Source organism: Coffea arabica, chromosome 3c, assembly GCF_036785885.1.
Source record: "Coffea arabica cultivar ET-39 chromosome 3c, Coffea Arabica ET-39 HiFi, whole genome shotgun sequence".
In the NCBI taxonomy this organism is placed as follows: domain Eukaryota; kingdom Viridiplantae; phylum Streptophyta; class Magnoliopsida; order Gentianales; family Rubiaceae; genus Coffea; species Coffea arabica.
The window spans coordinates 9,312,083-9,456,261 of NC_092314.1; the positions used below are offsets into that span (position 1 = coordinate 9,312,083).

The 144,179-nt window shown below is 35.3% G+C and overlaps 15 protein-coding genes, 4 long non-coding RNA genes and 1 other non-coding gene across 22 annotated transcripts; 5 read left to right on the forward strand and 15 right to left on the reverse strand.

The window, feature by feature from the left end:
• Nucleotides 1–1,825: 1,825 nt before the first annotated feature.
• Nucleotides 1,826–3,349, reverse strand: LOC113733782 (UDP-glycosyltransferase 75C1-like). The gene has a single exon (XM_027259959.2). The coding sequence runs from the start codon at nucleotides 3,299–3,301 to the stop codon at nucleotides 1,910–1,912; it is 1,392 nt and encodes a 463-aa protein (XP_027115760.1). The 5' UTR covers nucleotides 3,302–3,349; the 3' UTR covers nucleotides 1,826–1,909.
• Nucleotides 3,350–7,884: 4,535 nt separating this feature from the next.
• On the reverse strand, nucleotides 7,885–11,455 carry LOC113734537 (uncharacterized). The gene is made up of 2 exons (XR_003459322.2): nucleotides 11,248–11,455; nucleotides 7,885–8,350 (listed from the first exon to the last, which is right to left on the reverse strand). It is a non-coding gene; the product is annotated as an uncharacterized lncRNA (long non-coding RNA).
• A 6,020-nt stretch (nucleotides 11,456–17,475) lies between these two features.
• On the forward strand, nucleotides 17,476–20,768 carry LOC113734538 (uncharacterized). Its single transcript, XR_003459324.2, has 3 exons — nucleotides 17,476–17,920; nucleotides 20,237–20,388; nucleotides 20,519–20,768. It is a non-coding gene; the product is annotated as an uncharacterized lncRNA (long non-coding RNA).
• A 4,076-nt stretch (nucleotides 20,769–24,844) lies between these two features.
• On the forward strand, nucleotides 24,845–26,178 carry LOC113734911 (uncharacterized). The gene is made up of 2 exons (XR_003459458.2): nucleotides 24,845–25,136; nucleotides 25,463–26,178. It is a non-coding gene; the product is annotated as an uncharacterized lncRNA (long non-coding RNA).
• Nucleotides 26,179–30,801: 4,623 nt separating this feature from the next.
• Nucleotides 30,802–32,677, reverse strand: LOC113734539 (crocetin glucosyltransferase, chloroplastic-like). The gene has a single exon (XM_027261125.2). The coding sequence runs from the start codon at nucleotides 32,485–32,487 to the stop codon at nucleotides 31,039–31,041; it is 1,449 nt and encodes a 482-aa protein (XP_027116926.1). The 5' UTR covers nucleotides 32,488–32,677; the 3' UTR covers nucleotides 30,802–31,038.
• A 3,355-nt stretch (nucleotides 32,678–36,032) lies between these two features.
• Nucleotides 36,033–36,686, reverse strand: LOC113735537 (uncharacterized). Its single transcript, XM_027262535.1, has one exon. The coding sequence runs from the start codon at nucleotides 36,684–36,686 to the stop codon at nucleotides 36,033–36,035; it is 654 nt and encodes a 217-aa protein (XP_027118336.1).
• A 2,177-nt stretch (nucleotides 36,687–38,863) lies between these two features.
• Nucleotides 38,864–40,386, reverse strand: LOC113734540 (UDP-glycosyltransferase 75C1-like). The gene has a single exon (XM_027261126.2). It carries the CDS (start codon nucleotides 40,351–40,353, stop codon nucleotides 39,007–39,009), a length of 1,347 nt encoding a protein of 448 aa, XP_027116927.1. The 5' UTR covers nucleotides 40,354–40,386; the 3' UTR covers nucleotides 38,864–39,006.
• An 11,869-nt stretch (nucleotides 40,387–52,255) lies between these two features.
• LOC113735538 (uncharacterized) lies at nucleotides 52,256–53,581 on the reverse strand. The gene has a single exon (XM_027262537.2). The coding sequence runs from the start codon at nucleotides 53,579–53,581 to the stop codon at nucleotides 52,256–52,258; it is 1,326 nt and encodes a 441-aa protein (XP_027118338.2).
• Nucleotides 52,962–53,068, forward strand: LOC140038207 (small nucleolar RNA R71). The gene has a single exon (XR_011842002.1). It is a non-coding gene; the product is annotated as a small nucleolar RNA R71 (small nucleolar RNA).
• Nucleotides 53,582–55,906: 2,325 nt separating the features above from the next.
• Nucleotides 55,907–57,569, reverse strand: LOC113734883 (UDP-glycosyltransferase 75C1-like). Its single transcript, XM_027261643.2, has one exon. It carries the CDS (start codon nucleotides 57,420–57,422, stop codon nucleotides 56,028–56,030), a length of 1,395 nt encoding a protein of 464 aa, XP_027117444.1. The 5' UTR covers nucleotides 57,423–57,569; the 3' UTR covers nucleotides 55,907–56,027.
• Nucleotides 57,570–58,859: 1,290 nt separating this feature from the next.
• Nucleotides 58,860–60,743, reverse strand: LOC113735539 (UDP-glycosyltransferase 75C1-like). The gene is made up of 2 exons (XM_027262538.2): nucleotides 60,582–60,743; nucleotides 58,860–60,401 (listed from the first exon to the last, which is right to left on the reverse strand). Exons 1-2 carry the CDS (start codon nucleotides 60,741–60,743, stop codon nucleotides 58,977–58,979), a joined length of 1,587 nt encoding a protein of 528 aa, XP_027118339.2. The 3' UTR covers nucleotides 58,860–58,976.
• Nucleotides 60,744–64,301: 3,558 nt separating this feature from the next.
• Nucleotides 64,302–67,912, reverse strand: LOC140037789 (uncharacterized). Its single transcript, XM_072082913.1, has 3 exons — nucleotides 67,891–67,912; nucleotides 64,760–67,789; nucleotides 64,302–64,315 (listed from the first exon to the last, which is right to left on the reverse strand). Exons 1-3 carry the CDS (start codon nucleotides 67,910–67,912, stop codon nucleotides 64,302–64,304), a joined length of 3,066 nt encoding a protein of 1,021 aa, XP_071939014.1.
• Nucleotides 67,141–71,139, reverse strand: LOC113735540 (uncharacterized). 3 transcript variants are annotated; one of them, XM_072082200.1, is made up of 9 exons: nucleotides 71,019–71,139; nucleotides 69,879–70,782; nucleotides 69,689–69,772; nucleotides 69,529–69,597; nucleotides 69,357–69,419; nucleotides 69,158–69,262; nucleotides 68,957–69,019; nucleotides 67,891–68,803; nucleotides 67,141–67,789 (listed from the first exon to the last, which is right to left on the reverse strand). In XM_072082200.1, exons 2-8 carry the CDS (start codon nucleotides 70,516–70,518, stop codon nucleotides 67,932–67,934), a joined length of 1,896 nt encoding a protein of 631 aa, XP_071938301.1. In that variant the 5' UTR covers nucleotides 70,519–70,782; nucleotides 71,019–71,139; the 3' UTR covers nucleotides 67,141–67,789; nucleotides 67,891–67,931. The 3 variants fall into 3 exon arrangements, with proteins under 3 accessions (XP_071938301.1, XP_071938302.1, XP_071938300.1); XM_072082201.1 differs by lacking the exon at nucleotides 71,019–71,139 and adding an exon at nucleotides 70,868–71,009 and having other exon boundaries at nucleotides 69,689–69,763; XM_072082199.1 differs by lacking the exon at nucleotides 71,019–71,139 and adding an exon at nucleotides 70,868–71,009.
• Nucleotides 71,140–79,951: 8,812 nt separating this feature from the next.
• Nucleotides 79,952–81,482, reverse strand: LOC113733789 (UDP-glycosyltransferase 75C1-like). Its single transcript, XM_027259965.2, has one exon. It carries the CDS (start codon nucleotides 81,426–81,428, stop codon nucleotides 80,037–80,039), a length of 1,392 nt encoding a protein of 463 aa, XP_027115766.1. The 5' UTR covers nucleotides 81,429–81,482; the 3' UTR covers nucleotides 79,952–80,036.
• A 2,125-nt stretch (nucleotides 81,483–83,607) lies between these two features.
• Nucleotides 83,608–83,994, forward strand: LOC113735541 (uncharacterized). Its single transcript, XM_027262540.1, has one exon. It carries the CDS (start codon nucleotides 83,608–83,610, stop codon nucleotides 83,992–83,994), a length of 387 nt encoding a protein of 128 aa, XP_027118341.1.
• A 22,031-nt stretch (nucleotides 83,995–106,025) lies between these two features.
• Nucleotides 106,026–107,920, reverse strand: LOC113734543 (crocetin glucosyltransferase, chloroplastic-like). Its single transcript, XM_027261128.2, has one exon. It carries the CDS (start codon nucleotides 107,637–107,639, stop codon nucleotides 106,224–106,226), a length of 1,416 nt encoding a protein of 471 aa, XP_027116929.1. The 5' UTR covers nucleotides 107,640–107,920; the 3' UTR covers nucleotides 106,026–106,223.
• Nucleotides 107,921–113,162: 5,242 nt separating this feature from the next.
• Nucleotides 113,163–114,969, reverse strand: LOC113734544 (crocetin glucosyltransferase, chloroplastic). Its single transcript, XM_027261129.2, has one exon. The coding sequence runs from the start codon at nucleotides 114,786–114,788 to the stop codon at nucleotides 113,379–113,381; it is 1,410 nt and encodes a 469-aa protein (XP_027116930.1). The 5' UTR covers nucleotides 114,789–114,969; the 3' UTR covers nucleotides 113,163–113,378.
• An 8,828-nt stretch (nucleotides 114,970–123,797) lies between these two features.
• LOC113735287 (UDP-glycosyltransferase 75C1-like) lies at nucleotides 123,798–125,650 on the forward strand. The gene has a single exon (XM_027262310.2). The coding sequence runs from the start codon at nucleotides 123,897–123,899 to the stop codon at nucleotides 125,322–125,324; it is 1,428 nt and encodes a 475-aa protein (XP_027118111.2). The 5' UTR covers nucleotides 123,798–123,896; the 3' UTR covers nucleotides 125,325–125,650.
• Nucleotides 125,651–138,877: 13,227 nt separating this feature from the next.
• On the reverse strand, nucleotides 138,878–139,625 carry LOC140038043 (uncharacterized). The gene is made up of 3 exons (XR_011841858.1): nucleotides 139,551–139,625; nucleotides 139,322–139,456; nucleotides 138,878–139,242 (listed from the first exon to the last, which is right to left on the reverse strand). It is a non-coding gene; the product is annotated as an uncharacterized lncRNA (long non-coding RNA).
• Nucleotides 139,626–139,731: 106 nt separating this feature from the next.
• Nucleotides 139,732–142,251, reverse strand: LOC140037790 (uncharacterized). Its single transcript, XM_072082914.1, has 2 exons — nucleotides 140,800–142,251; nucleotides 139,732–140,664 (listed from the first exon to the last, which is right to left on the reverse strand). Exons 1-2 carry the CDS (start codon nucleotides 142,249–142,251, stop codon nucleotides 139,732–139,734), a joined length of 2,385 nt encoding a protein of 794 aa, XP_071939015.1.
• Between the last annotated feature and the right edge of the window lie 1,928 nt (nucleotides 142,252–144,179).

Sequence of the window (144,179 nt, forward strand, 5' to 3'; positions counted from 1 at the left end):
GCAGAAGGCCCATTTGGTGTTTGTCCAAAGAGCCAAAGGTTGGTAGGGGTTCGAAATCCAGTTTGGATGTTGAAAAAGTGTGGATCCATGAGTTGAGAAGAGGTGACATCAGGTATTAAAGTGAACTTGTGTTGAGTATTAAAGTGAACTCGAAAAAAGGAAGAAGTGCTTGTAAATTTGAATTCAATATGAAGGATTACTCATGAAAGAGAAAATTGTTCGGTTCATGGGTGAAGAATTGTTTCCACATTTGTTCGAGAGATAGAGAAATAGCACTTGATATGTAAGTAAGGGTCCAGAACTTAATCGTTAAACCTTTGTGCAAATAAGGGTTTGAGACCTAATTGTTGAAGCCTTTGTGTCAACGTTAGATTCTCTCAAGTTTTTCTCCCTAACGTACATATGAGTCAAGCACTCGAGAATCCTACAAGGAATTTAACTGACTGCTACCAAAAATCTATTCTTTTGTCCATTTATGCTAACTAGTTTTGAACTAGTCATCAACTTACTCCGACTTCTAAACCACCTATGACTAGGGCTGATGCTGGACTGAGTAGCTTGACTCGAGCTCGTAAGCTACTCGGTCAGCAGCTTAGCTCAAGCTCGTTTTGACCGAGTTTAAGCTGATTGATAGAAGTAGCGAGTTGAGCTCAAACTTCAATATTTTTCATTTGAAGGCTCAACGAGCCTAATTGAGTTTTTTATAATATATATTTTAATTTTTTTATATTTATTATTGTGAAATGTCGATAATATTCTTTATTTAAAATTATATGTAAAATATTAATTTTTATTACATGAGCTTGATTAGACTTCATTGAGCTCGAATAGGCTCAATTGAGTTTGATTTAAATTGATTAGATTTAATTAAACTCGAACTAGAGTAACGTAAATTAAAGTCAAGTTCGAGCTCAAACTCGAATTCTAAAAGCTCGATGATCTCGAGCTCGATCTCGAGCTTAGTTATTTTACCTCAATTTAACTAATACACTGACTAATTAGTAAGTTTTGTTTTATAATGTCATCAGGTATGACTAAGAAATATCTATATATAAAAAAAAAAAGAGGACGCACTAACAAGAAAGAGAAGTCCTTGGTTTTCTATTTCCTTGATTACCTGAAACCTACTTATTTATCTTGTGCAAAAATTTCACGAGAAAAAACTTATTCAACTGGGGCTATAATTTGTTTAAAATACGTCAGAATTCAATGACTAGGATGTCCTATGTTATTCGGACTCTTCATTTTATCCTAAAGTACCCATGTCGACACGACACGGCACGGCACGACACTAGTACTAGTATGGGAAAATTTTTTGGACAAATTGATCTTTGTGAGGTCTAATTGCGAAGGAAGAGGAGGAGACATGGGTGAGAAACCCATGGATTGGAAGACTTGTTTCATTGGAATCCTTTTTTTTTTTGTCAAAAAAAATGGCCAGTCCCACTTCAGGCTCCAACCCTTATTTGGGTTGTTGGGTTATTCCCTATTTTTTGTTACAAGGGTCGAACTCTGATGGATGCTCTAACTAGGTACTACATCACCACCAGGTCGGCTACCTTGGAGGGACCATTGGAATCCTTCTTGTACTAGAATCTTTTTGAGTTATGACTTGTTGGTTACCTTAGAATTCTCCAATGCTTAGTGAGCTATGAGCTGTATATTGGCCGTACTGTATAATCCTTATGTTTAAGAGAAATTTTGCCGTATCCATGTACCCGTGTACGAGTTTTTAGGAGTGTCCTCGTATTTTAATTTTAGATGGATGATGAATTAGATACTTAGATAGATACCCGAGTCGGAGTAACATAGAAGATGTGTATTATTCTATAATGAATTCCTTGAATGACAGGTTACATGGACATAGATTGAAAGGCAGCTCTACTGTGAAAAAAAAAGGTTCTTTTCCCTATCCCAAACTCTCCAAGAAAAGTTTGAGATTGTTGTGTGAAGATCCATTTTCCTTCACAGCATCCACAGCCAAGCCTCTCCATTTAGCAGCATTTCTTCTTATTTTCTCCCCCTTTTCTCCACATCCCATCACAATACCCAAGCTCCTCTTGATCTCCTCTCTCTCCACCAACGATGCTTCATTAGCCTTTGCTCTTACCCCATTGCCCCAAACTTCCTCAATTAGTTTTGCGTTTGTTGTCTGATCAGAAAATTGTGGGCATCCAATCATTGGTATACCAGCAGTAAGGCTCTCCAATGTTGAATTCCACCCACAGTGCGTGAGAAAACACCCTATAGACTTGTGACAGAGTACTTCCATTTGTGAACACCATGGCACTATTATTCCCTTTCCACTCAGCCCATTTTCCATCATTTCCTTTACTTCTTGGTCTTCATTATCCGATTTTCGGATGACCATCAAATAATCCCAACCAGCTTCTTCTAATCCATGGAAAATCTCAATCTTTTGCTCTTTGTTTAACGTCGCAAGGCTTCCGAACGATACATAAACAACAGAGCGTTCTGGCTTCAAATCCAACCATCGAATATAGTCCTGTTTCGGGCTGTCAAATAAGTCACCACCAACAGACTTGTCTGTTAGATCAGTGCCATCAGAAAAAGCAGAAGGAATCAAAGGTCCAATTGGAATCACATTCATATTAGTTATTGCTCTGAGTGATGCCTGTTCTAAGTCATTAAAAGTATTGACAAGTACACAAGCTTTAGTGTCTTGCTCCAAGATTTTTATATGTTCATGGAAAACAGGCACAGTAGAAGCGAAGTATGGATTAGAAGGCATGATTATGGTGGGCAAGTCGGTACTCAAAAACAATGGAAGATTAGGCAATTGTATTGAAATTGAGGGATCAATTTCACGAACACCATCATAAACACCATCCTGGCTGTTGAAGTATCTGAGGTAGATTGCAAATGCAGTAGCACACTGAATCACGAAAAAAACCGACGGTATTTTCATCTCGAAGGCCACTTCTGCCACCCAGGGCAATAAGATTGTGTAGATTAAGCAGGTAACAGGTCGGCCCTCTTCAGACAGAGTCTTGATCAACTCCCTGACGGTTTGGGTACCGAAGTGTTTCAAGTCAGCGAAAAACCTCCCGCGATCGCGCCTTTTACTGGACTCCTCGTCATCGCAACCATCAGAGAAGGTGGCATAGGAAAGACCATTGTATCTTGGAAGGGCCTTGTTGATGCAGCTAAAGCCATGAACGGTGGTGGCAAAGGTGACTCGTGCACCATTTCGCGCGAGGCTCTTAGCTAGCTGAAGAGTTGGGTTGATGTGACCCTGGGCTGGAAGAGCGGTTATGAGAAAGTGCTGAGGCTTCTTCATGATGGTTTTGATTAACAATTTGTGAAGAGATTGTATTTGATGACTTTATAAGTGCCTTGTGATTAGCTTTTATACTTAGTGCTCACAATGTTTGACTTGTCTTGTTCTGTATGTTTAGTGTCTCTGAAAGTTCTCTTGGAAATGGACATATATTGGCTCTATTGGCTGGACTCCTCTACATTGCCGCCCCGCTTTTCCCTTCTCTCCTTACTTTCCAATACAAGTTTGGAACCCTTGTCAAACACTTCAACATAAAAAAAAAAAAAAAAAAAGATTTGATAATCAGAATTAAATATGTTCGCAATGAAAAATGAAAAACTTATAGTAAATTATTCAAACCTGTAGACAAAGGTATGACTTTCAGTTTCAATAGCATTTGTTTATTTCATTCAAACGTGGAGACCAAGGCAATGATTTTCATTTTGAATAGCACTAGGTTCATGCTGACCGAAGTCTTGAAACATTTTTTTATATTGGCAATCTGGAGTTGGGAACGTTATTTGAAGATCAAGAACAAATATGCAACTTCAATTGACATAATTGGTAATACCATGCCTCTTTTGTTGTATTCACAAGTCAAAAGTTAGCCATTGCTTGTTTTCCAAGTACTATTAGTACATTAATAAGAAATTCGCTTGACACATATAAATTCTATTCCACACGTACAAATACACAGAATTTGAAAGTCGAACGAGAAACCTCGCGGCCACCTAGCTAATATCACTATCAGTTGAGCTTATTCTTGAGAATATTTAACCTTTATCTGCAGATTTAGTTGAGGTAGTAGAATCCCGGCAATCGATCCCTTTGTTTTAGCCATCTGCCATGCAAACATGCATGGAAGAAAATCCAAACTAGTGGATCCTTCATTTTCACTACGTGGATTAACCTAATTTTTGAAGATATGTTGTGACTTATGATGTGGCTCCAACTAATAGATTTACACCTTTTGATTTGGAATAAGGAAAATGTCAAGATAAAAAATGTGTTTTTGTTTTAATGGGCTTGGTGAATTTGGAACAATAATATTGTCCTTGTACTTGAACTGTCATCTTGTTGCAATCGCATGTTTCAGCCGTCTTCCATACTGACCTCAAAAGGAAAGAATGGTTTTTAGCTTTTGGCAAGAACATATATGCAATATTCTACAAATAATAATTGAAAGCCTTCTCTTTTAAGCCGTCCTATCCTTTGGAATCCAATACCAACTTCTTTCTTCCTAACCTTTTGTCAATGTGGTTATCTGCTAAAAATTATGTCTGTGATAGTATCTCAGTAATTTCTATCCTTAATTTCCTGCTAGAAGCACAATAATGGAAGTAAATTATACCATCTATACTTTACATCTATATTTTTCCACCCTTTGAAACTTGTAGTTAATCACAATAATGCTTCCAAGTATCTCCATTGATCCGTTAAACATGGTAAAAGATTTAATGTTCCTTTAGCCCAAGCATGGGAATCTTTTATTCTTAAAGTATGCGAAACTCAAATAATTACTAGATCTTAAAAGTTAATGTAACACAAGAAAAGTTAAGAGTAAATCTTATATATAATGACGTGTATACACTATCACGGTTGAATATACAACATATATATAAAATTTGAATTATATGTTATGCATCTAGAGTGAAAGTGTATACACTGTAAGTGTATAGAAGATTAATCCAAAAGGTTGAACATAAAAAGACTAATACTAAAATAAGTAGTTGAGTCAAAGTTTAACAGTAAAATAACATACGCATAGGAGTGAGTTAGTATCTATTTAGTTACTGACATTATAAAATTATAAATCGACCTTTATCATGCATAAAAAACATTATGAGGAGGAAGCTGTATTTGGCAATTCAAAGTATGATATAAAAAAAAAAAAAAAAACTCCTTTGTTAGTTTAAGGACTAATTTATGATAAAAAATTATTTAATAATCAAAAGTCAAAATACACAGGACCAGGGACACATCCGTTGTTTATCGTGACACATATATTTACACATGACCCTCAGCCCTCAGGTTTTCCTTTCTGCACCCAATATAAGCATTGGGCCTATCCTGTGTGCTGATGATAGAGTTGGGCCTCAAATAATTGGATCAAATCAGAAATGTCAAATGAATATAGCTGAAGCCCCTTACAAAATTGGCCCTTAAATCTCGAAATCCCAAAAATCAACAGCGACACTTAAAATGGGCGGCACCACCCAGCAGCAGCTCCACCTCCTCCGCATACTCCTCTCTTGCCGGAAAATCACAGCCCAGGTGACGAAACCCATAACAGAATCCATCATAGCCATAGCTTCCACCACCGAGCCAGAGTTCTTACCTCAATTAAAGGCCAAGCAAAATCGTTTCCCGAGATCCCACAATTTCATGGACGCCAAAATCGCGGCCAGAATCGGCGAGTTTTGAACGTCGAGATTGATTTCAACGAGGAGCTTCTTAGACCCATTCATCAACAAAAATTGGTACGACCCATTTTTCAGAATGTTAAACGAGCTGGGATTAATATTTCCGGTGCTGAGAAGTTGCCGTTCGGAGGATGAGATCATGGATTTTGACGATGATGATCCGACGGTGTAGATTGGGTTTGTACGAATTTTCACTGCTACTTAGGTGTACCGGAGCAAATGTACTATGATTTTTTTTTTTTGAGTGGAGGAGTCATGTATAAAATTTAGTTTATGATTTGTTTCTCATTATTCACTAGTTAACTATTATAGTTGTCCACTAGTTAACTATAGTTTTATTTGGTAATATATGTAAATTTTGTTTGTTTTAGTATTTGGAAATTGAAACTTAATAGGCAATAAAGATGAACGTGTATTAAAATTATGTAAAGAATGGATGGGTTGGATCAGGGTGCAAATGAATTGAGCGAAGTCGAATTTTGATCTAATTGAGTCGAGTTTACTTTAATTTTATTGAACTTGAGCTCGACGAGTTGGCAATTTTGAAATTCGAATTCGAGCTTGAGTTCGAAAAAATAAAAATAATTATTTTATTTTTTAAAAAATAAATAAAATAATATTTTTCTCAATAAATAATAAAATATTAATGATATATATGTAATTTTATTATTAAAATAAAAAATAAAAAAACATATATATATTTTTATATACTCAAACTCGCGAGTCGCTCGCGAGCTAACGAGTTTAATATTTTGAACTCGAGTTCGAACTCGAGCTGGACTCGAATTTGATATTGATCGATCTCAACTTGAGCCGTTCCTGAATTGCTCGGTTTGTTTGCATCCATAAGTTGGGTGTTGTAGAAGGAAGGAGTGTGAGCGAAAAAAGAGTGTAAATAAGATATCTTCTTTACAAAAAGAAAAACAAAAAAAATTACAATTATGTGAGCCAAAAAAAAAGGTAGGATTGTTAAAATTCTGTGAAAAGTTTTGATTGGTTTGGATTTTACTTCTTGAAATTACAAGGAATAATTATAATACGGAATGATTAATTGGCTTTTGCGATTAGTTTAGAATCAAGGTCACATCATTTGAAGTTCGATTCTTGATATCCACATAAAAGCTAGGGGTGGCAATCAGGTCCAAATCGGGTTGGCAAGTAGGGTTGAGACTCGGATATAATAGAAATCTCGCTGACCCGAATATGACCCGCCAACCCGAAACGGGATTAGGATACCTAATCCGAACCCGAAAATTTCGGGTTTGTGGGGTCGACCCGAAATGATCTGAAACTTAATTTTAATTTATTAATTTATCACTGTAATTTCTAATAAAACCAATTTTGCACAAGACTAATTACATAATCAAGTAATAAAATTTTAATAAATAATCCCAAACCAAATTTAAAATAAATTAAAACACCGTAAAAGTGTTTTATCCCAAACCAAATATAAAATAAATTAAAATAGTATAAAAGTAAAAAATAATATAAAACATTATTTGTCCAAATATATAATAATTTCAACTTTACACAAGTTAAATAAATTCATTTAGGATTAAGTGATTAATGCCTTTGAAAAAAAAAGAATAACTTAGTTTAGTTAGATAAAATAATTTTTATTTTTATTAAATTATTTTTAATTCGTAAACGGGTTATCAGGTTATATTGGGTCACCCACGGATTGATCCGAATTCAACCCGTTTTCTTTTCGGATTCATCAGATTCGACCCGATTCTGACCCGAACCCGCGAAACTTCAATCCAAACCCATTAATTTCGTGTTAAATTCGTGTCATGTTTTCAGGTCGCGTTGGAAATAGTGCTGTTAATTGAGCCGAGTCGAGCCGAGTATCTGAACGCCGAGCTCGACTCGTGACGAATTCGAGCCAAGCTCGAGCTCGCTCGATAGCGCTAACGAGCCATAATATGCACTCGAACTCGACTCGAAAAAAGGAAATGTGACTCGAACTCGAGCTCGAGCTCGACTTGTTTATCACAAACGAGCCAGGCTCGGACGAGCTCGAGCTCGAGCTCGAAATATCTATCCGAGCTCGAGGCTCGAGGCTCGATTTTAGACTCGAGTTCGAAGCTCGAGACTCGATTTTGAGGCTCGATTTCAAAATTCAACAATCAGTTATTACGAAGTCCTGCTCTAGCATATCCAGATTTAGGCTATCCAAAATCAACAAAAAATATTAGGATTGGCAACCAATGCCATTCACATTCAACAATACACAAACTCTAACCACATTTCATCCAAGACAAATAAGACCATAACATCCATGATCCATACAACACAAACTCCAGGGGCTGCAGTCAACAAATACACAAACTACAATCTAATTCCATATGAGACAACATTCATAAGAGCCAATATACCATAACAGGTTTTGTCCAGCCAAATAAACGCACAAACTACAACCAAATAACCATGTAAAACACTGCTACATAGCTTAAAAATTGTCCAACTTCAAACACCTGACAAGAAAAAGTACAACCCCTTCAGAAATCACAAGAAAAAGTACAGCTTCACAAGTCCAGCTTTACAAATCACAAGAAACAGCATCACATATTCCAGAAAACAGCCTTCAAATGTCCGGAAGATCAATTTCTTCAATTGTAGATGATTCGGAAACATCGAGTGGTTCCTACAAAACGAAAACAAGAAAGTTACAACTCCTAGCAAGATAAAATGAGCTGCCAAAATAAATAACTAGTAGAGTATATATTTTACTTACACGAGACTTGTTTTTTAACCCATGAAGATTGCGGATCCAATCATTCCCACAAAGTAGCATTTGAACCGTTTCAACGGACATAGAAGCACGCCTATCATCGATTATTCTACCACCAGCACTGAAAGTAGATTTGGACGCCACGGTTGTAACTGGAATAGCGAGTATATCACTTGCCAATCTTGACAATATAGGAAACCTCCACCTTTCCCCTTTCCACCAACCCAAGACATCAAGATTTGCATTTGCATCACAAACACATCTGCCCTCTTCCAAATAGACATCTAAATCTGATTTTTCAGGGGGAGCCTTGTCAATTTCACTAACAACCATCTGAAATTTTTCTTTCCCAGTTAGAACATTAACTCCAAGCTTTTTAGCAGCCCCTTGAGTAGATTTACTTGAAATTTCCGAATGTTTTCTTTTTCCAGCTTCCCTTGGTGGTTCCTCACTATGAGATGAGATGTAAGCATCCACATATTCATTATAAAGGTCATAAAGAATGCATCTCATCTCATCAATGTACCTAGGGGCTGCAACTTCTCCATAAATAACTGGGAAAGTATGATTAACAAGGACCATTTTGTACCTCGGATCAAGAATAGCACCCAAAGACATCAAAACATTGCTTTCACCCCAATACTTGTCAAATTTTTGTGCCATACTTTCAGCCATAAACCTAATATGATCAGAAAAATCGAGAGCTTTTTCATTTAATAGCTATTTAATCCTAGACAACTCTACAAGAAAAAGATTAGCTGTTGGGTAATCGGATCCAGAAATAATATTGGTGATCTCATAAAAAATACCCAAAAATTTACATACTTCTTCAACTTTCATCCATTCAAACTCACTTGGGACATAGTGAAACCCAAGATCAATGTCCCCATACCTGGGAAATACATCCCTAAACTCTAGAGCTGAAGCCAACATCAAATAAGTGTTGTTCCACCTAGTTGGGCAGTCCAAAATGAGCTTTCTAGAAGGCAATTGAAGCTGTTTTTTTATTTTGGCAAATTCATTGAGGCAAGACTCTAAATTTTTTAAATATTTAATCCCTTCTCGAACAACATCAATCACATCAACAATTTGATTAAGCCCATCTTGAACAAGCAAATTAAGTATATGGGCACAACACCTAACATGAAAAATTTTTCCTCCAATGCTCAACCTTTTTCTTAGAGAGAAATCCTCTTTAACTCTCCTAATGCATACATCATTATAAGAAGCATTGTCCACAGTGATAGTAGAAACCTTATTTTCAATCCCCTACTCAAGAAAACACTTACTTAACGCATCAGCAATAATTATACCCGTGTGAGGAGGTGGGACATTACAAAAATTTAGAACCCGTTTTTGCAACACCCAATCACTATCAACAAAATGCCCAGTCACAACCATGTATTGAATTTTTTGACCAGATTTTCACAAATCTGTGGTTATACTAACCCTATTGGCACCTTTTAAGATATTTCTCAGCCTTCTCTTTTCAAGCATGAAAGCAGTCACACAATCTTCCTTTACTGTTTGCCGGTTAATCTTTTTATAAAATGGAAATGCAGCTTTCATGAACTTGTTAAAAACAACATGATCCAACATAGAGAAGGGATACTCATGTACAAGAACCATATGAGCTTCTAACTCTCGTACTTTAGCATGATCATAAGAGAAATTAGTTATAGACGTTATACCATCCGAGGGGCCTTCGGTAAAGGATAACACTTGCTGCCTCTTTTGATTTTCCTCTCCAACAGCCAGCCTCTTTTGTAGGCAATTTTTGAGATGACGCTTGTGTTGAGAAGTAGCTCCAGATGGATTTTTGACAAATAGTTCTTTGCAGTGATTACACTGCACTTTCAATGTTCCATCAGGCTGTTTTACTATAGTCATATCCTCCCATATTGTTGACTTCTTTTTCCGTTGTTTTTTTTCAAACGGATTTGCTCCTTCAACAGCACCTTTTTCCCTTGTTTCTGTTCCTTCATTCGGCTGATCTAAGTGATCTAAGTCCAGCTCTTCTTCGCTCATCTCATCAGCATTAGACTCCACCTCAAGTTCTTGTTCGACAGTTTCATTTCCAACCTCCATAATAGGGCTTGTTGACGATCCTTGGTGACTGTACATACCTATTATTTAAAAGGAAAAATATACTTGAGTCAAGTCCATAAGGAACATATGCAGGAATATATGCAGTCAAGTCCATATGATATTTAATAACTATTTTCAGCTTGCTTTTCGCCATTTCTACAAATGCATGAATCCAAATTAGCAATAAAACCTGAAGTACCATTTATGCAACAAATAACAAACAATTTTAGAATCCAATATTAGTGGGCAATTAGACCTGAATTCAGAATAAATCTCTACAAATAAGATTAGTTAACTCTCCATTTCTCCTGAAAAAAGAGGAAAAGAAGAAAGGTAGACAGAGAAGTATTTTCATCTATAGAGAAATTATCTAGAGAAGTAAATGGTGCCAGCCTGTGCTGCAGGCGCAATGCCATGAACAAAAAATTGCCAAATCATCCCATCCTCATTCTCACGTGGTCGTGCACCCATGGCAAGGTTTAGCTTCTGCCTTGTGGATCCCTCGATGGGAAGCAAAAGAAAAGGAAAACAGCAAAACAAAAAAGAAAAAAAAAGAAAATCAAACATCCCTCTATGCAGCCAGTGCCTATATTATTCATTCAATAATTCATTTAACTCAATTCACACACACATAAATGGCCCCAAGACGAAAATATCAAACTAATCAAGAATGAACTCTTGTCATTCAGTATAATTAACCTACGAAAAGAGACGAGACTTACCAGAAATCACGAAGGATTAGAGAAACCAGTCAAATTGGACTGGTTTTTGGCCCTGGCCGTGGACGGGGTTGTTAATGGCAGAAAACAGAGGCTGTGGGCGGCAGTAGAGGCAGAGGTTGCTGTGGGTTGCGGCTGTGGAGTGCGGCTTGCTGTGGAGTGCGGAGTTACGGTGTTGCGGGGTTGCAGGCTGCGGGGCTGCGGGGGTTGCGGGGCTGCGGGGTTGCGAACCTGCGGCGTTGCGGGGCTGTGGGTGCCGCTGTGGGTTACTGGTTGCGGGTTGCGGTGTTGCGGGGCTGAGGGGTTGCTGGGTGTTGCGGAGCTGTGGGTTACTGGGTGCGGTGTTGCGGAGCTGCGGCGTTGCGGGGCTGTGGGTGCGGCTGTGGCCTGTGGGTTACTGACTTACTGGTTGCGGCCTTGCGGGGTGCAGCGGAGAGGGAGAGGCAGAAATGAAGAATGAGAGTATGAGACGATGCAATATCAACCCTAGTCCAAATTTCTACCTGTTGACTGCTAAAATGACACAAATACCCTTCTTTGTCGAGCTCAACCGAGCTACTCGATAAAGAATCGAGTTTGAGCTTACTCGGCTCGATAACTAAACGAGTATTTGTCGAGTTCGAGCTCGGCTCGTTAATTGAAATTAACGAGCCGAGCTCGAGCCTTATCGAGCCGAGCCTTAACGAGCTTTCGAGCTACTCGTTTCGCTTAACAGCTCTAGTTGGAAATTATCACCCCTTTGGAAATTATCACCCCTAATAAAAGCTACACTTCTATATGAGAAATAATGGCTGATGACCATTGTTTTTCCCCCCTTTTAAGAGGCTCAAGTGTCATTGCATAGCTATAATAGTCTTAGAATTTATTGCTGCCCGTTTGCTGCCCAACTGATGTTGTTGATTCCCAAATTCCCAATAGCTTATTCTTAGTAGTAGTCAAATGAACCCAAAGATGGTTTTTCACCATATGCCAATCCATCAATTGGGCAGGATGGCTTCACTTATTTGTGATTTGACCTTGGAATCAACTGAGTTTTAACTCAAGAACCCATTAGCAGGTTTCTTAAATTTCAGCTGGCATACAAAGGCTGCTAAATCACATTTTACCTTGTGCCCAAAAAGGGGTCCTATACTGCTTCTTGATTAATGACTAGGCATGTCAAATAATTAGTTCAAATCCAAACAAAAAATTTTCCGATCATGATACCACTGGCTGGGTATCGCATTACCATTCTTTCTTTCAACAAATTTAAAGTAAAAAAAGGGAGTAGTTGGGCTGTTAACCTTTTCAATGTAATCAAAGTGAATGAGAATATTTCTTGTGATTATATAGAAACAAAATATGTAGTTGGTCTGTTATACTGATCCGTCAGCATCAACTGGATAGGATGAAATTGTTGTAAGGATATCCTAATCCAGCTTGGATGGCCCATCCTCGCTCCCGTGTCCATCCTCGCTCCCGTGTAAAAATAAGCACAATTGGGTGTGACCCCATATGTCGTTTCATCCGTACAATGACTGCCAAACTAGCACACAGATTTATATTTCAATTCAAAATAATACTTATATATTATAATATAGACTAAAGTATATGAAAAAAGCAAAAAAGATTCAAAGAAGTGTATACTTAACATGTTAAAAAAGGTTTATTTCGTAAGTACAAAATGAACTTTCTTAATTTTAATATCTTAAATAAGTTGAAGCCAAATTTTGTTAACCTATTGTCTGTCAATATACGATAACAATTTGAATAAAATAATTTAATTTATAATGATTTACATGATAGAACAATTGTAAACTTATTTATCAATATATCATGTTACACCTATACATCAAAAGTTTTAACATTAAAAATATAAAGTATAACTAATTCATTTTCCTCAATTTTAGAAAAATTTTCTCTCATCTTGTAATCCTAAAATTGTTGAGTGCTTATAGAATAATGTTCTACATGAATTTTAATATAGATTTGAAATAATCTTTTGTAAGATGTGTTTTTAAAATTTTCAAAATTATTAAATACTATCATCCTTTTCATCATCTCTTACTTGTTAATTAGCTATCCGCTGCCTTCTATGACTTTCAGACATTTTACCACGATACCATCCTTCTTGTCATATCCCTACAATCCTATTCTTTCTTCTCCCCAATGTTGTTAAACTCGGATCAGATAGCGATTCAGCTAAACTATTGGATCAGGAGTGAACTAGTCGGATCGATCAGACTGTTCTCAAAAACCCGTCGACATCAGCATGAGATCATAATTATTTTATATTTTTATAAGTTTCAGAAATATTGAAATTAAGTACTTGATTATATTGGACCAATCATACAAAATGTTCCAAAAATATTAAACTTATAATCAAATATACACCTAATAATTATATATAAAAATGTAAATTCATGACTAAACTATGTCCATTTCCCAAAACTAATTCAAAAACTAAATTAAAACAAATTAATGCAAGTTGGAATCATTGATGCTAAATTTATAAGATAATAGGGATGAAATATCTTGATTTAGAAATCATTTAGGAAAGTGAGTGATTTTGGTATTTACATGAAAGGGGTGGCATTTTCATATTCCTATTAATAAATGAAAGTGTTACAATTTTGATAGCTCAAATTATGTTTGAGAAAAACAAGAAAGAAAAGTTTGAGAACCAGGTCAACCAGTCGAATCGAGACACAAGTTTAACCGATTTTTGACGGTTTTGACTGATTTTTTACCAAAGTAGTTTTGTGCTATAAACTAACTCCGGAAGAAGGCCGGTTCACAATCTAACCAATCGAACTGATTGGTCCGGTTTGGTCCGGATCTAACAACACTGCTTCTACCCCTCCATTCATCCAATCTTATAGTAGTTTACCTTTCTTTTTCGACTTTTCCCACCGCTCTTTAATTCTTTGCTATTCTCTTTCTCTCACCTATAGCTAGTCTCTGACTTTCTATTTTCGCCACCCAATTTCCTATTCTTTTCCCTTCACCATTCTCCCCAACCCATTTAAATCCATAATTTGTTTTTTAGGCTAGTAGTACTTTGTTTTCTATTTTGTGATTTCATAATTTAGAATTCACAAATGGTACCATTATTGATATTTTAAATCCATGACCAATGAATATTATTTTCCTTTTGTATTCTATATAATTTGGCCTTTTAGTTAGGATTACTAAGTTGAAAAATAAAATATTATTATTTACTTTTTTACTTTTAGTACGGTTGGTGAATTTTCTTTTTATTTACCCTCACATTAATAAATTTCAAATCAAATTCCTATATAAGTGGGCCACTTCTTACTTTTAAATTCAAAAGACATGAAAGGATATATAACAATTAAAAAAATTCAAAATTCTATAAAAAAAAAAAAGAATGAGAAGTTATAAGCATTCTGATTTAACCATTCTAAAATCTCTTCCTGCAATACATATAGATATAGATTTCTATCTGTCTAACTATTAGGGCAAAGACTTAAGTAGACCCAATCTATAACCTCACCTATAGATCGATTAGTTCAAAATTTGTCATATAATATCACCAAATCAAACATTAAATGCACAATAAAGATATGGCAAAATTTGGATTACTAAGTTTTGTAGATAAGCTCTACCAAGTTTTTGCCACCTATTAGGAACCAACCCATAAAAGGAAAGGAACCCCCTAAAACTCCCGTCCAGAAAAAAAAAAAGAAAAAAAAAGAAATACAAGAATAAACACATTAAGGTAAAGTGAAATTGATTGCTCCAAACAACCATGATATCATTTGTTTTTTACAAAAAAAAAATAAATAAAAAACTATGATATCATTTTTTATTTCTTTTGTGCCTCATTAATGTAAAGAATGAAAGGTATCGACAATATTGAGAAGAATGTACTGTTAGTGCATTAGTTTTGCGAAGCATATACTCACTATTGCAGAAAAAATGCAACAAAATCACGTAATCGTCTACAACTGGATATACTAGGATGGACATTGATCATTTTTTCTCTCCTGCAAAAGTTCTATAATTCTACCAGTGTGAAAAGGAGTGGAATGAAAACTGTACTCGAATATCCTCTTCACGTAATCGTATTACTAAAATAAACAAAATCTTGCGAATTCGTGTGCGTAATGTTGTTTGCAATATTAATGTCCCAAGATTGATTAGCTTATGTCAGGCACAAGGAATTGAGTTACTAAACAAGTGATAAATTGTTGAAAAGTTCTTGAACCATAAAATAGTAGATAAGTCTTTTGTTTCAAAATGTTTACGGCACGGCACTTGTTTTATAGTTTGATTAGGATGGCTTTGATTCTTTTTTTTTTTTTTTTGATAAGAGAACCCGTAGCCGTTACCCGAAAGTGTGTACTGAGTAAACTCTATTTCGTATAATAGTTCATTAATCACATGAAGGGATAAGACGCACTAGACGAATCCTATGCAATGGGCAGATGTTTTAAAAAAGGTTCAAATCCGAATTGCCAAGAAGATATAGTACCAACTCCACAATTTCCGCCAAATCAAGGGACTTAATTCGAGTATTTGGCCACGCCTGTTTCAACTTGGATTATTTCTTTGGGCAATTTGACAACGATTGCTTGACAGATAATTTTAGTGGTACGGATAAGGGAAAAAGCTTTCCCACTGTTGCAATTTGCAAACCAGCTGCGGCAAACTTGTTGATCTAGACAGATAAGGAAAACAATAATGGGGGCACATATCATTTTACGAGCTTGAATTTTTGAAAGATTAGCAGTTCGCAATATATATATATATCACTTTGTAGAGTGATTGTGATATTAGCAGTTCGCACATGAATGTTCAAATTCAAGTGTTTCTCTCATAAGTACCCACTCGTAAAACAGAGTTCATGCATTCGCTTTTTCTAAAAAATGAAGTTAAATCAGAGCAATGTCTAATGTCAGAGGTGATAACAATGGATGTGCATTCAAATGGTAAACCAAGTGCAGAAAATGTATACCAATGAGTGTGGACATATTCCTAGTTGGATAAGCCCAAGTTTTATGCAAATGAGACCTGTTAATTAATGCTAAATTGATTTATTTCCGCATTCGACCAATTTTGGCGTATGCTCCAAAGTCTAAGAAAAATTAATACTGTAAGAGTTAATAGATATGCATGTCTTTACTTAATATAAAAGTTTTCAGTAAAGAAAATTTCCAAGTAATTGGTTTTCTAGTTCTAGAGATCTAGATCTTAATCATTTGAACACTTTTTCCAATTCCAATGTGCACAAGTTACTAACAATCAGTAACCAACATGATCAGAAGTTGTAATTTGTTAGGCTTGAGCAGGAAAATTTGATTTTTCTCTGTGGCTGAATATTCTAGCAAAGCAAGATGATCTTAGATCGACGAAAATGACGAAAGTGAATATGTCTCTAGACAAGCAAAGCCAACAGACAAGGACAATCACAAGGTCATAGAAATCCTGTTTTGTCGTTTACTCCGGCGTTTATCTAAGTTAATTGGGTGTGTGTGTTCTTTCCGTGTCGGAAAGAAAACAAGGACAATCACAAGGTTGACAGATCATGCATGCATGGACCAGAAAGTACACTCTCGAAGACTAGATGAGTAAAGCTGTGAACTGAAACCACATGTGACTGCATCACCACCATTTGTGGACATGGCTGCGTTTGCTGTCTCTTCTCCCTTTGTGTCTCTTCATATTCATTGAAAACAGTGGCACGATGCGTCGCCTCAATCGGACGTGTAAATGGATGAGCAGCTTCGACAGTCACAGTTTAGATTGTTAAGGTGCAATTAATTGTAGGAATGGATTTGATTTGAAGTTAGATAGAGGGGATTGATTTTGCAACAGAAATTTTAAGAAATGTCAAAATTTGTTTTATTTTTGCACAGTGTTATCCTAATGTCCACATTTGTTTTGTTTGTACTTATATTTATTGTGATATTATTTACATTGTATAATATGACTGAGATAGGTGATATATTGTAAAAATCCCAGTACAAAGGCCTGAGCAAATGGATAAACAAATAAGGTGGAAAGCAAAATGCTGTCGAAATTAGATAGCAGTGGGATTTGAATTAATATAGACCAACGAGTTTCTATATCTATGTTAAGGATGTATTATACATATTTGTTACATTTGAGTATCTAAAAAGCTGGTCTTAGATATTGTTGAGTGGCTACAAAGAGTCACTACAACAAAGAGGGGAATTAGCTACAAAATTTTTTACGAGGAGCAGACAAGTCAACGCTATTAATGTGTGGATGACGAGGAACAGAGCATATCCTCACCAAATGCTGGAGACAGCTTGACTTTTGCTAGCACTATGACTTTCCTCGCTTAACATCCTTGCCAAAAAGAAAGGCGGGAAGCTTCCCTCCAAATTGTAGTCATAGTGGCGCCAAGGCTTTTTGGTACTCGTGAGAATTCATGCAGTTCCACGCTGATGTACCGCACTTGGTGAGGACAGGTTCTCGCCGATCTGTATTTGACCAATAGCAAGAAGTGGTTCTATTCTTGCTAAAATAAAAATACAACCAAACGTTGTAGTTTTAAGAGTTAAGAGGCCTTTGAAAAAGGAAAAGAAAAAGAAGAAACAGAAGAGTAAAGTGCAGATGCAGGAAGATAAATGCCACCAAGTTCGTTGATTTCATTCTCTTTCCCTTTTAATTTCTCTGAATTCTCTCTCTAACAATTTGTAATCAGGTGCGCTTTTTCTTCTTCTTTTTCTTCTTCTATTTTAAGATCAAGGCTAGATATGTAAAACTTTACTTGTTATTTTTATTGCGGTTACTAATTGTGTCTATGTGGTCCTCTTGAATTTAATAATCGATTGCTACCATGTGAATCCCATAAGAATCTGATTGAGTTTTCTTTGCTACCTATCATCCTCCGTGTTCATGTTTATAATATTTGAGTTATTCACTTCTTTTAACACATTTGGCATGTTCAACAAGTCAGGATTCTTGTTTTGTGCTTCTTTATGGTAGAACCATGTTCATTACCTTTGTAACCTTTTTTTGCTTGTATGATTTTATATCCCTAATCCTTCTTAACTTGTATAGGAGTTGTGTCTTTAACATGGTATGCTTTTGTTGAATAAGTGGTTAAATTATGGTCTGCTATATCATAGAAGATAACAATACTTTCGTATCATTAGCTATTGTCCTTTTGGACAATTTATAGGTTTGGCCTTATCGTTAGTAAAGGCCATTATTCTTCAACTACTGAAAGCATAGAAATAAAAAGTTCCAGTCCTCAGAGATGTCATTTTGAGTAATAGTAGTTTTGTTTTACTAGTAACATCCAATGATATCTTCAAGATTTAGAATAGCGCACTACTAAAATGAGTATTGAATAGCACTAATCGGAACATGACAAATGAGAAGATATGTAGATTTTCTAGCTGATTACATTCACCCAGTAATTCATTGCCAACCAGTATTTGGATTGAAATTGCATTTGTTCTGGTGCATACCTTGTTGATTATAGGATCTTTTGTCAATCTGTGTATGTTTGTGGTCCTTCAAGTTGGCTGAACTTAGATGCAGAAGGCATGACGAATTTGACTATCAGTACTTTACACAACGACATTAATCTCAAGGCTTAGTTTCAAAGGAACAAAGACACAATTCAAAGTAACAAATGAGAAAATAACTCTGCTGCAAAAACATTTTTGTTTTTCTCTATAAAAATTTGACAAGGCCTAGAACTCTCAGGATTTCTTAGCATTCTCTACAGAACCATACATCTATCCAAACCTGGTTGATTTGCCACCTCCAAAATGCGTCCTGGACTTGAAAACAAAGATGGCATTTGGGTCCTTGACATCATACATCCTAGCCAATTTCTCCTTCAACTCAGCCTTGGAAACATTAGGCCTTCGAGGATGCAGAACATCAATGATGAATTGTTTTCTGGAAAGAAGACGATTGGTCATGAACTTCCTAGTAAGAATAGTCACCACCTTGTCCGCCATTTTTCTTGCCTCCGGCGCCGCCATTGCTTCCGCTCTTTCTCCTCTGAATGGGCGGTTGGTTGGGGAAGCGACAGAAGGGGAACGTAAAAGGCTTTCTTACAATAATCAATGTCCATGAGGGTCTTGAATTTTATAGTAATAGATTGATGCCAAGTTAATCCCAGAGCAATCTTGCTGAGTTTTCTTGGCCATGATTCCATGTTCACTCTTTAAAAGATAGGGAGTGTAATTGATCAAATGGGGGAGCCAACAGCTTCAACGTCTTCAGTGTTAGAGCAATGGATAAATGCTGCTAGTCCTTTCAATGAATCAGTTGTGGCATTTTAATTAGCATTATCTTGTGTGAAAAACAGGACTTCTTTTTTCTCTCTCTCTCTCGACTTAATTAGAACATTTCTTTAGCTGTTTCACCGCTGAGCTGGGTGAGGAATTGGTATGGTGCCATAATAGCACTGCTTTCTTGAAGTGATATCGCTGCTCTGTTTTTCCTCTGTTTCTAGCCGTGTTTCCAACAACTTCTTTGGAACTCTCCAGTTTTTACAGCTTGTGTTTCTGTCAGCCGTTTCCATGACTAGTTGCAGATGTAGCTTCTCTTCTCACAATCCAAAGCCCCAAAATCCAAACACCCCTCGCCCCCCACCCCAAAAAAAACTCCTGCATGAATGCATGCAGCTTGGTAGGTGGACAAGTGCATGAGCATGCATGACATCTTTCAGCAATAATAATGACTTTCCATCGTTGTATCATCATTCTTTCAAACAATTTATTGGTGATGTCACCAATTTGTGCTTCTGTGTGATGATGTTAGTACGAATCTCAATTAATATGAATGCATAGAGTCAGTCCTCTGTTATTTCTAGTAATACACTATGACAAAATGATGAATGGATGTGATGCAAGTTATATGTGATTTTGGAAAGCAAAATATGGGTAGCCAAATACATGGGAAGTTTTAGTGCTGAGAAATGCAGTTGAGGCACAATGGTTTTAGTAAAAAATTTCATTATGTGGAAAATCTCTTACATTAAATTTTTGTTTTGCAGGTTTATTTTGGAGATTTTGGATGGAAATAGGCTGTGCAATCTAGAAGGAGCCACTTGAGCTTGAATTGTTTTTGAAGTTTGGCTAGTTTTGGATGTGGTAGATGATAAAATATTTTTGAAGCTAGGCTTATTTTTGTTTAAAAGGAGTAATGGTATGTGTTTTCCTTGCTCTATGTGGCAATTTGTCTTCTTGACAAAAGTCCTGTAATTCAATTCTAAAAATGCTTGCAGTTAATTTTTTGCTTGAATTTAGCTTGTTAATATGTGATTTTTCTGGTGCAGGTTAACATTGCGAATTTGGAAATAGGTTGCAATCTGGAAGGCACCGTGAAAGTGTTTAAAATGTTTAGGTGGCTTGTTTGGGATGTAATAGGTGACAAGACCTTTTGGAAGCTCAAGTTTGTTTTAAACGGTGGTTATTTTGGAAAGGCACAATTGCTGTTCATGTATTTTTGAAGTAATGACTTCAACTTTTGGTCATGCATAGGTGCTGAATTATGATTAAATGTCAAACGTCCCTTTTTCCATCCTAGTTTATGCTTATTGCTTTTTTTAGTTTCAATTTTGCATTTTATTGTTTTTTATTAATCCGTGTAATGAAAGTGGGAAAGTCTAACAATATGTAATACAATTGCCCAAGATTTTTGGAACTTGGAGATTCATATAGACCAAATACTTTAAATCAAGCGTATTTATGGGTTTTGAATTTTATATCTACCAGCCAAACAATGCAGGCATGGAAAAAGTGTTACACAGGGGGCATTAGCTTTCACAACTCTGTCAAAGAACTTCAAATTTCATGAAACGGTTGTTATGTACTTCCTTTGTCCGTAGTTGTTATCATATTTTTACTTTATTGATGTTCCAAAATAAGAGTCGCTATTTCAAATTAAATACATACTTTTCAATTTTGCCATTTGAAAAAGTTTTTTTTTAAATTTCGATACACTTCTATTAAAACAATATTTTGAATTCAAAGGATATATATGTAATTCATCAATGCCACCTCATCTAAATATAATGATTACCATATCTCCATATAAATTTGGATTCCCAAAAAATGACTCTAATATTAAGATTGAGGGAGTACTTTAGAATCTTGTCACTTAACATGGAAACAAGGGGAAATGATATCACAAATAATATTGAAAAATTAATTAATCTATATATGCATTGGTATTTGACAAAATTGGAATATAGTTCAAAGTCACATTTATTATTTTGGTCTCAAAACAATAAAAATGGAGTTGGTTACAATGATTAATACTCAATGAAACTTCTAAAGTACTTTATTTCAATCAATTTTGTAATTAAGGAGAGATTAAGCCTATTACACAAGACTTTTTTCTTAATAAATAAATTACATACTTTCGTAACAATTCAAGAATCAATTGATAGGCACTGTGAAGCGCTTGTTACACGAAATTCTTTTTATAAACTATGATTAAAATGTCATCATAAAAATATGAGTTTAGAAGAATAACACATATAATTTAAAGTCACATTTGATATGTTGGTATTAGAATAATAAAAATGGAGCGGTTTACAATTATTAATACTCAATGAAACTTCCAAAGTACATTATTTCAATCAATTTTGTATTTGACTAGAGATTAAACCCATTACACTAGCCTTTTTTCTTAATAAATGAATTACATACTTTTGTAACAATTCAAGAATAAATGGATAGGCATTGTGAAGCACTTGTTACACAAAATTCTTTTTTATAAACTACGATTAAAATTTCATCATAGAAATATGAGTTTAGCAAAATAACACATATAGTTTAAAGTCACATTTGTTATGTTTGTATTAGAATAATAAAAATGGAGCGGTTTACAATTATTAATACTCAATGAAACTTCCAAAGTACATTATTTCGATCAATTTTGTAATTGATGAGAGATTAAACCTATTACACAAGACTTTTTTTATTAATTAATGCATTACATACTTTTGTAACAATTCAAGAATAAATGGATAGGCATTGTGAAGCACTTGTTACATGAAATTCTTTTTATAAACTACAATTAAAATTTCATCATAGAAATATGAGTTTAGCAAAATAACACATATAGTTCAAAGTCACATTTGTTATGTTGGCATTAGAATAATAAAAATGGAGTGGTTTACAATTATTAATAGGGATAATTGCAGAAACCTCCCCCGAGGTTTCTGACATTTGCACTGACCTCCCCTATGGTTTGAAAAATTACACTGACCTCCATTGAGGTTACTAATCCTTTGCAAATTTAGTCCAAACGATTAAAATATTATTTTAGAGAGTGAAATTAGAATTTTGTGCTAGATTTGCCCTTTGTGCTACATATCCAATGAACGACAAAGTATTATAAATCAATTAACAATTAATAAACTTTAAGAAGTATAATTTACGGGCAAACACGCATTACTCATTTAAAGTATCGGCTCTTTACGGGTATTTTACTTTCAAATATTTAATTTATGATAAATATATCAATATTTGTAAATAAAATTCAAAAATTGTTATAATAATATTGTTGCAAAAAGGAAATCGATAGGTTATTTATTTAATATAAATTAATTTTTTTTAAAAAATGGTCCATAAAGTATTAATTTTTTATGGCTTTCATCTATTACACGAGTAAAGTATTCGCTCTTTATATGCATTTTATTCTGAATCATTTAATTTATGTTAAATACATAAATGTTTGTAACTAAAATTGAAAAAGTGTTATATTGATATTTTTACGGAAGAGAGATTGGTAGGTTTTGTATTTAACAAAAATTAAATATTTGAAAGTAAATACAAATCTGTATTTGAGCATAAATATTTGTATTAAATTAAATATTTAAAAGTAAAATACCCTTAAAGAGCCGGTACTTTAAATAGTTACCGGCTCTTTATAGGCAAACACGTATTATTCATTTAAAGTACCGGCTTTTTAGATATATTTTACTTTCAAACATTTAATTTATGATAAATATATCAATGTTTGTAAGTAAAATTCAAAAAGTGTTACAGTAATATTCTTGCAAAAAGGAAATCGGTTGGTTATTTATTTAATATAAATTAAATATTTTTTTAAAAAAGAAATAGCCCATAAAGTATTAATTCTTTATGGCTTTCATCCATTACATGAGTAAAGTATTGGCTCTTTATGGGTATTTTATTTTGAATCATTTAATTTATGTTAAATACATAAATGTTTGTAACTAAAATTGAAAAAGTATTATATTAATATTTTTACGGAAGAGAGCTTGGTAGTTTTTGTATTTAACAAAAATTAAATATTTGAAAGTAAATACAAATATGTATTTGAGCGTAAATATTTGTATTAAATTAAATGTTTGAAAGTAAAATACCCATAAAGAGCCGGTACTTTAAATAGGTAATGCATATTTGCCTATAAACTATATTCCTTAAAGTTTATTAATTGTTAATTAATTTGTAGTATTTTGTCATTCATTAGACATGTAGTACAAATGACAAATTTGGTAAAAAATTCTAATTTCACTCCCTGAAACAATATTTTAATCGTTTGGACTGAATTTGCAAAGGATTAGTAACCTCAGGGGAGGTCAATGTAATTTTTCAAACCACAGGGGAGGTCAGTGCAAATGTCAGAAACCTCAGGGGAGGTTTCTGCAATTATCCCTTATTAATACTCAATGAAACTTCTAAAGTACATTATCTCAATCAATTTTTTAATTGAGGAGAGGTTAAGCCTATTACACAAGACTTTTTTTTCTTAATAAAAGAATTACATACTTTTATAACAATTCAAAAAAATGGATAGGCAACATAAAGCGCTTGTTACACGAAATTCTTTTTTATAAATTATGATCAAAAGTTCATCATAGAAATATGAGTTTAGCAAAATAACACATAGTTCAAAGTCACAATACAAATAGATTTAAAAGTTGAGGAACTGGAATTACAAGTAATTTACTATAATTTCATAGATATAGTACATCCATATCAATTTTATTCTTTATCCTCGTATTTAAAACTTTAGAACAATTAAATTAAATAATCTAATTATTAACATTTATAAGTGTTTTATACAGTTACTTGAAAAGAATACTCATATATGAAATACATAAGAATTTTTGAATTATGCATATGGACATGTATTAGCACAAATATAATATAAATATTTATTGACTAGCACACTTGAAGGCATTCCTCTCATGCTATTTTATGCGTAGTTAAGTTCTTTGAAGTTTAGCAAAAATATAAGAGTGAGGAATAATTTCAAGAAATGGCAATTACATATCATACAACAAACCTCTATTTGAAAATTAAATGCAAATTTATCAAACTTAGTTAATTTGATTTGCTATATATTGAGAATATTTTGATTAGTTTCATTTTCTCATACATGATCTCTTTCAATTTTTATATACTTCTAACACTCAATATTCATTCTATATAATATACTCCAATTCTCCAATTCTTAGAAACTTTTAACTACAACACTTAAACCATCATAAATGTTTCAGAATTTAGGACACGCGCGCTTTATTCCCTCCAAGAATTTTATTTTTCCCGCAACGTCCTTCCGGCAAAATTTGAAGGCTCATTACAGCTGAGGGATAATACTATTATGTATATACATAGAAAGGCCGGCCCTCACTTATCTCTCTCAATTGATCGAGCACTCATATGTTCTTCTCTCAAAGGCCAAGATTGGTGGTTTTTAGTCCAAAAATTGAAGAACAGATGCGGGAATTGCTAAACGTGAAGGAGACCTCTGAGGAATTGCTAAAAAATGAAGGCCCACCTCCTGTCTATCTCCCAAGAATTGCAAAACGTGAAGGGGCTTAGGTTTTCTTGTTGTAAGAAAACCTCAGAGCAACTTCAATACTTCATCCATTTGCTTCAAATACTGTTAGATCTATATTTTGGTGCCATTTTGTGAGTCTGCATATCCTTCTTGTGCATTCTTATTACCATTATTTGTGTCAGATTTCTAAGATTACATTATTTTCCTCACAATTTTAGGAAAATTGAGTTCCAACCATTCTCTAGACTCTGTGAAGGTAAATTATGTGGGTTTGTGCTTAACATCAAAGATTGTAGTTTTCGATTGGTTGAGGTTTAAGCTAACAACCTATGATTTTCATCTTGTTTCCTGGTTGGTTGAGGTTAACTTCTCTGCTTTTCCTAGTTGGTTCAAGCCCCTGTTTTCATATGCAATCAGTAAATTTCTCCATCTAATCTAATCTTCCCTTTTTGTGCAGCTCAGCTACTCTAAATCTGTTGATGGCATTTGCAACTGGAGGATATGCTGCTATGTAGAGGGTTACACAGTTGAACCTGGATTTCACAGAGCACAGCAAACAAGGTGATAGATACCGTGATCTAGCTCACCATGTAGACGAGACTCTTGGATTTATGACTGCTGCTGGACTTCCAATTGACCATATCAACGGTGCTTGCTTCTACCGTATCAATGGTCTATTACTAAATTGGATTCCACATCTGGCTTGTACTGCGATTGTTAAGCCCATTTCCTTTGGTTCGATGGTTCTCATGTTGAAACACCATCAAAGCTCCTTGTGGTCTAAAGACTCTGCCTTTTGATGCTACAGGGCGGAAGTAACAGCATTCTTTGATGTCCATAAGCAGGAAGGCAGCCACCCTGGGAGGAGTCCATCTACAGATGCCTGGCCAAAATGTGACAGAATGCATTGGTGGATTGCGTACTATGACCCTTTGATGAACTAAGCTCGCGCTACCACACACATTGTGATCCTAGGCTTAATGCTTCTCAATCACTTGAACTTGCATTTATCATGGCTGAGCGACTGAGAAAGAGGCGGCTTGGATCCCAAAAGTCAATAGCATTTTAGATATTCTAGAATGATTTTGAGGGCGTCAATTATGTCTGTACCGTTCTGCATCATATGCTTCTCTGTATCAATTTATACAACATGTTTGTTTCTCTATTTATAAATATACCATGTATTACTCTGTCAATAATGGTAGAAACTGATGGTTTCAGATTTTGATGAGACAACAAATAAACCAAAAGCTTTTCTCCCCAAAAAAACAAAAAAGCTATTTGCAGCTAAATTTTCTAACAAAACCACTCCATATATAATTGGCTCAAGGAATTAAGATTAGCATATTAAAATGGGATTAAGAAATGTTCACAACAGCATTAGAGGGGAACATTAGAGAGGAAACTTTCCTGGCCAAAAACGTTTTACTGGTATATATATGGGGGATTGCAGAATTGTCAAAAAGTTCCTTGCCAATTCTATGTTATTGGTGAGGGCGCACTAATTTCCTCACAAAACACCTTGACTATTTGCAAGGAACCACTGCTTTTTGTGGGGAGTTTTCTATTTTAGTGGAGAGGAAAGTTTTTCTCGCCATAGCATCCCAATAATTAGTGAGGAGGTCTGCCCTTGCTATTGATTTGCTCCATTAGTGAGAAAGGCAGCAGAATTCTCGCTAATAACTTTTAGCGAGGAGGTCTGCCCTTGCTATTGATTTGCTCCATCAGTGTGAAAGGCAGCAGCATTCTCGCTAATAACTTTTAGCGACGAGCATCTAGCGACAACCTTGGCGAGGAAGCATTTTCCTCGCTGAAATTCATTAGCGAGGAAGTCAAAACATTTGGCGAGAACTTTTGTTCCTTGCCAAATCCCTTTTTTGTTGTAGTGAGTATCTAATACGATTTGGAAGAATTGATAACTAAAACAAAGTTTCAAATCATATATATATATATAATAAAGTCGTATTCTCATTCTTATCGCTTTATGCTTTCTCTTTCCTATATGGCTTAACGACAGGGCAAGTGGTTTCAACATACTCTATAAAATAACCTACGCTCTTCCATCTCTCTCTTCTTTTGCCTTTGTTCATTTATTCCATGATTGTCACATTTTTTTAAAAAAAATAACCTATGCTATATATGGAGCTTATCTCTCTCTTTTTATAAGTACGAAATCAATTATCAATGTCTATCTAAATTAAATCACACACATATATATAATAAAGTTGTATTCTCATTCTTATCGTTTTATGCTTTCTCTTTTCTATGTGGTTTAACAACAGGGCAAGTGGTTTCAACACGCTCTATAAAATAACCTACGCTCTTCCATCTCTCTCTTCTTTTGCCTTTGTTCATTTATTCCATGATTTCCACCTTTTTTCAAAAAAATAACCTATGCTCTATATGGAGCTTATCTCTCTCTTTTCATAAGCACGAAATCAATTATCAATATCTATCTAAATTAAATTTCAAATATAAAACCGTTCTTATCATGCATGTATGACTTATAAAACCGTCATTAGCATTCTATCCTATATTCGTGGTTTATTATCATTCTATCATAATCATATATTTGCGGCTGCTTGCTCCTCTTTTGGTTTGTGAACTTTTAGGTATAACAACAAGGTATGACCCGTATAATTTCTTTAGCATGCACGCCTTTAGTAAAACTATTTTTTATTATCATCTGTTTATATTCTTATCAATATCTCTTTATTTCCTTATCAACCCTTATTTCCTATCCAAAGTAATGTACTTTAAACAACTTAAATTAAGATAAAAACTACTTTTAATATTCTTATCAATATTTTTTTATATCCTTATCAATTCTTATTTCCTACCTAAAGTTACGTACTTTCAGCAATTTAAATTAAGATAAAACTACTTTTAATATTTTTATCAATATGTCTTTATATGCTTATCAATTCTTATACCGACACATAGCCTCTTTATATGGTTAGGTATTTCTAGTGTAAGCGGTTGGTACATTAAAGCATCAATTTTGGGTTTCCACTCCTCTTGATTATCAGGTAAATCTTCCTTCGTTACACATTTTTCTCTTTTGAAAAGACATGTTCATTTTCACTTGTAAGAATTTAGTAACGTATCTTGAATTTTGTGTGTTTTGGTTTTATTTTCTATTTGTTTTGTATTAAGAGATAGGATTTAAAATAGTATTTTCATCGTAAGTTTTCATATAGAAACATGTTAGATGTTTCCACCGAATTGGACAACATTCATATGCTATAGGATGCATGTTAGATGTTTGTTAATTTGCTTTTGTTTCGTTTGTCCAAGGTACTGGGCTTGTAGCTGATGCTGTGGATCCTTACTCAGCGTATACTCCAAGAGTTGAATTTGTTATTTTCTCCAGCCTTTTTTTCCCAACCATATGTAAATCTGTTAGTCACTTTAGTTGAACTATCTATTCTATGTTTTTCACTGCTGTTAAACATTCATATTATAAGCATTTTGCATATGCCTCTTGAGTGATCATGAACTGAAAGGGGCAAATTTATTTTCGTACCTTTTGCGAAGACAAAATGTCTACTAAATTTTCATCTTGAATTGTGAGTGATGATAGGTTTTGTTGTCCAGAATTGTAAATACAATTTGTAACTACAATCTGGAATAGTTTCATCTTGAATTGTTCAATTTTATGGAAGTAAATGCTATTGTTGATTACGTCCCATGTTATTCTTAAATTTTTAATAATCAATTGACGAAGATATTTCTTCATAAATTTTGTATCTTTAGCTATTATTGCTGTTAGTTACTTTAGTTGAACTATGTTTTCTATGTCTTCCACTGTTGTTAAATATTCATATTATAAGCATTTGGCCTATGCCTCTTGAGTAATCATGAACTGAAATGGGAAAATTTATTCTGGTTCCTTTTATGAAATTTATGTATATTGGTGTCAACAAGATTTTCATGGGCATAATATATAGTCAACTAAGCCTACAAATACAATTTAATATAAAAGTATTACCCACTTTAATACATCAAATACCATAAATAGTCTGGCTAATTAAATGTCCAATATTTTATTTTAGCACGAGGAGGTAGATTTAATATAATATTTTACTTTCTTAATCTATAATATTTATGTATTGTCTTACACAATTTTGAATGTGATAAATCATTAATTTTTTTATACTTAGTTGTCCTGCTTTGCTATCATGCAGTGATAATGGAAAATCAATAAATGCTGATTTGTACGGATAAATGGAGGAGAATGTTCAAACAGAAGAAAAACGAAAAAAATTTCTGAAGAATAGAACATTATTTGATACTATTTACTGCAATTTTTATTTCTTTTCAAGTTTTTGAATGTTATGGTATTGTCGAATGTTATTTTTTTCATTTTTGAATTATTATTCACTGAATTAGATTTTCAAATTTATATTATAAGAATACTTTATATTATGATGCGCACATAGTAATATACTTAAGAAAGATTATACTAGAATATACATTAAGTTTGTATTTCATATCGACATTTTTATAAAATTGACTAAATAGTTTATTATTTTTTGAAGATTTCCGTTCAACGAACGGGTGCAAAACTAGTTCAATTTATAATGTAAAACTACTTTCCCATTTTTTCTCATATATGTAAATGAATAAATCTTATATATACTATCAATGTATACACTATTGTGGTTAGATGGATAACATATGCGCAAAATTTTGAATTTCAAATTTAAATTTTGCATATGTGTCATATATCTAACATTAATTGTGTATACATTGACAGTGTATACAAGATTAATCCTATATAAATATGCAAAATGCCATTTGTTCTATTTAACAAGCTATATGAACTTCATCTGTGAATGTATGCTTTACCATCCTATTTGCTAGTTGCGTTCGGGATGATGCAGAGTTGTGATTTATACACAGAATTATCATGTCAAATGCAGATTCAAAACTCCCTTAGCCTTAAGTCAAAATTTTATACATCACGTATATTTCTGATAAGCTTAACAATGTAACCACCCCTTTGGTTGGAGGGTTTTGCACCCCTCAAAAGAGAATGAGAGGGTAATGATTGTCATTGATGGTGTCCGGCACACTTTTTTTTTTTTTTTTTCGATAACTATAACATTTGTATAAATTAATTTATCATATTTTACAGAAAGAAAAATCTAAAGAGATTGTGTAAGGGACTAACAGATATACAGATCTGATTAGATCAAAAAAATGCTCTGACATCTCTTTTAAATTTTTTTCGCTGCAGATAAGGTTCGAACTCCTGATTTACCTCCCAAAAAGAAAGTCTCACTTTGGTGGCCATTAAGCTTTGCTCAGTGGTTGTTTGGTACACTATTATGGGCTTTTTCATTACCCAAAACTCATTACCGACCAGTTTGGACACTTTCACTCCTATCACCCACTAAGATAAAAAATAAAACAAAAACAAACCAGAAAACGGGAAGGAAAAGCCCAAAAGGATGACAGCCGCAGCATCTTCCATCTTGCCTCCAGTACTCCTGCTTCCCTTTTCTGTTTCATCCCAATCTCTCTCTCTCCTCCCTTCTTTCTTTCTCTATCTTACGCAACTTCTACTCTTTTCTCTCTCGCAAGTTATGGCGGTGGGAGGTGGCTGTGAAATGAGTTGGAGGTGGTGGGAGGTGGCAATAATAATATTTTTTTTTCAAAAAATCATTAACATTATGGTACCAGATTTTATCAAAAGGAATTTACACAAATCTATTATCAAGTGGAAGAAAAGGAAAATAAATTTTTTTATTCAAAAAGTCAATGAAATTATGGTAACTATCAAACACCAGATTTTATCAAAAGGAATCTACACAAATCCATTATTATTGAAGGGTCTTTCATAGTGATTATCATTGCTATTCCTTAGCAACAACCAATCGGGTGGTAATTTTTTCTTCAAAAGAGAAATAATTACATGGAGGCCCGGCGAACTCTACCATTTAAGATCAGTGTAAATCAGAGATACAAACACTAAGTCAATCCATCGAAATCCCAAAAACGAAGAACAAAAGATAGACAAATTTTAAATTATGCTACCAATCTACAACTGGTTTGACTCAGCTCAGTACCTTTTCCAGCCTCTTCAACATATGCTTTTATATTCTTGTCTGAAGATCCACCTTCTTGCGTTGCCTCCCTAGCCAATTCTTTCCATTTCATAGCATTCCTCCTCAATTCAATCCCTTTCTCCTCATCATCCATCACCGTCTCTATACATCTGTTGATCTCATCACTGTCAACTGTGCCATCTTCATTAGGTACAACCTTCACTCCTGTTTCCGAAACATCTTCTATCAACTTTGCGTTCGTTCCTTGATCGACCCAATGAGGAAATGCGATCACCGGCACGCCACAAACTAGACTCTCCAACGTTGAATTCCATCCACAATGCGTGAGGAAACATCCCAATGAAGGATGTCTTAGCACCTCAATTTGAGAACACCATGGCACTATCATCCCTTTCTCTTCCAATTCCTCCATGCAACTCAATCTATCTTCTTCTTTCTCTTCTTCTCCATCTTCCTTCGCTCTTATCACCCACAAAAATGGCCTTCCACTCTTCAACAAGCCGCTAGCAATCTCCTCCATTTGTTTCTTAGGCAGCCTCAGTAAACTGCCAAATGATACATAAACAACTGAGGCAGCAGGCCTTGAATTGAACCATTCTTTGTAATCTTCTGATTTTTGGAAAAGATCACCGCTGAAGGAAGTTTCTGATGGATCTTTCCCATCCAAGAATGCCGAGGGAGTCAGGGGTCCAATAGCAATCAAATTATAGCTCTCAATAGCTTTGAGAGCTTGAGGTTCCAGTGCATCAAACGTGTTGACAAGTACTTTTGGTTTTTCTTCTTCATCGAGCGTTTCAAATTGCCTCTTGAAAGCTGAAAGAACGGAACCGTATATAGCATCGCTAGAAGGTAGTATAAAGGACGGAAGGTCCTTGGCTTTCATCGATGGCAGGCCTGGAAACTGAATTGACCAAGTGGGGTCATTGCTGTTATTCTTCACGTCATCTTCATAGCCATGGAAGTAATGATAGAATATGTCCATAACCGTGGCAGGTTGAATCCAGAGAAGGGCAGATGGGATGTGACACTCACGCGCCACCGTCGTGGCCCAAGGACAAGGAAGTAAAAAGGTGCAGACAAGGCACGTTACTGGGCAGCCTTGGTTAGCACTAGTGTTGATGACATTTTTGAGGGCATTTGATCCATGTTTCTCCATCCCGGACATGTGCTCACTGTGACCTACACCCTTTGGCTGGAATCCGTCGTCATAACCGTCTGAAAAGGTTGCAAAACTTAGGCCTTTTGGGATGCTGCCGGAGGATTTCGTCATACGGCCGAGGGCAAAAACGCTGGTGGCAAAGGTCACTTGTATGCCCATTCTTAGGAGTCTTTTGGCAAATTGCAAGGATGGATTAATGTGGCCTTGGACCGGATAACTGACAAGGAGAATATGTCTTTGTTGAGGCATTTTTAGCAGCTTCTTGATTTTTCTTCTGGGATTTTAGGCCAAGAATCTAAAATTTTTCGAGAGGTGGGAGCAAATTATGATATCAACAAAGGTATGAAGGAATTTTGAAGATGGTGGTCATTATGATTGTAGGAATGTGTTTGTTTGTGATTTTGAGGTGACAGTGGCTAAGTCGTGTGTAGGACGCATCTGAGTGACGTTGATATATACAGCTTGTGTGGATACCAAGAATTGTTGGCCCAATGACGTTTGTGGTGACGATTTGGAGAAAAACACTGGGCAGTTTTGTTTAGTTCTCCTAGGAAATAATTGAGCAGTGGACATTGACAGTGTTAATCATCATTTTGTTAATCATTGTGATGCTGATTTTTCTATTGATTTTTCTTCTTTGACTTGCCTTGATAAATCTTGTGCCTTGATAAATCTTGTGCCTTGATAAATCTTGTGTCATGCGTCCACATAAGTTGGCAAGAACAAATCACTTTTTTACAACAGGTTGTGTGTTCGAATTCATTTTTTCGTAATATGAGAGTCGTGTTGATGAATTGTTTGTAAGTACTTTTGTAACTGACTCATGGTTCTGAAAGCTTGCCTTGATTAACGGTGATAATCGGAGTCGAATTTATTCAAATTTTTTATTACAAAAAAAAAAAAAAATCTTGTGTCATGCTACCTGCTATGTCTACGGTTACTTCCCATGTGTAGTAGTATTCACTATTCATGTGCATAAAGCAAATAGTTCTGAGTACCCGCGCGAGACGCGGGCTGTTTTAGGTCCGTGCATGATGGAACTTGTACACAGCCGCATCAACTTACGGGGTCCGAATTTGAAAGCTCGTACTTCCCTTTCTAGTACAGATTTCGAAAGCTAAGGGTGGAGTTGAGTCAATCTACTCGACTCGAGCTCGATATGTACTCGATCAGAAACTTGAGCTCGAACTCGCTTCATCGAGCTCGAGTTTGATCTCGAGCTGCTCGTTAGAGCTATTGAGTCGAGCTCGAGCTCAGAAATTTGATACTCGAGAGCTCGACGAGTTCTATCGAGTATCACATAAAAAAATTATATATAAAATTACTAATATAGGTAAATAAATTCTGAGAAATTACGGGTGAGTACCCTTATCGAGTCGAGCTCGAGCTTTTTAAGGACTCGATCGAGTTCGAGCTCGAGCTGTGATTCTCCGACTCGATTGAGCTCGAGCTGGAGTATAATTATATTATAGCCGAGTCGAACTCGAGTATAGCAGTACTCGAGCTCGACTCGGCTCGAATACACCCCTATCGAAAGCTCGTTTGTGCGAGACACAGAAATGGAGACTTGTATCTATGACTTTTTCGCATGATTATCTGAGTAATATATCTTTTTATTTGGATTAAGAATTATTCGGGGGAAAAAAAGATTGTTTCATTCCAAAATATTGGAATTATTACTAGCCAATTAAGATTAATCTGCTGTATAAGTGATTACTTTTTTTATTGGTTCTTATTTATCATGTGGAAACCAGTGTTAGTTTTCCGTCATATTTTAGTATTCAACCAGTTATAACAAAATAAAAAAGGATTTAATCAGTTATTTTATACATGGTATGGACCAGAATTGAACTAGTCCTCTATCTTCGTTTCCATAAATCTCCAGAGACACCCTTTCCTGCTTAGGTCATTCCAAAAAAGGGTTGCTGTAGTGGTAAAGTTTTGCTACTGCTTGCTTAATTTTCAGAACAAAGGCTTTGACTTTCTAACACACCAAATACTCATTTTAACCAAAGTTAGTTTTTGGACTTTCTGTCAAAATGGTTATTAACATTTGTGACAAAATCATAGAAAACCCTCGTTTTCGAAATAAGCTTTGAATAAAATGTCCGCAGGTGAGCAGCAAGAGGGAGAGATCATTTGAATTGGCTAAGACACCAAGGATCTTGAAATAAAAAGTACAAATAACAAAGTTTCATTGGATAAGAACCATTTAAGGGTTTACCTACCTATTGCTTGAGTTCAATGGAAGAGCTACCCATTATTTTCTTCTTTCTTTGTTAAATTCTCAACCAAAATGAAACGAGGAAGTGTATATATAGAATAGAAAATGTGACTTGGATTATTCTGATTAAACTCAATGATAATTTAGAGTAGAAAATCTCGGCACATGATAATACTGAGACCAGGAGAAGTGACCAGGTCATTTTTTTTAATACGTGTGTGTGGAAAGCTTTTTTAGCTCTGTCAATTTATTGCCTCTGTTTAGATTACTACATTTTTTTTTTTATGTCGACTAGAGTTTGATAAGATTGAGTAAAAGTCAACCTAATCTTTTCTCAAAAATAAAATCCAATTGACTGTAATGTCATATTCAGAATAAACCTCAACATCGATGACTTGACTTTATTTTGGTTTATTGTATGTTTTGGTCTATTTTCCTCACTTCCCCTTGAAAGGATGCGACTTGTAGTTCAGAAATTCTTCTTGTATCAAAGCGAAGGTTGGATTTTTCACCATTAGACCAAAAAGCTAAAAGTGTTTTCCTAGCTGATTTGATTTGTGTTTTCTGTTACATCATCGTTTTCTGTATTGAGTTTGATTTGAAATTATCTTTCGCAGAGGTTCTAAGATCCGTGGCATTTCCGTGCAACCTCTGCACCAAGGCTTGTCATTAACCAATTTGAAGTTGATAGCGCAAATAAGAATTGGTTCATTTATTAAGTAAAACGAAAAAGAAAGTAAATTCTGAGAAAAGTCTCTCCAGATAAGATTGACGATAACTACATATTCTAATTATGTAGTTTTGGAAAGAATGTTGTAGAATTTCCTCTCATATCTCAGCATGCTTCCCCTTGAGCTTGAGAGACATCAAATTTCAAAACAGATCTTATAACTGGCTAATGATAATTAATACACCCAACTCATTCAGTGTTTTGTACTGTCATTGTATGTGTGAAACATACTTTTTTGTTGAAAAGTGTATGTACTCTTCATTTTAGACTCATGATTAGAAAATTGTTCTGTCATCTTCCAAGGAGAAGCATTGCAAAGGAAACAATGCTTAACTCAATAGAAACGACTCCTCCACAAGATCCCTAAATTCTCCTAATCCCCAGTACAAATCACTGCTGTAGAATCTTATCAAAATCCTGTAATGGATCGAACTAAATGAATTGAAAGGTATCTGAGGTAGGGGAGGGGAAGGAGAGGGAGAGAATTGGGAATGAGATCAGAAGTAAGGAAGAGGGAAGAGAGAGAGAGAGAGAGAGAGAGAGAGAGAGAGGAAGAAGGATTGAATTGTTATTAGAAAGAAGTTCAGTACAATGCATCACATAATCCGTATGCCAAATCTTAGCTTTGAGCTCAAGAAACAGCCTGCTAGAACTAACTAACTTTCCCGCCAAATAACTACTCTTCATTCTGTGTTATCAATTGCTAAGCCACGTGACTCTCTTCATGTTATCACATTTTTTATGCTACTTCCTTGCTGACTCATCCCAGTCATTTGTGCATGACAATTTGGACTGATTCCAGGCCATAACAATACCTCTCCCTAAAAATAATCCCAGTCTCTAGGATTGATTAATCTGGAAAAAGGGAAATTGAGCATGAATGAACGTCCAATCTTCCCAAGTGGCTTCCTCAGGTTCCATGTTTTCCCACTGTACCAACACCTGCTCTACTCCCTGACCCTTCCTATAGATTGTCCTTCTATCCAACACTGCTGAGGGGGTGACTTCAAACTCACTATCTGCATTCAATGTAGGCAGAGTAGTGCTGACTGGAGCCTCCTTTGGTGACTTCTTGAGCAATGAAACATGAAAAACAGGATGTATGGTGGATCTTGGAGGTAGCTTCAACCTGTATGCTACAGTTCCCACCTTTTGTTCCACCTGATAAGGCCCATAGTACTTAGCAGTCAATTTCAGATTCCTCCTTACGGCTACTGAGGTTTGTCTGTAAGGTTGGAGCTTCAAATAAGCCCACTCTCCCACTTCAAACTCCCTGTCACTCCTCCCTTTATCAGCCATTTGCTTCATTCTGTTCTGAGCCTTTAACAGGTTCTCCTTGAGTAAGGAATTCCAGCTTACTCTCTCCTGTGCCCAATCCTCCACAGCAGCTACTATTGTGTTGTCACGCCTCAGGTTCAGTTGTATAGGTTTGTAACCATATAAGGCTTGGATTTGAATAGAATGCCAGAAATAGGTGAGGTCTCTTTTTAACATCTTTCTAGGCTGCAACTCCAATTTAATCAGCAAATTGTGTATTACCGTTGTTTCTTGGAAAGAAAACACTTGCAAATGCAGTTGGAATCCAACATTGACCTCCGGTTTTTGCATTTGGATTGTTTGATTATTATGATTTTATGGTTTCACAGTACTGTGTCTGGTTTTGATGATGTGCCTTGTGACCGTGGCGGAGGCAGAATAGTTGGCTTGCATTGTGTTTTAATTCTCAGGTATTGGTGGTCCGCTTTAAGGGTTCATTTCGGAGTTGAGGATTTAGACAGAAAAGAAAGGAAAAAAAGAAAAAGCTTGATTTTCTTTTATTTGTGAGTTTTTAGTCAGAGAGAAAAGAAAGGAAATGGGAGAATGAATAGTAGGCAAAATTTTTCTTTCCAAATTGGAGAGAAATAGAGAGAAAATTGGAGAAATATTGTGAAAATTTTTTAAAATACCTATTTTATCCTTTAAAATGTCTTGAATAAATATTTAATGCCTTTCATATTCAAAATCATTCTACTAATTTTCAAAATTCCCAAATAACATAACAATCCCTTCTCTTCTCCCAAAACTTAATGGGGTGTTTGGGCAGCTATTTTCTGCTGAAAAATTGCATCGTTTTCCGTGATCACATTTTTCTGTTACTTTTTTTCTCACATACATCAAATCGTTACAATAATTTTTCTATAAAAAATTCAAGAAAATGCAATCCAAACAAGGCATAAGTTTTCCCTTCTTCTCTTTTCTATCCTAAACTCCCAAACTAAGCCTAAGTGCCCACGGAACTCTTTTTGGTGGAGAAGGGAAAGCAAATGATATGAAAGCCATGTGCCAGAGATAAGTATCACTATTTTATTTGTGGGATCGATGCTGACTGGTATAAGTCGCGATCGAGGATTTGAACCCACAGTAGGGCAGAGGTAGAAGTCACTCCCTTTGATCTTCCCTAGCTCAGTTGAACCTTCCCTAACCCTAATATAAATTAGAGTAGGAGTAACGTAGGAATTGAAATTGACCCAAAAAAATTAGTGATTTTCCTTTTACCATTTGGATTTTATCGTACACTATGACATTTTCAACTAGGTGTGAACAATTTTACTCAAGCTTAACACTCTCGATGTTTAAATTTTGTTTGCTTAGTTTTGTTGAGTTTGAAATTGTTTCTTTATTTGTTGTGCCGCGCTCAAATAAATTTTTACTAAGTCAAACTCGACTAGTTTGAAATTTTAATAGAAAATTAATTAATATTTTTATGTTTAATGAGATTATCTACCGAAAAATAGAATTTATTAAACTAAAGTTCAATTTAAATAATTAAACTATTTCAACTCCATTCTCGGCCTTTTTAGTGCAAGATTACACTATTCTCAACCGGCAAACACTTAGGATAAACCCGAAACAAATTTTGCCACATCTTTAATTTTTGGACAAATTTTACTTTACCCCCCTGTGGTTTAGCATTTTTCACATAACCCCCCTATGGTTTCAAAAGTTATACATAATCCCCTTATGGTTTGGATTAAAGTGTCAAAGTAACAGAAATAGTCACTCGTAACAGCGTCACCTAAAATGTCAAAAATACCCTTATGTAAGGTTGAAATTTATGTATTAACCAAGGGGGGTTATGTGTATATTTTGAAAATCATAAGGGGGGTTATATGGTAAAGTATTAAACCATAAGGGGGTTATATGGTAAAATATAAAAATCATAGGGGGTTAATGTGTCATGTATTTATAAGGGTAATTTCGACTTTTTTAGAAGTTCCGTTACGAGTGACTATTTCCGTTACTTTGACACTTTAATCCAAACCATGAGGGGGTTATGTATAGCTTTTGAAACCATAGGGAGGTTATGTAAAAAAAAAAGGGTAAATCACAGGGGGTAAAATATAATTTACCCTTAATTTTTTGACATGACAAAATTTGTTTTGTGCCACATGATGTAGTAGATTGGACCTACCCAAATTTTTGCCTTCCCACTACCTATGGGTACAAGATTTCATCGTTGAGAGACATTGATGAAGGAAACGTCAGCGCTTACATACCACCTCGGGATAAGGAAAAGGCCCGACCAAATAGGGCAAAAAATCATGCTTTGTTGAAAAAGAGTGAATGACATTCCTCAAAAAAAAAAAAAAAAAAAAACAACAAAGACTGAATGAAAGAGATGCCAAGAAATATAAGTGCAAGAAATTCCATCTGCAATTTAAAAAAAAAATGAATTGAGGCTGGAATTTTCAACAATTAAACGTACACTATAGTTTATTCAATTCCAGCTTCTACACGAATTATTGGCATCCTTACTCCAAATTTCTCAAGAAGTTCATGAAATTGTTGTATGAAGATCCATTTTCCTCCATTTAGCAACATTTTTTCTCATTTCTTCCCCTTTTTCACCACCTCCCATCACAGTATCCAAGCACCTCCTGATCTCTGCTCTTTCCACCACACCTTCTTCATTCGCTTTTGCTCTCACCCCAATACCCCAAACTTCCTCGATCAACTTTGCATTTGTTGTCTGATCAGATAAATGTGGACAGCCCACAATTGGAACCCCAGCAACAATACTCTCCAGTGTTGAATTCCACCCACAGTGCGTGAGAAAACACCCTATTGACCTGTGACAGAGCACCTCCATTTGTGAACACCATGGCACTATCATCCCCTCTTCACTTGAAATATTTTCTACCACTGCCTTTACTTCTTCTTCCTGTTCGTTATCTGCTCGTAACACGAGCAAATAAGACCTTCCAGCTTCCTTTAATCCATGCAAAAGCTCCATCTTTTCTTCTTTCTTTAATGTCACAAGGCTTCCGAATGATGCATAAACCACTGAACTTTCTGGCTTTGAGTCCAACCATTGAAGATAGTCATTTTCCGGGATGTCAAATAAGTTGCCACCAACAGATTTATCAGATGAATCGTAGCCATCACAAAAGGCTGATGGAATCAAAGGTCCAATTGGGATCAAATTCATTCCATCAACAGCTTTGATTGATGCTTCTTCTAACTCGTTAAAAGTATTGACCAGTACACAAGCTGTAGACTCTTGTTCTAAGATCTTAATATGTTCATGAAAAGAAGGGACTACAGAAGGAAATAATGGATCATTCGGAAAGAAAAAGGTCGGCAAATCCTCCTTTTGAAACAAGGAAAGGTCAGGCAATTTTATGGAAATTGAAGAGTAATCAACTTCACGAACTCCATCATAAATTCCATCATGGCTATTGAAGTACCTGTGATATAAGGCAAACGAGGTGGCACACTGGATAACTAAAAAAGCCGAAGGAACATTCATCTCACTCGCCAATTCTGCCACCCAAGGCAACAAAATAGTGTAGATTGCAAAGGTCACCGGTCGGCCCTCGTTTGATGAGGCTTGGATCAACTTGGTAAGGTCTTTAGAACCGAAACACTTAACATCTGATAAAAAGCACGCGAAGTCGCGGTTTTTCATAGATTTTTCATCATCATAGCCATCCGAAAAGGATGCAAAGGAGAGACCATTAGAGGCTGGACGGTTTTTAATGCACCTAAGGCCATAAACCGTGGTGGCAAAGGTGACTTGTGCACCAGCTCTTGCTAAGTTTTTGGCTAGCTGAAGAGTAGGGTTGATGTGGCCTTGGGCTGGTATGGCAGTGACGAGAAGGTGCTGGTGCTTGATGTCCATGGTGGATGCTCAATTGTTTTTCTTCTGAGTACATAATCTATACTTATATACAATGGGAGAGGTTCCTTTTTTGGTATAAATAATTTATGTCATTTAATGTTATACCAAAAATATCTTTTAAAATTTGTTTCAAACTTCTCAAATTCTATCTTTTTTCTATCATGATTTGACCCTTTAAGTGCACCTACTCACGTCCTGTCTTTTCCTCTACCATAATTTAAATATAATAACTTCCTAAATTAAAAAGAATAGTGTTTGGATAAGTACCGAATGTGTTTGGATTGCAAATGTGTTTGAATTGCAAACGTATCTCAAATAATTTCGCTTGCATCATAAACACATTTCTCAATTTACCTTTGTATATTTTCGATTATTTTTTATCTCACATACATCATATCACAAAAAGTGATACAGTAATTATTCCAAATAATATTTTAAATAATACTTTATCCAAACACACTCGGATTTCTAAAAGCAAAAATATATACTTGCTCTAACATGATTTTACAGATAATAACTTAATGTAAAAAAAGAATAATTAATTATATATTTTTATAATAAGCACACACACGTAGAGTGTGCCAACAGTACTAGTGGTTAATGATTCTTGAGGAAAAAGCAAACTTATATTCAAACTCGTGTTAATGACTTTTGTGTGTCTTAATGACTTTTGTGCTTAAATGTGTGAGTTGTGTTTGGAAGTCAATGGAAGTCAAGTAAATTCTTAATTGGAACTTGTATGTGCCTTGGCTTCATTCACTTGATTCTGCTCCTGCCCCAATGAATTGCCGCTTTACTCCATGATCCAAAATTTCCCCAATGCATGACTGGAACATACAGCATATACTCCCTCCGTTCCATTTTGATAGTTTTATTTTTCTTTTTCATCTGTCCCAAATTATAGTCCACTTTCCAATTAAAAAATGTAGTTATATTTTAATTTTTCTAAAATACCCTTATTCAATGTAAGTTGTTATTACTATAAACTTACTCTATTTAATGAGAGTTTATTTTATTTTATTTTACCATTAATTCAAGTTTTCATAAAGTTGTACTCTAATTAATGTGAGGGTATTTTAGAAAAATAGCTACCTAAATTGATTATTCCAACAAAATTAATTATTTTTTTTAAATTATGTTAAAAAAATTAGAATTATCAAAATAGAACGGAGGGAGTATATAAAAGGGGCCAAGAAGGTATTTAATGTTGAAAGTGCTACTCTATACCAACCAACCAAACACTGAAGCAAACAATTATGTGATGTTGAATGGTCATTATTTATTTCTATATCAATCTAATTTCTTCCCAAAGATAAGACAAAACCATCAAATGCTTGCGTACGTTGATTGGCCACTCACAGTTAACATTTTCAGTCCAAGTCTCGTAAGAAAGTTCTGAAATGTGTGAAGATCCAGTTTGACAAGCATATTTATTGCTTCCTCCATCCTTTGACAGTTTTGTTTTTCATTTTCATCCATCTCAAATTATAATCCCTCCGTCCTACTTTGATAGTCATGTTTTTCTTTTTCGTTTGTCCCAAATTATAATCCACTTTCCAATTGAAGAATATAGTTATCTTTTAATTTATCTAAAATACCCTTATTCAATATAGGTTATTATTAGTATAAATTACCCTATTTAATGTAGATTGTTTCTTGACCATTAATTCAAATTCCTATAAACCATCAATTCAAGTTTTCATGAATAATTAATATAAAGTTGTACTCTATTTAATATAAGGGTATTTTAGAAAAATAACAATCTAAATTTATTTTTCCAACAAAGTTAACCATTTTTTCTTAAACTGTGTGAAAGAAAAACTAGAACTATCAAAATGGGACAGAGGGAGCAGTTCACTTTTCAATTAAAGAATATAGTTAATTTTAACTTCTCTAGAATATCCTTATTTATTGTGCTTTATTATCATTGAAATTAACTTACCTTATTCATTAATTGTTTTGATATATGTCTTGAATGGTGTGACTTTTCATCAATACTGTTGTTGCAATTAATGTAAAGTATAATGGTTAGTTATACTAATAATATTAATGTAACGATATTTTAGGAAGACATTGGGCTAGATTTACTCTTTCAATAAAGTTAACTAATTTTTCTTAAATTGTGTGAAAAAAAAAATCAAAACCATCATAGTGCTATGGAGGGAATATATTTAGTAGGGCAACTTCTGTTTGTTTATCCTTGTTTTATTTTGCACTCATCAATATTTATTTGTTGAAAATTGCCCTGATGCTCTCTTAGTCCGACGTTTTTTTTTTACCATTTCAATTTTATCCTACAATGCCGCTGATTATGTAATTTGACAGGTGCCGAACCTGTGCAATAATAATTACTAAAAAGTTCTAATTACCACCTCAATTAAATAATTATAAAACGAATCCAAGTACGGGAGCAGGGACCCTAGGTATGCAATGGGTTACTTGATTCACCCTGTTCCCGAAGAGTTTGCTTAATCCGATATACCGGATTCGTCTATAAAAATACTAATTTTGCGTACAATGGCAAGTAGGGTCGATTCCACAGGGAGCAGGTAGGAAATTATTTCTTTCCAAATCAGCAGAGCAAAATTGGGGGATTTTCAATGGGAGAGAAATAAATAAAATCAAAGTAAAATAAAAACAAAGCGAACTAAATTCAAAACCAACTCACAAAGCACAAGTCACTAAAAATAGCAATTAATAAGATTCCACCCAAAGGATCAACTGCTCAGGCACGGTCCAATTAAATGATCATCGATGCAAAGATATTTCCTCCATTTATCACTAGGTTGGTTATAGCTATCAATAAGCTCTGACAACCAGTTCTTCCTTACCTTTTCGACAGTCAAGGTACGACCATTGACTGCTTCCCTAACCAGATAACAACCCTAGGTACGACCGTAGGAATTTAATTACCCAATTGCATTAAAGCTAGAAGAACCCAACCCTAACCAATAAACACGCTAAGAGGGTTTATTTAAATTAGATCTTGCGTTTCCCCATCATAAAGCCAATTATGGTGGTCACCACGGGGTGTCAATTAAATGAACAATTACGGATTCTATTTAATTAACGTGGCAGTAGGCTATTAAATTAAATCAAATACCCGGCCGTTGATATTCAATTAATAAAATACCCATGAACAACTAATTCAGGAAACGCACGAATAATAACGAATTGGAAGAAATAATGAAAGCTTGATTAGATCTCACAAGTTTTATGGACCGCGCCCTCGCGTCACCCTTTGGGTAGAGGAGGAAATTAGCCGCTCCTCATCGTTTCAATCCCGCGTGGTTTAGTTGAATACATTAAATTGATTTCCGAAGAATTGGAGAAGCACAAGAGAAAACCCACGGAATTTAGAAAAGTCAAAAGCAAAAAGTGAAGAAAGGTCTCCGTTGTACAGAGCCCAGATGCAATCCGCAGAAATCTTTAATGTCTGGCCACTAGCCGTTAGCCGCAGGCGAAACCACAGTAAAGAAAAAGAGAACAGGAGAAAAGTGTCTGACAAGGAGTAGAAAAAGGAAAATAAAAGCTAAGCCTAAAAATTCATCCTGAATCTCGCTTCTTCTTTTCCTCTTGTAGCCGCCGCAATTTCCAAGTCCAAGGCCCACACGTCTAGTACAATTCAATCTGCAAAAGCCATTTCCCCCTTTGAGTTTTGATCCCATGCGCCTGGTCCACATGGACCACGGTCCGTCTTTCGGTTTCGTTCACCTTTCAAGGCGTGGTCACGCTCTGGGACGACAAGTCTTCTGGAAATTTTTCCCCGCGATATCTTTTTAATGCTAACCACCTACAATTCACGCTAATGTCAAATATGAGTGAAATCCCCTTTCTTAGCACCATGAATAGCCAAAATTAGGACAAGATGACAGTGCAAAACGTGCCAAATAACGGCTCTATCAAATCCCCCCACACCTAGACAATGCTTGCCCTCAAGCATTTCGAAACTCAGACGTACAACCACGAGAGCGGAGGTCATGCAGTAGTCTATACTAACACAAGCATCTAGTGTCCCTGACAATATCGCCAAAATTAGATCACACCGGACAGGCTGTAATTCGAAGAAGATATATGGATACTAAGAACGCTCAAATCAACATCACGAAATGTCATTACCATAGGCTTGCACATTCATCACATCTCCACCACTTGAAAGTGAACTAAACACATAAATCAAAGGGACTTTAATAGGGTTGTAATGGGGCTCAGGTAAAAGGCGGGTTAAGAAGGTATGGCTAGGGGGTGAAGTGTCAAGAGAATGTCCGAAACTCCCCAGTAACCACCGTGCTTTATCGAAGGAGTTTAACTAATAAAGCAGTTTCCATTTGCTGTACACCCCGTACAAGTGCCCAAAAATTTTTTTTTTTTGGAACTATTTGCAAGGCGTGGGCACGCCTTGTAACCCTTAGTCCACTGGTCACGAAGGCTTCTTCAGTTTTTTTTTTTTTTTTTTCAGAAAAGTTCCGCAAGGCGCGGCCACGCCCTGTAAGCCACAGTCCACTGGTCAGTGGCCCTCTTCCAATTTCTCATTCTTTCTACAAGACTAACATCATATGGCACCTAATCTAAAACCACTTGCAACCCCCAAATTTGTTTGTTTTCACACAAATGATGGAATTCAGGCATCCCTTGACAACACAGGGGTAAACAAGAAAATTTAAAGAGGTTTTGGGTTAACAAATACGGATAACAACCAGAAACGAAGGACAAAAGCTCAAATTGGTTTACTATTGGGAGATAAGGTGAGGGCTTGATTCTTTTAGATAGCTAAAGAGGGTTAAACCTTAAATGCCCTTATCATTTCAAATGCATCCAATTCAACAAAAATGTGGCCTCGACATGCATAAACTAGCAAGTTCTAGAATGTCCATAACATGTGTGATACCCACTCAACCAAACAAAATAGAGCAAACATAAATAATATGCTCAAGCAAGGCTCAAAAGCTCTCCAAAAGTTACAAGAATGGGTCAATTCCAGCATATTCATCATTCAACAACATTGCCAAGGGAAACAAAATGCCTAGCTAGCATACTTAACCACATAACCACTTACGTTGATTGTGTCTTTCATCACAGCACATGCCCCAACATTGACAAGCATAGACATAATTAACAAACCGACTAACTACACTGATTTTCATTACTATTTTCCTCCTTCTTTTTCAAATTTTTTTTTTCAACGAAGCAAAAAACACAGAACTGACGAGACAAAGCGAAAAGGACTAGTGAAAACCACTTCCCCCACACCTAAAATCGACATTGTCCCAAATGTAGGAAAGATAATGAGGTATTAGGAGAACTGAGAGGCACTTCCCTGATCACCGGGGAGTCAAAGCGAGACACTAAGATGGAGGGGGATGAAGCGGCGTGAATCCAATGTGAGCGTAGAAGGCCGCCTGATTCTCTGCCTGAATGCGGGCGAAGACCTGGAGAGCCATAAGACGGCCATCTATCTGTGATAGCTGGGTATTGAGCTCATGAACACCCTCCTGGAGGTCCGGGTAGCGGGGGTCTCTAGCAGGAGGAGAACGCGAGGAGGACGGTCCCGCCTGATCCGGATGCGGTGGCAAGTCAGTGGAGGGTGCAGTGGCGGGCATCCGAAGCTGTGGGCCGTCTTCACCAGGGAGCGTAAATTGGTAGACATCGCCCACCTTTCGAATGACACCCATTCGCTCTAAATTGCGCAAATCCAGTGGCTCAATCTCTCGAGTTAGGGCGAAGTTGTGCTCCTTGTCAAGGTCTAGCACTCCCAATCGGATGGCCAAGTGGGTAATGAGCGAGCCTAGGATAATCGGTTTATTTTGCTTATGAATGACTGACTCCATTTGAGTGGCTATCCAACACCCAAAGTTAACCTTAACATTGTTGCGCATGCACCAAAGGAAGTAGAATTCTGCTTTGGTAAGGGTGCCGGAGGAATCCTTTCGTCCCGAGAAATTGTAAGCCAAGAACCTGTGGATGACCTTTAAGACCGGATCCTTCAGTTCAGAGGCCTTGGACTGACTCGGATTATAAACTAGCCGATCCGTAGACCACTCCCTCCAGATGTCAATATATTCAGTTCTGAACGGTCTGGTGTAGTCAATAGCACTATTAATATACTCTCCGGAGGCAATGGTGTCCTCACTTACAAACCCCAAAGTCAGATTAAACTCATTGATTGAAAAATCAAAACGTTTGCCTTTTAATCTGAACCGAATAATCTCCGGCTCATCCAAAGTGATGTACTGATTCCTGATAAACTCAAAAGAGCAGTAAAATTCACAACAAAGCTCCTCAAACGTGGGGTAGTTAATGCTCAAATACTTTTCCCAACCTATCGCTGAGAACAATTGCTCAACCTCCCGAGCAATTCGCAGGTGGTCCAGGGTTGGGGCATGGAAGCACTTACAAGGGGCAACAGGTCGATTCACCAAAGTGTTAAACCGGTCCTGTTGGGCCCTTGTAAGATTAGTTATCGGTTCCCCCCACTCCCCAGGGGACATGGTACTCTTATTCAGGCCCAAACGGGACCGAATGGGGGGTTGGACCGGGGCTCGTCTCTTCCGAGGTTGGGACCCAGACGGCCCAGCCGTAGTTGCCTTGTTAGGAGGCATTTAGGGATCACTGATAAAGTATATCAGATCAGAAACAGCAAACCAACCACCAAAAGCAGATATGGGACCAGTCAACGAAATTATTAAATACTCAGCAGCTCAACCATAACAAGGGACACAGTTACCCCACCAACCGACAACTAGACAACACACACCAACCAATTCCCCACTGCTGGCAATTAGCCGACAACAATTAAGAAGACCGAGCCAACTCCCCTCAAATCAAGATATTAGTCAATAAAAAGCAGCACTCAGAGGGCTACCAACCACGTGTTCCAAATAACAAATTCACTAAAGCCCACAGATATCTCAAGTATATATTCACAGGGAAGCAGATATAAGGTGTTTCTCTTCAGATAATCAAACCACTGGTCCCCCGACAATACCAACAAATATAGCAACCCAAAAGGAGGCAAAAATTGGCAATTAAAACTCCCAATCGAAGTCACCAACTCAACAAGAAAAGTAGGGGTACCACTTTTTTCCTTTGTCTCGGCTGAAGAAGAAAGTGGCGGAGTGGGTGCGCGCGGGCGCTGGGGTGCGACCGGCTGTGGATGCGCAGCGGGCTGGTCGCATGCTGCTGCTGAGCTGCGAGGGGAAAAAGGCCGCGCGCAGATCTGGTCTAGCTGGGGCGCGCGGTTAGAAGTCTGCGCGCGTTGGGGTCTGGCGCGCGCTGGTGCGCCTGGCGTGCGGTGGAGGGTTGCGCGCAGGTGGGCGGTGGCGGCGGCGCACAAGCACAAGGGGAGAACAAAGAAGACAAAGGCAAAAACAAAGACAAAGAAGAGGACAAAGGAAATTTTCAGCATGAGAGAACTTAGTCAAAGGCACTGGGCAGAATTATGCAAAGAAGAAGACAAAGTGACGAAGTATGGTCTTAGTCCAAGAATTGTCTTTCTTCTTTGACTTTCGTTATTGGAAGGGTTGGAAGGCGTGGGCACGCCTTGGAAGGCATGGTCCTCTGCCCAGAGCATCTAAATGATTTCCAAACGAATTTCCATCAAGGCGTGAGCACGCCTTGGAACCTCTACTCCTCTGTCCAACACCACAAAAACAGTCAAAACATTAAGATAAAACTGAAAAATCGCAGAGTAAGTAAAAATGATCACAACTAATATTGTAATCCTTGGGTTGCCTCCCAATCAGCGCCTTTCTTTAACGTCTTTGGCTAGACATGGCCTTCAATTGTTTAAATCTCTCCTCTTGGATCATCAAGGAATAAAACCTCCATTTGCTCATTATTAAACCCTTCGTAATAAGGCTTTAGACGGTGACCATTAACTACGAATCTTTTCTCCGTCTTAAGACTTTGTATTTCCACTGCACCATAATGAGAAATATTAGTAACAATAAATGGACCAATCCAACGGGAGCGCAACTTACCAGGAAAAAGCTTAAGTCTTGAATGATAAAGTAAAACTTTTTGCCCTACGACAAACGACTTTCTCGAAACTTGTTGATCATGGAAAACTTTGCTTTTCTCCTTATAAATTGCGGAATTCTCATAGGCTTCATTCCTTAGCTCTTCCAACTCTTGTAATTGGAGCTTTCTGTGTCCTCCAGCCTCCATGAGATCCATGTTACACCGCTTAAGTGCCCAAAATGCTTTGTGTTCATATTCCACCGGGAGGTGGCAAGGCTTACCAAAAACTAACCTGTATGGGGACATCCCAATCGGCGTCTTATACGCAGTGCGATAGGCCCAGAGAGCATCTTCCAATTTCACACTCCAATCCTTTCGATCAGGCCTCACCATCTTCTCCAGGATCGACTCAACTTCCCTGTTTGATACTTCGGCTTGACCATTCGTTTGGGAATGATAGGGAGTGAAAACTTTGTGGAGCACACCATACTTACGAAACAAAGCAGTGATCGTCTTATTACAGAAATGGGTGTCCCTGTCACTCACTATAGCTCTTGGCATTCCAAAACGGACGAAAATGTTAGATCTAATAAAATCTGCAACCACTCTAGAATCATTAGTCCGGGTGGCTTTTGCCTCCACCCATTTGGAAACATAGTCAACAGCAAGTATAATGTACAAGAAACCAAAAGACGAGGGGAATGGACCCATGAAATCTATACCCCAGACATCAAAAATCTCAACAAATAATATGGGGGTTTGACTCATTTGATCTCTTCGAGAGATATTCCCCACCCTTTGACACTTATCGCAAGATTTGCAAAACAGATATGCATCTTTAAACAGAGTAAGCCAATAAAAACCACTTTCTAACACTTTACGAGCTGTCCTCTTTGGATCAAAATGCCCTCCACATGCAAACGAATGACAAAAAGTTAAAATAGAGTGAAACTCACCTGCACTTACACACCTTCTTATAACTTGGTCTGAACATTGCCTCCACAGGTACGGGTCATCCCAAAGGTAATGTTTGGCATCACTCTTTAGCTTATCCCTTTTAGCTTTTGACCAACCTGCAGGTAATTGATTCGTGACCAAAAAATTGACAATGTCCGCGTACCAAGGTATCGACGAATCAATGGCCAAAAGTTGCTCCTCAGGGAACGACTCTCTCAACGGTAGATCTTCTTGATTTGTAAGCAACCGGCTCAAATGATCAGCCACCAAATTCTCAGCTCCACTCTTATCCTTAATCTCTAAGTCGAACTCCTGCAGGAGCAGGATCCATCTAATGAGCCGCTGTTTGGCATCCTTTTTCGCCAACAGGTACCTCAAGGCTGCATGGTCAGAGAAAACAATTACTTTTGTACCCAATAAATATGACCTAAATTTCTCTAGTGCAAAAACAACAGCTAGTAATTCCTTCTCCGTCGTGGAGTAATTAAGTTGGGCTCCACTTAAGGCTCTCGATGCGTAGTAGATCGCGTGTGGCGCTCTTCCAATTCTTTGTCCCAACACGGCCCCCACGGCATAGTCACTTGCGTCGCACATAATTTCAAACGGAAGGCTCCAATCTGAGGGTTGAATGACAGGCGGCGATGTCAGTGACTCCTTCAATTTATCAAACGCCACCTTACATTCACTTGTGAAATCAAACGGCACGTCTTTCTGCAGTAGTTTGAACAGGGGTGCTCCGATCTTCGAAAAGTCTGATAAATCTCCTGTAAAAACCTGCATGGCCCAAAAACGAACGCACTTCCCGTACACATACGGGGTAAGGTAGAGCAGAAATAAGGTCTATCTTAGCTTTATTTACCTCTATGCCCTTAGCCGACACAACGTGTCCTAAGACAATGCCATGATCTACCATAAAGTGACACTTTTCCCAATTAAGTACCAAATTCGTCTCTATGCACCTTTTCAGAATTAAAGCCAGATTTTCCAAACATTCATCAAAACTGTCCCCGTACACACTGAAATCATCCATGAATACCTCAATTATTTTCTCTACATACTCGGAGAAAATACTTACCATGCACCTTTGAAAGGTCGCTGGAACATTGCAGAGTCCGAAAGGCATCCGACGGTAGGCAAACGTGCCAAATGGGCATGTGAAGGTAGTCTTCTCCTGGTCTTCTGGTGCGATCGCGATCTGAAAGTAACCTGAAAAACCATCCAAGAAACAATAGTAAACACGACCTGCCAATCGTTCTACCATCTGATCAATAAAGGGGAGGGGAAAATGGTCCTTTTTTGTCACTGCATTTAGCTTCCTGTAGTCGATGCACTGACGCCAGCCAGTAGCTTTCCTGACCGGGACCATATCACCCTCCTGGTTCTCCTCCACGGTCACTCCCGCCTTTTTCGGGACTACCTGGACAGGACTCACCCATGGGCTATCCGAGATAGCAAAAATGATCCCCACCTCTAGAAACTTGAGTATCTCCTTTTTCACAACTTCCATCATCAGGGGGTTCAACCTCCTTTGAGCCTGTCTTACTGGTTTCGCATCTTTCTCGAGCCGAATTCGGTGCATACATAAGGATGAACTTATTCCCTTGATATCTGCTATACTCCACCCAATTGCCTCCTTATGCTCCCTCAGGACCCGCACTAGTTTGTCTTCTTGACTTGGAGACAGGTGTGCAGAGATGATTACCGGCAGTGTCTCCCGGTCTCCTAGGAATGCGTACTTAAGATGCTTTGGCAGAGGCTTTAATTCTAAATCTGGTGCCTGAACAACTGAAGGAAGCAGTTTCGCTTGAGCCTCTGGCACAAAAAGAGAAGTAAACTCATACCTTGGGGGATACGGGTGGAAGTGAGTGTAAGGCTTCCACTGCATGGAGCAAATCTCCCCTTAGGTCCACATCATGAGTTACACCCAACTGCAAGTGTTTGGCTAGAGCCACTTCCAAAGCGTCTTCGCCATCTAATTCGAAAATTTCCTGCACAAAAGGCTCAATAACACTAAAAGCAAAGACCGAGTTAGATTCTTTTGGGTAGTTCATCGCCTCAAAAATATTGAAATTCACAGTTTCACCATCAAATTCCATTGACAAAGTACCCTCATTCACATCTATCTTAGTCCTGGCAGTGCTAAGAAATGGTCTACCTAACAAGATAGGTGATGGGCTTAATGATTTCTCATCTTCCATGTCCAAGATATAAAAATCTGCAGGAAAAATCAATTCATTTACCTGTACCAAGACATCCTCAACTAACCCCTCTGGATATGCATTTGTACGATCAGCTAGTTGGATTATGATGGCTGTTTCTTTAAGTGGCCCAAGATTTAGAGAAGCAAAAATAGTCTTGGGCATCACATTGATTGTTCCCCCTAAATCTAACATTGCTTTCCTAATCGGTGTATTCCCTATCTTACAGGGGATCGTGAACATACCTGGATCTCCACACTTGGGTGGAAGCTTCCTTTGGAGCATTGCTGACACATTTTCTCCCACCGCTACTCTTTCGTCCCCTCTCAGTTTCCTCTTATGGGTACATAGATCCTTGAGAAATTTCGCGTACTTCGGTACCTGTTTAATTGCCTCCAACAAAGGGATGTTGATCTCCACTTTTTTGAACACCTCCAAAAGCTCTTTTTTCTTCTCTACCTTTTTTGTCTTCTCCAGCCTACAAGGAAAAGGAGGTAAGTTAGATTTAAGAGTGGGCGGAGAAGTGAAGGTTACCTCAGGATCCTTGCGAATACGCCTTTCCTCTTCAATTTCTTTCTCTATCTCCTCTTCACTCTTGCTTTTTGAATTTCCCTCTTTCGGCCCTTCCAGTGTCTTGCCACTCCTCAGGGTCATGGCACTTACATTCCTGGGGTTTATTTCGGGTTGTGAAGGTAACTTCCATAAGCATGGGACTCCAAGCGATTTATGGCAGTTGCTATCTGGCTTATTCGAGCCTCCATATCCTTCATGCCTGATTTTGTGTCCTGCTAGAACTGATTGGTGCTCATGGTTAAAGCTCTAGTTTCTTGCTGGAGTTGAGCCATATTTGTGGTCAATGACCTGGTCTCTTGCTGGAACTGTCTAGTCTCTTGCTGGATCTGGGCGGTAGTCGTAGCCAAACTCTTGACAATATCCTCCAAGGAACCCCCTGTGTTGGAGGATGATGGTTGTGATTTCGGTTGCCATGGTTGCTGAAATCCTGGTGGACGATTCGAAAATGAATTTTGTTGCCTGTTCCCATAGCTGAAATTGGGATGATCTCTCCAACCCGGATTGTACGTGTTGGAGTATGGATCATACTGCCTACGAGGCGCGGGCACGCCTCCAGCCATGTTCACCTGCTCCACCCCGTCCTCTTGCAAAATGGGGCACGTGTCCGTGCAGTAGTCCATGCTAGTACAGATCCCACACACCTTTGCTCGCGGTGTTTCTCTCATGGCTAATTGCCTAACAACCGATGTCAATTCTGACATTTGCTGCTGTAGGGATGAAATCTCTACCTCGTTGACTTTACGGGGAGGGTTGCTCTCACGGAAGCCAAATTGCTGGGAGTTCTCTGCCATGGCTTCGATGAGCTCCCACGCTTCCCTCGGTGTCTTGTTTGCCAGTGCTCCCCCACTTGCAGCGTCAATGATACTTCTATCGGTTGATTGGAGTCCCTCATAGAAGTATTGGATTAACAGTTGTTCACTAATTTGATGCTGCGGGCATCTAGTGCACAACTTGTTAAACCTGTCCCAGTATTCATACAAGGACTCACCGGGATATTGTTTAATACCGCAAATTTCCTTCCTCAAACTCGCAGCCCGGGATGCAGGGAAGAATTTTTCCAAGAATTTCTTTTTCAGCTGCGCCCATGTGGTAATACTACCTGCTGGTAGGTAGTACAGCCAATCTTTAGCTGCATCTTTGAGAGAAAACGGGAAGGCTCTAAGTCTTATCTGCTCCTCAGTGACCCCGGGAGGTTTCATGCTAGAGCAAACTATCTCGAATTCCTTGACGTGCTTGTGGGGTTCTTCGCCAGAGAGGCCATGGAAAGAAGGTAGGAGGTGAATCAATCCCGACTTCAGTTCGAAAGCAGTGTTCTCAGCCAAAGTGGGGAATGTGATGCATAAGGGCTGGTGAGTCAGCTCCGGGGCAGCCAGCTCCCTCAAGGTTTGGTTGTTGGCCATGCTTACTTCGTCTTCTGCTGACTCGTTTGCAGCAAATAAGTGCCCTTGTTTTCGTCTCTTGGTCTCTTGCCTCCGCTTATGCGCTGCCTTCTCAACCTCCGCGTCGTATATCAATTCACCTGTGCGAGAAGAACGGGGCATAAACTAGCAAAAGTATCAAGAAGAATAAAATAAATTAAAATAAAAACTGAATTTGAAAAGAAACAAATAATCCAAACGCCAGCTCCCCGGCAACGGCGCCAAAAATTGACAGGTGCCGAACCTGTGCAATAATAATTACTAAAAAGTTCTAATTACCACCTCAATTAAATAATTATAAAACGAATCCAAGTACGGGAGCAGGGACCCTAGGTGTGCAATGGGTTACTTGATTCACCCTATTCCCGAAGAGTTTGCTTGATCCGATATACCGGATTCGTCTATAAAAATACTAATTTTGCGTACAATGGCAAGTAGGGTCGATTCCACAGGGAGCAGGTAGGAAATTATTTCTTTCCAAATCAGCAGAGCAAAATTGGGGGATTTTCAATGGGAGAGGAATAAATAAAATCAAAGTAAAATAAAAACAAAGCGAACTAAATTCAAAACCAACTCACAAAGCACAAGTCACTAAAAATAGCAATTAATAAGATTCCACCCAAAGGATCAACTGCTCAGGCACGGTCCAATTAAATGATCATCGATGCAAAGATATTTCCTCCATTTATCACTAGGTTGGTTATAGCTATCAATAAGCTCTGACAACCAGTTCTTCTTTACCTTTTCGACAGTCAAGGTACGACCATTGACTGCTTCCCTAACCAGATAACAACCCTAGGTACGACCGTAGGAATTTAATTACCCAATTGCATTAAAGCTAGAAGAACCCAACCCTAACCAATAAACACGCTAAGAGGGTTTATTTAAATTAGATCTTGCGTTTCCCCATCATAAAGCCAATTATGGTGGTCGCCACGGGGTGTCAATTAAATGAACAATTACGGATTCTATTTAATTAACGTGGCAGTAGGCTATTAAATTAAATCAAATACCCGGCCGTTGATATTCAATTAATAAAATACCCATGAACAATTAATTCAGGAAACACACGAATAATAACGAATTGGAAGAAATAATGAAAGCTTGATTAGATCTCACAGGTTTTATGGACCGCGCCCTCGCGTCACCCTTTGGGTAGAGGAGGAAATTAGCCGCTCCTCATCTTTTCAATCCCGCGTGGTTTAGTTGAATACATTAAATTGATTTCCGAAGAATTGGAGAAACACAAGAGAAAACCCACGGAATTTAGAAAAGTCAAAAGCAAAAAGTGAAGAAAGGTCTCCGTTGTACAGAGCCCAGATGCAATCCGCAGAAATCTTTAATGTCTGGCCACTAGCCGCTAGCCGCAGGCGAAACCACAGTAAAGAAAAAGAGAACAGGAGAAAAGTATCTGACAATGAGTAGAAAAAGGAAAATAAAAGCTAAGCCTAAAAATTCATCCTGAATCTCGCTTCTTCTTTTCTTCTTGTAGTCCAAGGCCCACACGTCTGGTACAATTCAATCTGCAAAAGCCATTTCCCCCTTTGAATTTTGATCCCATGCGCCTGGTCCACATGGACCACGGTCCGTCTTTCGGTTTCGTCCACCTTTCAAGGCGTGCTCACGCTCTGGGACGACAAGTCTTCTGGAAATTTTTTCCCGCGATATCTTTTTAATGCTAACCACCTACAATTCACGCAAATGTCAAATATGAGTGAAATCCCCTTTCTTAGCACCATGAATAACCAAAATTAGGACAAGATGACAGTGCAAAACGTGCCAAATAACGGCTCTATCATAATTTTACTTCAACCATTTGAACTTTACACTCTACTTTATTACTCCTTAATTTGGTGAAAACGATCCTAATTAAGCCAAATATTTACTATTAACACTTCGATACTTCTTTGACGAGTTTGAAATTGTCTTTAATCTTGAGTTATTTATTTGTCGAGTCGGATTTAAACAAATTTTTAAACAAATTTTTGTTACATCGGGACTCTAGTAGCTTGAAATTTTTTCATATAAAACTAAAGTTTGATGCCATTTTATTGACCTAAGATTTTTGTCAATTTTGGTACATTAACAAGCATTATATATTTCTCATGCATGTTTCGCTTGATTTATCATTGACGAACCAAATTCGAAGAACATGTTAGCAAATTAAGCTCAATTCAAATATTGAATAGGTTAATTCATTTTTCAACTCCATCTTTATAACCCCTATTAGTGCACGTTTACATTGTTAAGCCACAATGGCGAAGAAACGTCTGTGCTTACGTAGCACTTCGAAACACGCAAAAGACTGAGTCAAAGGGAGGCCATTGCAATTTTCAAAAAGTCAAGTGCAGGAAATCCACAAAAAAAAAAAATTTTTTTTTGTTGAAAGAAGGAAATCCACATTTAAAGCTGTATGCGGTCCCAAGCAGCTTTTTTTTTTAAAAGGAGTTTTCAACAATTAAATAGGTATTGTAATTTATTCAATCATCAATACATGATTACAAAAAACCTATGATTTTGATGGACTGAAACTCAAACACAGCCCTTTTACAAGAAATTAGTATCATTCTCACTCCAAATTCTGCAAGAAGTTTCTGAAATTGTTATGTGAAGATCCATTTTCCTTCACAGCCTCAATCGCCATACAGCTCCATTTAGCAGAATTTCTTCTTATTTCTTCCCCTCGTTCATCACCTCCCATCACAATATCCAAGCACCTCCTGATCTCTGCTCTTTCCACAACACCTTCTTCATTAGCTTTTGCTCTCACCCCAATACCCCAAACTTCCTCGATCAACTTTGCATTCGTTGTCTGATCAGATAAATGTGGACATCCCACAATTGGAACCCCAGCAACAATACTCTCCAGTGTTGAATTCCACCCACAGTGTGTGAGAAAACACCCTATTGACCTGTGACAGAGTACCTCCATTTGTGAACACCATGGCACTATCATCCCCTCTTCACTTGATATATTTTCTACCACTGCCTTTACGTCTTCTTCCTGTTCGTTATCTGCTCGTAACACGAGCAAATAAGACCTTCCAGCTTCCTTTAATCCATGCAAAATCTCCATCTTTCCTTGTTTCTTTAAACTCAAAAGGCTTCCGAATGATGCATAAACCACTGACCTTTCTGGCTTTGAGTCCAACCATTGAAGACAGTCATTTTCCGGGATGTCAAATAAGTTGCCACCAACAGATTTGTCAGATGAATCGTAGCCATCACAAAAGGCCGATGGAATCAAAGGTCCAATTGGGATCAAATTCATTCCATGAACAGCTTTGATTGATGCTTCTTCTAACTCGTTAAAAGTGTTGACAAGCACACAAGCTTTTGAGTCTTGCTCTAAGATCTTAATATTTTCATGAACAAATGGAACTATAGAAGCAAAGAATGGATCATTCGGTAAGAGAAAGGTCGGCAAATCCTCCTTTTGGAACAAGGAAAGATCAGGCAATTTTATGGAAATTGAAGAGCAATCAACTTCACGAATTTCATCATAAATTCCATCATGGCTATTGAAGTACCTGTGGTAGATGGCAAACGAAGTGGCACACTGGATAGCCAAAAGCGCCGAATGAATATTCATTTCACTGGCCACTTCTGCCACCCAAGGCAGCAACACAGTGTAGATTGCAAAGGTCACCGGTCGGCCCTCGTTTGATGAAGCTTGGATAAACTTGGTAAGGTCTTTAGAACCGAAACACTTGACATCTGATAAAAAGCACGCGAAATCGCGGTTTTTCATGGATTCTGCATCATCATAGCCATCCGAAAAGGATGCAAAAGAGAGACCAATAGAGGCTGGAGGGTTTTTAATGCGGCTAATGCCATAAACCGTGGTGGCAAAGGTGACTTGTGCACCGGCTCTTGCCAAGTTTTTTGCTAGCTGAAGAGTAGGGTTGATGTGGCCTTGGGCTGGTAGAGCAGTGATGAGAAAGTGCTGGTGCTTGATGTTCATGGTGGATGCTCAATTATTTCCTAATCTTTTGCGCGTATTGGTTATTGACTGATGAGGAGATTGCAAAGCTTATATTCAAACTTGTGTAAATGACTTTTACGCTTCAATTTGTGAGTTGTGTTTGGAAGTATGCATCTTGACTAGCTTCGTTCACTTGATCCGGTTCCTGTGCGTTGATGCTTTTCTCCATAAACCACATTTTCCACAATTCATGATTGGAACGTGTAACATAAAATAAAAGGGGCCAACTACGTTTCAAACGTTAAGAAGTATACTATATACCAACCAACCAATCACTGAAGTATACTATCTTTCTATTCTTCACAAAAAATAAGACAAGTTCGCCTAATTCTTTCCTACTCGACTGACTTCATTGACGAACATATTTTCTGTGGCATCAGTAAAACATATTTTCTATCCTTTGCATTATTTGGACAGAATTAGTCAGTGCGTGTCAAGTTGCATAAGCCATCAAGTTCAACTTCTTGGATTAATTTGTAATTTACGAGAAAAAAATAAGCCAAAAAAAGAACAAGAATATGCTTTTGCTATTTATGATCCACTAGGTGTTCATTTTTAGTTGGCTTTTTTCTGACAAACACAAGGAGTGAACAATATGGAGGTTTCTTTTCATTGGTTTTACTTACATTGTTAACAATTGAACTTGAATAGGACATATTTATGAGTTTAGTGTACAATACGTAAGGAATTAAAGTTCATGGTGGAAAGTGTACAATGTTAGGGGTACAAATTTAAAATAGTCCTATAATTTTACTAATCAGCTGTTACCTAAGTTGTTATTGCACTCACCTGTTGTCTAATTGGTTAAATAAAAAACTTCAACTTTTCTGATGTGAAGAAGGTGCTCGAGCGATTGGATTAGGAATTTCGGTAAATTACAAATAAATCCCTTATGATTTCATTTATTATCACATGACTCCTCTAACATTTTAAACCTCCAATAATTTCATATAAAGTGGAAACTTAATGAAAAATAACCTATATAGCGTCTTTAGTTGAAATACCAGTAATATTCTTGTTTAAATGCTACATCAAATGATGACTTAATCACCTTATATAAAATCACATAGGAATTATGTAGATAAATGCAAAAACTAAAAAGGGCTGTAATGGATGTTTATGCAAACCATAGTGGGGTTAAGCAGATATTATGATCTTATCACATAGACTTTTGGAGCATCTCTCGTACAACTGCTGTAATTAATTGTGTATTTCATCTATTTTCTACTTTACATAAAATCATAGGAGAGTTATATGAATATTTTGAAACCTTAAAGGGGTTATCTGGCATTATGCACCACTATGGGGGTTATATGTAATTTACCCTAAATCTTTTCCCTTTTTCATCGGTCTTGGTAAGTGATTTAAATAATTGTTGGAAACATAATTCAATTTGATCATGTAAGACGCGACCAATGCAACAGAAAGATGAGCAATAAATTCAATTGGCATGTTAGTCATGACAAATGACAAAAGGTTCAATTGATGATCACTTCATAAACTCAGACTCAAAATCATCATATCCTTGTCTCCTTACTCTAATTTCTGCAAGAAGTTTCTGAAATTGTTATGTGAAGATCCATTTTCCTTCACAGCCTCAATCGCCATACATCTCCATTTAGCAGAATTTCTTCTTATTTCTTCCCCTTTTTCACCGCCTCCCATCACAGTATCCAAGCACCTCCTGATCTCTGCTCTTTCCACCACCCCTTCTTCATTAGCTTTTGCTCTCACCCCAATACCCCAAACTTCCTCGATCAACTTTGCATTTGTTGTCTGATCAGATAAATGTGGACATCCCACAATTGGAACCCCAGCAACAATACTCTCCAGTGTTGAATTCCACCCACAGTGTGTGAGAAAACACCCTATTGATCTGTGACAGAGTACCTCCATTTGTGAACACCATGGCACTATCATCCCCTCTTCACTTGAAATATTTTCTACCACTGCCTTTACTTCTTCTTCCTGTTCGTTATCTGCTCGTAACACGAGCAAATAAGACCTTCCAGCTTCCTTTAATCCATGCAAAATCTCCATCTTTTCTTCTTTCTTTAATGTCACAAGGCTTCCGAATGATGCATAAACCACTGACCTTTCTGGCTTTGAGTCCAACCATTGGAGAAAGCCTTTTGAGGGGGTGTCAAATAAGTCGACACCGACAGATTTATCAGTCAAATCATTGCGATCAGAAAAAGCTGAAGGAATCAAAGGTCCAATTGGGATCAGATTCATACCATCAACAGCTTTGATTGATGATTCTTCCAACTCGTTAAAAGTATTGACTAGTACACAAGGTTTAGAGTCTTGCTCTAAGATCTTTATATGTTCATGAAAAAAAGGAACTGTAAAAGCAAAGAACTGATCATTAGGTAAGAGAAAGGTGGGCAAATCCTCCTTTTCGAAGAAGGGAAGATCAGGCAATTTGATGGAAATTGAAGAACACTCAACTTCACGAACTCCATCATAAAAACCATCATGGCTATTGAAGTACCTGTGATAGATGGCAAATGTGGTGGCACTTTGGATAGCTAAGAACGCCGATGGAATATGCATCTCGCACGCCACTTCTGCCACCCAAGGCAGCATAACTGTGTAGATTAAGAAGGTAACTGGACGACCCTCCTTGGATGTAGTTTGGATCAACTTGGTAAGGTCTTTATAACCGAAACGCTTTGTATCAGATGAAAAGCTCGTGAAATCGCGGTTTTTCTGAGACTTTTCATCATCATATCCATCGGAGAAGGATGCAAAGGAGAGACAACCAGAGGCTGGAAGGTTTCTAATGCGGCTAAATCCATAAACCGTGGTGGCAAAGGTGACTTGGGCACCTGTTCGTGCAAGATTTTTAGCTAGCTGAAGAGTAGGATTGATGTGGCCTTGAGATGGTAGAGCAGTGATGAGAAATGCCGGTGCTCCATGTTCTTGTGGATGCTTAATGGATAATTTTCTAAATTTCTGAGTGTGTTAGTTAATGACTCATCGGAGATAGCAAACCTTATATTACTGGTGTTTGACTTTGTGCTTCCATTTGTATTCCTGTTTTTAAAGTTTTAATTCTATTCTTAGTGCGGCCAATCCAATTTATCTGATGTTGACAATGAACAGTAAGTTTAATAACTTCAAACAAGCTAATACAGTGCAGGCAGTAGAGACGAACCAGAGGACAGCAGAGTCCTCTTGGACGGCTCCATGTGAAAGGCAGCTGATAATTGATTCTTCTGGGGCCATATTCAAGGACTTGGGAGCTGCTGGCGTAGGGCTGTTTGCTGCGCTCATGATGGTGACAAGTGGGTTCATCTTTGTTCATGATCATGGAGGTCAGTTCAGCGTTGGTAGAGCACGTAAAATTCCGGGAGTACAAAGGCCAGCAGTTGCTCAAAGCTATACAGGGTCTAAATATTGATTCTGAATTTCCCACTATGCTTGCTATTTTGACCGTGGTTCAAAGTCCCTTTGAAAAAAAAAAAAGAAGCACCGTTCAAAGTCATGTTCGAGCTCGTAACGTTCATAGGTTAGACGAGAAACTAATTTATCATGTAAATTTTTAATCAAATGGTGTATAACATGTCGTCTTTGTTATAATTTTTTTTTTTCAGGAAACCATCCGATTGACCACTAAACTATTTTCTTTGCACTCTTTTGACCCCTCAATAATGTAGTCTCGCAAATATGCCCCTCAATAAAAAATTGTCACGTTTAAGGATTCTCGTCAAATTTAGTCATTAGTGCCGACAGAACAAGGGATAAAGTGTATAGAACGCCTTTAAATTACTTCCATTGTCAAGTTTTGGTCCCTGATCTAAATTTTGTTTCAAAGTAGCTATTGAACATTAAAAAAATGTATACTTTCAGTCTTTTCAGCCATTTTAGTTGTAAATGCAATTGGAACCAAGGGTCTTTTTTTTTTTTAACCACTTAATATAACCATTGGATCAGAATTAGAAGGGTTATGTTGAAGAATACACTTCGTTAACCCCCTTATAGTTTAAAACTTTACCATATAACTCTCTTATGATTTTCAAAATATACACATAATCCCTCTATGGTTAATAAATAATTTTTAACTTTACATATGAGTATTTTTTACTTTTAGTTGACTTTGTTATAGAATGCAAATTCCATCACTTTAACACTTTAATCCAAACTATGAAGATGTTACGTATAACTTTTGAAACCATAGAAGGTTACGTAAAAAATCACTAAACCGCAGGAGAGTAAAGTGTAATTTGCCCTTAAAAATTTAAACAATTTAGGAGGTGGATGATAATATTTAAATTTTATTGTGGACCTGCTCCTCTATTTTATGTGTTTATCTTGTACCTTGAAAATTTTCAACTTTTCTGAGTGAAGAAGCAGCTTGAGGGGAGGGATCGGATGAAGAATAACATAAATCTTTCCAATTCTTCATCGTTCATGCACAACGTTTATATTATATATACTAGTTGTGGTCCCCGCGCGATGCGCGGGCGTCGAGGGATTGTTTTTTTTTTTTTTTATGTTATTGCATTGAGGAACTGAGTGATAAGTGTATTCTACAAAAGGTCGCTGTATTGCATTTGTTATATAGACATTCACACGTATTTACAGATATTTACAACTAAAGCTTCTTGGAGCTTTTTATAGTTTCAAAAGTATTTTTTAAGCTTATTTTGCCTAGGTTTCGGTGCGCTGTTTTTTGATGGGGCTTTCTGTCAGTTTGAGTGCGGTGAGGAGATTGTTGTCTACATTTGCTGAAGATTCAGGTGTGTACAACTTCGGTTGTCTCTGGCTGTGGTGGAGAGTCGATGAGCATTTTTGTTGTATTTTTTTCTCCACTAATTGCGCTGGAGCTGCTTTCTGAAGTATCGGTGATGTTAGGAAGTTTGTGTACTATGATAGCCGAGTATTTCATGTTGGTTCCTGAGACATAGTTTGAAGCAGTCTTTTTGATGAAGCAGACTATTATGCTGCTGCTGACACTGTCTTCTATTGCTTGATAGTTGAGTTTGTTCTACAATGTAAAGAGAATCATAAGTTTTTATTAGTGTAAGGTATATGTAGGTGTTTGTGTAATAATAGGAGGTTAGAACGTATTGAGTTTATATATGCTCACCTGTTGCTCCTGTTGTTGAATTTCTTGTATTGTAAAAGGAAGCAACTGAGAAGCATCATTTCCATAGAGATCCAGGGTCATATTTCCAGTGTAATCCTCTAGTTGCACAGTCAATCGACGTCTATTTTCGAGTGAAGATTATTGTGATGTAATTTTTTTAGTAGATAACAACTTGTAAATATTTTGTTAAAGTGGAGGTTTCGATCATACCTTGGGCTGACTTGGACGCGTGTGTTGCAAGATGCACAGACAATTGGCCACTGTGGAATAGAACGCACAGATTTGAAGCATCGTGGGCATGCGTTGTACCAGAATTTTTGACTTCGGTCAAGCAGTTTAGGAGTTCCTTGTATCCAATAAGCCTGTTGCTGTCACATATATGTATGGTTATTCATTTTTTTTTTCTATTGTGATATTTAGTGATTGACCTGTGTGTTTTGTGGAAAGGAGTTGTGTAAGTGAAATTTACTAAGGGAAATTGAAGGTAGTCTCTTATTGTGGTCATTTCCTCTGCATCTGGTAATGGTAGCAATCTTGATCGATCGTTGTATGCTTGGTCAGCCATTAGATGTCGGATTTGATACTCATTTTTTGTTGTCCTGCACAGTATGTTTTTGTCAGGATAAAAGCTATTCATGCAAATGTAATTAAGTAGTGAATGATTGGAAAAGTTTTATAGTATAAGGGTATTATTTACCATGTCTTGATCTCAGAAGCTTGCTGGATTGGTGGATTTATTAGAATGCTAGAGCCAAATTTCGTAGACAGATTCATAGCTGCGGTGAAGATATCTGGATCTATAAGTACAATTTAATTTGTATATGGTAATGTAATTAGAATGTAGGTAGGTACTTACTATGATAAGAAGTCACTTTGAGTCGTAGAGCAGCAATGAAAGGCATATTCTGCACCATGTTGGTTAAAGTTTGGCCTTCATCAATTTCATGATCTCCCCAGAGCGTCAAGATTACAGGCATTAAACTGTTTATTTATTTGACAGAATTAAGGAATATGCTAAAATAAGTCTGATGTGAGATCTGATAGATGTGATTGTTACCTTTGATCGATAAGTATGATTTCTCTCTTTGGTGTTGTTCCTTTGTAGGTACGAAGATGAACTTCACTGACAACACCTAGGACATCTAATTGGAGAAGAGTTATATATATTTAGATTGTTACAACAAATTTAATATAGAATTATATTTTTTTGTTGAAGTGGTGTACCTATTTCGCTGTTATCATCTATATGTTGGTGGAATTTCTTGAAAGGAGTGAAGTTGATTGTGAGAGGAAGCTGCGGAGGGTTTGGTTCTTGGATAGCCTCAACAACAGTAGAGTTATCGATTATCCAGTTACACTGGTTCTCATGAGTTTGGTATTCTAACTGTGTTCGCTCCACTCGTGCATTTGATATCATGTACCTTTTGTAAAGATGGAAATGATCTTTGAAGAACTCTATGTCAGATTTGCAGATGATGGCATCAACCTTGTTTCCCTGAGAGGAAGTTTGTTTTCCATGGTAAAAAAAAAGTAATTATAATTAGTTGTTTGTTATGTAGATATATATAAAAGAGAAGCTAATCATACCTCATCGTCAACCAGAACTAATTTTTTGTATTTGTTTCCAGCCTTTGATATTTGGACTTTTTGTTTGTCAAACACTTGAACTATAGCTGTCAAGTGTTGCATATTGGGTACAATTTTATTGAGTTTGCTGATATTCCTTTCCATGAGTGAAAAAGAAAGTTCCTGAATAATGCCTGTCAGTTAACAGATGCTGCAAAGGAATGATGTAAAGAGTTAAAGCTATAAATTAGTATGAAACAGGATATTCATCATATAGAGCTATGTTCAGTTTTTATTAAATCAACAGGAGTAATGTACGAATGGTAATAGATCTAGTTATTTGCTATGTCTAAAACATCTCTGTATACTATATTTTGTGTGACATTGTATGATTCAGTATTGAAATTAGGGGGTCTAATTAGTATTTTAATAGATGTACTATTTTTAGCTCTAGACATTGCTACATAAAATTGTCCATGAGAAAATACCGATTCACGTAAGTATAATCCAACATAATCCAAAGTTTGACCTTGAGCTTTATTAATAGTCATTGCGAAACACAAACGAACAGGAAACTGAATTCTTTCAAAAGAAACAGGGCAATCAATATCATTATCTATTCGAAAACAGATTCTATGAAGAAACACCTCTTTACCAGTAAATTCACCACAACTAATAGTAGCATGTATAATATTTTGTGTTAAAGATTTACATATAAGCCTGGTGCCATTGCAGAGACCTTCTGGAGGATCAATATTTCTTAGTAGAATTATTGGTGTATTTGGTTTCAGGATAATTTTATGAGGTGGGAAACCATTTGGAGTTAAACTATTAAGGAAATCTTCTAAGACTGCTTGTTCTGATTCTATAATGGATTTATCTCGACTTATATATTCATGTGCTTGTCCAGGAAAGTTCTGTATAAGGATGTTATTTAGTTCATCAACAAATTCATTTTTAGTTGTAAGTATTGCTCGATTTATCAAAGAAAAGTTTTCATTAGTAAAAGCTGTAAGATCTGGAAAAACAGAATTTATGAGTATATTGATGGACTCATCTTCATTAGTATAGGGTATGAGAAGGTGGTCTGGCACGTGAATGTTGGTATCATCGATCAGTGGCTCCGTTCCATTTCCAATTCGAAGGAGATAAGCAGTAAACTGTGGATCAGCTATAGCTCTCATATTTTGGCTGAGATGAAGCTTCGTGAGTTGTGGCCAGATATAGGAACTAATGATACTTGCTTCAATAAAATCTGTTTTGATTCCTTTTGTGACTACGGGTAAGACCTGTCTGAAATCGCCGCCGAATACAATAACTTTTCCTCCAAATAATTCTGTGGAGTCCATGAGATCTCTTAGAAGCTTATCAACTCCTTCGATTCCATGTCGATGAGTCATTGGTGCTTCATCCCAAAGAATTAATTTTGCCTGACGAATTAAATTTGCTGAAGCACTTTGTTTGCTAACTTTACACATGTTAGCTGGATTCATATCTATAGGGATTTTGAAGCGCGAGTGAGCTGTTCGTCCTCCGGGTAAGATAGATGCTGCAACTCCACATGATGCAGTTGCAAGAGCTATATAACCCTTTGATCTTATTTCAGCTAGCAAAGCTTTGTATAGAAATGTTTTTCCAGTGCCTCCAGGGCTATCAATAAAAAAGCATCCCTTTTGTTTGACAAAGATAGCATCCATTATGTGGTGGAAAACAGTTTTTTGTTCTGCATTAAGCTGTGTAATGGCTAATAAATCTGCTTCCGATACTTGAATATTGAGTTCACTTAAGGTGTCTCTTGTATTTGTGTATCTATCTCGGAATCTCAATGTCGTAGAGACCAAGGAAAAGCTGTTTATGTCTTTTCCCATTGAATCCAAAAAGTTGCTGATTTGGTGTAATACCTCAAGTTGAATCTGTTCAGGAGGTAAAGTAGATGTCCTATTGTAGTCTTCAGACATTGCCTGTTCAAATTTGTTCCATAAAGCTGGAGGATTTACCGGTGGGAAATAAACTAATAAAGTTGCAAATAATCTCCTTAGACTGTATGGCATATGATATGTAGCAGCTTCTTCCATACATTGTTCTTGTGAATCATCTGATTCAAAATAACCTCTCAGGATAGTTGCTTGTCGATACGTACTAACATGAACTCCATTTACTATCTTCAAGTCATCAAAAGATGTTGGTGCTTTGACATGAGTAAGCAACAGTCTAAGAAAGTAGCGTTCACCCTCTGTTGGGCTGGCACTAACTATCCTACCAATGCTATCTTTTTGTTGTCTTACCGCCCAATATTTTTTTCCAGGATACCATACAAAATGCTCTGGAAACTCTTTGTATGTACATTTTAGCTGCTTAGCTAATGGATCAGTAGTGTTCATGCGAAAAAATTCTGTTAGCATTGTTCTTTTCCTGAAAGAATTTTGCAAAAGATCTCGTAAATCTTCCTTTTCATTAAAAGTCATGCACTGAAAATTCTCAAGGTGTAGCTGAAGATGAATAACTGCAGGATGCATTTCAGATAACGAAAATCTATAAATACGCCATATAGCTTCAACTGGGCATACCCATCTAGCTGATTGATATTCTGTAATTTCATCAATCTGAGTTGGTTGGTTATTAGCTATTGGTTCATTATCATTGTTAACCTGAAAATGTATCTTATCATGTCCTTTGTAGATATATTTATAGATATATTTAACAGCTTTAACAGTAGAACATATTTCAACATTGATATGACAATTGAATTTCGCAAGTAAATAGGGGTTGTATGGAACTACCCACCTGCTATCGAGTTCTTGTCCACGGACAATGATTTTCTTGCCATCATTTCTTCGTCTATAAGCTGGATAGGTGTTGTTTCCATGAGTTGTTCTGCCAGTCCATTTCTTGGGATAGTTATTTCTGCACCTTCTCATAAATGAGCCTTGCATACACACGTTATTTGGATTTTTTGATCCGCATGGGCCATGCATCATGTGCTTTCGAACCATATCAAATAGATGTTTATTTGCTTGTTCATCTGGTATTTCAGCAGACACAATTCGATCATAGGATTCTGTCGAATATAATTTTGATCTCGGCTGCAGAATAATAAGCATATGAATATGTGGTAGCCCACGTTTCTGGAATTCCACAACATAAGTATATGCTGCTACATCTCCAAATATATGCTTTTTAAATAAATCTTCCTTTAAAATGTTGACCTTTGCATGAAACACTCTTGATAGGAGATCTGGTCGGTTGTGAGCTTCATCTGTACGTAACATGGCTTCTTTTATCTCTGGCCAAGCAGGGTTACAAGTCATTGTAATAAATATATCAGGTCGGCCAGATTTTTGTACAAGAGCCATTGCATCTACGTATCGCCTTTTCATATCTCTTGGACCCCCAATAAACGAAGCTGGAAGGATAACTTTATGGCCAATCTGTGCTCCGCGAGATTGTCCTTGAACAACACTATCCATGAGCCCTTGTAATTGTTCCCTGCGTATTAATTGCTGTCTGCTTCTGTAGAAATCTAACCGCTGAGTCTCAATCTTTACATACATCTCAACTACAAATTGTTGAAATAGTCTTCCAGTGTTGAGAATGTTAGGTGTGCACTGGTATCTGATTTGCATTTTGTAAGCATAGTATTCTCTCATTGATACATATTCCTTTGAGTTCTCGCATCCTTGAATAGCTGTACATAAAATAACCATTAAGAAAAGTGATGTAAATATAAAATTATTATTGTTTCTATTTCTATCTATATATATAAAAAATGCATATAGATAGTCTGACCTTCCTCTTCCTTGTCAATCATTTCTTGAGCAGAACAAAAATTAGACAATGTTGCTGAAGTCTGTTGTGTTTTTTGTTGCTCTCTTTATTTTTTTTGGATTGACTTTCTCTGATCTTTTAATTCCTGGATGCCAACCAGTTTCTCCTAATGGGAACAAGAGCGGGTACTGCAGAGGATCATAGCATCCATAATAATATTGAATTCGATGAATATAACCCTCTTTGGTATATATTTGTATATGCCTAGAATAGATGTTTGCTGAATTTTCCCCTTCAACCCAAAGAGCTGCAATTTGGGAAGCTGTTGGCTGGTTAAATACACGTTGATCATTATCAGTGTGAGATTTCAAGACTATTTGATAAGAATCCAGCTGAGGTACGTTTCGTAAACTACGAAAAAAGCAAGCATAAGGATTTGTCTTCATAACTTCCATGATTTTGATCACAAGGCTTTCAGTTAATCTGTCTGACGTGGCCATTCTATTCTGTAGCTCATGATCCGTGTCATGGAAGTAAAGTTGGAGATACATTCCTGAACCATGATGAGGAATCAGTTGATTAATAAAATGGTAAGTCTGTCCTTGAATTTTGAAAGTGTAGATCCCATTGTTCCTTTTGCAGAGCGCCTTGTCGTAGTGAACACCAAATGAAGTGAAAGCAAACATATTGTTATATGTTCTAACATATGTACGGAAACAAATCGCTTCTTCTGTTTGAGCAGTGAATAGTTCAACAAGAACACTGGGCAATTTATTGTCATGGAGAACAACAGAACCATCAGAGCAGCAAAAATTAGTTGTTTCAGAATGGAACTTTTTTGCATGACAATATTGACAATCTTCCTTCCGAGGTAACTTATTTGACTTGTGAGGTATGCAATTAAGTGCGTCAATTCCTTGTATGACTGTATTACCTATGAATAAAAATGATAGATTGTTATATTGAGTGTTGATCTAGTTCGCAATAGAGCAAGATATTAATCAATCATACAGGTAGTGGCAAAATATCGAAGGGGGAAATTTTAGGGGTCTTTTGGTGCAATGAGTAAGAAAAAAGTGTTCAGAACCTTTCGCTGGAGCTACTTTTTTCCTAGAGCGTTTGACCGAACAATGCCGTGAAGAATTTCTAGCTGTATTAAAAAAAGATAGCTTACTAACTAATCCAAAAAAATGAAATGATGAATAATTGTATACGCGATTAAGGAAGGTGAAGATTCAAAATATTTGCAGTGAGAAGTTTATGTTTAAGTAAGAGAAGAGTATAGTACCTTGACTTTTAGTCTGCTGGCCATTGTCTTGTGTAGCTATTTTGGATGTCTTAGCATTATCTGGTGCAGTTGTAGGAGGTATGGCAGATAAGGGTGCTGATTGCTCTATTAAGAGTAGGTGTAGAAAAAATGATTAAATCATGTCTGAAATCATAGTGTTTTGTAAATAGGCTTAGTCAAATAATTAAATATGTGAAACCTGATAATTCCTGCAGGCTTTGAGATAGAAAATTATAACAACCAGAGCATAGCTGACGTTCATCTGATATTCGTATATAGAAAATAGATAAAGATTAATATTCAATGTAAATAGATTAAATGGTAGATCACATATGGAAAAAAAACATAAACAATAGAAGAGACTAACTAACCTGAACAATGAGTAACAGAGTTTCCAGAGCATATATACTTATCACTGGACTTCGTATTTGAGGAGCATCCTAATTATAAATCATCACATGTTTATAGTGGATAGTAGAAATGTAATGAATATTAAAAGCTTAAATCGTGAAATGTAAAAATAATTAATACCTTTGTCATAACTTGAGAAAACAGTGACGTGTTTTTTACATTTGTCATTGTTGTTTGACTGGGATAGATTCGTCTCTGAGAATACTAATCAGGAGTCAGCAATGTAGAATTGAGAAAAAGTAAGAGATAATAATAATATTATAGAATCCGAAGCATGGATTAGACGTTCATTTGTATATAAATAATATACCTTTTGCATTAGTGTCAACTGGCTTTTCAATAACTAATCCAGAATTAGATGGTACTTCAGCAAATAAAATGTTGTTTGCAGCAGGAAGGACACTTTCCATTGTTTGGAGATTTTCTGGAGAGGGTACTTTAGCAGATAATATGTTGTTTGCAGTAGAAGTGGCACTCTCCATTTTTTGAGGATTTTCTAGATCTTCACTCGACAGGCAATTGGTACTCATGGTAGCAGTTGATGCAGTAGCAGGAGCAGTATCGACAATTTCTTCAGTATCTTTCGATGTATGAGTACCAAAAGATAGGTGTAATTTTTTCTTGTGATAAGCCTCTCTCTGTTTCTGTCGACGCATTTCCCTCTTTTTTGCCAGACGGTCTTGCTCGTCTTCAACCTTTGCTTGGTTACGGTGAACGCGAAAAGTCTCCCCAATAACTGATTTTTCAGCTCGTTTCAATTGTTCGTGAGCAGGAAGCGCAAAAAATTTATTTAATTTCCTTCTTTGGTATGCCTCTCTCTGTTTGGCCAAACGAATCTCCTTTTCTTGAGCAGAGAGTGCAGCATATTGCTCTCTTAACTTTTTATTACGTTGGCTTTTTTTTTTAGTTATTGAATCAGTAGAATCAAGAACAAACTTCGACAAACTCATTTTATTAGACAACAAGAATCAAATAGCCAATAAACAAAAGTGCAATATATAGCAATTCAAAACCAATAAGACATTCAATAAACAGCAGAACAAGGAAAACAAACATGCGTATAAAAACTACACAACGGTACTCTTAACAAACCATAAAAGAGTCGTGATATTAATAAGAAAGCATGGAACGGAACCTGAAATTGCTGAGGAAACTTGCACGGATAAGGAGCAGCTAATGAAGTTGGAGAGATGAGAAACAGGAAGCAGGAAACTCTGCAGGGATAAGAAATACTAAACATAACAGGGATAAAAAGCAGCAAACGAAGCTAGAATTCGACAAAAGAAAAAAAATACATACTGTTTAAGAGCTGCAAAGAAGAAAATGCAAGACGATGAAAAAGATAGAAGATGGAGAACAGAGAAACCAGAAACAACGTTTATATATTGTTTCAATGGGTTACTTTCTTTCGCACAAACAAAAACCAGACGTCGCAAAACCAAAGCTCCACCTGGAATGCACAAAAACAATGCCCTGCCTTGAGTTGAACTTCCCGAGTGTGAGATGAGTTGCAGGAGTTCATCCAGAGCTGCCTTTTCAAATGAAAAAAGAGTTCTGATATGAGACGTGCAATTGTACCCATGACTGTGATCAGGGACGGAGCCAGAAATTTATTTTTGAGGGGGCTGAAGTGTATTAAAAAAATTTTTTTGTGACGAAATAAATATATTTAATAAGTAAAATTTAGAATCAATAATTATAAAAATAATAAAAACATATAATTATACATACCCAAAAATAAGTATTGGTAGTTGTTGCACTCGAATAACGAAGAGGAGGCAATTGCATTCTGCGAGTCTTCATCCGTTGAAAACGCTACAATATTTGCTCATTTTCAATTGTTGCAAAAATATCCTTCTCGATGGGATTGCAGGAAAAAAAAAAAAAAAGCACAGTCGGAAGATGGACCTCTGCTCTTACCTACCACCGTAATATAATGGATTAGGATTCCCAGCAGCAGTTACTTTGGGGCAGCTTCAGAGCTTTGCCAAGTTTATTTGCTACAAATTTTTTAAAAACTTTAATTATAGTAATCTCAAAAATTTCTCAAAATTTTTAAACTACACACTTCAAAATATTCAAAAATTTACGCACTTCAAAATTTTTTAAAAAAACTTCTATAGTAAGATACAGTAAAGTTTTAGACAAAGATCCAAAAAACTCACTTGCCAAACCGGGGCAACATTCGTAGCAGCACTTTTGTGAAGAGAATAAATGTTTGTTTAATTCCAACGGCACCACTCGTGACTTCTTGAGGCAGCAACAATTGACACCAGCTGAGCTGAGCTGAAGAATTGCACGCTTCGATGGGCCTTCTGTCCATTTTCCCAACGTCAGTCAAATCCATGGGCCATGGACACCAGCAACAATTGACTTTTCTATTTGAACTTTGGTCTACTCTTCCTTCTAACCCAAAAAAAAAAAATTTTGGCCTACTCTAAACCAAAATGTTTACTCTTGACTACAGGCAGTCACGAGGGTAAGAAATTAATTGACAAAGGAAACAACGGACTCAGAAAAATTGTTTTGACAAATTTAATCTTATCCTTACCGTCCAAATCTTGGGGGGGGCTTAAGCCCCCACCAGCCCCCCCTTAAATCCGTGGCTGACTGTGATCCTTTGGTTGCACAAAAACCAAGCACGTGGAAGGGCAATAGAGTCATTATGTTGCTTGATTGCTACATTGCTGTCGTGGCTTATGGAACAAATGATACTTGCCTCTGCATAATAATATAAGATGCGTATCCCTAGGATATTAATGGATTATGACATGAAACTACCGCCAATTCTATAGCTATATGAGATGAGATGATAAATTTTCTAGAGCAAGGGAACAAATGGTGCTTCCCTCTGCATAATGATACATATCCCTAGGATATTAATGGGCTAGGACATGAAACAACCGCCAATCTCTATCTATATATGAGATGATGAATTTTCTAGAGCAAAGGACCAAATGATGCTTCCCTCTGCACAATAAGATGAACATGAAACTACCGTCAATCTATATGAGATGAGATGCTAAATTTTCTAGAGCAAAGGAATAAATGGTGCTTCCCTCTGCATAATAACATACATATCTCTACATTTTAAAGTTTTTGTTACCAACGAAGCAGATGAAAATGGAAGCCGAAAAGTGCATCAAAGAGTAAACCGAAACTGCTTCTTATATATGTGTATAGATATATAACAGATTCTTGGAGCCATTTTAATACAATTTGTTTACATAATACAGTAAGACATATCCAAGGATAAGCAATACATATAACTGACAATTTGATGAAGGGTCCAAAACTTGAACTGTGATCACTTCAGGAACTGAGACTCAGAGGCAGACCTCCTACAAGAAACTAATTAATATCATCATCCTTACTCCAAATTCTGCAAGAAATTTCTGAAATTGTTGTATGAAGATCCATTTTCCTTCACAGCCTCCATTGCCATACCTCTCCACAATGACGGAGCCAGGATTTTTTTTTTGGGGGGGCCAAAATTTTTTCCTAATAAAATTATCTTAATATATTATGTTCAAAATAATTTTCTTCTATTTAAATATATAACATCTAAATATATCAAATATTAAATTTAATTATAAAGGTATGTCTATTCATAAATATGCGGTATAGTCATAACAAAAATTAACAAAAAAGATAACTTTTGATTAAATATCTTATAACATCACAAATCATCCAATTTGCACATTATGAGAAGATGCTCTCCAATATGTCACCTATGCAATATATATATATATATATATATATATATATATATATATATAACCATGTAATATAAATGTAACTATTTTCAATTGAAAAAAGATAAAAGTTATGTTAACATAATTTGAAATTTCAATATCTTTTCTTAGAAGTAAATTAAGCTCTACGCTCTTTCATAGAATTAAATTCATCTATGATTGAATCATTGCTAAATTTTTCAGCAACTTCCTTTTCTATATACACAGGTAGACAATCATTCAAGAAATTATCTTGCATCTTGTTTCAGAACTTTGTCTTGATTATTTTCATAATTGAAAATGCCCACTCTGTAGTTGCAGTTGATATAGGAAGAGTACTAACATGTCTAATAAATCTGTCAATAAGAGGATATATCACTGATTTTCTTGTCTTCACCAAGTCTTGACATAACTCATGAATACCAGATAATTCTTGCAATTCATGATGATTTGGAATGTCGAACTCAAAATATTGAAGTTCTATTCTTAGACGTACTAGTTCTTGCTTTTAACAATTATGAATTGGGTCTTTTTAGCCAATTAACAATTATGAATTGGGTCTTTTTATTCTAATACATCACATTGGGTCAATTTAATATGGAACATCAAATTATATGTTTAATTTTTGAAAGTTAAATAATTAGTACAATAAAAAATAAATAACTTTTTCTGAAGAAAAAAATTAATTCAAAGATGACTAATTCACACACACACACACACACACATATATATATATATATATCCCAACTCTCATAATATAAACTAAAATTGTAAAAATTTAGGGGGGGCAATTTTATGTTACACACATATTTACATATTATGAATTTAAAATTTTCAAAACTTAGGGGGGCCATGGCCCCCCTCTGTCCCCCCTTGGCTCCATCATTGCCTCTCCATTTAGCAACATTTTTTCTCATTTCTTCCCCTTTTTCATCACCTCCCATCACAATATCCAAGCACCTCCTGATCTCTCCTCTCTCCACCACCCCTTCTTCATTAGCTTTTGCTCTCACCCCAATACCCCAAACTTCCTCAATCAGCTTTGCATTTGTTGTCTGATCAGATAAATGTGGGCATCCCACAATTGGCACCCCAGCAACAATGCTCTCCAATGTTGAATTCCACCCACAGTGCGTGATAAACACAAGATGCAGCCAAATTAAGGGGAATTAAACGTAAAAAAGGAAAAGAATTAAGTTGTGTGATCCATATTTGAAGTGATAGTCATTGACTTTTGAACAAATACTGTCCACACTGAGAGATAGAAAGTGAGCAATATGAACTACAACACCCTATCATGGACTAGGAGCCTCACAAGTTCTAGTTCAAACCAATTTGTCTTTGAAGTGTAAATAAATGGAGGCATGGTATAAATGAATCTAGATACGGTATAAAGAAATATGAGTGCAGTGTAAAAGAAATGTAAAATAATTATTTTGCTCTCAACTGGGTTGAACCAGAACATATGAGGCCATGATCCCCGTATTACAATTATTATGATGTCAAACTGAATTTAATGTACAACATTGGAGTAAGGTAAAAAAGAATTTAATTAAATTTGCATAGATTTAATACTTCATACCTGGCTGATTATACCAAGTAAAGCAAGTAGCATAATTATGATAAAACTCTATTATGCCATATATAATTGAAATTAAGTAAACTATACCTTACAAAAAAATATATGTAGAGTAACTTGCACATAACCAAATTGTGGTTTCACCTATTGCTACATGGCTTTTCTAACATTTCAAAATATTCATTTTACCTCTTGCGATTTCATGTAAAATGAAAGTTTGATGGAAAATAGCCTTTGTAATGCCATTAGTTGAAATACTAGCATCACCATTACTTAAGCACTAAATTGAACAACAGCCTAACCTCCTTGCATAAAACCATAGGAGATTATGTGGATAATATTCATGCAAATCATATGTGGGTTAAGTGAAAATTTTCCAAAAAATAATCAAATTAACCGGACATTAAAGTTTGGGCAAAGAGGCTATTTAGCATTTGAAGGCAATAAAGAGATGCAAGTTATACTTTACAAGGCATGCAAGTTATCTAGCTTTTTTGTGTGGTTATTCTTGTTGTTTTGGCAAAGATAAAAATTTATTGTCTGAAACTTTAGTATTATCTCACACTCTTTCGATCACAATCAAGAAATACAGCTTCTTTTTGTTTCTTTACTTGGAGTTATCACTTGTTTCCTTGACTAGTAAAATCCATTGTCTTTCGTGTTGTCCATTTGTTACAAGAAGCTTCATTATGACAGTTGTTTTGCTGTATTTTATTTTTTTTGTTGAATTTTACTCCTTTACTATATTATTTATCTTATGGAGAAATGTTGTTACATGAAATCCAACTACTCATATAATTCCATTTATCGAAAACCACATTTGAAACTATCCACATGTGGCACGAGTCTTTCAAAAACATAAATTTTAGAAAACATATATAACTGTTCACAAATGTGTTTTTTCAGCAACAGCAGTAGGGAGGAATGCTTTTGTCAAAATTAACAAAGAGAAAGAGAAAAGAACATGTTTGGGTACGTGAGTTGTAGACTTTGTTAATGATGAAAGTATACCATATTTACTCTCATATGCAGAAGTTAACAAATATATTTAAGTTGATTTTTAGATGTGAAAAGGTTCGTGAAACTATTCAATTTAAATGGTTTTTTTGTTGTGTTATTGCAAATATTGTTTACCAAAAAGTTCGAGAAGAAGAAGACAAGATTATTTTTTTAAAGTTATGCATAAAATAATGTTTGGTTGTCTTTTTAGAATATTTATTGATAGTAATAAACTACGTTAACTACCATGGCTGATTTGGAAGGATGTATATTATGTTTTGCAAACTATGGAGTTGAGTTTATTGAGTAGTTAATATTTCATTTTTTTCCACTAGTTGTTATTTCTTAAATGGTATAATTCTATGAGTTATTATTAGAACTCATAAAAATAGAGATCTACAATTGGTATTAAAAGTCAGACTACAACATTAATCCTAGAGTTTTCCATTGGCAATGTTAGGGCACAAAATTGGTCCCATTATAGAACTCTAATTTTATGAGTTCTTATAATATCTTGCAACTTGCCGAATTGTAGAATTGGAGGAATAAAAAATTACACTTGGAGGAATAATAATCACAAAATTATGCGAGAGAGAAGGGGAAACATGCACAATTCAAAAAATAGAACTCAATGCTTTGCAAAACATAATTACATTAGCACGATGAATAAATGTTCTAAAAAGGCACTTAGACAATATTTTGATGCATAACATGAAATAGTAATCTTGACTTCTTCTTTCAGTTCTTTTTCCGGCTAAGTATTCACAACACAACTAGAAAAATTCATTTAAATTATATTGTTTGAGATACTTTTTCACTTTCAAAAAAAAAATAATTTGCTTATGGGATATGTATGCTAAACTTTTCACCATTAACCAAATCTATAATCTCACCCATCATTCAACTCTTTACGCGTCCCATACAAATTCTTCTTCTCTCCCTCAAATTTTTTTACCTCTTTTGATAAAACCCTTCAACTCAATAACATGCAACAATCAACAATTCTCTCGAAATGCTTCTGTAATATCGTTTTCAATACTATTTGTCATCTTACTGCTGAGATTCAATCTTATGGTTCAATTTTCACCAACTAAATGCACCACGACAAAAAATCACGCAACGGAAAATACTAAGATTCTGCGAACTAATTTACACTAAAAGGCTGTTAAAACTCCAAGAATCGAACATAAGAATTAAAAGTTGGCAGGTATATAATAACCGATGGTGGAATGGTCAAGCTATAGATTAACATAAGGGAAGTTTTGGAGCAAAACTGAAATTTTAAAGATCAATCACCCAACTCTAACGTTTTCCACACCTAAACCAGGACATAGGAACGTTATATACTATTAGAAAATTGATTTAATTTATTTTAATCATATTTCTTATTTTATGTGAAAATAACTAGTTTTTTAATTGGTTTAGTTACTTGAAGTAATAACTAAGGGATTTTCTATTTATATGAGTTTAGGAATTAAAAATTGTTTTCTATTCGATATAAGATTAGCAATTAGTAGTTATTTTTTGTTATTAATTAGGTGTTGGTCAATTAATGTGACTTATAACTAAATGGAGGTTGACATACTACAAAATGGCACATAAGAGACGACATATAGCTTTGTACAAATGAAGTAAGAGAGGGTTCTTTACATAGGTTAAGAGAGAATTCTTGAAAGGTGAGAGAAATTATATAAGGGTTGGATTTGGATTCAACTTTTATTTTTGTGTAGATGCTATTCGCTCATAACGAAGAATGGATGTTGTCTCTGTGGACGTTAAATCTTGTGTGTCATTTATTTTCATATATGTGGCTTATTTGTCATTAACTTATTGTGTTCTTGATGTTTCAATAGTCGTTTGTTTCAGGCCTTAATCCCAACAAACATAATTGTTAGATTCGTGAGTAAAGAATTATATTTTACATTGGTTTGAGAGATTAAGAAATAATAGTTAATATGTAAATAGGGGTGGTCCGAGATCTAACAATTTAAACTTTTAGGTCAATGTTGGATTTCTAACTTATATATTGAATTTCTTTGATGGGCTCTCTCAAAAAATTTTTTTGCTTGACAAGTGGTAGCATATTTTCTTATTACAAGACTGGGTTACTCATTAGCAAACAGATTCTTTTGGAAGTTGGACCGTCGAAATTCTCTTCTTGGTAGTGGATTGAAGTATCAAGAAGTTTGAATGTTGTTTGACTAGGTCCACCAAGAGTTTGGCAGAAGGTCCATTTGGTGTTTGTCTAAAGAGCCAAAGGTTGGTAGGGGTTCGAAATCCAGTTTGGATGTTGAAAAAGTGTGGATCCATGAGTTGAGAAGAGGTGATATCAGGTATTAAAGTGAACTTGTGTTGAGTATTAAAGTGAGTTCGAAAAAAGGAAGAAGTGCTTGTAAATTTGGATTCAATATGAGGGATTACTCATAAAAGAGAAAATTGTTCGGTTCATGGGTGAAGAATTGTTTCCACATTTGTTCTAGAGATAGAGAAAGAGCACTTGATATATAAGTAAGGGTCCGGAACTTAATCGTTAAACCTTTGTGCACCTAAGGGTTTGAGACCTAATTGTTTAAGCCTTTGTGTCAACATTAGATTCTCTCAAATTTTTCTCCCTAACGTGCATATGAGTCAAGCACTCGAGAATCCTACAAGGAATTTAACTGACTGCTACCAAAAATCTATTCTTTTGTCCATTTATGCTAACTAGTTTTGAACTAGACATCAACTTACTCCGACTTCTAAACCACCTATGACTAGGGCTAATGCTGGACCGAGTAGCTTGACTCGAGCTCGCAAGCTACTCGATCAGCAGCTTAGCTCAAGCTCGTTTTGACCGAGTTTGAGCTGATTGATAGAAGTAGCGAGTTGAGCTCAAACTTCAATATTTTCCATTTGAAGGCTCGATGAGCTTAATCGAGTTTTTTATAATATATATTTTAATTTTTTTATATTTATTATTGTGAAATGTCGATAATATTCTTTATTTAAAATTATATGTAAAATATTAATTTTATTACGTGAGCTTGATTAGACTTCATTGAGCTCGAATAGGCTCAATTGAGTTTGATTTAAATTGATTAGATTTAATTAAACTCGAACTAGAGTAACGTAAATTGAAGTCAAGTTCGAGCTCAAACTCGAATTCTAAAAGCTCGATGACCTCGAGCTCGATCTCGAGTTTAGTTATTTTACCTCAATTTAAGTAATACACTGACTAATTAGTAAGTTTTGTTTTATAATGTCATCAAGTATGACTAAGAAATATCTATATATATATATATATATATAAAAAAGGGGACGCACTAACAAGAAAGAGAAGTTCTTGGTTTTCTATTTCCTTGATTACCTGAAACCTACTTATTTATCATGTGCAAAAATTTCACGAGAAAAAACTTATTCAACTGGGGCTATAATTTGTTCAAAATACGTCAGAATTCAATGACTAGGATGTCCTATGTTATTCGGACTCCTCATTTTATCCTAAAGTACCCATGTCGACACGGCACGGCACGACACTAGTACTAGTATGGGATATGTGTCCGACACTTCAAAAAATTTTTGGACAAATTGATCTTTGTGAGGTCTAATTGCGAAGGAAGAGGAGGAGACATGGGTGAGAAGCCCATGGATTGGAAGACCTGTTTCATTGGAATCCTTTTTTTTTTTTGTGTCAAAAAAAAAAGAGCTTGGTCCCACTTCAGGCTCCAACCCTTATTTGGGTTGTTGGGTTATTCCCTATTTTTTGTTACAAGGGTCGAACTCTGATGGATGCTCTAACTAGGTACTACATCACCACCAGGTCGGCTACCTTGGAGGGACCATTGGAATCCTTATTGTACTAGAATCTTTTTGATTTATGACTTGTTGGTTACCTTAGAATTCTCCAATCCTAAGTGAGCTATGAGCTGTATATTGGCCGTACTGTATAATTCTTATGTTTAAGAGAAATTTTGCCGTATCCATGCACCCGTGTACGAGTTTTTAGGAGTGTCCTCGTATTTTAATTTTAGATGGATGATGAATTAGATACTTAGATAGATACCCGAGTCGGAGTAACATAGAAGATGTGCATTATTCTATAATGAATTCCATGAATGACAGGTTACATGGACATAGATTGAAAGGCAGCTCTACTGTGAAAAAAAGGTTCTTTTCCCTATCCCAAACTCTCCAAGAAAAGTTCGAGATTGTTGTGTGAAGATCCATTTTCCTTCACAGCATCCACAGCCAAGCCTCTCCATTTAGCAGCATTTCTTCTTATTTTCTCCCCCTTTTCTCCACATCCCATCACAATACCCAAGCACCTCTTGATCTCCTCTCTCTCCACCAACGATGCTTCATTAGCCTTTGCTCTTACCCCATTGCCCCAAACTTCCTCAATTAGTTTTGCGTTTGTTGTCTGATCAGAAAATTGTGGGCATCCAATCATTGGTATACCAGCAGTAAGGCTCTCCAATGTTGAATTCCACCCACAGTGCGTGAGAAAACACCCTATAGACTTGTGACAGAGTACTTCCATTTGTGAACACCATGGCACTATTATTCCCTTTCCACTCAGCCCATTTTCCATCATTTCCTTTACTTCTTGGTCTTCATTATCCGATTTTCGGATGACCATCAAATAATCCCAACCAGCTTCTTCTAATCCATGGAAAATCTCAATCTTTTGCTCTTTGTTTAACGTCGCAAGGCTTCCGAACGATACATAAACAACAGAGCGTTCTGGCTTCAAATCCAACCATCGAATATAGTCCTGTTTCGGGCTGTCAAATAAGTCACCACCAACAGACTTGTCTGTTAGATCAGTGCCATCAGAAAAAGCAGAAGGAATCAAAGGTCCAATTGGAATCACATTCATATTAGTTATTGCTCTGAGTGATGCCTGCTCTAAGTCATTAAAAGTATTGACAAGTACACAAGCTTTAGTGTCTTGCTCCAAGATTTTTATATGTTCATGGAAAACAGGCACAGTAGAGGCGAAGTATGGATTAGAAGGCATGATTATAGTGGGCAAGTCGGTACTCAAAAACAATGGAAGATTAGGCAATTGTATTGAAATTGAGGGATCAATTTCACGAACACCATCATAAACACCATCCTGGCTGTTGAAGTATCTGAGGTAGATTGCAAATGCAGTAGCACACTGAATCACGAAAAAAACCGACGGTATTTCCATCTCGAAGGCCACTTCTGCCACCCAGGGCAATAAGATTGTGTAGATTAAGCAGGTAACAGGTCGGCCCTCTTCAGACAGAGTCTTGATCAACTCCCTGACGGTTTGGGTACCAAAGTGTTTCAAGTCAGCGAAAAACCTCCCGCGATCGCGCCTTTTACTGGACTCCTCGTCATCGCAACCATCAGAGAAGGTGGCATAGGAAAGACCATTGTATCTTGGAAGGGCCTTGTTGATGCAGCTAAAGCCATGAACGGTGGTGGCAAAGGTGACTCGTGCACCATTTCGCGCGAGGCTCTTAGCTAGCTGAAGAGTTGGGTTGATGTGACCCTGGGCTGGAAGAGCGGTTATGAGAAAGTGCTGAGGCTTCTTCATGATGGTTTTGATTAACAATTTGTGAAGAGATTGTATTTGATGACTTTATAAGTGCCTTGTGATTAGCTTTTATACTTAGTGCTCACAATGTTTGACTTGTCTTGTTCTGTATGTTTAGTGTCTCTGAAAGTTCTCTTGGAAATGGACATATATTGGCTCTATTGGCTGGACTCCTCTACATTGCCGCCCCGCTTTTCCCTTCTCTCCTTACTTTCCAATACAAGTTTGGAACCCTTGTCAAACACTTCAACATAAAAAAAAAAAAAAAAAGATTTGATAATCAGAATTAAATATGTTCGCAATGAAAAATGAAAAACTTATAGTAAATTATTCAAACCTGTAGACAAAGGTATGACTTTCAGTTTCAATAGCATTTGTTTATTTCATTCAAACGTGGAGACCAAGGCAATGATTTTCATTTTGAATAGCACTAGGTTCATGCTGACCGAAGTCTTGAAACATTTTTTTATATTGGCAATCTGGAGTTGGGAACGTTATTTGAAGATCAAGAACAAATATGCAACTTCAATTGACATAATTGGTAATACCATGCCTCTTTTGTTGTATTCACAAGTCAAAAGTTAGCCATTGCTTGTTTTCCAAGTACTATTAGTACATTAATAAGAAATTCGCTTGACACATATAAATTCTATTCCACACGTACAAATACACAGAATTTGAAAGTCGAACGAGAAACCTCGCGGCCACCTAGCTAATATCACTATCAGTTGAGCTTATTCTTGAGAATATTTAACCTTTATCTGCAGATTTAGTTGAGGTAGTAGAATCCCGGCAATCGATCCCTTTGTTTTAGCCATCTGCCATGCAAACATGCATGGAAGAAAATCCAAACTAGTGGATCCTTCATTTTCACTACGTGGATTAACCTAATTTTTGAAGATATGTTGTGACTTATGATGTGGCTCCAACTAATAGATTTACACCTTTTGATTTGGAATAAGGAAAATGTCAAGATAAAAAATGTGTTTTTGTTTTAATGGGCTTGGTGAATTTGGAACAATAATATTGTCCTTGTACTTGAACTGTCATCTTGTTGCAATCGCATGTTTCAGCCGTCTTCCATACTGACCTCAAAAGGAAAGAATGGTTTTTAGCTTTTGGCAAGAACATATATGCAATATTCTACAAATAATAATTGAAAGCCTTCTCTTTTAAGCCGTCCTATCCTTTGGAATCCAATACCAACTTCTTTCTTCCTAACCTTTTGTCAATGTGGTTATCTGCTAAAAATTATGTCTGTGATAGTATCTCAGTAATTTCTATCCTTAATTTCCTGCTAGAAGCACAATAATGGAAGTAAATTATACCATCTATACTTTACATCTATATTTTTCCACCCTTTGAAACTTGTAGTTAATCACAATAATGCTTCCAAGTATCTCCATTGATCCGTTAAACATGGTAAAAGATTTAATGTTCCTTTAGCCCAAGCATGGGAATCTTTTATTCTTAAAGTATGCGAAACTCAAATAATTACTAGATCTTAAAAGTTAATGTAACACAAGAAAAGTTAAGAGTAAATCTTATATATAATGACGTGTATACACTATCACGGTTGAATATACAACATATATATAAAATTTGAATTATATGTTATGCATCTAGAGTGAAAGTGTATACACTGTAAGTGTATAGAAGATTAATCCAAAAGGTTGAACATAAAAAGACTAATACTAAAATAAGTAGTTGAGTCAAAGTTTAACAGTAAAATAACATACGCATAGGAGTGAGTTAGTATCTATTTAGTTACTGACATTATAAAATTATAAATCGACCTTTATCATGCATAAAAAACATTATGAGGAGGAAGCTGTATTTGGCAATTCAAAGTATGATATAAAAAAAAAAAAAAAAACTCCTTTGTTAGTTTAAGGACTAATTTATGATAAAAAATTATTTAATAATCAAAAGTCAAAATACACAGGACCAGGGACACATCCGTTGTTTATCGTGACACATATATTTACACATGACCCTCAGCCCTCAGGTTTTCCTTTCTGCACCCAATATAAGCATTGGGCCTATCCTGTGTGCTGATGATAGAGTTGGGCCTCAAATAATTGGATCAAATCAGAAATGTCAAATGAATATAGCTGAAGCCCCTTACAAAATTGGCCCTTAAATCTCGAAATCCCAAAAATCAACAGCGACACTTAAAATGGGCGGTACCACCCAGCAGCAGCTCCACCTCCTCCGCATACTCCTCTCCTGCCGGAAAATCACAGCCCAGGTGACGAAACCCATAACAGAATCCATCATAGCCATAGCTTCCACCACCGAGCCAGAGTTCTTACCTCAATTAAAGGCCAAGCAAAATCGTTTCCCGAGATCCCACAATTTCATGGACGCCAAAATCGCGACCAGAATCGGCGAGAAACTCGGACTCCGGCTTAAAGAAATCGGGGTTTTGAACGTCGAGATTGATTTCAACGAGGAGCTTCTTAGACCCGTTCATCAACAAAAATTGGTACGACCCATATTTCAGAATGTTAAACGAGCTGGGATTAATATTTCCGGTGCTGAGAAGTTGCCGTTCGGAGGATGAGATCATGGATTTTGACGATGATGATCCGACGGTGTAGATTGGGTTTGCACGAATTTTCACTGCTACTTAGGTGTACCAGAGCAAATGTACTATGATTTTTTTTTTTTTGGAGTGGAGGAGTCATGTATAAAATTTAGTTTATGATTTGTTTCTCATTATGCACTAGTTAACTACTATTATAGTAGTTCTCCACTAGTTAACTATAGTTTTGTTTGGTAATATATGTAAAATTTTTTTTGTTTTAGTATTTGGAAATTGAAACTTAATAGGCAATAAAGATGAACGAGTATTAAAATTATATAAAGAAGGGATGGGTTGGATTAGGGGCGCAAACGAATTGAGCCAAGTCGAGTTTTGATGTAATTGAGTCGAGTTTTATTTTAATTTTATTGAACTAAAGCTTGATGAGTTGATAATTTTGAAATTCGAATTCGAAAAAATAAAAATAATTATTTTATATTTTTAAAAAATAAATAAAATAATATTTTCTCAATAAATAATAAAATATTAAGAATATATATAATTTTATTATTAAAATAAAAAAAACATATATATATATATATTTATATACTCAAACTCGTGAGCTACTCGCGAGCTAATGAGTTTAATATTTTAAACTCGAGTTGGACTCGAATTTGATATTGATCAAGCTCAACTCGAGTCGTTTCTGAGTTGCTCGGTTCATTTGCACCCATAAGTTGGGTGTTGTAGAAGGAAGGAGTGTGAGCGAAAAAGAGTGTAAATAAGACATCTTCTTTACAAAAAAAGAAAAACTAAAAAAAATATTACAATTATGTGAGCCAAAAAAAAAGGTAGGATTGTTAAAATTATGTGAAAAGTTTTGATTGGTTTGGATTTTACTTCTTGAAATTACAAGGAATAATTATAATACGGAATGATTAATTGGCTTTTGCGATCAGTTTAGAATCAAGGTCACATCATTTGAAGTTCGATTCTAGATGTCCACATAAAAGCTAGGGATGGCAATCGGGTCCAAATCGGATTGGCAGGTGGGATTGAGACTCGGATATAACAGAAAATCCATTGGCCCGAACATGACCCACCAACCCGAAACGGGATCAGGATACCTAACCTAAATCCAAAAGTTTCAGATTGATGGGTCGACCCAAAATTATCCGAAACTTAATTTTAATTTATTAATTTACCACTGTAATTTCTAATAAAACCAATTTCGCACAAGACTAATTACATAATCAAGTAATAAAATTTTAATAAATAATCTCAAACCAAATCTAAAATAAATTAAAACACTGTGTTTTATCCCAAACCAAATATAAAATAAATTAAAACAGTATAAAAATAAAAAATAATATAATACATTATTTGTCCAAATATATAATAATTTCAACTTTACACAAGTTAAATAAATTCATTTAGGATTAAGTGATTAATGCCTTTGGAAAAAAAATAATAACTTAGTTTAGTTAGATAAAATAATTTTTATTTTTATTAAATTATTTTTAATTCGTAAACGGGTTATCAGGTCATATTGGGTCACTCACGGGTTGACTCGAATTCAACCCGTTTTTTTTTCGAGTTCATTAGATTCGACCCGATTCTGACTCGAACCCGCGAAACCTCAACCCAAATCTATTAATTTCGTGTTAAATTCGTATCGTGTTTTCAGGTCGTGTCGAAAATTATCGCCCCTAATAAAAGCTACACTTCTACATGAGAAATAATGGCTGATGACCATTGTATTTCCCCCCCCCCCCCCCCTTTTAAGAGGCTCAAGTGTCATTGCATAGCTATAATAGTCTTAGAATTTATTGCTGCCCATTTGCTGCCCAACTGATGTTGTTGATTCCCAATAGCTTATTCTTAGTAGTTGTCAAATGAACCCAATGATGGTTTTTCATCATATTACCATCCATCAATTGGGCAGGATGGCTTCACTTATTTGTGATTTGACCTTGGAATCAACTGAATTTTAACTCAAGAACCCATTAGCAGGTTTCTTAAATTTCAGCTGGCATACAAAGGCTGCTAAATCACATTTTACCTTGTGCCCAAAAAGGGTCCTATACTGATTCTTGATTAATTACTAGGCATGTCAAATAATTAGTTCAAATCCAAACAAAAAATTTTCCGATCATGATGCCACTGGCTGGGTGTCGCATTACCATTCTTTCTTTCAACAAATTTAAAGGAAAAAAAGGGAGCAGTTGGGCTGTTAACCTTTTCAATGTAATCAAAGTGAATGAGAATATTTCTTTCGATTATATAGAAACAAAAAATGTAGTTGGTCTGTTGTACTGATCCGCCAGCATCAAGTGGATAGGATGAAATTGTTGTAAGGATGTCCTAATCCAGCTTGGATGGCCCATCCTCGCTCCCGTGTAAAAATAAGCACAATTGGGTGTGAGCCCATATGTTGTTTCATCCGAATAATGACTGCCAAACTAGCACACAGATTCATATTTCAATGCAAAATAATACTTATATATTATAATATAGAATAAAGTATATGAAAAAAGCAAAAAAAAATTTAAAGAAGTGTATACTTAACATGTTAAAAAAAGGTTTATTTCGTAAGTACAAAATGAACTTTCTTAATTTTAATAGCTTAAATAAGTTGAAACCAAATTTTGTTAACCTATTGTCTGTCAATATACGATAACAATTTGAATAAAATAATTTAATTTATAATGATTTACATGATAGAGCAATTGTAAACTTATTTATCAATATATCATGTTACACCCATACATCAAAAGTTTTAACATTAAAAATATAAAGTATAACTAATTCATTTTCCTCAATTTTAGAAAAATTTTCTCTCATCTTATAATCCTAAAATTGTTGAGTGCTTATAGAATAATGTTCTACATGAATTTTAATATAGATTTAAAATAATCTTTTGTAAGATGTGTTTTTAAAATTTTCAAAATTATTAAACACTATCATCCTTTTCATCATCTCTTACCTGTTAACTAGCTATCCGCTGCCTTCTACGACTTTCAGGCATTTTACCACGATGCCATCCTTCTTGTCATATCCCTACAATCCTATTCTTTCATCTCTCCAATGTTGTTAAACTCGGATCAGATAGTGATTCGACTAAACTATTGGATCAGGGGTGAACTAGTCGGATCGATCAGACTATTCTCAAAAACCCGTTGACATCAACATGAGATAATAATAATTTTATATTTTTATAAGTTTCAGAAATATTGAAATTATGTTCTTGGTTATATTCGACCAATCATACAAAATGTTCCAAAAATATTAGACTTATAATCAAATATACACCTAATAATTATATATAAAAATGTAAATTCATGACTAAACTATGTCCATTTCCCAAAACTAATTCAAAAACTAAATTAAAACAAATTAATGCAAGTTGGAATCATTGATGCTAAATTTATAAGATAATAGAGATGAAATATCTTGATTTAGAAATCATTTAGGAAAGTGAGTGATTTTGGTATTTACATGAAGGGGGTGGCGTTTTCATATTCCTATTAATAAATAAAAGTGTTACAATTTTGATAGTTCAAATTATGTTTGAGAAAAATAAGAAAGAAAAGTTTGAGAACCAGGTCAACCAGTCGAATCGAGACACAAGTTTAATCGATTTTTGATGGTTTTGACTGGTTTTTGACTAAAGTGGTTTTGTGCTATAAACCAACTCCGAAAGAAGGCCGGTTCACAATCTAACCAATCGAATCGATCGGTCCGATCCGGATCTAACAACACTGCTTCTACCCTCTTTCCATCCAATCTTATAGTAGTTTACCTTTCTTTTTCGACTTTTCCCACCGCTCTTTAATTCTTTGCTATTCTCTTTCTCTCGCCTACAGTTAGTCTCGGACTTTCTATTTTCGCCACCCAATTTCCTATTCTTTTCCCTTCACCATTCTCGCCAACCCCTTTAAATCCATAATTTGTTTTTTAGGGTAGTAGTACTTTGTTTTCTATTTTGTGATTTCATAATTTAGAATTCACAAATGGTACCATTATTGATATTTTAAATCGATGACCAATGAATATTGTTTTCCTTTTGTTTTCTATATAATTTGCCCTTTTAGTTAGGATTACTAAGTTGAAAATAAAATATTATTATTTACTTTTTTACTTTTAGTAGGGTTGGTGAATTTTCTCTTTATTTATCCTCACATTGATAAATTTCAAATCAAATTCCTATATAAGTGGGCCACTTCTTACTTTTAAATTCAAAAGACATGAAAGGATATATAACAATTAAAAAAAATTCAAAATTCTATATAAAAAAAAAAGAATGAGAAGTTATAAGCATTTTGATTTAACCATTCTAAAATCTCTTACTGCAATACATATAGATATAGATTTCTATCTGTCTAACTATTAGGGCAAAAACTTAAGTAGACCCAATCTATAACCTCACCTATAGATCGATTAGTTCAAAATTTGTCATATAATATCACCAAATCAAACATTAAATGCACAATAAAGATATGGCAAAATTTGGATTACTAAGTTTCGTAGATAAGCTCTACCAAGTTTTTGCCACCTATTAGGAACCAACCCATAAAAGGAAAGGAACCCCCTAAAACTCCCATCCAGAAAAAAAAAAGAAAAAAAAGAAATACAAAGAATAAACACATTAAGGTAAAGTGAAATTGATTGCTCCAAACAACCATGATATCATTTGTTTTTTACAAAAAAAAAAAAAATAAAAAACTATGATATCATTTTTTATTTCTTTTGTGCCTTATTGATGTAAAGAATGAAAGGTATCGACAATATTGAGAAGAATGTACTGTTAGTGCATTAGTTTTGCGAAGCATATACTCACTATTGCAGAAAAAATGCAACAAAATCACGTAATCGTCTACAACTGGATATACTAGGATGGACATTGATCATTTTTTCTCTCCTGCAAAAGTTCTATAGTTCTACCAGTGTGAAAAGGATTGGAATGAAAACTGTACTCGAATATCCTCTTCACCTAATCGTATTACTAAAATAAACAAAATCTTGCGAATTCGTGTGCATATTGTTGTTTGCAATATTGATGTCCCAAGATTGATTAGCTTATGTCAGGCACAAGGAATTGAGTTATTAAACAAGTGATAAATTGTTGAAAAGTTCTTGAACCATAAAAGAGTAGATAGGTCTTTTGTTTCAAAACGTTTACGGCACTTGTTTATAGTTTGATTAGGATGGCTTTAATTCAATTTTTTTTTTTTTTGATAAAAGAACCCGTAGCCGTTACCCAAAAGTGTGTACTGAGTAAGCTCTATTCCGTGTAATAGTTCGTTAATCACGTGAAGGGATAAGACGCACTAGACAAATCCTATGTGATAGGCAGATATTTCAAAAAAGGTTCGAATCCGAATTGGCAAGAAGATATAGTACCAACTCCACAATTTCCGCCAAATCAAGGGACTTAATTCGAGTATTTGGCCACGCCTGTTTCAACTTGGATTATTTCGTTGGGCAATTTGGCAACGATTGCTTGACAGATAATTTTAGTGGTACGGATAAGGGAAAAAGCTTTCCCGCTGTTGCAATTTGCAAACCAGCTGTGGCAAACTTGTTGATCTAGACAGACAAGGAAAACAATAATCGGGGCACATATCATTCTACGAGCTTGAATTTTTGAAAGATTAGCAGTTCGCAATTGGGCTTATATATATATATATATATATATATATATATATATATATATATATATATATATATATATATATATATCACTTTGTAGAGTGATTGTGATAATAATTGAATGTTCATGTAAATTGTTCAAAATTCAAGTGTTTGTCTCATAAGTACCCACTCGTAAAACAGAGTTCATGCATTCGCTTTTTCTGAAAAATGAAGTTAAATCAGAGAAATGTCTAATGTCAGAGGTGATAACAATGGATGTGCATTCAAATGGTAAACCAAGTGCAGAAAATGTATACCAATGAGTGTGGACATATTCCTAGTTGGATAAGCCCAAGTTTTATGCAAATGAGACCTGTTAATTAATGCTAAATTGATTTATTTCCGCATTCGACCAATTTTGGCGTATGCTCCAAAATCTAAGAAAAATTAGTACTGTGAGAGTTAATAGATATGCATGTCTTTACTTTATATAAAAGTTTTCAGTGAAGAAAATTTCCAAGTAATTGGTTTTCTAGTTCTAGAGATCTAGATCTTCATCATTTGAACACTTTATCCAATTCCAGTGTGCACAAGTTACTATCAATCAGTAACCAACATGATCAGAATTTGAAATTTGTTAGGCTTGAGCAGGAAAATTTGATTTTTCTCTGTGGCTGAATATTCTAGCAAAGCAAGATGATCTTAGATCGACGAAAATAACGAAAGTAAATATGTCTCTAGACAAGCAAAGCCATCAGCACAAGGACAATCACAACGTCATAGGAATCCTGTTCTGTCGTTTATTCCGGCGTTTGTCTAAATTAATTGGGTGTCTGTTCTTTCCGTGTCGGAAAAAAACAAGGACAATCACAAGGTTGACAGATCCTGCATGCATGGACCAGAACGCACACTCTCGAAGACTAGATGAGTAAAGCTGTGAAGTGAAACCACATGTGACTGCATCACCACCATTTGTGGACATGGCTGCGTTTGCTGTCTTTTCTCCCTTTGTATCTCTTCATATTCATTGAAAACGGTGGCAGGATGCGTCGCCTCAATCGAACGTGTAAATGGATGAGGATTAATTACTCAGAATATGGATCGAAAAAAGATTGATGAGGATTAATTGCTCCGAATATGGACCGGAAAAAGATTAATCGCATATATATGGCTCTGACAGGGTTTTGGTACAAATCTATATACAGTCCGGCACCCAAAAGACGACTGAAAAATTCTGACACAGTCCGGCAGCAAAAAAATATTTTTTTTTTTTTTTTTATAAAGTTGTCGGCTACGGGCTGCATAAAGAGAGCCCGGTAGCCAGTAAAATAAAAAAAAAAAAAAAAAAACTCCAACGTTGAATTTGAGGTGCCTGACAAAAAAAAAAAAAGCTGGCAGCGTGCGTTATTTGACAGCCTAGCCAGGACAAAAAAAAAAGGCTGCCTGAATGTCTTGCTTCCCGGCAGCCAGTAAAATTTAAAAAAAAAAAAAAACTCCAAACGTTGAATTTGAGGTGCCTGACAAAAAAAAAAAAAACAAGCTGGCAGCGTGCATTATTTGACAGTCTAGCCAGGACAAAAAAAAAAAAAAAAGGGCTGCCTGAATGTCATCTCGTTTAGCATTCCGTGTGGAGACTTCACTTTTCTGCGCATAATGCAAGGAAGCAAACTCTAACATGTGGAGACTTCACTCTTCTGTGCATAATAAGCAGAAGCAATGCAAGGAGGCCAACTATGGTAGAGACGCACAAAGAAATATATTCGGGCACCGGTGAAAGCGGATTATTCATAGATAAAAAATGTTACATATTTTAAAATCATAAAAAAGTCCTCTTAAAAATTTGTTTATCATCTAATGACCAATACTTATATTTAATAAATTTAAAAAGTTAATTAAATATTCTATTGTAATATAAGTAACTATATGTCATTGAGTCGATTGAATAATATTTTTTTCTTTTTTTTGGCATTTTAACTAGTTGTCTATTGAGTTTCAATTTAAATAAAGATTTTATAATTATTTAAATTATTCAATAAAATTATCAATTTAAGATGAACATAAATATAAATACATTAAATTGTATTATTGAAATATTTGATTTAATATGAAGGAAAGACAAGAAGAAATGGCAAGGAATTTTTGAAAAATTCATGTGAGTTTCTTATATTGGTAATCACGTTTATTTGTTATTATAATCACAACTCATATCGTAATACTATTTACAACTAAAGTTACTATATATTCAAATTAAAATTTTCTTTTTTCACTAAATTTTCTTTTATATATGATGTATGTGTTATCTTTTGTTGATAATTAATATAACAAAAAAATACTCTTTAGGCTAATATGTCTTGACAATGTGGATTACTTTTAAGGATTTTAATGAGAATTAGACCACATTTTTCATGGATTCAATCAAATTCACATTTTATTTCATTTGAAATATAATTATTTAAAACGTAAGAGACGAAAAAATACGAAGTCAAACTTTTGACTAATTCTAATTATTTAAAACTTATGCCACTTGACGTACTAAATCTCTTTAGTCTTTTAAGTTAATAAAATTACGTTTCATGAATCGAACAGCAGAAATAGATGAAAATAGATTTGTTAAATCAATAATTACTTCTATAAGATGTTAAACTAAACAAAGGCCGTTTAAAACAAAAAATCTCATTCTTTTTACAATCAGATGCAGTTCTCAAATTGTTGAAAAATTATTTGCTCAAATTGTTATGTAATTTGTAATGTACTATATAATTTTATAAATATAAATTTATTGTGCAATATAAAAACAAAATAGGCAAAAAAATGAAGAGAAGGAAAAATGCATAACTTCACATTGTCAAATTGTGAATACACCTAATAGCGATAAGCATGGTTTTAATAAAATATTAAAATAGCGCTAAACCCCCATATTCAAATATTTGAAATTGTAAAACATGCACTTGAAATGATCATGTCAACGGCCGGTATGCCTTTTGCCCTTGCCTTTATCACCTGGTGTTATAGACGGGCAGCAAAATCTTTTGGGCTTTCGTCTGCAATGATCACAAAGAACTATGGGCTCCTGTGGCACAAAATCTATAGAAACAGCATCAAGCCCTACGTCCTCCTCCTCATCCGACTCAGCTGTCGTACTGCTATCACCATCGTTTTGAGGATGATACTTGACAAAATCTCCCGACTAATCATATGCAATAGTAGATATCGGCTGGATCGACGTAGGTATGGTCATAGTCTGTCCAAGACTGTAATAATCGGGAAGATCTGAAATAGGAGGCACACTACCCGTTTCGCCCAGCAATTTGAAAATTAGATGTAGCTCAGCAGTAGAAGATGAGGCCGCTGCAGTGGCAACGTATCCAAATGGAGGCTCGTGTGACCAGGATGGAATTTGTCTTCCAAATACAGAAAAATATGGAGAGTGTGCGGGATATGTACCAAAAGGCGGAAACTGTGGCAAAGGCGTGGCATCTAGACCTAGGGCTGCAAACGAGTCGAGTCAAGTCGAGTTTTGACCTTATCGAGTCGAGTCTTGACTTAATTTCATCGAACTCGAACTCGAGCTCGACGAACTGGTAATTTTCAAGTTCGAGTTCGAAAAAAATAAAAAATTATTATTTTATTTTTAAAAAAATAAATAAAATAATATTTTTTCTTAATAAATAATAAAATATTAAGGATATTTATGTAATTTTACTATTAAAAATAAAAATAAAAAAATAAATATATATATACTTGAGCGCGAGTCGACTCGCGATTTAACGAGTTTAATGTTTTGAACTCGACTCGAGCTCGATATTGATCGAGCTCGAGTCGAGCTCGAATCGAGCGGCTCGATTCGTTTGCACCCCTATCTAGACCAATATGCTGTGAGTGCGGGGGCGATGTTACCTGAGGGGTAAAGGCTAGTATATTCTGTCCAGGTGACAAAGCATGGATATCTGTCATCGGCAAAGACACAGATGTCGTGAATTGATGACTAGTCGGGGTGTGCGGCAACTAAGTGGCCCCCTCGGTGATTTGAATGCCCGTCTCCTTGATGACTTCGTCTCGCAACCCATGTCTGTGCCGTCGACTTCTACTAGATGATGGTCCACCTTGTGCAGGGACACGTCTCACGCGTGGTTGGATAGGAATTTCTTGTGCCACAGGAGGATTATGATCGAAAGAATCAAAATCACCAACAACCATGCGATCAAAACATTGGAGGTATTGCATTGATCCGTATGCTCCATCAACAATAGTTGCAAGACGTGGATGAAATCGACCTTCATGTTCAAGTGCCTCATGTGATTGCCGGCCAATGCGCTGCATAGTATCCATCTGACATATTCAAAATTGGAAAAAATATTATCACTCCAGATGTCCAATAGTAAATAACTTAAATTTTGCGATAACTTTAATTTACTAAATAGTCAAACTGGCTAGAAACTCCATGCAACATTTGTCCAACTTGTGCATGCTGCTGGATAGGTGGCGTAATGTATAAAATGGTGTGGGAGTGATACCACTCCAGATACATATTGAAATGCCTGAACGTGATTGTGGGCACACCAGGTACCTGTGCTCTTGCACGCTCATTCCAGTATCCTATCCAACTCCTATGAAAATGAGCTCAATTTCTTCCCGGATAACCGGAAAGATCCAATTGGTGTAAACCTCCCCGATTAGTGTCAACTGGTTTCGGAATTTCCTGCATCATCCCAAATTGGCGCATGACACGATCTGGACAATGTATTTCGACGATGTGTCAGAATATTAGAGGGACCCTTGCTCGCCATATGTGCTCCCCCCGTTTGCAGTAATCAGGTAAATTAGCTAGTATACCATCGCTATACGGCATCCAAATAAACTGCTACCATAACCAGAATTTAGGTATGATCTAAAATTACTAATATCACTATAAAATATACTTTATTGAGATATAAGACTTTATACCTGATCCATCTGTAATAAGGCTAGCTGCTCCCGATAATGTGTGCTGGATCGGCTGTAAGGGTCAACCCCTATTCGTTCGGCGACCCATCTACCACCTCTAGGAAAATCCCCAATCCCATCCCATCTACATCAGGACGAATCACGGAAATTCGCTCCCACGCCCAAAGTTGTAGTAACAAGTATGGACCTCCAGATGTGATTGCAAAATCACGTGATGCATAGCACAATCGTGAGTATAAACACGCCAAAGTTGCAGATCCCCAACTATACTGACTCATGGCATCCAAATCACGAACAAAGTCTAGCCAATTTAAACTGACGACATTCTGACACGAATATGCAAATAGCAATCTATCCAATAGAATCAGGATATACATACGAGCATACTGCGAACCATCTGATCAGAAGCATTTGCCGGCAGTGGTGTACTCAATCGTTGGGATATAGACGATAACTTTAAACGACCGTGATTGAGCATGTTATCTTCTGGCCAATATACCAAAAGGTTGCTAACCAATTGTTTGCGTTGTAAGGACTACATTTGTTGTGTACTATTGTGACAGGTAGACTATCAACGCTTAAGCTCCATAAAACCTCCACATCCTGTAGAGTTACAGTCGCCTCTCCCATAATTGGAAGGTAAAAAGTGTGTCTCTTGCCTCTAACGCTCCACAAGTGCATTTATAAGGCCATAATCTATTATGAGATAACCGGCTCTGCGAATGTTATAAAAGCCAGCAGCATCGATGTATTGCGCAACCCGTTCATCTAAATGTATAAGAGGTTGAAAAAACCTCTTATCATAGCGTCGAACATCTAAATCCACACCAATGCCTTGAAAAATCGCTGCTGATCTATGTTCGGATTGTAGATATAAAACACTCTCATCCAAGGGTTCTGGATGAGTGGGGTGCTGTGGTTGTATTCCATCGCTCCATTTTAAATCCTGCTTTCAGATACAAATAACATAATTAATGATATGCTAGCACATAATGTATTAAAAATGCATCACTTAGGATAATATATAAAAACTTTAACATTTATTACTACCAAATACCAGTTCACATCAAATACAAGGGTTTGTCGTACTTATTAGTACAATCATCTACCATAGTTTATACAAAAAGTTATTTATGAAAGTAACTAGCATACGATAGTTAGGGGCAGTGTGACCCGATTGTAAGCAGTTACTGCACCGGCTTGGTGTATCAGGATATCTTCTATCCATCTGATTTCTGATCCTAGCAGTTCTCAATGGTTCGGGCATCTTTTATTTCAACCGATCTCCAATGATATTCAGCTTTAAGTCCGTTACGGACTAATATTTTGGATCCCATAACGGTTGAAAAGAACCGCTGAATGTAGCCTAATACGCAGGAAATGTATGTTCCTGAGCGACAAGCGTTATTGGACTAATACCACACCTAAAACACACTGCAATAGCATGTGAACATGGGAAGCGCAATTCTCTCCAATTTTCACATGTACACGTGCGACTTCCAATGTCAACAGTTTGGGCATGACCTCCTTTATTGCTTTGCCGATAAGCAGTTGTGATGCAGTAAATACCTCTCTAGTGATCGAACACTTGAACTGCATGTGCCCTCCATTTTTTTTTCATTTTTTACATATTTGCCCCACGATTTATATACGAGGGCGTATACTTAATTCCATGCAACCTTGTAATTTTTGACAAACAGATCGACTGTTTGGTTGAATGTAAACCGTATACATGCAGTAATTGGCAGCAATCGAGTGTTCCTCAATAAATTATTGAAACATTCAGCCATATTTATGGATATGTGCCCCCAACGATATTCCCCATCTTTGCACAGAGCCCATTGCTCGGGTCGAACTGATCCACCCATTAGCCATGCATACGCCTCCGAATTTATGGAGAAAATTACATTCATGAAATCCTCATACTTGTGGCTGATTTGCCACACTAGCAGCGTACATAAGGATTTTAAGTCTATCAGACGCAGTAAAATATCGCCAGAATGGGTTTAATACCAAAATAATGACCGGTGAAACGTGAAAACATGTTTAATATGTAAGGGTTCGGAGACAATTTACCTCTCGCACTTGAATTTCTGTGTGAAATTGCTCCGAATATGAATCAAACAGAATCAGTGCACCCCTAATTGCTCCTGTCACTCTTCCAGTGTATGCATTGCGTTAATGATGCCGTGGTGACGATCAGAAATAATGCACGTATTCTGCACATCACCACATACATGAATGCGTAACAATCTCATGAACCAAGACCAACTCCGATTATTCTCCTCATCAACTAGGGCGTATGCCAAGGGAAACATTGAGTTGTTAGCATCAAAACCTATGGCGGCAAGAAGTTTTCCCCGATAAGGTTCTTTTAAAACGGTACCATCCACGCATATGATCGATTTTAAATGGCGGAAGGCTTGGATGGCAGGAGCAAATGCCCAAAATATATAATCAAAAATTATTCCCGATAGGGTACTTAATGGATGATGATCCCACACAACAACCGTGCCTGGATTCGACCGTTGTAACTCTTTAATATATGTCGGCAGTTGCGATATAGATGTCGGCTAATCCCTATATAATATATCAATGGCACAACGTCTAGCGTACCAGGTCTTCTTATATGAAACATCGCAATGAAACTTCTATTTCACCGATGCCTGAATTTCCTTGATCTTGTAGACCAGACCATCATAATATGGGAAATAATGTGCTTGGCAATTGTATCACTACTTAATCCACGGTGGTCGTTACTATAACAAACACGGACGCAAGTATACGCGTCAGCAAGTGTGACAATCATCCATATGTTGTGCGAGCTACGTAAGGTTGTACGAAACTACCAATTGCAATGGGGTACTTCGTTACGAGTCCGACAACGGACATACCAAGTCGTTGGCGTGCTCTCACGAATTCTAAACCCCCTATTCTCCTTGATAGACCACAATTTCACAGGATGTTGGACATGCTCCTTTGTTTCGAACAATTGGCCTAATTTTAAATCTTTGATGTGTTCGTTCCACAGTCTTAACTTCTCCACTCGCCCAGCATCAAGGGGTCAAAATTTAATGCAGCGTCAACACCAGCTTCACAACACAGTTGTGGTCCCTCACTATTTATTCAAGGAGCACTACAATCCATGTCATCATGGGCCATAGTCGGGAGATCTAGATGCCCTGCTTGACTGTCGGTATCATGTTCATGCTTCTCATCATCAGAACTACTAAGATTGGGCTCTGGTTCGGAGTCCATGTCAACATTTACAAACTGAACGTCAGTAGATGGCAGTGCATCAAACATCGGTGCCGATTCAATATCCACACCTCCAGGATGAAAGCTCGGGGTGTGCATTATCGGTCGGGCACTTGTAGTTGAAGGATCATTATTCGTCCGCCGACCAGTACCCCTTCTTCGCCCTCTATGCCTTTGTTGGACATCTTCTACATCTAATTGGGTCATTTGACTATCAAAAAGGCCTCCTGACTGGAATAAAGATATATGTTCCGAATTACTACCGCCTCGCTCAGGATTAGCACTTATAATTTTTAAACCGTCGGAATTATGTTCTTCTAAACCCAATAGCTCCTCGACCTCCACATATATTTCGGTTGCAAGTCTACTACCAGATTGTAAGTAGTACAGACCAGCAACTCCATTATCATCTATCAAAGGCATTGCACCAAACTTGCCATTTTTGAGGCAACTCCGATATATCAAACTAACCTTATGGCTGTTCTGATCTAACCCATAGTAGTGTATATTTTGTCTATCAAATCATCATAACCAACCACCTCTGTTAGGAACAGCACATTTTTTGGTATGGGGGGATCATATGAAATTGAACCCTTTTTGTATATAATTTTTCCTCCCCAATATAGTTGTATCACCAAGCAATTATCACTTGACATGATATACCTATTACACACGAGTATTGATAACATTTTAAAATCGCATTAATAAGCTTATTTGAATAATTAATTAATTGATCGAATCAAATATATATAATTTATAACAAATAAATATATGATTATAAGTCTATAATTATAACAAATAATAACCAATAATATAACAAATAACAACAAATAATGCATTATAATTAAATAATTAAATCATTTATAACAAATGAACGTATCATTTAATAAATAACAAAGTAAACCTAATTAATCACCTTAATTAATACATTTAGTTACAAACATTTTTCCTTATGCTAAGTTTATCATGCGCCTACATTTCATATTGGATCAATTAAATAACCATTCTAATAAAAAATCTTACTAATATTAAAAACCCTATTTTAAAATGATTCTATGCTAATTACATTAATTTTATGTATTTGATTTATTAAATGCGGCAATTATTTCAAATACTTAAATTATCCCCACTAAATAGCTATCACAATCAAAACTCAATACATGCCTCGACAAATACATTTAAATTCATTTAATCGACCTCTTAAAATTAATTAATTACTAAAAAGTGAGAGGTCCTAATTTAACTAATTAGACCACAAAACTAATTAAACTAATCAGATACTAAATAACATAAAGCTAATTATCAACTAACTCGCGCAATAAAGTGAATTGCCTTAAACTAATACCCCTAATTTCGAAATTAAGCTAACCTAACTACATTATGTTTATGCATTTAATGTATTAAATGTAGCAATTATTTCAAATACTTAAATTATCACGACTAAATGTCTATCATAATTAAAACTCAATACATGCCTCACCAAATACATCTAAATTCATTTAATCAAACCTATTAAATTTAATTCATTCAACTAATTAAAAAATAACTAATTAAACTAATTAAATCACAAAACTAATTAAACTAATCATATACTAAATAACGTAGACTAATTATCAACTAACTCGCATAATAAAGTGAATTGCATTAAACCAATAATACTAATTTCGATATTAAGCTATGCTAATTACATCAATTGTATGTACTGCAATTGTTATAGATGTCAATTATTTCAATTAAGTCGATTACCCTAACTAATTAACAAGTTTTCATAATCATAAGCCAATAAACCTAGGCTAAGTTACATTTACATTCATTTAATCAATCACTTTAAGTACATTTATTAAACAAATTTAAACAACTAATTAATCTACTTAAACTAATTCAATCACTAAACTAATTCAACTAAGCGTGTACCGTGCTATTAAACTAATATTAGCTAACATACGTAAAAAACAAATTACATTATTTGTTTACAACTGCTTCAACAATAAATTAAATATTTAATTAATAGCATACTATAACAATAACATAAAATATTTATCAACAATTCAGTAACATAAAGTGATAAATTATAACAACTTCTATACAATATAGATCACTAATCTCTTTCGAATCTAAAAAATTGGTTGCCTTGTCAACACCATGAGTAATGAGCCTGGCGACCTTAATAGAAGCACCGCAATTAATCAGCACGGCGATTAATAAAAATGCGGCCTAATGCCAATTCTGCATGAGAATAAGGTAACAATTAGAAACACCAAGAAGGACCACAAGGCAATAATCATTTGTTTAATGAGGAGGAATAAGCCAACAGGCACTCACGATTAGGACCACAAGACAGTTCTTCGCCCAATTCTGTCGAAATGTCGATTAGGACCACAAGACAGTTCTTCGCCCAACTCTGCCGAAATGTAAACTGAGGTGCTCATGTGAAATTGTGAGAAAATGAGAAATGTAAACTTTGAGTGGGAGAAAGTGAGAGGTGCGGAGTAACGATGAGGAAGTTCCTCAGTGCTTATATAGAGCCTCAATCAAAATCTAGCCGTCCAACAAAGTTGCTTAAAAAAAATAAAATAAACAACTGCCAATTCACGGGATGCTAAACTCTCGTGGAACATAGCTTCTTTTTTTTTTTGTCGAGTTCTCTGCTAGGTACCAGCATTTTTTTTGTTCAGCTTTTTTTGTCTCACGGGATGCTCAACATTAGCTGCCAGCCTTTTTTTTTTTTGTCCATAAGCCATGCCGACTGCTTTGGAATTTTTTTAAAAAGAAATTGGACTAACTGCCAGGCTGAGAGAGCCCGGTAGCCAGCTTTGTGCAGAGGTTGTCAGCTACCGGGCCTTGTTAGCCCGGTAGCCGACAACTTTATAAAAAAAAAAAAAAATTTCCGCTGCCGGGCTGTGTCAGAATGTTTTAGTCGCCTTTTTAGAGCCATACATGTGCGATTAATCTTTTTTTGGTCCATATTCTAAGTAATTAGCCATGGATGAGCAGCTTCTACAGTCACGGTTTAGATTGTTAAGGTGCAATTAATTGTAGGAATGGATTTGATTTGAAGTTAGATAGAGGGGATTGATTTTGCAACAGAAATTTTAAGAAATGTCAAAATTTGTTTTATTTTTGCACAGTGTTATCTTAATGTCCACATTTGTTTTGTTTGTACTTATATTTATTGTGATATTATTTACCTTGTATAATATGACTGAGATAGGTGATATATTGTAAAAATCCCAGTACAAAGGCCTGAGCAAATGGATAAACAAATAAGGTGGAAAGCAAAATGCTGTAGAAATTAGATAGCAGTGGGATTTGAATTAATATAGACCAACGAGCTTCTATATCTATGTTAAGGATGTATTATACATATTTGTTACATTTGAGTATCTAAAAAGCTGGCCTTAGATATTGTTGAGTGGCTACAAAGAGTATCTAATACGATTAGGAAGAATTGATAACTAAAACAAAGTATCAAATCATATATATATATATATATATATATATATATATATATATATATATATATATAATAAAGTCGTATTCTCATTCTTATCGCTTTATCTTTCTCTTTCCTACATAGCTTAATGATAGGGCAAGTGGTTTTAACATGCTCTATGAAATAACCTACACTCTTCCATCTCTTTCTTCTTTTGCCTTTGTTCATTTATTCCATGATTTTCACATTTTTAAAAAAAAATAACCTATGCTATATATGGAGTTTATCTCTCTCTTTTCATAAGTACGAAATCAATTATCAATATCTATATAAATTAAATTATATGTATATAATAAAGCTGTATTCTCATTCTTATCGTTTTATGCTTTCTCTTTCCTATGTGATTTAACAACAGGGCAAGTGGTTTCAGCACGCTCTATAAAATAACCTACACTCTTCCATCTCTCTCTTCTTTTGCCTTTGTTCATTTATTCCATGATTTCCACCTTTTTTCAAAAAAAATAACCTATGCTCTATATGGAGCTTATCTCTCTCTTTTCATAAGCACGAAATCAATTATCAATATCTATCTAAATTAAATTTCAAATATAAAACCGTTCTTATCATCCATGTATGACTTATAAAATCGTCCTTAGCATTCTATCCTATATTCGCGGCCGATTATCAGTCTATCATAATCATATATTTGCAGCTGCTTGCTCCTTCTTTGGTTTGTGAACTTCTAGGTATAACAACAAGGTCTGACCCGTATAATTTCTTTAGCATGCACGCCTTTAGTAAAACTATTTTTTATTATCATCTTTTTATATTCTTATCAATATCTCTTTATATCCTTATCAATCCTTATTTCTTACCCAAAGTAATGTACTTTAAGCAACTTAAATCAAGATAAAACTACTTTTAATATTCTTATCAATATCTTTTTATATCCTTATCAATTCTTATTTTCTACTAAAAGTTACGTACTTTCAGCAATTTAAATTAAGATAAAACTACTTTTAATATTTTTATCAATATGTCTTTATATGCTTATCAATTCTTATGCCTACATATAGCCTCTTTATATGGTTAGGTATTTTCAGTGTAAGCGGTTGGTACATTAAAGCATCAATTTTGGATTTCCACTCCTCTTGATTATCAGGTAAATCTTCCTTCGTTACATATTTTTCTTTTTTAAAAAGACATGTTCATCTTCACTTGTAAGAATTTAGTAACATATCTTGAATTTTGTGTGTTTTGATTTTAGTTTCTATTTGTTTTGTATGAAGAGATAGGATTTAAAATAGTATTTTCATTGTAAGTTTTCATATAGAAACATGTTAGATGTTTCCACCGAACTGGAACATTCATATGCTATAGGATGCATGTTAGATGTTTGTTAATTTGCCTTTGTTTCGTTTGTCCAAGGTACTGGGCTTGTAGCTGATGCTGTGGATCCTTACTCAGCGCATACTCCAAGAGTTGAATTTGTTATTTTCTCCAGCCTTTTTTTCCCAACCACATGTAAATTTGTTAGTCACTTTAGTTGAACTATCCATTCTATGTTTTTCACAGCTGTTAAACATTCATATTATAAGCATTTGGCCTATGCCTCTTGAGTGATCATGAACTAAAAGGGGCAAATTTATTTTCGTTCCTTTTGCGATGACAAAATGTCTACTAAAATTTCATCTTGAATTGTGAGTGATGATGGGTTTTGTTGTCCAGAATTGTAAATACAATTTGTAACTACAATCTGGAACATTTTCATCTTGAATTGTTCAATTTTATGGAAGTAAATGCTATTGTTGATTACGTCCCATGTTATTCTTAAATTTTTAATAATCAATTGACGAAGATATTTCTTCAGAAATTTTGTATCTTTAGCTATTATTGCTATTAGTTACTTTAGTTCAACTATGTTTTCTATGTCTTCCACTGTTGTTAAATATTCATATTATAAGCATTTGGCCTATGCCTCTTGAGTAATCATGAACTGAAATGGGAAAATTTATTCAGGTTCCTTTTGTGAAATTTATGTATATTGGTGTTCAAGGGTCAACACAACAAGATTTTCATGGGCATAATATACAGTCAACTAAGTTTCCAAATACAATTTAATATAAAAGTATTACCCACTTTAATACATCAAATACCATAAATAGTCTGGCTAATTAAATGTACAATATTTTATTTTAGCACGAGGAGGTAGATTTAATATAGTATTTTACTTTCTTAATCTATAATATTTATGTATTGTCTTACATAATTTTGAATGTGATAAATCATTAATTTTTTTATACTTAGTTGTCATGCTTTGCTATCATGCAGTGATAATGGAAAATCAATAAATGCTGATTTGCACGGATAAATGGAGGAAAATGTTCAAACAAAAGAAAAACCAAAAAAAGTTTCTGAAGAATAGAACATTATTTGATACTGTTTTACTGCACTTTTTATTTCTTTTCAAGTTTTTGAATGTTATGGTATTGTCGAATGTTATTTTTTTCATTTTTGAATTATTATTCACCGAATTAGATTTTCACATTTATATTATAAGAATACCTTATATTATGATGCGCACATAGTAATATACTTAAGAAAGATTATACTAGAATATACATTAAGTTTGTATTTCATATCGACATTTTTATAAAATTGACTAAATAGTTTATTATTCTTTGAAAATTCCCATTCAACGAACGGGTACAAAACTAGTTCAATTTATAATGTAAAATTACTTGTCCATTTTTTCTCATATATGTAAATGAATAAATCTTATATATACTATCAATGTATACATTATTGTGGTTAGATGGATAACATATGAGCAAAATTTTGAATTTCAAATTTAAATTTTGCATATGTGTCATATATCTAACGTTAATTGTATATACATTGACAGTGTATACAAGATTAATCCTATGTAAATATACAAAATATCATTTGTTCTATTTAACAAGTTATATGAATTTCATATGCGAATGTATGCTTTACCATCCTATTTGCTAGTTGCGTTCAGGATGATGCAGAGTTGTGATTTATACACAGAATTATCATGTCAAATCCAGATTCAAAACTCACTTAGCCTTAAGTCAAAATTTTATACATCACGTATATTTCTGAAAAGCTTAACAATGTAACCACCAATTTGGTTGGAGGGTTTTGCACCCCTCAAAAGAGAATGAGAGGGTAATGATTGTCATTGATGGTGTCTGGCACACTTTTTTTTTTTTTTTTGAAAACTATAACATTTGTATAAATTAATCTATCATATTTTACAGGGAGGAGAGTCTAAAGAGACTGTGTAAGGGACTAACAGGTATATAGATCTGATTCGACCAAAAAAATGCTCTGACATCTCTTTTGAATTTTTTCACTGCAGATAAGGTTTGAACTCCCGACCTACATCCCAAAGAAGAAAGTCTCTCTTTGGTGGCCATTAAGCTTTGCTCAGTGGTTGCTTGGTACACTATTATGGGCTTTTTCATTACCCACATTTGGGTCTTTCATTACCTAAAACTAGAGGTGTCAAAATGGGTGAATTGGGCGGGTTTGGGTTGGGTAAAATGGATAATGGGTATAAGTGAGTCAACTCATTTATATCCATTTAATTAGATGGGTATAAATGGGTAAGTCAAAAAATGAATTGGGTAACCCAATTACCCATTTATAACCCATTTATTTTAACTTTTTGTAAACTCATTTAAATTCATTTTTGCAAACTAAGTTATTAATTTATACCACTCTTTGTACCCATCATTAATTTTAAATATTTACTTATAATGTTCAATAAACTTAATTACCAATTCTTTTTCATTATACTCTATGTCACAAAATTACCTATTATTTAATAATTGAATAATAAGAATATAAAAATTTGAACTAAGTACTATAAAAATTAATATAAAAACTTAATCCAACAATTTTGAACCCCTAACATTTTTTTCATATATAAATTTAAAATTTCATTTTATAAAGATAAGAAAATAGGCTAAAATTTATCATAAATTGATAATGCTAAAAAATGAGCAAGTTAACAAACTAAGAGAAAATAAAATAATAAGATAAAACCAACAAATAATAATAATAATAATAATGAAACAAAAGTAGTTAACATCATGACAAAATAAAAAAATTTGAAAAAAAAAAGGTGGAGAAAAAGAAGAGACTTGGGGAGAAGAGAATTTTAAATGGGTTAATTGGATTTGATGGATTACCCAATAATACCATTTATTTAAATGGGTATTATTGGATAACCCATTTATACCTATATACAAAAATTTAAGATACGCATACCCATCTATTCATGGACGAGCATGGATAAATTTAGTTAATTGGATTGATTTGCCACCTTTACCTAAAACCCACATTTGGGTCTTTCATTACCTAAAACTCATTACCGACCAGTTTGGACACTTTCACTCCTATCACCCACTAAGATAAAAAATAAAACAAAAACAAACCAAAATATGGGGAAGGAAAGCCCAAAAGGATGACAGCCGCAGCATCTTCCATCTTGCCTCCAGTACTCCTACTTCCCTTTTCTGTTTCATCCCAATCTCTCTCTCTCCTCCTTCTTTCTTTCTCTATCTTACCCAACTTCTACTTTTTTCTCTCTCGCAAGTTATGGTGGTGGGAGGTGGCTGTGAAATGAGTTGGAGGTGGTGGGAGGTGGCTATAATAATATTTTTTTTATTCAAAAAGTCATTAACATTACGGTACCAGATTTTTTCAAAAGGAATCTACACAAATCCATTATTATTGAAGGGTCTTTCATAGTGATTATCATTGCTATTCCTTAGCAACAACCAATCGGGTGGTAATTTTTCTTCAAAAGAGAAATAATTACATGGAGGCCCTGCGAACTCTACCATTTAAGATCAGTGTAAATCAGAGATACAAACACTAAGTCAATCCATCGAAATCCCAAAAACGAAGAACAAAAGATAGACAAATCTTAAATTATGCTACCAATCTACAACTGGTTTGACTCAGCTCAGTAACCTTTTCCAGCCTCTTCAACATATGCTTTTATATTCTTGTCTGAAGATCCACCTTCTTGCGTTGCCTCCCTAGCCAATTCTTTCCATTTCATAGCATTCCTCCTCAATTCAATCCCTTTCTCCTCATCATCCATCACCGTCTCTATACATCTGTTGATCTCATCACTGTCAACTGTGCCATCTTCATTAGGTACAACCTTCACTCCTGTTTCCCAAACATCTTCTATCAACTTTGCGTTCGTTCCTTGATCGACCCAATGAGGAAATGCGATCACCGGCACGCCACAAACTAGACTCTCCAACGTCGAATTCCATCCACAATGCGTGAGGAAACATCCCAGTGAAGGATGTCTTAGCACCTCAATTTGAGAACACCATGGCACTATCATCCCTTTCTCTTCCAATTCCTCCATGCAACTCAATCTATCTTCTTCTTTCTCTTCTTCTCCATCTTCCTTCGCTCTTATCACCCACAAAAATGGCCTTCCACTCTTCAACAAGCCGCTCGCAATCTCCTCCATTTGTTTCTTAGGCAGCCTCAGTAAACTGCCAAATGATACATAAACAACTGAGGCAGCAGGCCTTGAATTGAACCATTCTTTGTAATCTTCTGATTTTTGGAAAAGATCACCGCTGAAGGAAGTTTCTGATGGATCTTTCCCATCCAAGAATGCCGAGGGAGTCAGGGGTCCAATAGCAATCAAATTATAGCTCTCAATAGCTTTGAGAGCTTGAGGTTCCAGTGCATCAAATGTGTTAAGAAGTACTTTTGGTTTTTCTTCTTCATCGAGCGTTTCAAATTGCCTCTTGAAAGCTGAAAGAACGGAACCGTATATAGCATCGCTAGAAGGTAGTATAAAGGACGGAAGGTCCTTGGCTTTCATCGATGGCAGGCCTGGAAACTGAATTGACCAAGTGGGGTCATTGCTGTTATTCTTCACGTCATCTTCATAGCCATGGAAGTAATCATAGAATATGTCCATAACCGTGGCAGGTTGAATCCAGAGAAGGGCAGATGGGATGTGACACTCACGCGCCACCGTCGTGGCCCAAGGACAAGGAAGTAAAAAGGTGCAGACAAGGCACGTTACTGGGCAGCCTTGGTTAGCACTAGTGTTGATGACATTTTTGAGGGCATTTGATCCATGTTTCTCCATCCCGGACATGTGTTCACTGTGACCTACACCCTTTGGCTGGAATCCGTTGTCATAACCGTCTGAAAAGGTTGCAAAACTTAGGCCTTTTGGGATGCTGCCGGAGGATTTCGTCATACGGCCGAGGGCAAAAACGCTGGTGGCAAAGGTCACTTGTATGCCCATTCTTAGGAGTCTTTTGGCAAATTGCAAGGATGGATTAATGTGGCCTTGGACCGGATAACTTACAAGGAGAATATGTCTTTGTTGCGGCATTTTTAGCAGCTTCTTGATTTTTCTTCTGGGATTTTAGGCCAAGAATCTAAAATTTTTCGAGAGGTGGGAGCAAATTATAATATCAACAACAAAGGTATGAAGGAATTTTGAAGATGGTGGTCATTATGATTGAAGGAATGTGTTTGTTTGTGATTTTGAGGTGACAGTGGCTAAGTTGTGTGTAGGACGCATCTGAGTGACGTTGATATATACAGCTTGTGTGGATACCAAGAATTGTTGGCCCAATGACGTTTGTGGTGACGATTTGGAGAAAAACACTGGGCAGTTTTGTTTAGTTCTCCTAGGAAATAATTGAGCAGTGGACATTGACAGTGTTAATCATCATTTTGTTAATCATTGTGATGCTGATTTTTCTTCTTGACTTGCCTTGATAAATCTTGTGTCATGGATCAACATAAGTTGGCAACAACAGATCATTTCTTTACAACATGTCGTGTGTTCGAATCCATTATTTCATAATATGAGAGTTGTGTTGATGAACTATTTATAAATATGACTCCGAAAGCCTGCATTGATTAACGGTGATGATCGGAGTTGAACCATCCAAAATTTTTATTATAAAAAAAAAAAAGAAAATCTTGTGTCATGCTACCTGCTTTGTCTACGGTTACTTCCCATGTGCAGTAGTATTCATGTGCATAAAGCAAATAATTCTGAGTACTCGCGCAATACGCGGGCTGTTCTAGGTCCATGCATGATGGAACTTGTACACAGCCGCGTCAACTTACGGGGTCCGAATTTGAAAGCTCATGGTTCCCTTTTCTCGTATGGATTTCAAAAGCTCGTTTGTGCGAGACAAAGAAGTGGAGACTTGTATCTATGACTTTTTCGCATGATTATCTGAGTAATATATCTTTTTATTTTGATTAAGAATTATTCGGGGGAAAAAAAGATTGTTTCATTCCAAAATATTGGAATGATTACTAGCCAATTAAGATTAATCTGCTGTATAAGTGGTTACTTTTTCATTGGTTCTTATTGATCATGTGGAAACCAATGTTAGTTTTCCGTCATATTTTAGTATTCAACCAGTTATAACAAAATAAAAAAAAAGGATTTAATCAATTATTTTGTACATGGTATGGACCAGAATTGAACTAGTCCGCTATCTTCGTTTCCATAGATCTTCTGTTATAACAGATGCAGCGGTACAGAAAAACAAACAAGAGCATACAAGAACAACTTGGGAAAAATCAGATTTTATTAGGGTTGTAATCGAAATAGTTTACAAATTAAAATAAGGTGTAACCCTTTCCTGCTCAGGTCATTATCAGCATAACACCACTTGTTCGTCCCCAGAAATTTTGAAGCTAATAAACAAACAAAAATGGAAATGCAGTTTTATTTGGGGCCACATGCTTCAATCTTTGAAATTAACGGTGTTTGAATCTGATTGAGTGAAGTTTTCCGAAAGCTTTCGAAAGTTGGGAAATTAGGTAACAGGTTTTGGTGTGTAATTTCGCACTAAACATCTCCAGAGGTGATGATTTACACAAAGGAGACCTGTTAATCAATGCTACATCCATTTGCTTCCACATTGATCGATTTTGTGTTAGAATTATTTACTAATCTGGGCTTCTGCTGATTAATTTTATTTTGTTAAAAACGTGTGATATGATATGCAAGGTGTATGGCTGTTATTTAGATTAGGGTTACTTCAATTGGGGGTCTCACTATAGTTATAAAAACGTTAGGTCCCTCTAACACTAGCATCGTATTAGCATTGTGTTGCTAGGGTGGCTTGTCCCATTGATAGCCACCATACAGAGCTTAGAGAGGGAGAGGAAGCCATCTATGCAAGTCACATGAACCACAACATGCTGATCACGCATTTCTCTATATCTCGATCTATCTTCAGAGAACAGTACGCATTTATATTACAGATATATTACAGTTGCATTCAAATATCTGATATTGAGATTCTGGACATTCTTACATTTTGGCATACGCTCCAAATTCTAAGATATATTTTTTTTTTCAATATCTAAGATAATTGATTATTTGTATGAATGATCTAGTCTCTTATGGTTCGTGATAACATTTGCATGTTTTGACCAGCAGAACCGAATTGCATATGCTAAAATTGCTTTTATTTATCTTGAAGACAATTAGGGAAACCGGAAAAGAAAGAATTTTATTGAAAAATCAGAAATGACAAAATTGGAGATGGCACAATGATTGTTGCCCCTGAAAAATTAATAGAGTTTTTAGCGAAGAAAATTTCCCAATAATTGGTTATATAATTCTAAAGAGCCTAGGCTAGGCTGCAAACGAATCAAACCATTTGACTAGAATTCGGTCAACATTGAACTCGAGTTAAAAGATACTCAATTTGTTATCTCGCGAGTCGGTTCAATTATATATGTATTATTTTAATAGTATAATTACATATATCTTCACAATATTTTATTATTTATTAAAAATTATTACAATATAAAAACAAATAAAATAATAATAATTTTTTAATCTCGGACTCTATTCGAATTTGAATCGAGTTCGAGTTTGATCTTTATATTGAAAACTCGTCGAACTCAAATTTAAGTTCGAATTTAATAAAATTAAGTCGAGACTCGATTCGATTAGATTAAAATTCGACTTTACTCAGACTCGTTTGTGGCACTAGCCTAGATCTCAATCATTTGAAGACTATTCCAAATGCCAACGTGCACAATTTACTACTAATTAGTAGTTGTAATTGTTTAGTCACAAGCAGGAAAAGTTTTTTTTTTTTTTTTTTTTTGTAGGCTGAACATTGCAGCAAAGCAAGATTATACAATCTTAGATTCACAAACATGACGAAAGGGAGTATGTCACTCGATAACCAAGCCAACGACACACGGACAATGACGAGGTACACAGTACCATGCATGCATGGGACCCGAAAGCACACTCGAGAAATCCTGATGAGTCAGCTGTGTACAGAAAACTACATGTGACTGCTTTCTTTCCTCCCTTGGGGACTCTTCATATTGACTAAATGACGGCGGGCATTGCCGCAATCGACTGCAGAGGAACTTATAGATAAGATTAGAAGGAACCAGACCGTGCAAGTACACCGTAGGTCCATCGATAAAATTATGGTTAAAATTTATTGCACTCTAATTTGTTTTTAAATTAAAAGAAATTATAATTGTAAAAAAATAAGCCTAAAAATGTTTATCTTTAGTGGAATGTTTCAAAAGTTTGCTTCAACTTGTTTAATATGATGCAATAAAGATATATACTGTATTGTATGGATAAATAACAGTAAAGAATTTAAAAAGCAAGCACATGAGAAATGTAAACCGATTCAATATTAACATAAATGATAAATGCTTCATAAAAATCAAGTATCATGCTATTATAATTACAAATGTATAAAATTTCATCACCATTTCTTTTTCAAACAAGACACTATCATGTAAAAACTTCTATCCTACAAATTCACAACAAAACTTGCAAGAAAGTTGAATGGAAGGCTTTTCAATGCATAAAAGGGTACAAAAATTCAATACCAAAGAATTAGTAAAGGAAGTGCAAGATTCAATTATGCATTAAAAAGGAACTAAAACATCAAAATTGCAAAAAATAAATTTTGCATTTAGATTTAAGACAAACCGCACAAAAGGAAAATCGATTTGCAGAACCAAAATAATGGAAGGCTTAATGAATATCAAGGAGATCAAGCCAAAATAAATAAATACACCAAGGTAACAGAATAAAGAGGCAAAAAAGAAAAATGATAAATGCTAAATAAAATATAGTTAATAAAAAAAGTTAAAAAATACAGTTAATAAAAAAAGTTAAGTCCATATTTTGTAGCATGAAATGAGGGAAGAATAGGAAAAAAAAAAGAAAATGGAATATACCAGACAGTAAGAATAGTGGAGGTAAAAAGTCAATTATTTATATTTCTCCTAAAAAAATTATCATGATTCATGAATCATGATTTTTGAACAATGGAACAAAAGAAACAGCCATTCCCATGCAAGAAAAACATACATTCAATTAGTTATAGAGGAAAAAGGAAAAAATGCATTGATTGAGCGGAATGAGAAAAGGCAAAGAAAAATTAGGATGAAGGAAAAAAAGAAAAGAAAAATCAAAATACTGGATTAAAGATTTAAAATTGATGGAATAAGAAGTGACAGTATAAATCAGTTGATTGTTGCGACACCTCTCTATGGTCAACAATAATCATCTAGAAAAATAGTAAGAACAATAATATTTCCAAATAATAATACATATGGTTTTTTTGGACACCTCTCTTCTTAGTATAATTAATTATAAAGAAAAAATTTGAAGGGGAAAAAAGGAAAGATGAAGAAAAAAGAGGGAGATGAGGGTTAAAAGCAAAAGAGGAAGAAAAGAAGAATTGAGAGGAGTGATATTCAACGACAAAAATAGTGAAGCAAAAATTCAACTACAAATAGAAATTGACAATTGTCAAAATAAGAGACTATACACTTGGCAAAAAAAGAGGTTGCTATATTAAACTCTCTTTCCTTTTATATACAAGGCGGATAAGTTTAATATTTTTCAATATTGTTCAAAATTGGACTAGTTTTTTTTTTTTTTTGAAAAAGAAAAACTGGACTAGTTTAATGTCCACAGAGAGTATTAATATGATAAGGATATGGAGAGTATTAAAAACTTGAGCTATTCTAAATGCAACAAAATAATGCTATATACGGTAAATTATATATAATCTCCCTCTCGGTTAGCATAATGTTAGATAACCCTTCCAAGGTTTCAAAATAGTCACATATCTTCTCTATAGTTTTATGTAAAGTACAAAATGAATAGAATGCATAATCAGTTAGGTGATTGAACCACCGTGCTTTAAAAGTGTATGTGGTGAAATCATAATATCTACTTAATTTCCCTATAGTTTCCATAAATATCTATTTTATCCCCTATAATTTTTGTATTTGTCTACATAATCCCGTTATATATAGTTTTGTACAAAATAGTTAAGTCATTGTTTGATTTAGCATTTAAATAACGTTATTGCTAATATTTCAATTAATGACATTACATAGACTATTTTTTGTTAAATTTCTAGTTTACATGAAACCGTAAGGGGTTAAGTGGAATTTTGAAACATTAGGAGAATTATGTGGCAATAGATGAAATCACAAGGGGTTATTAGTAATTTATCTTATCATATATTGTGCAAAGAATTGTCTATTTTCAAGTAAGAAAATAGGAATATTTCAGACCTGATAATTTTGAAAGTTACAAACAACTCCTAGTCACTAGTTTGCCCATATCTATCTTACCTCTATCCTTTTCTCCTATATTTTAGGTATTTCTATCCCCTGATTTAGCGATACTTTTACAAATATTTAAAATTTCGAGTAATAAAAATTAAGAATTAAGAGAGTTTTAGAATTTCTGCAATTTTTAGGGATACCAGTCTCCATGACATTGCCAGAATCCTTTCAGGTATACACACCATCAAACCATTTTACAATGAGATGCTTTACTTAATAGTGACGACAATGATTTATGAATGCATGATTTATGGTGAAGACTGAAAAGTATTTAATTTAGCAAAAACATAGTAATGCCAAATCCATATTTAGGATTCTCTTTGGCTTAACTCAAACATTTAGAAGCCCTACGTACTCTTATCAAACATGCAAACACTAAATTTATCCATGAAAATCCCCTATTAAAAAACAAGGAAAAAAGACAAACAAATCTTACTACACTAATCTACAAGTTTGACTCAGCTTAGTAACCCTTTCCAGCGTCTTCAACAAATGCTTTTAGATTCTTGTCCGATGATCCACCTTCTTGCATTGCCTCCCTTGCCAATTCTTTCCAGTTCATAGCATTCCTCCTCAATTCAATCCCTTTCGCCCCATCACCCATCACTGTCTCTATACATCTTTTGATCTCATCACTCTCAACTGTGCCATCTTCATTAGGTATAACCCTCACACCTGTTTCCCAAACATCTTCTATCAACTTTGCATTGGTTCCTTGATCACTCCAGTGAGGAAATGCGATCATCCGCACCCCACAAACTAGACTCTCCAACGTCGAGTTCCATCCACAATGCGTCACGAAACACCCCAATGAAGGATGTGTCAGCACCTCAATTTGAGAACACCATGGCACTATCATCCCTTTCTCTTCCAATTCCTCCATGCAACTCAGTCTATCTTCTTCTTTCTCTTCTTCTCCATCTTCCTTCGCTCTTATCACCCACAAAAATGGCCTTCCACTCTTCAACAAGCCGCTCGCAATCTCCTCCATTTGTTTCTTAGGCAGCTTCACTAAAGTGCCAAATGATACATAAACAACCGAGGCAATAGCCCTTGAATTCAACCATTCTTTGTAATCTTTTGATTTTTGGAAAAGATCACCGCTGAAGGAAGTTTCTGATGGATCTTTCCCATCCAAGAATGCCGAGGGAGTCAAGGGTCCAATAGCAATCAAATTATAGCTCTCAATAGCTTTGAGAGCTTGAGGCTCTAGTGCATCAAACGTGTTGACAAGTACTTTTGGCTTTTCTTCTTCATCCAGTGTTTCAAGTTGCCTCTTGAAAGTTGGAAGAGCAAAACTGTAGATAGCATCGCTAGAAGGTAGTATAAAGGAAGGAAGGTCCGTGGTTTTCATCGATGGCAGGCCTGGAAACTGAATTGACCAAGTGGGGTCACTGCTGTTATTCTTCACATCATCTTCATAGCCATGGAAGTAATAATAGTATATGTCCATGACGGTGGCTGGTTGAATCCAGAGAAGGGCAGATGGGATGTGACATTCATGAGCCACCGTGGCGGCCCAAGGAAGTAAAAGAGTGTAGACCAGGCACGTTACCGGGCGGCCTTGGTCAGCACTAGTGTTGATGACATTTCTTAGGGTATTTGATCCTTGTTTCTCGATGCCAGACATGTATTCAGTGGGTTCTACACCCTTTGGCTGGAATCCGTCATCGTAACCATCTGAAAAAGGTGCAAAACTCAAGCCTTTTGGGATACTGCCGGAGAATTTCGTCATACGGCTGAGGGCGAAAACGCTGGTGGCAAAGGTCACTTGTACGTCCATTCTTAGGAGTCTTTTGGCAAATTGCAAGGATGGATTAATGTGGCCTTGGGCTGGATAAGTTACAAGGAGAACATGTCTTTGTTCCACCATTTTTAGCAGCTTCTTGATTTTTCTTCTGGGAATTTAAGCCAAGAATTTATTGAAGGTGGGAGCAGATTAATATATGAACAATGGTACGAAGAAAATTTGAAGATGGTGATAATTATGACTGCAGGAACGTGTGATTGTGATTTTGAGATGGGAGTGGCTAAGTTGTGTGTAGGATGCATCTGAGTGACGTTGTTATATACAGCTTGTGTGGATAACAAGAATTGTTGCCCAACGACGTTTGTGGTGACGATTTGGAGAAAAGCACTGGACATTTTTGTTTTGTTCTCCTAGGAAATAATTGAGTGGATATTCATAGTGTTAAGTGGATATTCATAGTGTTAATCCTTTTGTCAAATATCATCGTCCTGATTTTTCTTCTTGACTTGCCTTGACAAATCTTGTGTCTTGCTACCTGATAAATCTATGGTTACTTACCATGTGTTTTTTTTTTCTCAAAACAAAATTTGAATCAATTCGGCTTTGATTATTACTACGATTCAAAGCATGCTTTCGAAACTATAGGAGATTTACAGGAGTTTTTATAAATTATTCATCAATACATTTCTCATATTAATAATCTGATTTAAACACATCAACACATTTCTTACAGTGATTAAGACACACAATTTTCTTCAAATATATACTTACCAGTTGAATCAAACTTGTGTTACACTTCCTAGAGTATTCATGTCTACAAGACAAATTCTGAACGCTCACGCATGACGTGGACTGCACATCGATAGCGTGATTGAGACACACGATTTTTTTTAAAGCATGTTATTTAGCGATTGAACCAAACTTGTGTTACACTTCCTGGAGTATTTATGTGTACAAGACAAATTCTGAACACTCACGCACTCACGCATTACGTGAACTGTTTCAGGTCCTTGGGTGATGTGACTTGAATACAGCTGTGCCAACTTGTGCGGTCCGAATTTGAAAAGTCATAGTTCCCTTTCTCTTACGGATTTCGAAAGCTTACTTGGGCGAGACAAAGAAGTGGAGGCCTATATCTACGACTTTTTCGCATGATTATCTCAGTTTTTTTTTTTTCGGTTGCCTGCCACGGTATCCAAGGCTTTGCCCTGACTAATTCGTTGGTCGACCCGGGTCGCACACCTGGCTATGGTGGGTGAGTCTCTCAACAAGGGTGGCTGCGTACGCCAAGTTTCGAACCCGAGACCTGCTTAAGCGGAGCCAATCTGCTTACCACTTGGTCCAACCCCTGTTGGTATATATATATACTGATTATCTCAGTAGTATATATATATATATAACTGATTTTTTTTTTATATGGATTGAGAATTATTCGAATAAAAAAAGATTGTTTCGTTTCAAAATATTGGACTAATTAATTACCAGTCTAATAAGATTAATCTTTTCACTGGTTCTAATTTACTGTGTGGAAACCATTGTCAGTTTTCAGTCATATTTAAGTATTCAACCAGAATGGAAGCAGCCCTCCATTTTCGTTTCCATAAGAGACCATTCCTGCTCTGGTCATTATCAGTATTCGGCCACGTAAATCGATAAAGATTCAGGTAGCCCCAGAAATTTTGAAACTAATAAACAAACAAAAATGGAAATACGGTTTGATTTGGAGCCACAAGCTTTAATCTTTAAATTTACTCGTGTTTGAATCTGATTCAGTGAAGTTTCACGAAAGCTTTCGAAAGTAGGGAATTAGGTAGCAGGTTTGGTGTGTAATTTCGCACGGAACATCTCCAGTTCAGGTAAATAGAAAGATACAAAAGCACCAAATATGCAAGCAATTTTCTCTTCTACCTTTAATGCAAGTGAAATCATCGAAAAAAAAAGAAAAAGATTAAGACGAAGATTGATTTAAAAAAAGGCTCATTGCTGAGAATTTGGGAGTTCTAAAATTGTTCCATCTGTTGTTTAGGAGAAGTTTGGTGCCCTTTCTCAAGTGATATAGGCTAAAATCCAACGGCTGCTATGTCGCACCTCATACTATTAACTTAAACCCTAAAATTACAATCTAATCTCAAACTATCATCATCTATCACACTATTAATGAAAGTTTATCCACCACTCGATCACCCTTTTTATTTTTGGGAATTGCACCACTTACTCTTCCTTCATAGGAAGATAGGCATTCATCCTAAATAATAACTCAAAATTATGATTGAACCCATATGTTTTACATTGTCTAGCTTCACTCAGTCGTTTGACTGTTGGGGTAATTTGTCATGACTATTAATTCTTGATTTGATTGTACATAATGTGCATGCATGGTTAAATGATTAAATATTTCTATTTTCCTTTTTTATCCATGCCATTAGCACACTCAGTGGCGGGGCCAGAACCTTTATTCAAGGGGTGAAATAATATTAGTTTAGACGTATAAGGTGTTGATTTGTAGATTTCAAGAATAACTAAATATTTGCTATAGTAAACATGTAACTTGAGATAAATTATTTTTCAGATCATCCAATGGTATAAAATTATGCTTAAGAATACAAGATGTATATTATAATTAACATATGCAATTGGCAAATAATTGTACATAATCGAATTCTCGATTGAATGTTTGGTTGGCTTGTAATTCATATAAAACGGATACGTAAGAAAAGTTAAATATAAATACCATTTGCTTAAAAAAAACAAATTACATTTAATAGAAAAGAAAAAATATAGCATCATGTAATATATATTAGTTCAAGGTTCAATACTGTGAAAATGGAGAGGACAATTGTAAAGATTCCAAGAATATTGTAGGGCAATTGTGAGGGTAGATGGGATGCTATCAAAATTCAAGGGGAGCAAGAGTGGGATGATACTATAATTTCTAAAATTTTTATAGGCTATTTTAAAGTTTCTAGAAAATTGAGAGGGGATGCAATTGCACTCCTTCGGCTCAACGTTGCTCTGCCACTGAGTACACTTTTAGCAGTTAATTTCTGAACCCTTAATTTTGTGTAGTTCGTTGGTATTCATGAACTAGTTTGGTTGTTTTCTCCAATATAAATAGATTTCCCAACCAATATAATTAATTTTTTTCTCTTTTGAATTAATTTATACTGAGGAACTTCAATCAACGCTAGTTTTCGAACAGATTTAACCAGCCACTTTTTATGGTGAACCAGAAATGTACTAGGCCTAAGTACATAAAATCACTTGTTTTCCCCAGAACTAAAATTAATAGATAGATAAAATTGGAATTACAGTTTGATTTGCAGCCTCATGTTCTACTTTTGGCTAGCGTCCGCCGAAAGGCACATCAGTTTTTTTTTTTGTTTTTTTTATAATAAGCTAATTTTAACGTTCCCAAGTCAAATAAAATGTCACTAAAATTTTTGATTTGGTAAGAATAGTCATATGTAATTTCTTTAAAATTTGTTGTGTTATCAAAATCCGATTTGCCTTTGATCTGCATATGATAGGTTCAAGCTTTCGCAAAGAATGTGACATGTTTGGTACGTACTTTCGCAGAGAACATGTCTAGTTCGGATAAAAGGAAAGATACAAAGACAAACGTAAGTAAACGGGATTGTAGCATTTTCTTGGTCAATTCCAATGCAGCAATTTAGTAGCCGTGATTTAGATCTCTTCTAGCTTTAGTTCAAGTGAGAAGTCGTACAGAAACAAGAAAAGGTAGGATAAATTGAACAAATACTTAGTGGTGAGGGGGAGATTCTGAATTGACTAAGTTCAGGGCTTAAAAGCTTATAGGAAAGCAAAGCAAATTTTAAAATCAATAAACATGACTATATGATTGACATTTGTATATTTGTATTAATAAATTTGACAATGAGATTTTCACAATTTAATGTAAATGTGTGTAATAAGTTATCAAGCGATATAAATTGCTGACAGGTGTCGAACCTGTGCAATAATAATAAATAAAACCTAACTACCACATGAAGCAGTCAATAATCAATTCTAGTACTGGAGCAGGGACTTTAGGTGTGCAATGGGTTACTTGATTCACCCTGTTCTCGAAGAGTTTGCATAATCCGATATACTTGAATTAATTACTTAACTGAATTCACTAGCTAATAGACAGTGGTAAGCAGGGTCGTCTCTTCAGGGACTAGCGAGAAATTTATTTCTTTTCAAGTCAAGATTAATGGGGGTTTTGGGATTAAATGCCAACTAAACAAATTAAATGCAGAAAATAATTAATTAAAAGAAATAACTAAGAGAAACTCTAGCCGAGGGTACACTTCAGAAATGGTTCATGCAACTGATCATTGATTCAAAAATAATTTCAACATTTATTAATAGATTAGTTATAGTTGTCATGCACGCGATAAACAACCAACCTTTCCTTAATTTCTCGATAGTTAAGGTACGACCGTTAACTATTTCCCTAACCCAAAAACAACCCTAGGTACGACCGTAGGATTTAATTTCTAGATTGCATTAATAATTAAAAAGGCCCAATCCTAACTAACAAACACGTTACGAGGGTTTGTTTAAGTTAGATCGTATGTTCCCTTGACATAAACCCAATTACGCCAGTTGCTACTGAGATAGAGATAACGAATAGTTACGGATTCAATTACCCCTATTTAGCAAAATAACCTATATAAATAATTAATTATTGCGCACTAATCAATCATACACAAGGGCTATAACGATTAAGAGTAGGAAATATATAAATACCAATAAATGAAAGAAATAATTAAGAGCAGTTTAGATCTCACAATAATCGCAGAACCAATTCGTCAGTTCATCCCTTGACTAGAAAATAAGAATTCATTTCTTCATTGTTGAGGAAATTCCCAACATGATATTGTCGAAAATGAAAAACTCAGACTTCCGGCTTATCAGCCTCTAATCCCATCTATCTCCCGTGACTAGTCTCCTAACCTAATAAGAAGAGAAAAGAATCCAAAAGGTGGGACCCTCCAAATTCCTTCTTGTTTCCTATTGATAGTAGGACTTCCTAGCCTCTGTTCGTTTCTTCCTAAATAATAGACTAATGCCTTCTATCTCCGTGGTCCCCGTCGAGGCTCTGCCGAATTCCCTTTCTCTTCGGTTTCCATCCCTTCGAGGACTCCAACTCAGCAGCTCTTCATTAGCCAAAAGCAAAAAGGAAATCTGTTCATTTTTTTTCTCTCTTGTGGGCCACGTTGATGGATCTTTGCAGAAGACTCGTGCGTGTGAAGTAATTTACTCCAGAAAGTTCCTTCTTTTTGTAGTTTTCTGCTCCATTTTCTGAAATTAAGTTCAGATACCAAATATAAGTAGATATTAACAATTAAAATGATATTTGGCAGGGATAAGGGGAAAATTAATAATAAAATAACTAATAATTAACACCCTATCAATTGCTCAAATTTACACCCTTGGTGTAAGTTGATTCTTAATAAATCTAGTGAATATTAACATTGATACGATTGGAATTTTTATATTTGTATTAATTAATTTGATAATGAGATTTTCACAATTTAATTAGTGCAATAAGTTACCAGGTTTTATTGGCTAGTCAACCCAGCATTTTCTAGGATTAAAATGCTAAAAAAATGAAAATTGATAGAACCCTGATTTTTCATAAGGATAAACTAGAATTGAACTCATATGCATTTGTAAGTGCTGCATTTGTCCATACTTCATTCATGGAGAGGTGGCCTCTTGGAAAAGGCCTCCTTCATAAGTAATTTGATTAAAGTATGTTTAAACAATTGTTTTCGTTGTTCAGCTTAGGTAGGTTTTTTTTTTTTTTTTTGGATAAAATGCAATCTTCATTAACAAATTGCTGAAAATCATCCATTACAAATTGATCTACATCATTACCCTAATAATAGATTAAACATGCACCAAATTCTAAGCAGATGTAAAAAAATACAAAAAAATTTAAAATTGTGTTCTAACTCATATATCGCCACATCTCCTTTTTGCTCATGTTGCAATCGTCAAATTTATTAATCAACAGTTTTAAACTCCAATAATGATGATGAGATATGTCGAAATAGACCCAAGATCCAAAAAAAAAAAAAATTCAGATCTAAAGTAAATTTAGATCTAACAATAAAAAAAAACACAAAAATCTTCATATGAATCCCCAGGAGAATAGAAAATTCTAATTAGAAATCCTTAGGAGAAATAGAAAACTCTCATTACGAAAATTTAGGAGAGACTTTATTAGGAAAACAAAATAAGATGAAACGAAATTCATGGGAGGGAGACCTAAGAGGAGGCCTTTGAAAAAAGCATGAGAAGTAGAGAAAAATTGGGGAAGAGGAGAAGGAAAGAGAAGTTATTGAATCATAATTATGAAGAAAAGAGAAGTTCAATAGCTTTGGTAGGTTTATCTTAATGTATGTATTCTTTGACGCACATACTTCAAGTTACAAATCATTTTTTGCTCAAAAACTCAAAATAATTCATACCGTATTTGAAAGTATTTGCATTTTAGTCTTGCAACACACCAAGGTAACCAGAATTCCTGTAGTTTATGATAAGAAATTGCCTGCTAGTCTGGTCTATTGCTTGTTTTCTTCAATTTTTTAAAATATTTTGCAGATGGTGCTCAGAAAAACAGAAGAAGAAGAAGAATCTTGATTGTTGTTACATCCCAGTCTTAGGAATGTGATATTTGATTTTTGGGACATCAATTTTCTAGAAGCATTTGTTTGTATTCTCTCCACTCTCCTGAGAATTTTAGGCATCGTGTAGATAAGTAGTTTTGAGTCAAAATCTCAATTAAAGTAAATTTTCAACCTTTTATACATTAGTTTGAAATATGGATAACCTGGAAGTTCATGTAACTTTTGGAATATTAATTGTGACAAATTCTAAGGCGCAGGGAAGAACGATAATCTGTGTTTCACTGACAAATATGACCAAAAGTTCTCTACTTCTTTAATTTTTGCAATTTTATTTACATTGAGTTTTTTTTTTTTTTTTTTTTTTTTTGGTTATCAAGAAGAGCTAAGCAGCTCAACATATAGATACTAAACGGTGGTTGGTTACCCCCACAATATCCAAGTTCATCCATCTCCGAATTATATCCGGTAGGCTCTGTAAATGATACAACCCTGGCTCCTTCTCGAGGCTATATTTAGCTAAACAATCCGCAAATATGTAATCACATTCCAATTCTATAATCAAGCAATCGTATAGGAGCAAAACCTACTTTGGAGACACACCAAATGGGCAATGAGGGCAATGAAAATCAGTCCAATGAAATTATAGTGCTTGTGACCAGAGAAGCCCCAATCCAAAATTGTCTCCCTTTCTTCTCTTTATTATTGGATATGGAGCCTGCATTCATTCTCAAATTTCAGCCCAGCAACAAAATTATTAAGATTATTACTAGATTTATTTTCGACTTTCAAATTCTTCTTTTTTCCTCTGTCTTCCAAATCTTAAAGTTTCCATCGAATTGAAAAAAAAAAAATCCTGTCAATTGGTAAATCCATTGCCTTTGTCTGGTTATTATTTGCAGTTCCACAACAATATACCTTTAAGGTTATTTAAGAAACTTTTGGTTAGAAACAGCGCTTGTTTATAGCAAGATAACAATTTCTTCAATTACTAATAGCAAGATTGCTATTTTGGAATATGAAAAATTTTGATAGTTTAGATACTATTGGCATGATTTGCTGTTTATGTTTTTTTTTTCCCCTAAAAATTACCATTCAATTATGAATTTTATTTTGAGCAATTTCCGCCTTAATGCCATCAACTAGTTGCAGATACTTTCATTTGTAATATGCTGGATTATGGTAATTTAAAATAAATCAGTACCTTAGGGTTCGAAATAATAGTTTAAGGTAAATTGAAATAGTTGATCATCTTACGATCCCAAGTGCTAAAAATCAATTTAAGTGTGCAAAATGATAGTGTTGAAAAGTTGGAATTCAAAACATATAATCAAAATAAATGAAAAAAAAATCATACTGCACCTGATTATACTAAAATCAATAATCTGATGGTACATAATCAGCAACTAGTTGATGGTAATGAGACAGTTAATTGTCCAATTAAATAAATACTTGATATAGGCAGGATAAATGATTTAAAGACAAGACACTAATTGCCAGGAATCCTCAGTTTTCTGGTAATGTGATAAGTGTAAGATGAGGTACTGTTATAAAATTATGTAATATGTGTGGTGTGAAACATAGCAGTCAAGTACTGCAATTCAACTGGTTATCCAACAGAGATCATTGCATGAATTTAGCAAATTAACACAGCCAAAACCTTTGTATGCAATTTGGACTCATAAGTAGGCCTATTAATGGGCCTAGAAAAAGTCTAACCCTATGGACTAGGCAAAGTTTGGATTTAAATATTAGAACCCAAATTAAATATAAGTAGAGCTTGGATCATGCTAGATTTAGGCCCAATAAAATGTTCCGAACTCATGTGAGTATAATTTTTTGTCAATACAGGGTGTATCCTACCTTTTTGCCGCACTAATCTCCTTGCATCTGAAGTATCCCGCCCTCCAAGAGCACTCAGGCATTAAAAGAGGTTCGAACCTTGGACCTTGGGACCTGAATGGCTACCCCAAGACCAGCAGAGTTAATCCTGAGGGGCGAGTATAATATTATATATATATATATATATAATGACATAAAATATTAATAATTTGTATATTACAAATTATAGTCATTTATAATTATAAAATATTTACTATATATAATTATATATTAATTATGAATTTGGACCAAACACAATTTGAGCTGAAATTCATGTAACAGCGTGAGTTGAGTCTCGATTTGTGAGTGACTTTGAACTTGCCAAAATTTTACTCAGAAAACTCAATTGATGCTCCTACTCATAATTTGACACGGCTGCCTACTATTTCGATGAACCTAAGTAATTAGGTAGAATGGTGGAGTCATTATCATGATGAAAAATGATAACCATGATGAACGGTATCCCAGCGTGCTTAATTTTCTACGAAACCAAGACAAAATTAAAAAAAAAAAAAACGTTTTTCTCCAAATCGTCACCTCCTCTTAGTCAAAAATGGTTGCTGGTAAAAAAAAAAAATTTTTGTGATGATTTGGACAGCGTAAACTATATAAACCATAGAAGTCATCAAGAAAAATCAACACATGTACAATTATATTTAGCCTTGCTAGGTCCTCCGTTTGCCCACAATGCATAGAAACATCAATACACAAAATGACTACACAAGATTTTTCATCAAACACCATGAAGAAGCAGCAGCCGCACATTCTCATCAGTTGTCTAGCAGCCCAAGGCCATCTCAACCCCAGTTTTCAGCTAGCAAAGAGCCTCGCACTAGCTGGTGCACGAGTCACTTTTGCCACCACCATCTATGGCTTTAGCCGCATCAAAAACCTGCCGTCCTTTTCTGGTCTTTCCTTTGCCTCTTTCTCCGACGGCTACGACGATGCAGAGTCAAGAAAGAACTTCAAAGCTGATAGCTTCTTTGCCGATTTAACACATGTTGGATCCAAAAACCTCACCAAGTTGATCCAAACTTTGTCGGATGAGGACCGGCGGGTTACTTTCTTAATCTACGGTATTATGATGCCTTGGGCGGCTGAGGTTGCTAGTGGAATGAACATCCCATCTGCTTTTCTATCTTTTCAGTGTGCTGCTGCTTTAGCTATTTATCACAAGTACTTCAATAGCCAGGATGGTGTATATGATGGCGTTCGCAAAATTGAACCCACCATTTCCGTCAAGTTACCTGATCTTCCGTTGTTTGAAAATTGTGATTTGCCCACCATTCTTGTACCCACTGATCCACAATTTGCTTCAGCCCCGCCTATTTTTCATGAGCACATAAGAGCCCTGGAGAAAGATTCTAAGCCTTGCGTACTGGTCAACACTTTTGCCGAGTTGGAAGAAGCATCAATCAGAGCTATTGTTGATCACATGAATGTGATCCCAATTGGACCTTTATTTCCTTGTGTTCATTCGGATGGGAATGATTTATCTGACAAGTCTGTCAGTCTTGATTTATTTGAATGTCACGAAAATGATTATCTCCAGTGGTTGGATTCAAAGCCCGAAAAGTCTGTGGTTTATACAGCATTTGGAAGTCTAACGAAGTTAAAGAAAGATGAAAAGTTAGAGATTTTGCACGGATTAGAGGAAACTGGCAGGCATTACATGATTGTTATGCGAGCAGTGGAGAATGAAGATGAAGAAGTAAAGGAAATGATGGAAAATGGGCTGAATGGAAAGGGGAAAATAGTGCCATGGTGTTCACAGATGGAGGTACTCTGTCACAAGTCAATAGGGTGTTTTTTCACTCACTGTGGGTGGAATTCAACTCTGGAGAGTCTAGTTGCTGGTGTTCCAATTGTGGGATGTCCACATTTTGCTGATCAGACAACAAATGCTAAGCTGATTGAGGAAGTCTGGGGCAACGGGGTGAGAGCAAAAGCTAATGAAGATGGGGTGGTGGGGAGAGAAGAGATCAGGAGATGTGTGGATGTTTTGCTGGGAGGTGGAGAAAAGGGGGAAGAAATTAGAAGAAATGCTGCTAAGTGGAGAGGCTTGGCTTTGGAGGCTATGAAGGAAAATGGATCTTCACACAACAATTTCAAATTATTTTTGGATTGTTTGGATAATTAATAAAACATTAAGACCCCTTTCTTGTACGGCAAACACTATTACAGAACATTCAAATTAAAAGAGCCATTTCTTCAACATGAAACTTTGACTTTGGTTCTTTGACGGTTGAACAGTTGATCGAGATATTTGTCCCTCCATCTCATGTAATTGGCTTATTGCTGCATGATTCATTAATAAAATCTTCTACCACAACAAATAGAGAGAGAGAGAGAGAGTTACCAATTCAAACGAACGAGGTTGAGAGGGCGAAGACGCTTCTAAAGAATGCAGTAGTGTACTTGTTTGATTTGATGATTCACCTTCTAATCTTTATAAGTCTTTTTAGACTCCCTCACTTTTTTTAATATAAGAGTAGGATAGATGTTGTTTTTATCAACAAAAAAAAAAAGACTCAAATCTAGAGAGTGCATTGCATTTTGTCTCACTCGGACCCCCCTAGTCTAAGAGCAAGGAAGATGTTGTTATTGTGCAAAAAAAAAAAAAAAAAAGTCAAATAAGTATTTGGTGTGGAACATCTGCCTCTCAGGTTTTGGTGAATAGTACAAGTTTCTAGGACAAACTCCACTGTATACCTCTGAACTTGTATCACTTTCAATCTCCTTAATTTTGCAAACATAATTATTGATTAGATTTAAATGAGATAAACTTGAGAATTTAGGGTGCAAAGTATTCAAAATTAAGAGTTTAGAGTACAAAGTGTCCAAAATTAAAGTTTAACGAGCCAAATATATATGGAAGTAATATAAGTTCAAAGGTGAAAAGTGGAGTTAATCCAAGTTTCTAATGTTGATTAATTGGAAAGGTTCTCGAAGTCAGAAAAAAGTATTCAATTTTGATCAGCTAAAGCAAGGAAAATTGACAAAATTTCCAATTAGTCTGCTGATTTATAAACACAACCTCTCCTGGGAAATTGGATATTTTGCTTTCAAACTCAACTTCAAGCATTTTGATGTAAAGATAATGTTCAATACGTGCTTCTAATAATTTAACAACTCTGGACGTGTTTGATAACTCTACATAATGCTAAAAATTAATTTATTGAGAGTTTTTCAAAATCAGCATGTTTGATAATAAAATTACCTTGTCGCTTAATGCATAAATACTACTTAATTTGTGTTCAAAATTTTAAGTGAAAAATTTTCATCGAATTTTCTGAATTAGCTACACATATCATTCCTCTCAAACATCCCATTCTTGTATATGTTCTCACACAAAATACACATTTTTTTTTGTTAACACACACACACACACGTACAAAAATACGCAAATTTAAATATGATCTCTCAATTGTTTCATTATTTTCTCTCTCACAAATACACACTTTTCTTTCTCTTCAGCAAAAATAGAAGTAGATTTTTTTTTATAGATAAAATCATCATACTTGCGCGATATTGCAATTTACTATACAAAGTCAGTCAGATATCAAATATATATAACCTTGTAGCAATTTAATACTTTTAGCACTTAAATTCACACTTCAGAATTCAGATTTTAAACTTCAATAGTATCAAATGTGGCGTAAGTTACACTGGTAGTTATTTTCTTTTTTTCCTTCATTCTTTTCTCTTTTGCAAAACATTAACGAACAAAATTTCATGAAGAATTCAAATTACAAAAGAAATACAAGAACAACAAAATTTTAAAAACCACGTCCCCGTGCATACCAAGTGCATTTTTGTAAGCTCGTAAAATTTTCTATCCTAGTCTTGTAAAGATACCAGGGCCAACTCGATTAGTTACTCCACAGCTCCATAAATCGGGAAAATTGAGTTCAAAATATGGGTCTGAGATGTTTGCGAATTACTTCAAATAGATCTCCAAATTACGTGTGAGAAATTTAAAGGTGAATTTGCTGATGATTATTATGTTGGGACTTTGTTATATTTTACCCAAATGTACAGAATTTTATGCTATGATCCAAAGAATTTAGGCAAAAAAAGAAAAAGAAATGTTAAAAAAAACATATTCCAACCATTTCGCACATCTCTCGCACGGACCAGATCTGGAGATCTATTCTTGTCTATTACAACCCAAAAAAATTACTAGATGCCACACAAGACCAAAATTTATACTACAAACTATATTAGAAAAGTTATGGGCTCTATATGGATTGACCATTTTTTTAAAAAAATTGTTGTTTTTGAAGTTTACAGTAACAATTCAAAAATAATTTAAAAAAAAAACAACTTAAAAAACGCATGCAATTTCAAATATGACTTATAAAAACATAAAAAATTATCAATTACTGTCACATTTTTATTCTTTCACCTATTGCCACCACTATCGCCATAGCCATCGCTATCGCCACTGCACCGCCCCCTGTCCCCTCCCGTCCCCCATAGCTCCTTGCTTTCCTCTCCACACTTCTGGTCACGCGGGTACAAAATCACCGCTAAAGTTATCCCATGTCTTGCTGTTGCTCCATGATTATCAACAAAAAGTTAGAATATTTGGCTGATTGAAAGATTTTTTGATCAGATTATACTTTCTTGGGAAATTCTGAAACAGCAAATGTCGATATCACGTTGAATAAGCAGCTGCAGAATGAGGACGAAATAAATGCAGTATAATCCAAGATTCAGCACAAAAGAAACCACATTCAATATTCCTCTTTCAGTTCTGCATTTTTTTGTGGGGATGAATTGTAATTTCGCCAGGAACTTCAACCAAAATTCTTGCTAAATCCAAATATAAATTATCCTTTTCATTTAAAGTCTCAGTATCAAGAAACGGTTTTGCAATAAAATTGGCAAAAATTGAGGACTTATATTTTAGATAGCATTGTGGTTAATAGTTGGCGGATGAGAAATCTAATTATTTAAGGTATATTAGGCAGTGAAAAAAAAAAAGAAAAAGAAGAAACATGATTATAATGTATAAAATAATAATCTATAATAGATAACAGATATCTTCACTTTCTCATGTCCCTATGTTTTCTTTCTTATGATTTTTAATTTTTGGAACCTCAACCTTAATCACTAAATTAAGGCCTCCTCCCCAACTCTCCTATGCCCTTACATTGTTTCTTCTTGCCGGCACTTTCTTGCTTACTTTCCCGAATTTTAAATAAATTACATTGTTCTAATTTAAAGCAGTAAAATTATATGCTCATAACTTTGAAATTTTTGTGAACATGCTTTCATAACTTTAACTAACCCAATTAACAAATTCAGCATCGCGAATAGTTTAATGGACCCTTCGCTAAATAAATAGATGTTAGTAATAGAAATAAAAGGCAGCACAAAATTTTGCTTTAGTGAACCAGAAAAAGTCTCACTCACAATTTGGCACTTCTAACGCACGAACGAGTTCTATAATTTTTCTCATTTTCTCCTTCTGGATGAACACAATTTTGAGATCCCTATCAAACATCCCAGTCATTTACTCGATGAAAGTCTGGTATATTTCAGAAGCATGGCTTTCTTTCATCATTAACCTTCATGATTCATGCAATCACATCTAGAGAAATCTGATAACCATGATAAATTAGGATCATGCCAGATTATTCTTCTCATATGGATTTGCATATGAAGCATTGATTTGCTATTAGAGATTGTCCTGCAAAACTAAAGATCTCCTGAGTCCATTTTAGTTTTGAGTTCTTGTAATAGGCTGAACTAATGATCTCCGGAGTTCATTTTAATTTTGAGTTCTTGTAATAGGCTGATTTTGTATTGTTTCTGGCCGATAAAGATTTGTACCTAAGGAAGAGATGTACAAGTAAAAACCTAAATAATTGTCTAACCTATTTTTAGCCATGCAACTAAGCTTGTTTATTGCCTAATGGTATTCAAGTCAAAACTCTTGAACACCAAAAGCTTAACAAAAACAATTCTCATTTTGCATTAGATGCTTGCTTTTCTTTAAATTGTACTTTGAACATACTTCATTTTCATTTGAACTATAATTGTTTACATGGTTAAATTAGAAAAGTATAATGATGATTTAACATCCTTATAGATAACCAAGGTTGATTACAATAAACCCTCTTGGTAATATCCTAGTGTCATTTGTCCCCTAGAAATCTGTTCTCTTCTAATCTCCTACGAGACAAAATATTACTCCACTTTCCTTTATTGTTTTCCCACTTTACAAAATCTCGAAGGAAGATGTATTGCCAGTGAAAATCCGCGGAAAGCCAAAATATTTGGGGGATAAAAAGGAGTTGTAGAACAAGATGACTGCGACATCTTATGGTATTTGCTTGTATATCCTTATAATTTTCCTAAAATTCGGAATGGAGCATATTTTTGGTACACTGTCATCTTTTGTTTAAAATGCTTAAGGTATAATTTATATTTGAATAGGATTATTATCACTTTCTCCCCTTAACATTTAGTGTCGTTATCAATTTCCCCCCTTAATATTACCTTTTAGTCATTTTACTATCAAGACTAACAGTCAAAGTGTCAATTCATCAAACCTTCCATATAGAGAAAGCTTCTTGACATTGTGACTTAAGGCAAACTCAATCCACTGATTGTTGATAGTAGTTTTATTTTTGAGCTCATGAACATGAAATTTGATTTTGAATTTTTCAATATCTGATTCGTCATGAAGTCCAAGAGTTTGATCAATGATTCTTCAAAAGTTATCTATTCTGTTCAGTCTTTCTAGAATTCAAGTAAAAAGACATGTCTAGACCTTAAAATTATTATTGTTTTACCTTCATAAACTATAGTCTTATTATCAATTTGGCCCATAGAGTTATTTTTAGACAATTTATCTTACTATTAAATTAACTTAGTTAAAAAATTTTAGAAGAAAGTACATTCGTCTTTGTATAATAAAAATAATAAAAATTTAAGTGGCTCTATTCTTTTTTAGTATCGAGAGAAAAAGTCAAAGAATTACTTTTTTCTTCTTAGCAATCTTATTAATATTGAGAAAAATAGAAAGGTAAGGAGAGAGAGAGAGAGAGAGAGAGAGAGAGAGAGAGAGAGCAATTCTTTTAAAAAAAATACAAATAAGAAAGAATTCAATATTTTTATTACTTTAAAATTATTTTATTTTTCTGTTTACCAACCAATTCTAGTCCTAAGCCAATTTTTTAAGCGAATATTAAATGGTCCAACTTTTTTCATTTTTAGTGCATTTTTTATGGCTTTTTTTTTTCTTTTCAAAGAGGTAATACTTAAAAAGAAAATGAGAGTAGAATAAAATGGGAGAGAAAGGATGTAACTAGGCTTAAAGAAATACACAGTGCTGATTAATTAACTTATAAAGAATCTCATGTACATTTTGTCGGTTAATTGGAATTCTAGATATCCGAATAATGAATCTATGAGTGAAGATGCTTATTGTAATCATTACATGTACGATACCCAATATTAGTTAGAATAATCACATTAATAGTTGCATGACAAAAGAGATTTTAACGCATTAGGGCAGGAGTGCATTCCATATAAATCAGGGTCCAATTTTCTGTTAATCTTCATTTCACAGAAGTTGACATGCTGTAGGCTGGTAGTAAATTAGCATGCCATTTTGAAATATGTATAGTACTAAAATGCTTCGTAAAAAGATTGTTATGGATTTTACCTAAAAAACAAAGAAACTTCTTAATAATACTTGTGAAGGACAAATTGTGTGTGTGTGTGTGTGTGTGTATGTGAAGGAATTATTTGGCTTATTTGAAGCGTTATTTACCATGCTTTTGACCATATCTCACAACAAGGCAGACCAATGATTTGAAATTGTCTTTTACAGAAGTTCTAAGATCCGTGGCATTTCCGTGCAACCTCTACACCAAGGCTTTTCTTTAACAAATTTGAAGTTGCTAGTGCATATGAGAATGGTTCATTTATTAATTAAAAAAAATGAATGTGAATTGTTGTGAAAAGTCTCTGTGATACCTCAGTTCCGTGTTGGATAATTAAAAGATGAGACCAGGATACAAGCAAATTTAAGCATTCAAATTCAATTTGGAATATCCACTTGGGATTAATGAGTTTTTGAGCGAACAAGAACAGAGTTTAAATTGTTCTAGACTAGATTTAGATGATTTAGAGATAAGCAAAATGGATTGTAGCACATAGTTGTCTTATACAAAATGATAACCACAACCTATTATAGCAGGCTACAAGCATTTTGAGATGAAGTTTACTATGTAGCAAGCTCTATCATTACAAATTATGTGGAAATTATGTATTGGATTTGTATTGAGGAAATGGTTTCGTTGAAAATAATAAATGGATTGTAGAATTTCCCCCTAAAGGTATTTCCTCCATCCTAACCTTCGACATAAGTTAGAACACCTTTGAATTTAGAATTCAAAAGTTTACTTATTACATTTTATGCTTCCTTCTTATGTAAACAATTCTTTAATAAGCAAAACTTTATATTTATTACCTGTGTTTATATATTTTAAATAGGAAAAAAGAAGTTCAATATACAATATTTTCTACCTACTAACATTATTAACCAATTAAATCATAACTTTTTGACTAAACAAACACAAGAATTTGCATCTTTGGGCATCCTTTTCTTGTTAATTATACACATATGGGAAAATTTATTTCCTTTTCCCTAATTAGATTAGGAAATTATTCCAAATTCAGAAGCACAACTTTCTTGTCGAAAAAATAGAGCCAGGGGTTGCTGTAGTGGTAAGGTTTTGCTACTGCTTGCTCAATTTTTAGAACAAAGGTTTTGACTTTCTAACACACCAAATACTCATTTTAACCAAAGTTAGTTTTTGGACTTTCTGTCAAAATGGTTATTAACATTTGTGACAAAATCATAGAAAACCCTCGTTTTCGAAATAAGCTTTGAATAAAATGTCCGCAGGTGAGCAGCAAGAGGGAGAGATCATTTGAATTGGCTAAGACACCAAGGATCTTGAAATAAAAAGTACAAATAACAAAGTTTCATTGGATAAGAACCATTTAAGGGTTTACCTACCTATTGCTTGAGTTCAATGGAAGAGCTAGCCATTATTTTCTTCTTTCTTTGTTAAATTCTCAACCAAAATGAAACGAGGAAGTGTATATATAGAATAGACAATGTGACTTAAATTATTCTGATTAAACTCAATGATAATTTAGAGTAGAAAATCTCGGCACATGATAATACTGAGACCAGGATAAGTGACCAGGTCATTTTTTTTAATATGTGTGTGTGGAAAGCTTTTTTAGCTCTATCAATTTATTGCCTCTGTTTAGATTACTACATTTTTTTTTTTTATATCGACTAGAGTTTGATAAGATTGAGTAAAAGTCAACCTAATCTTTTCTCAAAAATAAAATCCAATTGACTGTAATGTCATATTCAGAATAAACCTCAACATGTTTCATTGGTATGTAAGTAGAATCAATGAGTTTGATATACATTTTTTCTTTATCTTATGCTGTCTAATATGAGAGTTTTAGAGATGGGTTCGAGGCTACGGGCTGAGAAGCTGTCTTTTATTAAATTTTAAGGTAAGGTCCTTGTGTATGCAATTTTTATTGTATCCATTGGGATTTCTGTTCTATTTTCCCCCTCAAAATGATTCATAAAGGATCATTTGCATAAATATTAGAATCAAATATGACATCGATGACTTGACTTTATTTTGGTTTATTGTATGTTTTGGTCTATTTTCCTCACTTCCCCTTGAAAGGATGCCACTTGTAGTTCAGAAATTCTTCTTGTATCAAAGCGAAGGTTGGATTTTTCACCATTAGACCAAAAAGCTAAAAGTGTTTTCCTAGCTGATTTGATTTGTGTTTTCTGTTACATCATCGTTTTCTGTATTGAGTTTGATTTGAAATTATCTTTCGCAGAAGTTCTAAGATCCGTGGCATTTCCGTGCAACCTCTGCACCAAGGCTTGTCATTAACCAATTTGAAGTTGATAGTGCAAATAAGAATTGGTTCCTTTATTAAATAAAACGAAAAAGAAAGTAAATTCTGAGGAAAGTCTCTCCAGACTGGATTTGGATGATTTAGAGACTTTCTTGAGAGTTTCAAGTTCACACAAGTTACTGCAACCTGATCATCTTCATGGCATCTCATTAAAGTGGTGATTTCTGGTTAGGGATAGCTGTATATGATATGCCATGAACAGCAATCACTTTGCTGTAACCTTTTTCTTGAATGTTTTTCCTAATAATTTCTGCAGAAACTTTGTACTTTCTTTCGGTCGTTGCCATTTTCATTTTTGTGGAATGTCGTGCTTGCACCTTTTGGAAGCCAAGCTTTCTTATTTCCATAGTTTAATCTAATCGTTGGGTTTTTTTTTTTACTGGTTTGATGATTTAGAGTTTTGATTTCTATAATTCTTTGCATTAAATTGGTTATTAATAAAAGGACTTGTCTAATGGGTGCCCCGTTAAAGTGTCTGATTTTTGGAAAGATAAAATTAATTAGGGAAAGTGTATAAATACAAGGAAAAACAACAATTGCTAGTATGTTTATTTAAATGGTAGGTTAGATAAAATTTAAATGTGTTAATGGATATCTTTCGAGCACCATTCAAAAAAAACCATTGATAAAAAGCAAAAGAGGTTTTGACAAATTAATTTGGGTAGAAGTGCTTTCCGTATAAAACAAGTTTCAATTTTCTGTTACATCTTCGTTGATGATACACTCTAAAATTCCTAATTTATGATTGGCTATTGTTTTAAGGGTCTTTCTATCGGGTGCCCTTAGAGCACTCTGTAATATAACTAGTATTCATCCAATCTACCAAATATATATACACACATATTACCTATTATTATTCCCTATTATTATTCTCTGTTGCATTTATATACTTTTTTAGTTAATTTTGTCTATCCTCCCTTATATTTATTTATTTTTTTCTAATTAATTTTATATTTTAAAAAATATAACACCTGAAATATATCTTAACAAGTATCCCATGGGTACCCGTTAGACAAACCGTTGTTTTAATTAGTTTTGAGCTTGATTAATTGAAACTCTCTTTCACAAAAGTCATCACCTGTCTGAAGTTGATAGTGAAATGAGAATTAGTTCATTTTTTAATTAAAGAAAAACCACAATATTTGCGTGATATTTCCGTGCAAAGGTTGCACGTAAATATATGTGGATTAAAGTGAGTGAGCAAGAAGAAAGAAATACTCTTAAGAAGGCTTGGGTTCCTAAGGCTTTTCTTTCAAGTGAGTGAACAAGAAGGCTTGCTTGTTAAAAATAATATCGTCCCTAGTAAATTAGTAAAAAAGTCCCAATATTAATATTTATATGGTAAATCACTTAGAATTTAGCCATCTTCTTCTGAGCAAATCACTAAGACTAACTTTTACAAATTGTATATAGTATAGTGGAATTAAAAATCCCCACTTTCATATCTCGTGTCTCTTAATTTCAAGAATTCAGTTCAATAATGCATTTTTAAAAAAAAAATCCTTTTCTCTAATCCAGCATTTCTTCATTCAAATTTCTAGATTCTTTACATTCCATACCCGGACACAATTTTTATGTAAAAGCTACCTGATCTTGTCTGGGTAGAAAGCAACACTTATGATGTTTATAGAGAAGCAAATAGTTGTGCAGATATACTAGCAATTAAAACCCCAACTGGTCAACTTCTCGTGCATGCTAAAAGTTTAGTGTGTGATATTATTTTTTCCAACAAAAACATGGTTTCTTTTTTTGGGCTAAGCTCATCCCAAATTTAGGCAATGTAATTTTCTAGTCAGATCACTAAATTTTCTGTTGAGTTTAATTGAAGTTGTATAAATGCTTCCAATTGGATTAACACAATACATGGCACAATAAAATGTTTTAGGTGGTATAACATATGCACAACTAGCTCCAATATATAAAAACACATACATACATACATACACACACATATACATACGTACGTACATACGTACATACATATATATATATATATATATATATATATATATATATATATATATATATATGCTTAGGTAAAATTATGTGTCAGCCTCAGTTTCAAAATTGATCAATAAGAAAGATAAACACAATTTTTTTCTAGCAGTCTGATATAAAGATTAAATTAATGTATATAGAATAAAATTAAAATTAAGCTAATATAAAGAAAATCGATATACCTAATACCAGTGTACAAGTGCTTGTGTTATGAAGGCATCCAATACTACCTTTTGAGATATAGGAAGCCATATGGAAATTGTAGCACAAGAAACTCTTGTTAAAGGCAATGCCTCCTCCTATGTCTAGTTTTTAGCAAACTCTTGATTTAGGTTTATGAATATAATGGCTCTGATCCTTATTGGTTTTTGATTTATTTGCTTTTGAACTTGAATTTATTTATCAAATGCTTCATTATGTGGCGGCATGCGGGTGATGAGAGAGAGAATGAGAGTTTTTTTATGCTAGCATCAAGAATAATTTTAAAGATATAAAATAGTGCAAATTACTCACTAAATAAATTTGAATAACATTTACATTGCCAGTGTATCTTTGGTTTCTTATGACAAATATTCTCTATTTGAAATTTGAAATTATCTTTTTTGTTTATGTGGCATTTTTCAAATTTTAAATTTGTTTGCTGAATCTCTTTTCCTTGTGTATGTAATGTACTTAATTGATGAGGCAAAAGGAGATTCAGCCCTTGAACACAAATTTCGTGCAACTTCTAAACTATCCGAAAATTCAACCTTTTCTTTGTTAGGAAGTCACTTTATGAAAACTTAAGGACTGACATAATCATGAATTATAAGAAATGACATTCAACACAATCAAGAAAATTAGTATTGCAAGTTATAATGCTAAAAACAATCCTACCTCAACAAAATTAGAACAAAGTAATATTTGGTAAAAAATAGACTGAAAAAAATGAAAAGGAAAATTATCACCTAGTATGCATCATCCCAAAAGTTGTGTATAATGTGGTTGTGAGGGAAAGTTAAAATAGTGTGTATTTGTGATTAATTTACAATTGCGAATAACCTGTAATAATTTCCATCGACATATATGCTGGGACATTTTATAATACAGTATATATAAAATGACCATCGTGTGTTAACACCACATAGTGAGAACCAAGTTTTATATACTATATAGATAATTTATTTCATTTTTCATGCTTAAGCAGATAAGATTGACGATAACTACATATTCTAATTATGTAGTTTTGGAAAGAATGTTGTAGAATTTCCTCTCAAATCTCAGCATGCTTCCCCTTGAGCTTGAGAGAAATCAAATTTCAAAAGAGATCTTATAACTGGCTAATGATAATTAAAATACCCAACTCATTCAGTGTTTTGTACTGTCATTGTAGGTATGAAACATAATTTTTTGTTGAAAAGTGTGTGTACTCTTCATTTTAGACTCATGATTTTATTTATTATTATTTTTTTAGTGTAAGCAGAAGGGACTCGAACCCGAAACCTCTTACTTACACTCCCTACTCCTATACCACCCAACCCATTCCTCCCCCCAGACTCATGATTAGAAAATTGTTCTGTCATCTTCCAAGGAGAAGCGTTGCAAAGGAAACAATGCTTAACTCAATAGAAACGACTCCTCCACAAGGTTGCTAAATTCTCCCAATCCCTAGTACAAAGCACTGCTGTAGAATCTTATTACAATCCCTCTCCCTTATTTCACTTTTTCTTGGAAAAAAAATTTTTAGGAAAAAGAGAAAAAAAAGTTGTAGGTGTAAATAGTGAACAGTGAGAGTGAGAACTTTCTGATGACAAACATTTGCTCATGTTGAAAATTACCATTGGATGTCAATAGAAAATGCTAATCCTTTCCTTTTTGCTATTGAAACAAAAATTAGTAGTTCAAGCTGTTATTTATGACATCTCATCACTTTGTTGAATCTCTCGTGTTACATAAATTTTTCTTTTCTCTTTTATTTTTCCTTTATCCAATTGAAATAGTTGTATCATCGCTTTAATGAAATTACTGTAACTAAATTGTAATAGCTCTTCCTTTATTTTGTTTATCTCATCCATTGGAGAAATTGACTGGAGACTCAGAAGGTGGTGGTCATACAATTTGCAAGAGAAGATAGAGGGTACACCTTAAAAAAGTATATAATTGGGGATGGTAATTTGTTTGACTTATAATACCCCTAAGTTGACGGTGATTTTTGTGTCACAAAATGTTCCAATTGGTGGCGCCACTATACAATAATTTAATCAGACAATAAATTTAAGTTGAAGGACTAAATTAAGATAAAACGAAGTTGAGGGATAAAATTAGTATTAGCAAAAAATGTTGAAATAGTAAATTGGCAGTTTTTCATATTTTTAATTTCTTATTCTTTATTACAAATTGAGTCGATTATGATTCAAAAAAGCAATCTGAACTTAAAAGTGGCACAAACCCATATCTTTTTTTTTTAGTTTTAGGGAAAATTGCAGAAACCTCCCCTGAAACTACTGACAGTTGCACTGAGCTCCCCTCTAAGTTCTGAAATGGCAGATAGCACCCCTCAACAGGAACATTAAGTTGCAAAATCAGTCCAGGCAGCTTCAATTCCCATTAAAAAATTAGCTGTACAAGTGAGATAAAAAATTTGTTCCAAATTTGCCCTGATGTTAGTTGACAAGTAGTATTAACAAGGGAGGGGCTTTTTCATTAAGCACAAGGAAGTTCAGGGGGTATAAATGCAACAACATGCTTCCAGATGATGACCTGCAACAACTTCATTTGCTGAGAAACCAACGGCTACTTAACGGCTAATTGATGTAACTAAGGCACTAGCTTATAAACGATGGTCAGTAGCAAAATGAATACCAGAATCTGGACTCATGTATGCAGCAGCAATTTTCTAGCTCAAAACACAGCTTGCTTGATACTCAGTTTGGCAGTTTCAAGTCATATTGCAGAAATCAGAAAATGGCTTCTTCCAGCCACAGGAGAACATCATGGAACTCTCCTACATCCTTCACAATACAAAACAAATATTGCTGGTGCAATAGAAAGGCAACATTGAAGATTTCTGAGTCTGAAAACAACCCCAACAAATTATACTTTTTTTGTGCAAAATGCAAGTACTTCCAGTGGTATGAGGGTCCAGAAGAAGAAGAGGTTAACAGTAGAAACTATGACACCAATTCAGTGCTACAATCGCACCTACAGCAACAAAGGTCTATGGCTGTTAGAAGGGAAATGCCAACTGTTCTGACAAGTGCAGTGGCTATACTTTGTATCATCAATCTCATACTTGTTGCTGTTTATGTTTTCATCCATATTGTGAAGTCAATAGGCTGATGCTATCCAGAAATGTACATTAGTGATGAAGTAGATATAGCTGCAGTTCGAATTTATATGTAAGACATAGGAGAGGAACAAGTTCCTTTCATCATGTATGCAGCAGCGTTTGTAGTTTACAATATAAATGCAAACCAGAGTTCTGTTTATATCTACTGTCATCAATACAAAATCACTTGTTACCAACAATACAAAACAAAACAGTCACAGAAGCATACTTGTATTACAAGATTAATGCATTAATACAACAAGTCTGATCAGAATTCAGTAATTTGAAGTACTACAAAAGTGAAACACAACAGGCAAGTAATAGCAGAGCATGACTGAGCAATCCACAAAAGGTTCAAAACACCATCTGAACCATTAAATCACTTAGAACAGATGGTGAGGATTGCAATGTCGTGAGAGGCAGAAACATGTCTAAAACTGCCACAGTAGAGTACAAAATAGCTCTGTTATGTACCTAATTAATGGCATACTACTGAGTTGATACTTTCAGCAGTAAGCATTCACTTGCCAAAACTATAGAGATAGTATCAGAATTGCATACTAAAACTGCTATTGTTGCTAACATTTGTTGAGTGCAGTGTTGTAGCTGCATTGATGGATTCAGATGCAGGTGTAGCAACTTGAAATGTAGCAATTTGCTGATGACCAGCTTGTTCCACAATTTGAGTGATCTGAGCAGTATTTGAGTAGTTTCTCTTGCTGCTCCCTCTAGCAGATGCTCCAGTATTGCTTAAAGGTCTTCCTCTCTGCACAATCACACGTGTTGAACATTACACTCAAGCATTTTATTGAAGCATATCATAAAAGCTACTCATTCAACTGCACCTTTTTCTTTGAAGTGGTTGCTGTGCTCTGATTCTGCACATGCACATTCACAGTTGCAGGTGCAGGTTGAGTTGAAGGAGAAGGATTGCTGCCTTGGCTTGAGTGTACAACTGGAACATTGCCAGAGACATGATCCTAGCAGTAAACATTGACAAGTAATATTAGTTTCAACAAGGCATGTACTATAAATGTTACAATCAGAATCTTAAATAAGTTAACAAAATCTTACCCAAAGAGTTGCTCCTGACAGGCCCGTGTTTGCAGTCCCTCTTCCTGGTTTGCCTCTTCTATAGCTCTGTTGTTAAGGAACAAGCTAATTGTAAGTAATGAATTGATACAAAATAATCACATTCAGTAGCAATTGCAGCACATATAGCACCTGCTGGCCAGTAGTTCTGTTGCCATTCTTCTTATTCTGTGACAGGTGCTCCTTGACATGACCTCTTGTTGTGACCAAAAGAGCCACAGTTTCCACACTTGATGTAGCAATGTCTTTTTGGTTGTGACGCAGACTGTCCTTCATCATGTTCCCTTCTCATTTTAGTCTTTGGTCTACCTGGAGCTCTCCTTAATGGAGGAGGCAGGACTGTTACAGGTGTAACATATGGCATAGGTGGCCACATTTTCTCATCAGGAATTGGATGAATCATACTTGAATATGTCTTTAAGTACTTATCTCTTGAGAACCAATGCTCACAGTAGGATTCCAGCTTTTCTCTCTTGTAGATAATCCCTAGTGCAGCATGTTTACAAGGAAGGCCTGAAATTTGAAATGCTCCACAATCACAAGTTTTAGCTGATAAATTGACTATGTAGGACCTGTTCATATCCCCCACTTCAAATACATCAGTAGAAGCCATAGTGAGTTCACATTGTCTTGATACTTGCCCTATTTTTTGTAGTTTACCAAGCATCTTTGGTGTGATGGCAGTGGTGAGCATGCACCCTTTCTGATATCGCTTATGCATTTTCTTCATGAACTTCTTCCTCAGCCCATCAACAAGTGTCAAGATAGGCTTCCCTCTGAGCTCACCTATCCATGCATTGAAGGACTCAGTGCAGTTATTTGTGACATGATCACATTTTAGTCCAGTATTGAAGGTATATCTGCACCATGTTGTTTTAGGAATTTTGTCCAAGTATTTCCATGCTTCTATGTTTAACTCCTTTATGCTAGCCATGGCTTCATTATGTCCTGCAACATCAAAGCTTTTTGCTGCTCTCCAGAACAAGTTACTAAGCAGAATACCAGGAAATTGAGCTTTAAAATTACTGCAGATATGCCTACAGCAATGTCTTCCACTAGCAACAGGCACTTTCTCTTCATAAGCTATATTCAAGCCCTGAAATGATCACCAAAACATGCAAACAAGTTACACTAAAAAATACAGAATCATTGACAAGTACATAAGCATTCCAGAATCTGCAGCCTTCAAAACAGAATCAGAATAATGTTCAAGGCCTGTTGTGAAGCTCACCTTTTGCCTGTCACTCATGAAGGTTAGAGGACCATGAAAACCACTTTCTGAAGTAAATGGCCCAAAAAACTCCTCAAAGTAATGAAAAAACCAACTCCAGGTTTCTTTATTTTCAGCTTCAGCCACAGCAAATGCAATAGGAAAAATGCTATTGTTAGCATCTAATGTGACTGCTGTGAGAAGCACACCACCATAAGAACCTTTTAAAAAACATCCATCAAAACCAACAAAAGGTCTACAGCCTTCAACAAATCCACTTCTTTGAGCTTTGAAACTAATAAACATTCTGAGAAATCTAGGCTCAACAAGAAGAGTAGGCCTATCATAATGTATTTTGCAGATACTTTGTGGGTTGTATTTCCTGATCAGCTCTGCATACTTTGGCAATTTGGCATACGATTCAATGTGATTGCCTTCAATCTCATTTCTTGCTTTAGTTAGTGCTCTATACATCTGCCATTTGCTTGGATGCACACCATACTTAATCATCTCAGCTTCTACCCCTTTGGTGGACATGTTGGGGTGAATTCTCATGATTGGAACTAGTTTCTTAGCAATCCAGTCAGCTGTAGCTTCTGTGTTCTTCCTGTCCATCACACATGTGTGTTCACCTTGATAAGTCTTAATCATAAAGGTCATGGAATCTAAAACTGGTGATGCATGGATTCTCCATTTGCATCCTTCAACACCACAAACAGCAGTGACTCTGCTCTTCTCATTCTTCAGTCTCACAATTGGAAATCCTTTCTGAATTACATAGTCCTTTAAAGCTGCTCTAAATGCATCGACATTAGTAAATAGTTCACCTTTCTTAAACTCTATCTCTACTTTTGGGTTGTACGTCCACAGTTTTGATTTCAAAGCTTGCTGAACAGGGTCAGTTTCTTCTTCATTTTCAGAATAAGGAACTAAGGCACCCTCCTCAGTGTCATCAAAATCAGAAAATGACATGTCAGATTCACCACTATCGCTATGAACATCTAAATCTTTCTCATTGTCACTATCCATGCTGTGCAGCCAGCTTGAATCAGAGCTGGAATCACTATATTCACCCTCAGAATCATCAATGGCAACAACACATACCTTGTCCTTTCCTTTTTCTCTTAAGTTCAAATCAGTGTTATGACCATTTTCATTTATCTGATTAGCTTTATAAGATGGAATAACATCCATATCCTGCACATGCACATTAATCATTCTTCCACACTTATGCATTTCGAACATTTCATGTACACTATCATCATCTGAAATATCAAACATACGATCTGTCTTAGGAATCTGACACCTCATATGTATTAACTTATTCAGATGCCCAGGGACTTCACCGAACACCTTCTCAGCAACATCAAATAGTAGATTAAGGTAACAGTAACCAATTGGATCGATATTTGGAATTTTCACTTGTTTCTCCTCATAGTGAACAGCTATATCATAAGCAGAAAAAAGAGCCATCCTAGGTTTCAAAAGTGGCAAAACTGAGCAATGTAAGTAGCAAATAACAGACAACTGTATCTAGTTTAGACACTTATGTCTACACTGATGACTAGTCATGAACTCAAGACTATTGTAGCATTCACTGAGTTGATACAAGTCTTAAAAGATCAAAAAATAGATCATGATCAAAACATCCATTGATAAACATGTCTAAAACAACATGAATAGCAGAGTACAGCAGCTCATCTAAAACCAGCTACAATATCATCATATTTGGCATTGATCATTACTGACAATAACATCACATTTGTTTCTGATCATTACTAACACATTCAACTCATAATGGAACAACAAACATGCATTCACATTCAACTCATAATGGAACAACAAACATGCATTCACTGCACTCAGTATTCAAAAACATGATCATATAAGAGCTAAAGTACAAATTTATTTACCTACTCCACTTCAATTCTTGCAAATTGACTGCAGTTGATGCTCAAAATTGGTTCCTAGCTCACGGTCACATATGTTGTTTATCTTTCATGGACAATCGGCCTCCCATGAACTAAGCCAGAGTTCCAATTTTCTTCTCTTATGTTTCCTTCTCTCAATGGTTAGAACTTTATCTGCAAGGCACACTCTCTTATGCTGCAAGTAGGCAGCTTGTCACCTCAAGAGCAACTTGTAACAAATTGGCGCCAATTCATGGCGCCATCTTCCTCAGCAATTGCCGCCTTGTTCTTCCCTCTAAAACTAGTCTCACACTAAAGCATACTCTTAATCAAAGCTGGACGGAGACTGCAGCTTGAGTTAGTTAGTTAGTTAATTAAGAAGTTAATTAACTAGTTACATAATTAGTTAAGCATCTAAAGTTAATTATCTATTTATGTCAACAGATAATTAGTTAATTAATTAATTAGATTATTAGTTATTTAGTTATTTAGTTAAACTATGCATAAATAGTTAATTTAGTGTAAACTACAATTATCAAAATGACAAACGTTTTATTAGGTTTAAGTCATCACATTCTTTGGTAAAATTAAATTTCAGTGAGGGTATTTTAGTAAATTGATCATGAAGAATCTATTAAATTGTGTCCACCTTTTTTTAGGGAGGTGATTGCTATTTCAAAACTCATAGGGGAGGTCAATACTATTACCATAAAACTCAGGGGAGGTTTCTGCAATTATCCCTTGCTACTTTTGCACAACAATTTTTCTCAAAAATTAGAGAAGAAGCTCCAAATTCAGTTGGAACATCAAAATGACACTTATCCTTCAATGTATAAATTGAATGGGCATATTTATAATAATGAGTAGCTGTTAATATTTACAATGGAGTGGGAGATACAAACACAATAATTCTAAAACAAACGTCGATTAGAACAGATGGAAGGTGGCACGACTGGTAGAATATCAACAAACTTCACCACTGTACTATCCATCCTTCAACAACTCAGTAGTATCCTGATGTTGAGCCAGAGCCCGTGCTTGTTTTCGATTGTCCGCTTGCATATCTAGTTAAGGTTAAAATACCATGTGGTGCCCAGCCATTTTTGGGGTCTGGGATGATTCACAGCTGATAGCAAGGGGACGTGCAATGAGGGGGCAGTCCGGGAATGAGGCGCTTGTCTCTGCTGGAGGGTTCAGCTTTACATTTAGTTTCCCTCAAAGAGGTTGAAGATACAAAAATGAAAGGAAGGAGCCGCCTTGATGGAAGTCTCAACTCACAAGTTTCTTGTGACCAAGAAGATTGAACCACACGATGATGAACCAGATCAAACTGAAGCTGAAGGGAGCTGGCTTTTAATCTTCCTGACTAATTTGGCTCAAGCTTTTTGGCCTTCCCACAGTGTAAGCGCAGATTCTTTCTATGAATAAAAATTGAACAGTTTTGCTAGAAAAAAATTGTGTCTTCATGGGTTTCTTCAGATGTATTAATAA

What these genes read in the sequence shown, in the direction of transcription:
- LOC113735537 (XM_027262535.1), bottom strand. Translation starts at nt 36,686, where the DNA reads ATGTTAAAAAGAGACCTCACCTATTTCTGGCATTCTATTCAAATCCAA.
- LOC113734544 (XM_027261129.2), bottom strand. Translation starts at nt 114,788, where the DNA reads ATGGTGGAACAAAGACATGTTCTCCTTGTAACTTATCCAGCCCAAGGC.
- LOC113734543 (XM_027261128.2), bottom strand. Translation starts at nt 107,639, where the DNA reads ATGCCGCAACAAAGACATATTCTCCTTGTAAGTTATCCGGTCCAAGGC.
- LOC113733782 (XM_027259959.2), bottom strand. Translation starts at nt 3,301, where the DNA reads ATGAAGAAGCCTCAGCACTTTCTCATAACCGCTCTTCCAGCCCAGGGT.
- LOC113735287 (XM_027262310.2), top strand. Translation starts at nt 123,897, where the DNA reads ATGACTACACAAGATTTTTCATCAAACACCATGAAGAAGCAGCAGCCG.
- LOC113734540 (XM_027261126.2), bottom strand. Translation starts at nt 40,353, where the DNA reads ATGGACATCAAGCACCAGCACCTTCTCGTCACTGCCATACCAGCCCAA.
- LOC140037790 (XM_072082914.1), bottom strand. Translation starts at nt 142,251, where the DNA reads ATGGCTCTTTTTTCTGCTTATGATATAGCTGTTCACTATGAGGAGAAA. An exon ending in TCATGAGTGACAGGCAAAAG is followed by an intron (nt 140,665 to 140,799) that starts GTGAGCTTCACA and finishes TGATCATTTCAG; the next exon opens with GGCTTGAATATAGCTTATGA.
- LOC113735540 (XM_072082200.1), bottom strand. Translation starts at nt 70,518, where the DNA reads ATGAGTTTGTCGAAGTTTGTTCTTGATTCTACTGATTCAATAACTAAA. An exon ending in AGTTGACACTAATGCAAAAG is followed by an intron (nt 69,773 to 69,878) that starts GTATATTATTTA and finishes ACTCCTGATTAG; the next exon opens with TATTCTCAGAGACGAATCTA. An exon ending in AAAAGTAGCTCCAGCGAAAG is followed by an intron (nt 68,804 to 68,956) that starts GTTCTGAACACT and finishes TTTTATTCATAG; the next exon opens with GTAATACAGTCATACAAGGA.
- LOC113734539 (XM_027261125.2), bottom strand. Translation starts at nt 32,487, where the DNA reads ATGCCTCAACAAAGACATATTCTCCTTGTCAGTTATCCGGTCCAAGGC.
- LOC113734883 (XM_027261643.2), bottom strand. Translation starts at nt 57,422, where the DNA reads ATGAACATCAAGCACCAGCACTTTCTCATCACTGCTCTACCAGCCCAA.
- LOC113735541 (XM_027262540.1), top strand. Translation starts at nt 83,608, where the DNA reads ATGGGCGGTACCACCCAGCAGCAGCTCCACCTCCTCCGCATACTCCTC.
- LOC113735539 (XM_027262538.2), bottom strand. Translation starts at nt 60,743, where the DNA reads ATGAACCCACTTGTCACCATCATGAGCGCAGCAAACAGCCCTACGCCA. An exon ending in TCGTCTCTACTGCCTGCACT is followed by an intron (nt 60,402 to 60,581) that starts GTATTAGCTTGT and finishes TAACACACTCAG; the next exon opens with AAATTTAGAAAATTATCCAT.
- LOC113735538 (XM_027262537.2), bottom strand. Translation starts at nt 53,581, where the DNA reads ATGCCCCGTTCTTCTCGCACAGGTGAATTGATATACGACGCGGAGGTT.
- LOC140037789 (XM_072082913.1), bottom strand. Translation starts at nt 67,912, where the DNA reads ATGATTGACAAGGAAGAGGAAG. An exon ending in GATTGACAAGGAAGAGGAAG is followed by an intron (nt 67,790 to 67,890) that starts GTCAGACTATCT and finishes TTTTATGTACAG; the next exon opens with CTATTCAAGGATGCGAGAAC.
- LOC113733789 (XM_027259965.2), bottom strand. Translation starts at nt 81,428, where the DNA reads ATGAAGAAGCCTCAGCACTTTCTCATAACCGCTCTTCCAGCCCAGGGT.